This window comes from Vanellus vanellus (assembly GCF_965231255.1).
Source record: "Vanellus vanellus genome assembly, chromosome: 15".
NCBI classification, from domain to species: Eukaryota; Metazoa; Chordata; class Aves; order Charadriiformes; family Charadriidae; genus Vanellus; species Vanellus vanellus.
In genome coordinates this window covers 13,528,483-13,651,647 of record NC_138920.1, presented here as the reverse complement: position 1 = coordinate 13,651,647, position 123,165 = coordinate 13,528,483, and the positions used below count along the sequence as shown (strand labels likewise).

The window sequence follows — 123,165 nt, the reverse complement described above, 5'->3', positions numbered from 1 at the left end:
TGCGCATGCGCGGGGAGGGCGGGGCGGGAGCGTCCGTTAGACGGCGCGGGGAGGGGAGAACGCCTGCGCACTGCCACCAACTGCTCTGCGCAGGCGCGGAGGTGCCGGGTGGAGGGTGGGTTTCTGGCGCCCCCTGTCGGTGCCGCCAGGCCCGTAGGCAGTCCAGGCTGCGGCTGCCCCGGTGCCCTGGCCTCCGCCGCTGGGTATGGAGGCAGACTGCCTGTGCCTGATCGAGGCGGGAAAGAGACGGAGGCCCGCTACATGTTTACTCAAAGCCACAAGCCAGACGCTACAGCGACCACGTGAGGTACAACCGTGGTGCCAGGGCCCGGCTCCGCTGGGCTCCTGCCCGGGCGGCGCGGCGTCCCCTGCTACTACTGCTCTTGGGCCCAGCGGGCTGCGGATACCGGCCCCAAGCTGCCCCGCCCGGTTCTGCCCGAGGGACCCGCCTACCGGCAACTGATAGGCCGCCTCCGACCAACAGTCAAAGCGCCGCCTCATCTGATTGGCCGGGCGTGTGCCGCTCAGTGCCTTGTGGGAGTTGCGGTTTGCGGCTGGTCCCTAGTGGTGGTCTTGCGCTCGTGTGCACTACGCTTCCCAGCAGCCTTTGCGGCACCCAGCATCCGGGTCCCGAGCTATCCTGGGGATCCACCCAATCGGCACGCACCGAGGGCGTGCCCTAGCCGTTGATTGGTTAGTTTGGACGGACGATCTCTATTTGAAATCCGTTAACGGCGGCAGTAGAGGCACCGCGCGGGGCGGCCGCGGCGCCGAGGTGAGTGGAGCGGATTATCGGGCACCGGGTGGTCCCCTCGCCTCAGGGACGTTCTCGGCTTCCCCTCACCTTCCCGGCAGACGCCACCTGGTAACGTTGGCCCGGGCCGCGCCCCTCTCCCGGGATCCGGTCGGGTCTCTCTGGCCGTGGGGGGACTATGGCTGTGCCCCGGGCTGGGCTGCGGGCCTGCTCCGAGCCCAGGTATCGGTAACATGGCCCCGGCCCGTCGCAACACCGCTGGGAAACGGAGGCGCAAAGGCGATCTGGGCGCTTAGCCCATGTCCGGGGACGCTTTTGCCGTGATCGGAGGGCAGGATCGCCCCCGGGGCGTGGGCCTAAATCCTCCGAGTTCTAATTGTAAACCTGGAGCGCCGCGCCGCGCTAATGGCAGCCCAGAGCTGCCCACTGTGCTGCGTCGTTCACTACTCATTCACACCCGCTGCTCAACACCTGAAATGTGCATCTTAATTTTGGAGCTAAGAAAAACTAAGCTACTTTTTCTCAAACCAAATCCTGCTTCCTAGGCATAGGAAGGGATAAGCCCAGGTGAAACCTTGCTTGAGTAACAGAAAAGGTATTAAGTTACCTATTTTTATATAGCACTTTTTTTTAAACTGGAGGAGCTTCAATTTATCTAACAATAAGTTGAGTTTATACTGGCTAAAAATAACTTGCTTTTCCTTGAACAGCTATTCTTAGAATGTCCCATCTTCATGTCTTCTAAAACTTACGGGATATTTACAGAGCATGAGATGTCAGGGCTGTTTATTTTGGGCTGTTGGAAGGGAGGTGGCTCCGGGTCACCATTAGCTGCTTTGGAGAAAAGCTGGTGCTCCAGCACCTCGCTCCTCCTTTTGCTGTAGGCTAATGGCAGCAGGGTGATCTGCAGAGCTCTCTGCATGCTCATCTTTTGCTTGTGTAGAGTTAAAGGCCTTGTCTCCCAGTTTGAGTAACATAAGATGGAACAGCAGCATTGTCTCTGTTCTGTGCCTGAGATAGTGAGTTCTGGAAAAGCACGTCTTTGAGCGAGGAGCACCAGAGAGGAAGGAGAAGCTATAGATTCGGAATTCGTTAAAAGTGTTCACTTAACCCTGCACAGCGAAAAGCAAGGATGACTTCTGTTAGTGGTAGCTGGCATTGCACTGAAGGGGTTCATGTGGTGGGATAGCTTCCTTGAGGCTGTGGTGGCAGGACTGTATCTCTAGAGAAGCAGTTTGCAGCCCCTTGTAATTGTCTGTTTTACATAGCCCGTGAAAAACGTCTGGGAGCTCTGGATTGTTGTTGCTATAAAAGGGATGGAAAGCTTCGGCTTGTAGGAGAATAAAGAAGCTGCCAGGCTGAATTAAGCAAGTTGCATGGTTAGTGCAATGTTCTGTGTTTAAATGGCAGTCGGTGTTGAGTGCCCAGCAGAAGGCACTGGAATTACTGCGGGAAATTGCCGTGAAGCTTCCCTGTCCTTGGGGAAGCTTCTCTTTCTTAATCCATCTTTTGGTTTGAGGCATGTGGATCAACTGGCTTCAGATTTATCTGCTGATGTAACTCGGAATATCCCTTTCATGTATCTGGTGCTGTTTTTTCCCCTTTCTAATCCTGGTAGGGTTTTAGAGTAAGTAACACCTGTAGCTTATGAAGCTCCAGTGGTGCATTGTGATAAGTGTTGTCTCAAGTTGACCAGGGGCTTATCTAATTACATTGCAAGACTGCAAGAAAGAGCACATCTTCTCTGCACCCTCCTTCCGTTTGTCCCTTGCTGCTCCCCCAACCCCAAATTCCCTCATTCTCTCTCCTTCTGACTTCTAATTTCTCATCTTTCAACTCTGGTTCCTCTCTCAAAGGTTTGTACAGCTGGGAGGGTTCTTTGGCCCAGGCAGTGGGCGCTGTTATTGTATTGCCTGATGACCATCAGTCCGTATTGGGCTGCTGCTCTAAAAATAAGAAGCATTTTTGTTTGATCGTAGCTGTGAAGTGCTCCTTTATGATGTGCTTGGTGCTGAGTTTCACACACTGCAGCTAGGCCAGTGCTGCATAGGTCTTGTTGGAGTTACTCCTCTTTGGCCTTGTCTGGCCTAATGTTTTTGGCAAGAAATTAACAACTACATTGAGAAAAAGATGCTGAGTGCATCTGTGATGGAATCATGTCAGCATTTTAAAGCTAATTTGGATTAGAGTGAGGTGTGAAGTTATCCTGAAATACCTATTGCACTTGCTGTTGGGTCAGTCTTATTCTGGGATAGGAATGCTTGTTCCAATTTAGCTTAATCCTTTTTCAAAGCTAACTAATCTAAACCAGGCCAAGGCACTCTTCTGGAACGTGCCAAAGTGTAGTTACTCAAAAGAAACCTGATGTGCAGAGAAACTCGTTGTCTATTCCTCTTTGTGGATACGGCTGTGCTGCTCTGTACAGAAACTGTATGGAGCTGTGGCTGTGTAGCACGTTTAGGTCAGTGAGGGGAACAGACCTAGAAAGAGAATAAAGGTTTTAGCTAGGCAGTCACTTTTATCAAAGGAATTTGGGCTATTTTTGAAAGCAAGAGGACCAGATCCTCCTCCTTTCCTGCACGAGTGGTGGTGTGAGCAGGTCTTTGCAAACCAGGTGAAAGCTGATCCTGCAGAACAGGGGTGAGGGTTCCTTGGCTGGTTCCCTGCGAAGCTCTGAACACTAGTGTTGATACAGAAGGTGATGGATGTGGGGAAGAGCAGGTTTATGCTCTAAATCCATGCTGTAGTTATGTAGGATTACAGCGTGCCTGTAATCACGGTCTGGTAAAGGCATACAGTGCCTGCTAATTAGGTAATGTCCCTATTTATGAGAAGAGATTTCTGCACCTCATTTCTGGTGGAAGAGTGCCACAGTGGAGAGAGAAAGCATTTTGCCTGCTGTTTTTAAAGAAGAGATTGAGATAATGGTGGTTCTGCTGTCAAAATCACGATCAGGTGTTTTAAAATGCCTGAAGGGAATGGGCAGCAGGCTTCAGGCTGTACTTGGCTGAGCCTGTTTCGTTTGCAGAAGCATTGCAGTGGGCATATCGAAGTGATAAATCACCGTAACATTCCTAACTGACTGGAGCTCAGTCGCAAGCTGAGTTGACGCGTGGAGGAGCGAGATGCCTTTCAGCGAACCGCTGCTTCACAGTAAATCCTATTCCGTGCGGGACTCGGAGGATATGTAGGGATCTGAAAAGCAGATGCTGTGAGTTCATCTGACTGAAACGGACCCTCAAGTTCAGTCACGATAACTTTTAACTCCCCACTGGCTCTTTCAAGAAACTTGGGAGTATGAAACTGGCATTGATGCGCTCCCTTTCTTTTCATGACTATTTGCTTCTGTCTGGGATGGAGGAAGGGGGAGAGAGGAGAGGTTGGTGGTGAGGTCGGTGATGAGGGTGCTGACATTATGAAAGAATATGGACTTTACACGGTAAAAAGCTGGAAACCGCAGCAGCATAGCAGTGGGCACAAGCAGATATGAAACATGATGCCCGGAGCTCCGACTCGGGGACTGACTGGGGAGGGTGAGGGGAGAATGCAGATGACGCATTTGATTTTTAAAAAAGTGGATAGTGTTGACAGAAACTCTATCTTGATTAAGGGCAGTAGGAAAGCATTTGATTCCAGCCATGTTTTGAGCTCAGTTACAGTTGGTTTTGGCTCTGATTCTTCTGTTTGCCTTCTTTGGGTCCTACCCTGACATCTTCACAGGCATGTAGCTGACACTTCTGTACTGACGTTCTTCCCCTTAACTATCACAATTCTGTGTGTGGGAACTGAGGACTTCTCAGGGCAGCCATCTTCGGAAGGGAGGGACAATGGTTTACTCTTGAACATTTTCTTATTTATGGAGCATACTGTCTGGGTTGAACTATGTGTGGTCTGCCTAGAAACAGATGGCTTAGGTCTGAGACTTTGTGGATTAAGAATATGCTGTTTTAGAGTTGGTTGGACTCATAAAAGCAAAGTTCAGGTGATTTCCTTAGGGAGTGTTTTATAACACATCCTCACGGGCTTTGCCTTGCAGCTGTGTGAGGCGTCATGAAAGCATGAAAACACCTTTGCAAAAGATTGTGTTATGATTAAAGGGTTTATAACTTTGTCACTGTCTTTATTCCTGTTCTGTTGAGTTTAATATCGCCTGTTGACACAGGGACTCCTCCTGCTGTCAGTGCTCCACTAATTAACTTCAGGGACTGTTCTTGACACAGTCACAGTACTTGGTTTGTTTACAGCCTGGCCAGTGTCGGGGTAGTGCAGTGGAATGCAGTAAGAATCCTACGCTGCCCTTCTTCTAATTTTTGCGCAGTAACAATACTCTACAGAACTCTGTTCCTGTTTTGGAAATCAATTTACTCTATAGAAGAGCATGTTTGTGTCATTAGTTCTTGTTTGCAGCCCTTCAGAGGGAGAAAGGCTGCACTTTGCGGTGCTCTGGGATCAACCTCATCATCAGGCTCTTGCCTCATAAATCTCTGCCTCCTCTTTGTTGTGTGTGGTGAGGGAGGGAAGGGCAAATCAGTCGCTCTCCGGAAAGCTTTGTACTTTACTTCCTGTTAAAAAATACAATTCAAGCACCTACAGGTACAAAGAAAACCTTCAAAACTCGATCTTTTTGGATACTTTTGAACTTGCAAATATAAACAGTGGTAAAATCTCCTTAGCTTTGCCAATCAGTAGTAGAATAAAAAACTGCATTGCTCATGAGGTGTTCCGTCTGAAGGCTGTGAATTACAAGACAGGAAAAGGTACCGAAGGTTGTCCCAGCATCTCTCTAGAAATTGTGCAGAGTAAGAGAGGTGAATGATTTAGCCAACACCTGCGTTGGGGTTTGGTATAACAGGTGACCAATGCTTGTTGTCTAAAGGACTGTAGCAGTGCAAGCAGAGGAATCACGGGGACAGTGAGAAGGTGAAGATGTCTCGCCCAGAATCTCGCTATTCCTTTGATGTCCCAAACCCTTGCATCAACTTTGCGTCTCTAAGTGATGATGATGTACACAATCCAGACTCCTGGTTTGGTAAGTTGCTTTTAACTCCTTGATTTGTTTTCTCTTTGGGTGAGGGCTTGGCGTGATCCTTGTTTTGGGCCTGACTTCGGTGCCAATGGATTAGTCATGTTGTTAAATACATCATTCATTATGCTTAGGGTTTCTTCTTTTGTTGTTGTATTTAAACTTTGATTGTCATCTGTAACTTGACAGATGACTTTAACATCATAATGAGATTCCGAGGTATTGTTAAAAATTCCTAACATAGTATGTTTAGTGAAAGTCTCTTTTTCCTCACAGACCAAAAAGCCAATCTGGAGAATATCCCTCCTGCAGAAAATCTGGCAAAGGTCTCGCAGAACAGCCTTGCTTTCTTAAAGCCTGATATTCTGTCTTCTGTCACATCACAAGGAATAACAATGAGTAAGCTGGCATGGTATGGGGTGGGGAGAGAATAAATTTTACCTGCCTTTCACTGGCTAAATGGAAAGGCCCCAGTCTGGCTTCTGTGGGACTGTCTTCATGTATTGTTTTCTAGCAAGGTCTCGTGTGGTTTCACTTTAGCATTCTTCTGTGTGTGTGTATATATATGAGCTGACATTTGTCACTGTTCTCAGGTGAAAGCCATGATGAAGAGGATGGACAAGCAGAAGGCATGGAGACCAACGTGGTTCCTCAGAATATTGTTGGATCCTTGGAGAGCTGGAGAGCTGCTGCTCCTGCAGAGGCCTCTCAAAGGTGAAATACTTGTATTCTGTTTGCATGAAGATTGATGACGGTGTAACTTGCTCTCAGGATCTAGCTGTTCTTGGGTCATCCTATGGGTCTGAAGTTTTCCAGTGCAGAGATTGTGTATTGGGACAGCTGATCTGCTTCCTAAGCTGGTGGGACAATTTCTAGGGGTGGAAATGTAATGCAGTGTCTCACATACTTCCCAAATGAGACTTGGTAGCACTAGGAGCTTCTGGAATGTGAGGATATCTGAAACTGAAGTGGCTTATAAGGTTTCTTTGTTTATATCTGCCTGAGATGGGCAGACCTCGTTCTAGATATGAATGCAAGAGGCTGTGTATGCTCATGTATACTAAGAAATATTAAGTTTATGGATTGTTAAACTTAAGTAATTCACGCTGCATTTGGATTGTTGTGTTAAACACACAATTTGCCTAAGGGGGTGTGTTGGTATTAGGTGACACACTGACATAAAAAGTGTTATACAGATCGTGTCTTCTCAGACCCATGGGAAAGCTAACCTCCATTTTCTATTCTACTCTAGACCAGGTAGAAGACAGGGTACAAAGCAGAGAAAAACACAGCAACGCAAACAGCCAGCTAGAATCAAAGTGGAGAGAAATGCTAATGCCTTGGTTAATAAGGAAGAGGTTCCACCCCTGAAAAAAATGAGAATGTAAGTCATCAAAGTACTTGTGTTTGGGGCTGGAAAGGGGAATAAAACTGTTTCTTTGGAAAGGATTTCCACTTGTCTGAGAGGGTTCTCAAAGGAAGATTAGGGGGAGGTGTCTGAAACCTGATTCCTGGTACTGGTTTCATAAGCAAGAAGAAACGGCTGTAAGACCTGAAGGAATTGCTCTATTTGGAGGTAGAGATGTGAATGAAATAAGCTTGGGTTTCTTAAGCTTCTTGCTTCATACTTGGCGTCTGTCAGCTAGCTTTAAATTTGGCTTAACTTGTCTATCAGGAAGTCATCAGGCAGTCATAAGCTGTGAAAGAGTTGCAGCTAAAATATTTCTCAAATTAGTTTAACCACTAAGATATCATATGGTGATAAGCTTGAGGTCAGGAAATTGAAGTGCTGTCTTGCAAACACTGCTGTACCTAGACGAACTACAGTACACCTACCTCCTCAAGAAAACCTTAAGTTCCAAAAACTCAGTAATTCATCTTCCCTTCTACAGCCTTAGAGTACCAGGGAAAACTAGACGATCTATACCTGGGCCTGTGGTGAGGTAAGGCCAGTCTGGCATGCATTAGAACTTGCCAGGTGTTGGGATTTTATGCACAGTGGTGAGAACTGCAGGTGATCTTTCATTTAGAGCACAGTTAACTAGAGTGGCTTGTTTAATAACTTGTTACCTTAGTTCTAGCAGCAGAGAGAAGCTGACAGAAGTAACCACGAAGAGAGAGCCTCTGCAGAATCCTGACCTCTCCCCAGGGAGAGGGAAAAGCGAACTGACCGTGCCCTCCAAGCCAACAATGTTAAAGTACGTAGCTTTCTTGTGACTTGTCTTTGCTAATCACAGTTGATTTAGGTGACAGCCCTGGCTAGAGTGTTTTCAGCTTCAACTTAGCATGTGATGGTATCATATTTAGTAAACACCAGATCAAGGCAACAATATTAGGATGAAATGTACTTCACCATCCGATCCTGTGTAAAGGAAAGCTTTTGCTTTTAATTTGAGGAAAGAGTTGGTCTTGCTAATGGATGAAGCATGCATACAGCAAATGTGTGTGCAGGATAGCAGTTAGCTACAAGCTTTCTTGAGGAAACAAAATCCAAACAGATCTCTTCTACAGTGTATACTTTTATAATGAATGATGCGCTTCTACAATGAAGTCAGATATAAGCATATTCCATTGCATAAACATCATGCTGTGAACCATTGAAGCAGGGAGGCATATCTCAGTCTTTAACATGCTTCTGCAGGAAGACCAATGTTTCTGTCAAGCTGAAGAGTACAGAGGAGCAGGAGCTGGAGAAGATGCAGCAGTTGCAGCGGGAGGTTATGGAGCTGCGGAAGAGGAATGAGGAGTCTCTAAAAGCAGCTATTGCTGGAGCAGGTGGGCTCTAGTTGAATTGCAAATTGAAGCTGTACTGGGCTCAGCTGGAGAGCACTGCATAGAGCTGTACGAGTACCTGTAAAAACATTCAGATTTTATAACAAATATTAGGATTAGGAGGCTTTTAATGTAGATCAGCCCCTAAACTGCCTGGAAATAAGTTGGTTTGGTTTTGTCATGTTTTGAAGGGTTATAGATGAGGTGTCTAAAAACTGTTCAACTTACTAGAAAGTAAATGCCTTCCCTGCCCCCCCCGCCACCTCCTCAGTCCCCCACTCCAAAAGGCTTCCCGATCTTACATGCTCTTTTTCTTTAGGACAACCTGTGAAGAGAACTGTTGGTCAAGTAACAAAGCCAATTGACTTCCACTTCTGCACGGAGAGTAGAATTAAACAACATGTGGAAAGCCAGCCTGGGAATGAGTACAAGGAACTGGATTTTGCAGCGGTACTGAGAAAGCATCCTCCTTCTCCGGTGAGAACTAGAATATTGCTGTAGTCAGCTGACTAATTCTTGACATCACCTTCTTTCTGCTTTTGCAACACACGGGCTGCTGGTAACCCGCAAAGAGGGTTACCATAGGAGAGGCGAGCGTTGTGCAAACGTAACTGTTAGCTCATGACGTATCTGCATTGCCACAAGACTCTAAAGGGCCCTTTAATGTCATATCTACTGGTTGTTACACTTCATGCTTTAATCTTCCACTCCATACAGTATCCCAGACTAGCTTGTGCATGTTCAGAAGGTTAAGACTTATGTCTAATGTTAAGTGTTATCCCCTTTTCAATAAGGGGAAGAGACATACTGTGAATCAGTGGGGAAAGGAAATGTCATCAAAGCATCCTGTGTTAAATGGCCATAATGACTGTAGTTTTTTGTCTCCAGGTGCGAATGCCAAAGGGACCCACTATCCCCAAACCTTTCAACCTGTCCCAGGGAAACAAAAGAAAACTTGAAGAAACCGCATCAGAATATGTGTCCCTTGCTGAGCAGGTAGAAGCATTCCAAAAACGCACGCCCTCTCGTTACCATTTGAGGAGCAGGAAATCTGATGAAGGTGAGCCGTCCTGGCTATGTCCAGCCAGGAGGCTGTCCACAGAGATGGTGGTAGAGCAAGAACGATGCTTTGACTGCTCGACTGAGCAAACAATGGGTGTCTGTTGCAGGCCTTGTCATTAACTGCTAGTCTCTGTGACTTGAATTTATAGGCCCAGTTCCAGGAAAGGTGGTGAAGGCTCGGATTACAAACCCTAAAACACCAGTGCTCCTAACAAAGCAGCGCTTCAGACCTGTCACCTGCAAAACTACAGCAGAGTTAGAAGCAGAGGAATTGGAAAAAATTCAACAGTAAGTAAAAGTTTACTTTAATCCTCCAAGAGAGAATTGTACCACACTGGAAACACTTCTCAGGAATACCATTTTTGCATAAAAGAATGAGTAGCATAAAAACATTGAGATTCTTTTAGCTTGTGCATAATCCTATGGCCCTGATCATAGGGATGTGAAAAGTAACCAATTCATTCTGAAGAAAGTGCTCTTAGGAGAGCTGATCTTGGCTTGGGCACAGCTTATGATTAGTAAAGCGAACCAAGTATAGCAGTACAGCCTGCGTACACTTCAAAACTCTCCTCTAGACAAAGTTTTGGATTTCCAAACAAGGTTTTCCTTAGCGTCCTGCTGTTTCAAAAGCAAAGGAGGAGTTGCTAACTAGAGCTGTGCACTATGTAACTTGTGTGTGTGGCACAACTGCTTCTGTACCTGAGTGTATTGCTCTTTTGTGCTGTGAGAGAAGCCATTTACTAGAAGCTGCATCTTGCCATGTACAATATGTGGTGACTCTCTTGTCTTTTCTGTGTAGGTACAAATTCAAAGCACGAGAACTCGATCACAAAATCTTTGAGGGTGGACCACTCCTGCCCAAGAAACCCCCTGTGAAGGAACTCACGCAACCCATTGGCTTTGAGTTGGAAATAGAAAAAAGGATTCAGGAGCGTGAGAGTAAGAAGCAGCAGGAGGAAGAGCACTTTGAATTCCATTCCAGGCCATGTCCAACGAAAATCCTGGAGGACATTGTGGTAAGAAGTTTAGTAATACTTAGACCTGGGAATTAGGACTGAGGTGGAAATTAGCTTCGAAATGTCTGTAGCGATGTTGCACTATGTATTTAATAATCTTCAGTAAACACTATCTGTCATTAGGTAAGGATTGCAATGAGTACACACTGTGCTATGCTACACTGTTTCTCTAGCACTTTTTTTTGGTACTTGAGCTTGGGTAACTCTTTACCGGCTCTTCTGAACAGGGTGTTCCAGAGAAGAAAGCGCTTCCTGTTACAGTCCCCAAGTCTCCAGTCTTCACCTTGAAAAGCAGAACCCGAGTGTCTGGTAAAGATGAAGAAAAGGTAACTATTGTGAATGGGCTGTAGTCAAGCGTTCTGATCCCACCACGGTGACTGCCTTGATCGGCCTGCCATACCTCTGCCAGTTGGGTGTGATGTTCTGGTTCAGTTAGCCCCTTCCCTCCTGTTATGCAGTTCTTCCAGTGGTCATCTTTCTCTGTGCCATTCCTTTCTAACGATGTGGTTGCTGGTACTCATTTTACAGAAACTGAATTCTCATACAAAATGAAATAACTCAATTAAGACACGAGGGCACTGACTTGGGTTTCTGAGGTGTTGCTGCTATGAATGAGGGAAGTGAACTGCTTAAATTTCTAAAGGACACTGCCCTTCCCTATTCTGTTATTGAGAAGGGCAGATATTGCACATGACCTTTCTTTTTCCGGCAGTCACTCTAGATCCCTGGAGGTGGGCAGCAGGATTCAGAATGCCTCCAGTCCTTCCTCCCTGTCCTCTTGTGAAGAGGATGTTAAAAAATTGCAGTCTGATTTGGATGAGTACTAGAACTGATAATGGTTTGGAAAGAGGAAGAACTTGCCTGTGGTTCAGGATGCCTGTAAATTGGTACTCTTCTGAATTACTAATTTCTGCAGTGTCCAGAGTTTTTGCTTGATGCTGTTGTGACCCTTCTTAAAAGAACTCTAGTATTCATGGTATTTTTGGCAGGAGTTACAACCTTCCTACAAAACCAAATAATCTGGTGCTGTGTCAGATCCTAACATTAATATTCCTTTAGGAAAAAGAAGTGGTCCCCGTGATCAAAGCTAACCCTATGCCACACTATGGAGTGCCCTTCAAACCTAAAATGCCAGAGCAGAGGCATGTGGAAGTTTGTCCCTTCTCTTTCGATGCTCGTGACAGAGAGCGGCAAATACAAAAAGAGAAAAAAATAGAAGAATTGCAGAAAGAAGAGGTAAGAACTAAAAGCTACCTTGACTTCCACTCCTTAAGTAAAAAGGGTATGGCAGGACTCAGGACTTGCCTCTTGCTGTTGGCTGTTTAAACTTCCAAAGCTTTCTGCCTTTGAGGAAAGGGCAAGAAATATTTCAAATTGTTTCTTTCAGGTGCCGAAGTTCAAAGCGTTACCTCTACCTTACTTTGACCATGTTAAGCTGCCAGAAAAGAAGGTCAAAAACCCAACTCAACCTGAACCGTTCAATCTGCAGGTTGATGAACGGGGAGCTGCCAAGCTACAGAGCTGGAAACAGCAGGTAGGATGGAAAGGATAACGGGTATGACTAGACTTAAAGCAGCTAGTCGAGTTGTCATTGACTTCAGAAAATGTCCTGCTTGAGTTGAATCAGCATCTGAGTTTGAGCAATGAATTATCTTGTCCTTGGCATGAGACTTGAGGATTGTTTGTTGTTTCTCCCTTTATGGTAAGTAATGGGATTTACCACAACTGCGTGAACAGCTATTGGGGTATTTTCTACACAGCAACTATGTGCAGCTGGATCCCTTTGACCATCTCTGTGCTTGGGGATTTATTGACATAGAAATAATATACTGCTTTTCTCATGTGAAGTCTGCAGTGGACACCTGAAATCTTCTTCAGGCTATTAACTAGCAGGCAACAAGTGACACAACTTCTTGGCTTTAATGTAATTTTCTATGCAAGTGATTTGATCTAAGTCAACCCGACTTTTCCAGTGTTGGGAGTGCTGTGAAGTCTATGTGGGGGGATTGGTCTTTTTCTTATGCCTGGCACTTGATGGGCTCTCTTCTCTTGCAGCTTAAAGAAGACTTGAAAAGGCAGAAAGAGGCGGCATGTTTTAAAGCTCGTCCCAACACAGTGGTGTACCAGGAGCCTTTTGTGCCTAAAAAGGAAAATATGCTTTTATCAGGTGGAGTTACAAGTACTTGCTACACAGGCTTGGCTGATAACTCAGAACTGATGCAACTAAATGATGTTTAGACTGGCTGTTGCCTCTTCTTTATCAGCACAGCCACTAGTGCCCTGCACTTAATCAACTAATTCCCTAACAGCATGTGTCCCCAGGGAGCGGAGGAGTTTCCTCTCTACTGCCACCCTGTCCTGCACTAACATGGCAGCTGTATTTAACAGCTATGCTACAATTGGCAGATGATTGATGTGTGTTAGCTTGGGATAAGGGTAAATAGTATGCAAGGAGCTCCCTGTAGAGACAGCTGGCATTTCTGCAGCAGCTGTCAGTCTTTTCCTCCCATATCTAATGAGATTAAGGCATCTACAGGTTAGGGTAAACTAACCATTGTAGGGTATAGAACCAGCCAAAAATTTGTTTGTACTAACAACTGTGTGCTTGCTCCCTCCTATGAGAACACCCGTGATGGGGTAATGTCTGCGTTAACACTGCTCACATTTGGGCGTAAGGTTTTCTCTTTTCCTGAAGCCTGGAGGTATCTATTAACTCCCCTTGCATGGTGAAGCGCTCCAGAGGGAGGCTTCCACTTGACGCTAGTACTGCTCTGCTTTACCTGACTGTCTGCACCAATGTTATCTCCTCTATTTCTAAACTTAGAGAGCCTTTCTGGTTCCATAGTTCCTGAAAGCTTTGAGCTGGCAACAGAGAAAAGAGCTAAAGAAAGGCAAGAATTTGAAAAACGATTGGCAGATAAAGAAGCCATAAGGGAGAGGCATCAGGAGCAGGTCAGACAGCAACAAGAGGAGCGTGAAAAGGAAGAAGTTGCTAAGCTAAGACAAGAACTGGTAAGTGAGCTATTTCTGAACTGGGGCTGTAAAGTAACCCAAAGGGATGTGTGAATATACTAAATGAGCTAATGTCAATGTTGAGCTGCATTAAGACTGTCTTTTCAAGTTTCCCTCTTGCAAACTGACTCTTCATTAACTTTACAGCTGGTCTTTAAAAAAAAATAAAACCCCCAAAACAAACAAAAAAAGGCAGCCCTGCTGAGATGACTGATTTTTGGAGCTGTGTGCATGTAGTCCTTGGAGCAGAATGAACTTTGTAAATCCACAACCCCAAAGTGTGCCTTGCATGTTCCTGGTGGCTCACTCCAGTGTGGTAGTCGTATAGACAGATGCCTGCCTTCATCCTACCGATGGCTCGCCTACAGGTTTCAGCTTCATCATAACTGCAACCACTTGCTTCATTTTGTCCTTGATTTATTTCATTTATTTCCTTTTTTTTTTTTTTTTTTACAGGTTCACAAGGCAAACCCAATACGCAAATACCGCAGCGTAGAAGTGAAGCCCAGTGATCAGCCACTGACTATGCCGAAGTCTCCCAACTTTTCAGACAGATTCCGGTGCTGATATGCATCAATGTGATAGTAGGAGGGAGATCCCATCCCTCTCCACTCTCTTGATAGGCAGAGAGGGAATAGTTGTTTTTATGTGACTGCTCAGTCTCAATTCCCATACTTTGTTCCATTTATTGTTATATTGGGTAGTTTAACTCCACCTGAGGCAGGTGGCTGAGGCACGGCATTCAGGCAGTGCCATACGGCCTCGCTTCACATCTAGACGTCTTTTTCTCTAAAGACTAAGCCAGGTTTTATATTGTATACAAATATTGTGTACCTAAACTAAATAAAAATTCCCAATCTGATCGCTGTCTCTTAGTAGTGGGCCCAATCCCTTTCCTGCAGAAGAATTTTTGATAAAGAGCACTCTGTGAACATACAAGGATGTGTGCATCTGGAAGAGCTGGCTTGTCTTTGTACATCTAAGTATTTATTGGTTTCAAGTGTCTTTCTCAGACTTTTAGTCTGTATTATGTTTGATTATGTTAAGTAATGTGGCTTCTGCAAGCTGGCATATTGCAGGTCTGATCCTTCTTGTTGATGTTTAGACAAGTGCTAATGTGAATCTTGCCCACACTTTAATGTAGTTTGCTGTGTGTATTATATTAGAGCATTAAACCTTCTGCTGTTTTATAACTGAAGTTGTTCTATTTGGGGAACCACTTAACTGGCAAATGACTTGCTGTAAGCAGCCTCCCTGGCTCCTTCCAGCACAGTTCTCTCAACTAAAGAAACATCATCTCCTAGCCAGTGTAGCATGGTGAGCAGAACTGAATATAGACCAAGTGCTCTAATGTGCTGGAGGACAAAACTTCCAGCATTGTAAAAGAGGTGATCAAATTGAGATTAAAATTTACCTTAGTGTTGTGATGTGATTTCTTACCTTCTAAGACTCTGTTTAGGCCTTTCCTTGGGCTTCTCTTAACAAGAAAGGTAACTCCAAAAGGCTGTGTGAGGGCAAGAAGGGATTGGGGAGGGATGCAACTACTCCAAATGAGGCCACTCGGATACCACTGCTGCCTGCTGAAATGTCCGTGTTGCTGTTACCTGTTCTAACACAGGTGATTGTGTGGTGCTGTTTCCTGAGCTGAAAAGGGACTTGGGGGGGAGGCTGGTATGGCGAATGACTGGAGCTCTGCTTGAAGCTGTTGGCAGAAAGAATGAGAGCAAGCACTCTTAGTTCATGCTTGGGAATTCGTGAAGCTCTTCGGGCTGGCTTGGTTTCTTATGGCTGTAATGACATTGAGAGAGGCTTTGCCTCTCCCATGTTTATGGGTCTCTATTGCTTGCTGGAACCTCTGTGAGCTGCGCTGCTCTCTGTGCTGTTTTGAGCATGGGAAACTTAGAATTAATGTGTCCAGGTAGGACGAACTATTGCTTGTTTGGGAGTTATGGCAAACATTTACTTTCATTTCCTCTGAATTTGGATACCATTGGAGAAGTATTCTTAGAGTCTGTGGCCTTTTATTCAGATTTTCGTTTGGGTGGAGAAGAGAAGGGAGTTCAAACTTATTAGGTGTTGGCTTCCAGCCCAGGAGTATGGTACTGTCTCATTATCCTTGCCAAAATGTATCAAGCAATTGCTAGTTTTACTCCTAATCTGAGAGATGACAGAGGCAGAAAAGCCTCGGAGAGCTAAATTCAAAGACAAACATTCATTGTACCTGAGAACGATGTTTCTGCAGGGATTCTCCAAAAAAGTGCAGCGCTCGAGGGATATCATTGCAGAACAGCAGCTGCAGTCCGCTGCTGGCAGCGAGCAAGCGTTTTGTACGGATGTGCTGAACTTCAGTGCTTCAAAGAGCCCCAGCCTCAAACTCCTACTCCGCTTGGATTAAGAGAGGAAAAGTCGCCCCCACTGAAATGTAAGGATTCTTTAAAAAAATAAAGGTATTGTGCAGTTAATAACTGAGGATCTGGAGAGCAATGTGTTTTGAGGAAATGTGGTACTAAAGGATGTGACACCGTGTGAGAGCGCGGCCTCTTCAAAACGGTGAGCTAAGAGACGGCTCCTTTTTGCCAGTTTCGGCTTTTCTTTCCTTTCTCTTGAGGATCTTTACATGATGATGGCAGAACTGGGCCTGAAAGGTTGACCCAGTCCTGCAAGATGCCATCAGCAGCATTTTGCTGACTTTGCTGGTAGCTCCATGTTGCTGAGCTGAGCGTAATGAGCGACCATCGGCAGCAACAGCCTGGCCAAAAGGCTGTTTGTCACAGGTAACTTCACAGCGCTGCTCGTGTACAATTTACAGGAATGACTGGAGCAAGAGGAACTTGTAAGCATCCTCTTGAAAACTAAGATCTGCGTGGATCCAGCCGAAGGTGTGCAGATTTTCCCTCATCCCGCATTAGCCTTATTCCTGTCACAGTGGAGCTGTTCCGTGTGATCTGCTGGGTGAGGACGTGGCAGGACCTTGAATGGGCAGTCAAGAAAACTTCTGCAGCTTTGAGCGCAGGGTCCTCTGGAGCAGGCAGCGTGAGGGCAGCAGGAGCAGCAAATATTTATGGCGAGTCAGAGGAAAGCCTGAATGATGATGAGCTGGGGAAGAATGTAAAGGCAAGCAAGATAACAAGGCTGCTGAGCTGCAGCAGATATCGATCCCTGAAGGAAGGAGCAACTGGATTTCTGTGACAGCCCTACATGGCCTCTGCTTCAGACCTGAGGAAGGGTTTCTATGCCTGACAGCTTGTCAGTTTTTTCCCCAACGGTATCATTGGGTCTAATAAAAGATATTACCTCTTCCCGCAACCACAGCCTCTTATATTCCTCCCACACTGCAGACTTAGTGAAAGGGAGCCCATGGCTGCCGTGCCCTGCAAGGGTATCGGGCATTTGGCAGAGGTCTTGGAGTCATCCGGGGGATTCTCACAGGCTGGGGGGTGGCGGGTGGTTAGTGTAACCTGCCCTCTTAATTAGGGGGAAGTGTTGGCATGCTGGAAAAACTGCTCTAATGTAGAAAATGGGTAAATGATCGGTGTCCTGGAGGAGCTGAATGTTAATGAGGATGGGGTTCAGCTAAGGCTTCAACAGGGAAATGGTGGCAGGTGATTTTCCCAGTCCCAGTAGAGTAGAAGTGAGAGAATAAAGTTACAGGACTGAAGCAGGAGACCGGGATTTAATCACACGCCTTTAGAGTCAGGGCAGGCTGACAAGCTGATATAAAATCAGTATTCTTGCTGTGTGGATTTTGCAAAAACATTCCTGTATTCAAGAACTCAAAACTCATCACCTCTATGAGTGTGCCTTCAGGGCAAGTGGGGGCTGGAAGGAGAGGTGATCATGGGCACAAAGTCTTTCTCTGATACATTTCTAGTTAAGTTGTTACCAGAGTAATTTGCTGAGAGCTGGAACTTAAAAGGCAGCCAAAGTTTTTCTGGACTCTTATGTTGCAAGATCTTATTAGCTGGTGAATGAGATTCTTATCAAAAGGCCTGATGATGCTCTCAAAACCACAGCTTTGGTTCTCACTGGCCTCTCTGCTGGGATACCTTGTTGGCTGCCAGTGTGGCCTGGCATGAAGCTGGCAAGGGCATCCTCTGCGTGGGCAGGTCCTGGTGATTCGGATCCACGCTTGGTGCTCCCTGGTGTCGCTGCTGGTGGCCACGTTGCTGTCCTTGAGCTGTTACATGGCTCTGGAAGCTCTTTTGATGATGATGAGACTTTTCCCTGTCTCTTCCCATCACCTTGATGGGACTTGTCACGACATAAGCACAGCTCATCTGGGGAAGTCCTGGGTGCTGATGGAAGCAGTTAAGCTGCCGACTGTGTGCCCAGGCTGGTCCCCACTGGGACAGGCAGGCTGGCTGGCTTGTGTTACAGTGGCATGGCCGGGATTCAGGTGGGGATGTTGTTCTCGCCTGCCCTGCTGCTCGATTTAGACTGGGTATAGGGTTTCCTGGAGAACAGGCAGGGCTTGGCTGCGTGGAGAGTCTCCCTTACCCGTGAAAAGCATAAAGGTTAAAGTGTGCTGCCCAAGTTGTGACAACCGTGTAGCTAGGGAACTGGCGTGCTTGGTGCTTTGCCAGATATCCTCAGGACAGGCTGTTTTCCAGCTGCAGCCAACGTAGACTCTGGCTTAACTTCCTGAATGGGGAGGAAAAAAAAAAAAAGAAACCACAACCACCCCAGCCTAAGAAATCTTGGTGGTGGTTGGTTTGGTTCTGTGCTCTGCAGAGAGCTGGAGCGCTGTGCTGGTGATTGGGGTGTGGGGGTTTTGGACTAAGGCATCCGAAATCCTGGTGTACGGCAGCCATTGCCCTACTTGCAGTACTACAAATCTTTCTTGCGAGGGGACTGTCTTTGTGGGCAAAGAGAAATAAACCAAATTTTGTCTTGTAACAGTACCAAACTAGGGAACAGTCATCCTTCACATGCACTGCCTTTGGAGGACAATTTCCATGGCTGTGGCCGCAGTGTCTGCTCTCAACTTTGCTTCCTCACCTTGTCCCAAGTCTTCACGCCTGGACACCAACCCTGATGCCCAGTGAGCGTGTAAGATTGCAAGCGCCCCAGGGAGGCTGGCCGGCTTCCAGGCCGGCGCTCCCGCTCTCCTTGGAGAATTTTATCCCAGCTTCCACTGCACCAACCCCTCCGAGGGGGCTGCGGGGCATGGCTGCGGCACGTGGGCTCCTGCTCCCCTGCCTAGTGAGTGGATGTGGTCCTTCCCCACGAGGCTTGCTGTGAGGGTGCAGAGCCCAGAGGCTGGCGGAGAGGTGGCAGTGTGTGTCCAAAGTGGCATTGGTGGCTTCCAGGTGCCTGGCAGCCCTCGGACAGAGAAAGGGAGAGACAATTCCAAACTGTACGTTGGCGATGACAGTTGGTGGGCAGAGTCCCCACTGCCTGAGGCACGATGTCTCACCAGTTATTCCTGCTGGTGTGTACTGCAGAGGCTGAGTTGGGGGGACTCCTGCTTGCCATGGGAGCAGTGGCTGTGCCAGGAATGGGTGGTGTGGGGGCTGGTGATTCTCCAACCTCTGCATGTACACAACTACATCGGTGCTGCTGGTCAGAGCTGCGTGCCTGCTCCTGCGTGATCTGTTGGTTCTCATCACATTCCAGGTTCTGCCCTTGGTCTTGGGAAGAGGAAGACTCTCCAGCACGGACCCAGGCTCACTGAAGGCACAAATCTGAGCTGTGAGGGCCAGAGTGGGAGAGCCCAGTGCCTGCTCAGGAGCCTCCAGCTGCGTCCAGCCGAGCAAGCATTGCTCTTGCATTGAGGTGGCGGTGGACGCCTGAGGTACTTCTGCCACCGCGCTGTTGCTGAGGGGCTGCTGGGTTTGTTGTCAGGACTAGCTGGGCTCCAGAGGAGGCAGCTGCAGCCATGGGTTTCACTTTCTCCTTAGCTTAAACCTTGCCTGTGGGCTGCCTGAGCAGCAGGGCTTTGAGTCATGGCTGGAGGCTGCAGCAGGGAAGGAGGTGGGAAGGCTCCCTTGGCCAGTGCTGTGATCAGGGTGAACCACAGCAGCACCAGCTCACTCCCCTGCTCTCCAGCTGCCACCCAAGACTGGAGCAGCATCCCTCCCATGGGTGAGGTGTGTACCAGCCTTGGGCTGCTGTCTATGGCAGGAGAAAGGCTCAGGGAGACCTTTTGTTTCTTCTCTTGCACTGCTCGCTGGTGGTCTCTGCAGCAGCAAGGAGGGCTGCAGTCCTGCCCCACTGGCTGCTTACTCCTGCGTGATGCCCCAGATCTTTGTGGTCCCCCCAGCAGGTGCCCAGGGGCAGGCAGGACAGCAGCATCTCCAGGACGGGGGGATGGCTGTGTCCCCATCCTGGCTTGTCTCGCTCTGGTTGCTATGTGTGAACCACAGCTCCTCTGCCAAAGCCAGCCCAGGGCACGCAGAAGCTGGTGGCTCGCTGGGAGCTGGGATTTGGCAATATGGAGCATCACTGTCCCTTCCCCTGCCTGGGCAATGTTGCGTCCTCCTGAGAGGTGCTGCAGGCAAGGCGAGCACTGCTCCTGGGATGCTGCTGCCGCCTGTGTTGGTGGCCTTGGTTCAGCTCAGCCATACGTGAGTCCCACGCGGGAGCAGCCGGGCTCAGTGTCCGGCAGAACTTGAGCTCCACGTGGCTGTGGGATGGAGAGCTTGAGAAGAGAGACCCGGCCATCAGCTGGCAGGGGCTGATGCTGGGGGAACCTGTGGTAATCTCAGCCTCCCTGAGGGCATCCAGCCAGCCCTGCCCGGCCCTGGGTAGAGTCCCACTTCCCAGCAAGAATCCCACTTCCCAGCAAGCTCTAGCACTTGGCCCTTTGCTGTCCAGGCTGCCCATGGAGCCTCGTGGAGGAGCAGGATGCCTCTGCCTGCACCCAGCTGGGGTAGCACGGAGGATACAGCCTCTGCCATCTCTTTTTCTTTTGCTACGAGCTGCTCTTACTGCTTTATCTCCTGTCGCTGAGCTGCAGCCTCCCCTGTTCCCTCCAAAGCAGCACCAGCTGTGGGTGAAGGACCAAGCCCTTCCTCCTCTGCGCTGCGCTGGCATTCCTGCTGCCCTGACATGATAAATGGATGTTCTGCGTTTTTAATAGTTGGTATTATTGGAGTGCTTTTGCCTAGCAGTGCTGGCTGGGGAGGGCTGGGTCCGGTTACCAGGGGTTCCTCCTGCAAATCTCCTCCCCCCTCCTGCCCACCTCCTCCCCCAGCAGCAACGTGAGCATCATGCCCTCGGTAAGCAAGGCTTTCCTCCTCTTAAAGTTCAAAGATTTAAAGTAAAGGGGGCTCTGCTGGGTGTAGGAACCAGGTGGAAACCTGGCATAGCCCTTAGGAATCAATCAGCTTCAGGACCAAGCCGTGCCCTTGCCCAGCTCTGCTCACCATCTCTGCAGCCTCTGGCCCAGTGCAGCCCCTGGTGTCCCCGTCCCCAGAGGATTTCCATGCCTGGGGTCAGCCCTGCACAGTCCCCGATGCTGTGCCCTGGGGTGCAGCACACTGGCAGCACACGTTTTACCTTCGGCGGGGGCTGGTGATGCCCATGCAGCATCCATGCACAGCCTGACCCCTCTAGCAGAAGCCTCCAGGCCCTTTGTTTCTCTCTCTGATTCCTGAAACAGTTCATTTTGCAGGAAATTGAAGTCTTTTAACTGGTTCCCGGGGGAGGCTGCAGCCACTGGACAGGTTCACGGCTGCTGTGGCTTTTCCTTCGGGGACCAGAAGCAGTGCCCAGAGCTGGCAGTGCCCTCGTGTGCCACATCACGCTCGTGGAGTGCAGGGCCCTTTGGAGCTGCTCTCCTCAAGGGCTGGTGCCGGTGGGAAGAACCGGCCACAGCTCAGCGGCACGGGGGGCCAGCACTGTCACCGGCTGCTGTGGGGTGGCCAGTAGCTGCTTTGTGTCACCTGCGGGCACCTAGGAAGTACTTGACCGTTTGGACCACATCCAGCTCAGCCAGGCTACCCCAGTGGGGTGTTTCTGGAGTGCCGCGGTGCCCGGTGCCAGCCCTCCCTGTGGCTCCGTCCCCTGCACCGTGTCTGCGCGTCCCTGGCCTGCGGTGGACAGGGAAGAGTGGCGTGTCCTTTGAACGGGCTCCAGCAGTGACAGGTGCTGGGAAAGGCAAAGCGGGACGGCTCCTGCTGCTGTAAAGGATCCTCCTCTGCCTGCACTAATCCGGCTCCGTTACACCCCAGATAGAAGAGGCTGCTCCCTCCAGGCACTGCCACAGTGCGGATGCTGCCCTCCTGACCGCCCTCTGCACCGGGACCCAGGTAAAGGGGCCGGGGGGGGCCCTGTGGCTGCCCACTCACTCGGGGCATGGTGTGTGGGGGGGTACTGGGGAGAGTGGAGCTCCCAGTCCTGGGAGGAATGCCTCCATCCTCACAGGTTCCCCACGCTGAGCTGTGGGATGGGGGACTGCTCAGCTAGGAACCAACTGCTTATAGTTTCTGTCCCAGTGAGACCAGCGAGTGACTCCCCTGTTACTGGGTTGGTCACTGGTGGGTTTATTCTGGGGTTGGGCTGTCCCAGCCTCTAGACGGTTGTGCAGGAGGGGTGTTTTGGGACAGGATGAGGGTAGGTGGCCGGGCAGGGACAGGCAGCGGAGCCCAGAGCAGAGAAGGGATTTGGGGATCAGGTGCTGGGCTGGAAGTAATGGGGTGATAGCTTGTGCTCGCAGCCCATGCAGGAACACTGGCACCAGCAGGTCCCATTGCTGGGGACCACTTAGGCAGGAGTTGTGGTCACCACTGGGCAGGGGGATGGGTAGCGCTGGTGGCTGCTGGGGCCAGGGGTCCGTGTGACCCCCGAGCAGATGGGGGGGGCTCTGCCTGCATGGCTGGATGTGCCTGCGGTTCGGGGTGGGCAGCGGTGGGGCTGTGCCGGGGATGCTCACCTCGCCTGATCCCCGCCCCACCAGCCTGGGGACAGAGCCGCCATCTCCTGCCCCGCCATGGGGGGACGTGGCCTTGACTTGGCACCCTGGCACGCGCTGGCTGTTTGCACGCCGGAGGCCCCGTGGCAGTGACAGGTGCCGGCGTCAGGCCATCGATCAGTCACCGCCGAGCAGCTACTGGGGCACAATGGGACAGTGCAAGGGACAGGCGGCTGCATGGGGCCCCCGGCTCTGTGCCACCAGGCTGGTGGCGGGGACGTGGCTGCTGGCTGAGTGGCAGCAGCTCACCCCTCTTCTGCAGGAGCAGAGCCGCTGCCCAGTCTCACCGTGCCCCTCTGAGGGGCATCGGGTCTGGGGAGTCCTCAGCTTCTCTCTTCTCCCCTGCAGGAGCCCCGTTGTACCAGGAGCAGCCACCTCCTGCCCAGAGAGTCCCCATGGAGCCGGGCGGTGGGGCAGGCAGCGTGCCTGACACTGGGGGGGCTGATGGCATGGTCCCCCCTAAAGCAGACAGCAGTGCAACCCAGCCAGTCCCAGTGGCTCCAGAGGCTGCCCAGCCCCAAGGGGAAATGGTGCCAGCTGCCACCGAGGCGCAGGATGGAGGGAAGGATGAGCCCAGGCAGGAGAAGGCTCCGGCTGCTGTCGTGGCTCAGGATGGGGAACAGGCAGAACCTGGGAAGGAGAAGGCTGTGGGAGAGGCTGGAGAAGGGAAGGCAGAGCCGGTGGGGGAGATGGCCCTGACCGCTCCAGAGCCCCGGGATGGAGGGAAGGCAGCGCTAGCAGAGGAGGAGGCTTCAGCTGCGCAGCGCGATGGAGGACAGGCAGCATCCACAGAGAAGGTGTCGACTGCTGCTGAGGCCCAGGATGGAGGGAAGGATGAGAAGGATGAGCCTGGGAAGGAGAAGGCTCCAACTGCAGGAGAGCCTGAAGGAGAGAAGGCAACACCCATGGAAGGGAATGCTCCAGCTGCTGCTGAGGGTCAGGATGGAGGGAAGGATGAGACCAGGGAGGAGAAGGTTCCAGCTGCAGGAGAGCCCAAAGGAGGGCAGGCAGTGCCCGTGGAGGAGAAGGGCCCAGCTGCAGCAGAGGCTCAGGACAGAGGGAAGGATAACCCTGGGAATGAGCAAGCCCCTGGTGGGTTAGAAGCTGAGGGTGGTGGGAAAGCAGAGCCCACAGAGAAGGCGGCTCTGGCTACAGCGGAGACTGAAGGAGGGAAAGCAAAGCCCATGGAGGAGATAGCCTTGGATGCAGCACAGGCTCAGGATGGAGGCAAAGAAGAGACTGCAAAGGTGAAAACCACACCTGCTGCAAAGGAGAAGGTTCCACCTGCTGCAAAGGCTCAGGATGGAGGGAAGAAAGCTGCAAAGGCAGAGAAAATGCCAGCTGATAAAAAGCCCACAAAGGAGGCGGCTCCGGCTACTGTAAAGGCTAAGAATGGAGAGGATAAAGTGGCAAAGGCAAAAAAAAACCCAACTGCAAAAAAGGCTCAAGATGGAGGCAAAGAGGAGCCTGTAAAGGAGAAAGCTGCAGCTCCTGCAAAGGAGAAGGGCCCAGATGTTGCCAAGGCTCAGGATGGAGAGAAGACAGCAGCAAAGGCACAGAAAACTCCAGCTGCAAAGAAGCCTCAAGATGGAAGCAAAGAAAAGCCTGCAAAAGAGAAAGCCCTGGCTGCTGCAAAGGTGCAGGATGGAGAGAAGAAAGCTGTAAAGGTGGAAAAAACCACAGTTGCATCAAAGGCTGAGGATGGAGGCAAAGAAGAACCTGCGAAGCAGAAGGCCCCAGCTGCTGTAAAGGCTCAGGATGAAGGGGAGAAAGTTGTAAAGGTGGAAACCCCCCCAGCTGCAGCAGGGGCTGGGGCTGGAGGTGAGGAACCCTCAGAGGCAGCAGCCAAGGCTGCTGTGAAGGCTCAGGGTGAAGGGGAGAAGGCAGCAGAGGAGACGATGGAGCAGCAGCAGCCGAGGGGTCCCGAGCCCTTGCGCCCAGCTCTGCTGCAGAGTCTGAGCTGCCCAGCCACCTGCCAAAGGTACACGCACCCTCCTGGGATGGGGTCCCCTCTCCTCGCTGCTCCCTTGGGAGCCCTGGGTCCCTCTGGGCAGAGGTGGGCACTGGGCTCGGGTGTCTCTGGCTGGGCTCTGCTCACCTGCTCCTGCTTCCAGGGAGGAGCAGCCCTGGGCAGAGGTGGCAGCGATGGAGATGATACCAGAGGAGACCACAACACTGGCGCCGAGAGAGGGTCCAACAGAGCCTGGCCCTGCCCCGCCAGCCCTGGGGGACCTACAGCCCCCGGAGCCACGCATCCCTGCGGGGACCCCTGGCACCCCGCAGGAGAGGACATTGCCCAGTGCTGTGGGGCAGCCCCCTGATCCCGCTGGGGCCGCAGAGCAGTCTGGCCCTGGGGGGCAACCACCCTCGACAGAGGCAGAGCCACCCCCCAGCCCCTACCTCACCTCTGATTTTGGGAAGGAAGACCCTTTCGAGATACTGGGTAAGCCTGTGAGGTGCCTGCCTTGTCCTCGCACCCCCGGGACCTGCTGCGGGGTGGCAGCCTGGGGTCCTCCACAGTCCTGCCTGCTGCCTGCGCTGCCCTCCCGTGCTGCTGGCTCATGCTCTTGGCTGGTTGCCTGCCCGGTGGCCTTCGAGCTCCTGTTTCACTGTAAACAGGGCTAAATGTGTCGCGTCCCCTCCCCGGGCTGCTCCGGCCGCAGCCTGACCGGGGCTGCCCGGGAGGAAGAGGAGCCCGGGGAGTGACAGCCACCGCCTGGCTGGTGGCAAGGGGACAGCGTGTCCCCGTGTCCTGCACCGCTGTCCTTGCAGGGATGGCAGGGCTGGGGGGCTGTACCCAACCCGGGGGCGGCGGGTGCTCGAGGGGCTCCCTGCGAGGCCGCCCCCAGGAAGGGTGGTCCAGGACTGGGTGCGTGGGGTGCGATGTGCTTGGGGTCCGTCCCGGGAGGGCGAGCCAGGACGTGGTGGCATGGAGGGGTGGTGGCCCAGAGAGGGTGACACGCAGCAGCGTGGCCTGGAGAGGGCGAGCGCGACACGCGGGATGGTGGGGAGCGGGCGTGCAGCAGGGTGGGAGCCTGCGGGGTGCCATGCAGGGGGGTGGGTGCCATGCAGCAGGGCGATGCTGCGGGTAGTGGCGAGACACCCGTCGGGGGATGCTGCGTCCCCCGGTGCTGCAGGCAGCCAGGAGATCCTGATTTACAGCCGGGTACTCGGTACCTGGCCGCATCCTGCACCCACAGGCTTGGCTGTGCTGTGCTGTTGGGTGCCTTGCATCAGGGCGTGCTCCCAGCCTGGGGCACCCCGAGGTGCCCAGCGGTGGGGTGCCATGGCCGGGTAGCTCCCCTTCTCACCCCAGCCCTCCTCTCTGTGCAGATGACGTCCCTCCACCACCTGCGCCCTTTGCGCACCGTGTCGTCACTCTGCGGTCTGCCAGCGTCAGCTCCCAGTACAACCTCAGCTCCAAGGAGATCCTGGGAGGGTAAGGAGGGATGCCCAGCTTTCCCCCAGCACTGCCCCGGGCTGTTGTCCAGCCTTGGGCAATGGTCCTGGGTCAATGGGACTTCTCTGGCCATGATGGGTTGGTGCCTCGGGCAGGATGGGTGCAGAGGGGAGCATGGGGCAGCAACCCGGAGCAGTGTGGGGGTCCCCAGCAGCCTGGGTGGCTGATGGCATTGGCATGTCTCTCTCTGTCCCTCTCCAGGGGCAAGTTCGGGGAAGTTCACACATGCACAGAGAAGCAGACGGGGCTCAAGCTGGCGGCAAAAATGATCCGGAAGCAGGGCGCCAAAGACAAGGTCTGACCAATGCTGGGGCAGGGGGGTCCTCCTGGCCATGATGCTACCAGCAAGTGGCATGGCCGAGGTGGTGGGTGGCAGTGTCATGCCCCATGTGTCCCTGGTTCTGTGACACATCCTGTCCCAGTGCCGGTGGCTCAGCCAGGGCTGACACCCTGCACCACCGCGGGGCTCCTTCTGCAGGAGATGGTGCTGTTGGAGATCGATGTGATGAACCAGCTGAACCACCGCAACCTCATCCAGCTCTATGACGCCATTGAGACACCCCGAGAGATCATCCTCTTCATGGAGTTGTGAGTGTTGAGGCAACGCCACATGGGGCCTGATGCCTGGGTGAGGGGCACCATTGTGGGGGATGCTCCAGAGATGGAGCAGATGTGCCGGCCCCTCACCGAGCAGAAGGGGTTGGCCCCAGGGAATGTCCCTCACCTCACCCACTCCCTCTTAGGCACCTCTTCATCTCACGTTGGGCTTGGACGCAGCTACAGGCTCTGCCTGGCCTGGACAGCATCTGCTTCCATCGCAGCTTCGTTGAGGGTGGACATGACCCAAGTCCTTCCCACACAGCTCCTTTTCCCCCTGCCCACTTGCTCTTGGGAGGCTGGGGCTGTGCTGGAGCTCTTCTGCTCTACAGACCCCAGTGGAGCTGGGATGTCCTGGGATAACCCTCCCCCCATGCCTGCCTTGAGGGGGGTGTCTAATCCCAGCACACACGCATCCCACCATGGCTCTACTCAGCCTCTATACCAGCATCTCCATGGTGGGGCTGGGCAGGGGGTTCCCAGGGTAGCCAGAGAGCTCTGCCGGAGGGTGGCATGGGGCAGAGACCCCCAGGTGACCCTGCGGTCTATCCCCACACAGCGTGGAGGGTGGCGAGCTCTTTGAGCGGATCATCGACGATGACTACCACTTGACGGAGGTGGACTGCATGGTGTTTGTCCGGCAGATCTGCGAGGGCATTCGCTTCATGCACCACATGCGTGTCCTCCACCTCGACCTCAAGGTGCAGGGCCAGGGGATGACAGCAGGGGCTGGGGGTGACAGCAGGGGCTGGCTGCTGCTTGCGGGGTGGGGGAGACAGGGGCACAGGGGGGCAATAGGTGTTTGCAGCCAGTGAAGTGAGGAGTGCTGTGTGCTGGCCTGAGACCTGCTGTGCCCTTGAGGGCAGTGTGTCCCCAGCACTGGCCAGCCGTGGGAGGGATGCCTGTACATCAGTATCACTCTGGCGTAGGTCAGCAGCAGGACCCATGGGCTGCCAGACCCACGTACTGGGGACATCCCTTCTCAGTGGTGGGGTAACAGTCTGCTTGTCCCCGCAGCCTGAGAATATCCTCTGTGTTGCTGCCACCGGACACATGGTGAAGATCATTGACTTTGGGCTGGCTCGAAGGTGCTGTCTTCCCCCGTCAGCTCTGTCCCTCCTCCCTGTCCCCCTCCCACCCTTCAGCCCCACATGCCCTCCATGTGCTGGAAGCCCCGGGACCTGCTCTGGGCTGTGGCTTGGGCCATGGCTGCCAGCTCTGCTCTCTCTGGCTGGCATGGGAGAGCAGTGCCCACTGGAAGGGGGACAGCAGTTTTCAGGAGCAGCCTGTCCCCCTCCTGCTGACTCACCCATTCTGTCTGCAGATACAACCCACAGGAGAAGCTGAAGGTGAACTTCGGCACCCCTGAATTCCTCTCTCCTGAGGTGGTCAACTACGAGCAGGTCTCCTACTCCACGGACATGTGGAGCATGGGCGTCATCACCTACATGCTGTACGTCAGGGTTTTGTGGTGGCACTGCCAGTGCTGGGGTGCCAGGGCAGAGCTCCACCAGGCACAGAGCCATCCCCAAGCCGTACACGTGCCCTGGGCACCAGGCTGCTTGGTGGGCTGGTGGAGGGTGCTGGATGTGGAGATGGGCAGATGGGGCTGGGGGACAGCGAGTAGGGCCAGGGAGTGTCTGTTCCCACGTGTGCAGGCAGTGAACAGCTCAGCCCAGCTGCAGGCAGGAGCGCAGCATGGTGCCAGCAGCTGCACACCACCTCTCCCCTTGGGGCCACCCTGTTTTGCTCCCTGAGGCAGCCCCAGCTGGGTTTGCTCCATTCTGGGGGGTTTTGGAGGTGCTGCAGCCTGAGGGCACCCAGCTTCTTACCCCCCTGTGCCCCCAGGCTCAGCGGTCTCTCCCCGTTCTTGGGTGACAACGACACGGAGACGCTCAACAATGTCCTGGCTGCCAATTGGTACTTTGATGAGGAGACCTTCGAGAGTGTTTCCGATGAGGCCAAGGATTTTGTCTCAAACCTCATCATCAAGGAGAAGAGGTGCGAGGACAGCAGCAACCATAAGGGTCCTGGGATGGGCGCCTCCAGAGCTTTGTGTCCAGCTCCTGGGTACCACGGTCTGCCCTCTGCACCAGGACCAGCAGTATCCCCTGATGTTCTGTGCCAAATGAGCCTCATGGGGCCCTGCCCTGGCTGCTGGCTGTCTCCAGCAGAGCCCTGCATCCCTCCAGGGTCACCTGCCCCAAGCAGGACATGCTTGACCACTCGGGGTCCTGCCGAGCCTCACTGGTCCCTGGGCACATCCCTCCAGTTGGTTCCTCCTCTGCAGTTTTCCGGGGTTTTGGGGCTCTTGAGCGGCTGGAGAAGGGGGTGGTTGGGGGAGAAGCACTCAAGCAGGGGTGACCTGAGCTCCTCTCACCCCCAGCGCCCGGATGAGTGCTGGCCAGTGCCTGCAGCATCCCTGGCTCAACAACCTGGCAGAAAAGGCCAAACGCTGCAACCGCCGCCTCAAGTCCCAGGTGCTGCTCAAGAAATACGTCATGCGACGGCGCTGGAAGGTGTGTGGGGTGTGGGGCCGGCTTGGGGTGGAGGGTCAATGCCATCTGGGGAAACTGGTGGGGGGGGCTGCCAGCCTCTGCCCAAGCCAGTGGATGGCATCTGGGATGGCTGTGTCTCACTGTGCTGCTGGCAGCCGGGGCACAAGGGCTGGGGACCACTGAGCCTGGAGGAAGGGCTCCCCAGCACCAGGGTCCTTGTGCAGGTGGCCTCATGGTGGGATCCCCCCTCAAGTATAGGTGCAATTGTGGTGGTCTCCCTTGAGCTGATCCCAAGTGCACCTTCTAGGGGCAGGAGTGGTATGGGGGCAGAGTATAAGGGATGACCCCCACCATCAGCCCTGTGCCTTCCCATGCCCTGCATTCTCCTCCCACGCAACCTGGCCAAATGGGTGCCTGGGCAGCTGCCCATTCCCCAACCTGGCTCCTCACTGGCTCTGGGAGTGAGTTCTGGCCCAGCCTCCAAAGCCACAGCCCTTGTGGTAGGATAAACATCTCTCTTCTTCCCCTTTTACAGAAAAACTTCATTGGGGTGTGTGCTGCCAACCGCTTCAAGAAGATCACCAGCTCGGGGTCGCTAACAGCGCTGGGTGTCTGAGCAGGGGCTCCCAGGGGAGCCTGAGCCACGTGTGAGTTGAGGCCAGAGAGGAACCACTTGAGAGGGGGCTTGGGGGCTGCTGAGTCCCCTCCTGGGGCTGTGCCCAAGTCCCTCATCAATCTTGTTCTGGATGGTAGCAGGACCTCACTGGCATGGGCCCCTGCCCACTTCCCACCACAGGGGTAGGGGATGGAGTTGTGCAGCCCACTCCCTGCCCATGCTGCTGCCAGATGGCTGCTCTGGCCCCTGCAGCATGTGCTGCATCCCTGCTCCACATCACCAGCGCTGCCATGGGTCCTGCTCTGCTGAGTCCCCTGGGGCTGCCACCCTGCCCTGGTACCCAGTGGCTGCGGGACTGCTCGGGGACCAGGATCCCACCGGGCTCCTCGCCCACACCCACCACTGTGCCCAGGAGCTCATCCCGCCCTGTGCAGCATTGCTTGCACCGGGCACCCACTGCTGGGGACATCAGCATCACCCTCCTGGGCACACAGGGCTCCAGCCCTTCCCGTTCCCATCCAGCCAATGCTCCCATATGGATTTCCTTGGACTGCGAGGCTGCTCCTGAGCGGTGGTTTCTGATCTCATCCCTGGCCCAGCTGCGCAGTGCCCGACCCACAGCACCTCTGCTCCGTTCGTGCTTCCTTCCCACGGCCTCGGAGGAGAAAGGCTGGCCCAGCATGAGCCCCGCAGCCTGGGCCACCCTGTGCACTTGCCGCTACTTTGGACCCAAGACTTGCGTGTTCTGCCTGTAAATGCTGCAGCCCTGCCCTGCCTTCGCTGTTGCTGGACTCCCAACTGCCCAACCTCCCTTCCTGGCATGGGGATGTTGGAGGGCAGCCGTGGACCCTCACCCTGGTGCTTATGGCACCGGAGCCAGGGCCAAAGCGCCTCCTCCCTGGCCAGCCGGGTGTGCGGGAGTGGAGCTGGCCCTGAGCTGCTGCTCGCACAGGAAGGGAGGAAGCGGCGAACACGCTTCCAGCAGCATCCCCAGCTGGGAGCCAGCGAGGGAAGAAGGAGTCTTTGTGTTCCTCCTGCCCTCCCTGCCCTTCAGCTCTGCCAGCGGGGGAAAAACACAACCTCTGCTTCACCCGTCCCCGCCAGATCAAGATGAGCGAGGCGTCCTAATGCAGAGCAGCTGGACCGCGCTCCCGCGAGCATCACTCCAGCCCCGACCACCAACACACAGGAACTGCCGGTCAGCGGCTGTGGCTGCCAACTCCCCCCGCCGTGTGCGGGGGCTCCCCGGGACCGGCCAGACTGGGGGAGGTGGGTGCTGCCCCCGCTCCCCCGCCTTGCCCCGTCCCCCTTCCCCTCTGCCTTCGCCCCTCGGGGCTCCCCAGTGCCTCCAGAGGATGGGCATACCCTGGGCTTTGCCGCTTCCAGCCTTGCCCGCTGCAGGAGGGGATGGGGGGCTGGCAGGGGATCCCAGGCTCCCCCTGCCCTCCAGCTTTGGCTTTCACTGTGGCCGAGCCCCCCAAGCCAGGGCTGTGTGTTTGCTCTGGGGCTGCCTGTGCCCTCTGCGCTTGCTGGAAACACCCCGGGGAGAGACAGGGGAAGGCGCCGGCCCCCCCAGTCCCACCGGCTGCAGCAGGTGAAGGGGCTTTGGGCTCATCCCCACCGGGCAGGGGCCACGGCTCGTGGGCCCCTGCCTAATGCCAGAGTCCTGCCTGGCTTTTGCCTTCTTGTAAATAAATGTACAGGTCTGCCCGCAGCCCACGTCTGCCCTGCTTCTCCGGGGGGCCGCTCCAGCCCCCCTCCCTGGGCCACTGCTCCCGCCTGCGTGGGCTGTGCAGCCGCAGTCTGAGGGCTGCAGATAAGCGAGGAGAGGACGGGAAGTGATGTCTCGTCCCCAGGGTAGAGAGTATAGAGAGGGGCCATGGCTGAGCTGGGGATGGTGAGTCCCAGGCAGGGCTGTGCAGCCCACGGTGCGGGGGGGGGGGGTCCAATCTCTGCACCATGTGGCTGTGCAGCAGCAACTGGCTCTGAGCACCCCAGGGTGCTGGGGGAAAGGGAGATAGAGGGAGGGAGGGAGGGATAGATGGTCAGAGGTGTCCTCATGGCTTCAGCATCTGCCCAAGTGGTGTGGGATGCCCAGGCAAGGGCTTGGGGGAGTGGCAGTGCTCCTCTGCCCGGTGGGGCTGCAGCCGGCCCCGAAGCAGTTAAGGCTGCCCAGGCCCGGACGCCGGCTCCCGCCGCGGGTGTCCCTCCCAGCCGCTTCCTGCCGGCAGCCTTTGACCGGTTCCTGTCGGTGACCACCCTGCGGGCCTGGACGCCAGCGCGGCCCCATCTGGTTTGAGTTACGCTCTGCGGTGGTGACGTCTCCTTCCTGCCTGGCCCCGGGAGCCGCATGCCGCCCTGGCCCCGACAGGCCACAGGGGCTGCAGGGCCCTGCCATGGGGTAGCCTATAGGGTTCCCGGCTGGGCTGTTGTCCCCGGACACTCCTGGGGTCCTGAGCCGCTCCAGGGGGTCAGTTCCTGGACACAGCCCTGCGTGTGCACGGTTGTGGCACGGGGATGCACAGGCACTGGCATGTCCTAGTGCCCCAAGCCCAGGGTGGGAGACCCCCACCACACAGCCTGGTTTGTCATCCCCAGCCCTCTCCTTTCCTGTCCCAGGACCCCACAGAGGCACCCACTGGGGATGGAGAAGTAGGGCCATGGGGTTGGCACCTGCGGGAACAGCTGTGGGGCCATCCCATGCTCCTGGCTGAGGGACCGGACAGGGCTTGGGAACCCCCAAAGCCCCAGAGAGGGGACCGGTCCTGCCAGGGCCGATGGGCATGGTGACAGGGCTGGTCCTGCTCCAGCACAGGCCACAGCAGGCAGTGCCATCCCTTGTTTGGGGGGTCCTTGTCACACCCATGGACGCATGGCGCAGTCTGCTGTCCACAGCATCCGTCCCCGGAGCCTTGAGCACTCACACAGAGCAGCACCCTTTCCCCATCCTTGCCTGCACCCTGTCCTTGTGGCACCCACTCTGCCTATGTGAGCAAGGGGTCACGCAGGCAGCGCAGGGAGGGAAGGGGAGCGGGCAGACCTCCTACACCAGTGGCATCTTTGCCCTGTGACCGGGTGCAGCCCGGTCCCTGGCCACGACACAGCCGATGCTGGGAGTGGGCTGGGGGCCAGGCCACCCACCATGAACTGGGAGCAAGCCGGAGCAGAGGCAGGGCAGGGAAAGCAGCGGGCCCGCAGCCGGGAGCTGGAAACTGGGGTGGACATGGAGATGGGGAGCACCAGGAGAGCAGATGCCCAGGATGGTGCAGGGAGCCGGACTCTGCAGGATGGGGGTCCCCATCCCTGGATGCTGCAGCTCGGGGCGAGCAATGGGATGCGCCACGCCATGCCACGTTGCTCCCAGCGCAGGGACCCCACGTGAAGCTGGGGCCGCGCGTTCCCAGGCGGTGGTGGGAGCTGGGGCGGGCGATGGGCCCGGCCGCGCTGCGTGGGAACCAGACGGCCCCTGGGCACGGCTGCGGCGCTCGCTTCCTCCTGCGCCCCCGGGGACCGACGAAGGAGGGGGCTGAGGTCAGCCACGCTCGCCGCCGGCCGCTCCGGAGACGCCAGCATGATGTAGGCGCTCAAATATTGTTTTTCACTCAGGAGGGAAAAAAAAAAAAGGGAGAAAAGAGAGGCCCAGGACTGAGTGGCCGTCCCTGATGACGAAGGGCGGCCCCCCCCTGCCCTGCCCGGGCCTGGGACATGGCCATGGCCCGGCAGCAGCCGTCTGGGGGCTGATAACAGGGCTGATGAGGCTGCGGTGTTCCCGGTCCCCGAGTGACGCCAGCGCCGTCCCTTGGTGCCAGCACAGCCCCCACAGAGACCCCCGTGATGGGCCAATCTGGGGTCCTGCTGGCCTTGGGGTGCTGGGGGGAAGCTCTGCCACACACCCACTGCCCACAGAGAGTGGAGAGCCCCCACTGACCCAGCGTCCTCCCCCCGTGCCTGCCCTGGGGCTGGCTGTGCCGTGGGGTCCAGGCATTGCTGCTCCTGGGGTCCCCCCTCTCCCAGGCTGGTGTGGGCAGGATGGGGACACGGGCACCCGCTTTGCCAGCATTGCTCTGGCCCCACTCCAGTGCTGTGGGGATGCTGACCCAGGTGCCCCAGCAGTGCACAGGAAGGGGTGGTTGGCCACGTCCCAGCCTGGTGCTGTGTGGAGATGCCCACCCACCCTGGTGCCCCCAGCCTGGCTGTTGGGGCAGCCCCCCGTGCCCAGCCCGGTGCCGGCAGCAGTGACTCAGCCGGTGCCTCCTTACCGGCAGCCGCCCAGCGTGATTCAGGTTGGAGGAATCCACTTTCCCCCCGGCTGTTCCCATCGCAGCCGCAGCCCCTGGCACAGCCCGGCTCTGGGGGGTGCCCCGTCCTGGGGGTGTCTGCAGGGACCTAATGGGACCCCACGTGGGCACCAGCATGGCCCCGAGCAGGGACAGAGAGGGGAGGGAGACCTGTCCCCCCCCCAGAGCAGAGCCCCAACACCATGCCACTGCCACCCGTTCCTATCCAGCGTCTCTCCAGGGCCGTGCTGGTGTGTGAGCGGGGCCAGGCACTGAGGCTAGTGCCACTTGTGGCATGTGTGGCACCCGGGGTGAAGCCAAGCACTTTGAGTGGTCCTAGGCATGGGGAGGCAGCAGCAGGGCTCTGTGGGGGCTTGTTCCTGCTGCAGCGCATCCCTCTGACCCTCGTGGATGAGGTTCCCTCCTGCTACCCCAGGACAGGGCTTCAGGGGCTCTTGGCCCCACATTGTAGCAGGACCTTGTCCCCAGCATCTCCCAGGGACGCAGGACCTGGACTCAGGTGCCCTCACTCAGGCCATGCCCCGTCCCCCTGCAGCCTCACTGTCCAGCCGGTGATCGTCCCCCCTCAGTGGGGATGAGGGCTGCACCAGGTGGCCTTGGGGACATATGTCCCCCAGCCAGCGCAAGAGCTGGGGCAAAGGGTCCCCAGCTCGCCCCTGCCCGCTGCCCACCCCAAACGGGGCGCAGAGACCACAGAGGCAGCATTGGGAAACATGCTTTATTTGGTACCAGGGCTGGGGGCATCCCGGGGTGGGTCAGTCCCTCACTCGAAGAAGAACATGCCGGGTGTCCGGTAGAGGCAGGGGGGCAGCCCCAGGGGGTAGCCGTTGCCCCCCTGCAGCGGGATCGTGCCCCCCGGCCCCCATGGCTCCTTCTGCTCACCTGCCCGCAGCCCCGCGGCCCCGAAGGGCGTCTGGCGGGGGGTGGCAGGGGCCGGGGGGGCCGCGGCCAGGAGATGCTCCAGCGCCGCGCCGCACGGCCGCTCCTTCACACAGAAGCTCAGCGCCTGCACCCGGCACTGGTAGCTGCTGCCCAGCGCCTCGGGCCCTGACCGGCCAAAGGAGCCAAAAACGGGCAGGGGGGGCTGTGCGTAGCCCTCCCCCTCCAGGAAGCAGGACCCCCCCGTCCTGCCCGTGCCCAGGAGGGTGCCAGGGAACGCGGGGGGCACCTGCCCAAAGGGCTGACCCGGACCCAGCCCAGAAGCGGCCGTCTCCTCAGCCTCCAGCTGCCCCGGGGGGGTTCCTGGGGGGACTGGGGAGTCCTGCGGGGGGTCCCTGGGCTGTGCGGGCAGCAGGGTGGGCAGCAGGGCAGGGTGCGGTGCCGGGCGCTCACCGGGCAGCGGGTACTGACCTGGCCGGGGCAGCTGCAGCGCCGCCGGGAGCCCCCCGAAGACAGTCTCCTTGGGCGGGCGGCTCTCCGGGGGGGCGAAGAACGGCCCCTTGGGCTGCGGCGCGTCTGGCACGTACAGGCAGGGCTGCCTGGCCTTGGGCAGCGGCCGCTGGGCACAGGGCTCAGTGCACCCTGGCACCCCGGCACCCTCGGGCAGCGCGGCAGGGCTTGGCAGGCGCCCCATGGCTGCTGGTGAGGAGTAGCCCCCTTCTGCCTTCCCCTCCTCAGGCAGTGGAGCAGTGGGCGGCCCCCGTGCCCGGTGCCTGGGGGGCTTCCCGCGCCCCTCATCCCCTTCAGTGCCCGGTGCATCCCGGAGGCCCCTCTTCCTGGTGAAGCGCCGTCGCCGTCGCAAGAAACTGCCATTCTCGAACATGTTGTAGCAGTCGGGGTCAAGCGTCCAGTAGTTGCCCTTGCCCGGCTTCTTGTCGTCGCGGGGTACCTTGACGAAGCACTCGTTAAGGGAGAGGTTGTGGCGGATGCTGTTCTGCCAGCCCTGCTTGTTCTCACGGTAGAAGGTGAAGCGGCCCATGATGTAGCGGTAGATGCCGCTGAGCGTGATGCGCTTCTCGGGCGCGCTCTGGATGGCCATGGTGATGAGGGCGATGTAGCTGTAGGGTGGCTTGGTGGCCTCGGAGTTGGGGAAGGGGCCGCTGGCCGGCTCAGGGGCCAGCGGGCTGCGCAGCGCCACGTCGCTGACGGGGAGGTCCGGCTGCATCCTCCCGGCCGGCCGCAGCCTTCCCGCTCTGCTGCATGGCCCCAGCACGGCCCGTTAAAACCCGCCAGCAGCCCAGCCTCCTGCGGCCGGCCGGCGAGGGGGCGGCGGGCCCCTCCTCTCCGGGGCCGGCCAGGGCGGAGCGGGGCTCCGCTTGTCCAGTGCTGGTCCCTGCGGACGGACGGACAGACGTGCTGCCAAGGCCTGCAGCCAGCAGCCAGCGGCTCCGGGGCTGGCACGGCCACGGTGTCCCCGGGGCAGAGGTGGGCAGCGCTGGCCTCTGCTGAGCCCTGGGCATGGCCCCCGCCTTCTCCGGCTCCTCTTCCCACTGGAGGTTCCCACGACCTGGGTCTCATCCTGCCCTGCCCACGGTGCGCAGCCGGGCTCTGGCCAGGGATGGTGGGGGGCTGAGTGGGGTGCTGCTGGCTGCAGCCAACCCTCAGCTCCCCACCAACCCCCTGCCCACCCCAGTGCCACAGACCCCACCCCCATCTTGGGGTTGTGCTGGATCCCATACACCATGCCGGATCCCCTGCACCATGCCAGATCCCTGCTCTGTGCCAGCTCCCTGCACCACGCCGGGTCCCCACACTGTGCTCACCAGCTGGGGACATGGCCTCCAGGGTGCAGCACAGCCCCTACCTCCCAGGAGCCCCCTCATCCCACTCACTGAGGGAAACTGAGGCACAGGCAGCGAGTGCCTTTGGGACAGGCTCCTGCGCTGCCGGGTTGGCAGAGGAGCTAACAGGCACCTCACCGCTGCCTGCACCCCCTGCCAAGGGGCTGGGGACCGGGGGCAGGATGGGACCTGAGCCAGCGCAGAGACGGGTGAGGTCAGCTCACACTGACCCCACGCCTGGGGCTGAGCTAGCTTTGCTCACAGCATGAGGATCTGTCTGGGCTCAGCTCCCCGCAGTTTCCTGTGCCCCCCTCCCCCTTGGACTGGTGCCAGTCCCCCCCAGTGGAGCCAGTGGTACTGAAACACAACCTTTATTCCTAAGGTTAGCAAACAGTGAGTCCCGGTGGTGCAAGGCACGAGGATGGAACCGGCTCTGCCCCGGCTCACCAAACAAGCACACAGCAAATCCCACCCGGGTGGCTCCCAGGGAATAAATACCATGATCTGCGTGGGGGGTGGCAGCCATCCGCCCACCCTGGCCAGTGCCCACCTGCATCTGGCCCTGCAGTGCTCAGCACCTTGTGCACACCGGTTTGGGGAATGTGGTCAGAGCGGGGCTGTGGGGCGGCAGAGCATCCCGCTCCGAGGCTTTGTTGTAACTGGGCTCTCCTCTCTCACCGGCCCGGGCTCAGGGCTGGCAGAGCTGTTTGAGGACACGGATGATGTGGCTGGAGGCACCGGGGGCACAGGGCTGGGGGGAGTCGCGGAGCAGCGTCGGCCCCATGCGCTGGGCGTGATGGAAGAGCTCCCGCGCGAACACCGGCTCCACCTGCGGAGGCACAGAGCTGATGGAGGACAGGCACAGGTCCATGTACCCCCCGACCATGACAGCCCTAGCACCCGGATCAGTGCCGCCACGAGCACCAGTCCCGGTGTGTACTCACGTGGGCCATGATGAGCTTCTGGAAGTGGTGCCCAGTGCTGGTGGGGTACTCCTCCCCGAAGCACAGGTGGATCTGGTACTGTGGTGTGGGTTGTCCGTGGCTCACATACCCCCGCAGCTCTGCAAGACACCAGCGCTGTCAGGGAACATGGGGTCTCCACAGCCCAGAGCAGTCATGCCAGGGCAGGACCTGGCCCTGTTCCCAAGGGAATCGGGGTCTCCCAGGGCAGGAACAGGCAGAGCCGTATGCCTGGAGCAGCGGGTGGGTACTTACGCTGCAGGAACTGCTGTGTGTCCAGCAGCTTGTAGGTCTTCTCCCTCTCCAGCTTGTTGGGCCAGTCCCTGTGTGGGGCCAGCGGCCCATTCCAGTACACCCTGCCCTGGCACTGGCGCTTCATGAAGACCCCCTCGGGCGCTACCCACAGCAGCACACCACGTTCCAGGTGAGGCAGGAGCCTCTCCAGCACGTCGGTCATGCTGGCCACCCGGCCACTGCTGCCGAGTGCCCGCGGCGGGGGAAACTCAATCTGCTCCATGCAGAAGGGACCGTAGAGGCGCTCGCTCTCAGCCGGCACGGCGCGGGAGGTGATACGGCAGCCCTCGGCTGTGCGGGTGGTGACCTCCTTCACCAGCACATCGCAGTAGTAGAGTCGGACGTGGAGCCAGCAGTCTGGAGCGAGGGGAGGATGAGCTTGTGGGCAGCCTGGTCCGGGAGGGCCACCCAGGGCACTGCCCAGCCAGTGTGGCTCCTACCTGAGTGGTTGACATCCTCCACGGGGAGGTAGGAGGGGGGTCCAGGGAGGAGGTGGCTGTGGGTGGGATTCCAGCCGTAGAAGACTCCTCTCACGTGGTACCCTGGGCCAGGGCAGAGAAGACGTGGCAAAGGGACACGGGCAGCTGCACTGAGGGCCCCTAGGTGCTGTCCTAGCCCCAGCCCCTGGGCCAGGCAGCCAGCAGGGTGCTTCCCACCACTGCTGCTCATTACTGGCCCTCATTAAAGCCTGTAAGCACATGATCAGATGGCTTTGCTCTGGAGCATGGAGGGAGCCCCCAGCTCCAGTCTCCATCCCCGCAGGCGTTGCCCGCACAAGGCGAGGCTGCGCAAGGCAAGGCTGCGCAGAGCGGGGTCGCTCCTGCCAGGCAGTGCGTGATCCCAGCCCCCAGCCCCATCCCGCTGCCAGGGACACTCCTCACCTCGCTCAGCCGGGTGGGCTGAGAGCACGGGCAGTGGAGACACGTGGCATGTCTCCACTGTGCCCTTGTGGCTTTCCTCTTCTGGACTCCCAGTGGTGCTTCCCTGGGGAGGAGAGTGGCCACGGTGAGGGCTGAGCCAATAGCGGGGGGCACTGAACCGGCTCCTGCCTCTGCCAGGGACCCCGTGTGCCAGCAGATCCCCTGCCTGAGTCTGGCAGCTGCGTGGCACAGGGGCCCCTCAGCGATGCTCAGGCAACCCAGCTGCCCAGTGGGACACACGCAGGCAGTATGTAGGCAGGGGAGCAGCCGGCAGACAAGGCAGGATTTGGGGCTCCCACCTTCTCCAGCCCGCAGGCAGCTCCTGCGCGGATGGCACGGTGTGGGGAGCTGGCTCACCTGCTGATCCTCACCGGCTGGGGACCGCGTGTCACTGTCCTTCTCTGCAGAGAGCAAGAAAAAGATGCTGAGCCCCTGGACAACTGCAGGAACCACCCCTGGGAAGGGACCTGGCTGCCCAGGACCCCCAGAGAAGAAGAGGAGCGGGGAGGAAAGGTGTCCTGGTTTCAGGTGGTATAGATTTAATTTTCTTCCTAGTAGCTGCTGTGTTTTGGATTTAGTATGAGAATAATGTTGATAACACATTGTTTTAGTTGTTGCTAAGTAATGCTTATAATAAGTCAAGGACTTTTTCAGCTTCCCATTGAAGCTGAGAGGGAGCACAGACAGGACAGGCTGGCCAGAGGAATATTCCATATGATAGACATCATCCTCAGAATACAAATGGGGGTTGGCCGGGGGGCAGGAATCCACAATTGCTGCTCGGGATGGGCTGGGCAATCGATCACTGGGTGGTGAGACATTGTATTCCATCACTTATTTTTTATATTCTATTTTTTTTTTTTCTTCCATTACTGTTCTATTAAACTGCCTTTATCTCAACCCATGAGGTTTTTTTTCCTTTTTTTTCCCCTCTTCTCCCTTCCCTACCGGGAGGGGCGAATAAGTGAACAGCTGCATAGTCTTAGTTGCCAGCTGGGGTTGAAGCATGACAAAGGGTGATGTCTGTGGGACACGGGGCTCTTACAGGCACGGCGCAGGCATCGGCCCCAAGTCTGGTGCAGGAGGAGGGATGGCAGGGACGTACCTGCGTCCCGGGTGCCATCAGACACAATCTGGTACACCTTGTAGGGCTCTGAGATGTCCAGCTGGCTCCGCTCAGGCACCTCCTGGAAGTCGGTGCTCTTGTTGAGGGCACAGCGGAGACGCGTCTTCCAGGTGGAGGGATCAGCCTTGTCCGTCCCTTCGTGGTACTTCCCCTTGTAGATGGCCCAAGCCTGCCGGGCAGAGGGTGCCCTTGTGCTGCAAGGGCTGCTTGCCCCCCAGAACCCCACTCCGCTGTCCGAAGGGGCCCGCTGGGCTACAAGTCCACCGGGGCTGGGGTGGGGGGCATTGGGAGCCGGGGCTGTGTGCCCTGCGGGGTTGAGGGGAACTGGGTGGTGGTGTGGGGTCCAAGGGGAGTGCATGGAGCTGGGCAATAGGGAGCACCGAGGGTGTGCGTGGAGCTGGGAGGGGGGGTGTCCCCCGAGGGTGCCCATGGAGCTGGGCAGGGTGTCCCAGGGGTGTGCATGGAGCTGAGTGGGGGGTCCCGGGGGTGCACATGGAGCCAAGCAGGGGGTCCTAGGGGTGCACACGGAGCTGGGCAGCCCCGGGGGTGTGCACGGAGCCGGGCAGGGGGTCGCGGGGGCGTGCACAGGGCTGGGCAATGGTGAACCCCGGGGGTGCGCACGGAGCTGGGTGGGGGGTCCCCGGGATGCTCCCGGAGCTGGGTGAGGGGTCCCGGTGAGCCCGGGGTACCTTGAAGAGCGCGGCGTCCTGCTGCTGCCGGTAGTCCTGCTTGGCCGCGTGCTTCCAGGGGATGCGGAAGAGCGTCCGGTGCCGGTTCTCCCAGCGCAGCCCCGGGTACCGGCCGCTGTCGATCTGCGCGATCAGCCATTCCTTCAGCCGCATGGGCCCCCCCGGCTCCGCCATCGCGGCCCCGTGCCCGGCCCAGCCCGGCCCGACCCGTCCAGGCTCGGCCCCGCCGCCCCGAGGGAACGTGCTGGGGCGGCGAAAGCGAAAGCGCGGCTCAGGCTTTCACTTTCCCTTTCCCGCCCGACGCCGCTGGCTCTGGCAGCGTCGACAGCCCGGCGAGGGGGGGCGGACAAGGGGCAGCCCGAGGCAGAGGGGACAGGCACCTTGCACCCACGGGAGAAGGGACAGGGCTACCCACGGCAGTGGGGACAGGGCAACCCACGGGAGAGGGGACACCCACTTCGCACCCACAGAAGAGGGAAGAGGGCAGCCTATGGGAGAGGGGACAGGGCCACCCATGGGAGAGGGGACAGAGCAGCCTGCGGGAGAGGGGACAGGCACCTCGCACCCACAGGAGAGGGGACAGGGCACCAGAAAGCACAGCAGACTCCCCTGCACCCCTCCCAGGTTCCTTCCTTCAGACTTTCAGGACTACCATATGCTCCCCGCAGGGGACAAGGGACGCTGCTCCCCCATCCTCCTGCTTTGGGGACCAGAGCACCTCCCTGCACCGGAGGCCATGTCCTTCAGTGGAATCAGCATTTCAGCCCACGGGTGTGGGGAGCTGCAGGAATGGGCACAGGGTTTCCAGGCTGGCGTGAGCAGTGACGTTGCCCCATCTCTCAAATCTCTCCTCAACTCACATCTGCCTCGCAGGGCTCTGGGTGCTGAGTCGAACGGGAACTGGGTGGGAAGGGCTGAGATGAGCTGTGCCAAGGGCTGCTGGGGGCCAGTGAGGGAGCCTGACTCATCCCACACCCATGCTGGCTCCCTGCTGGCCTCGGGGTTCCTGGCAGAAGCTGCCCCTGCAGAGGAGACACGGCGACTGTGGTCATGGCACTTCTGGGCACCGGCCTTCCCACGCGTTGGGAAAGGGTTTCCTGTACCTGTAGTGCTCTGCAGGGAGGTGGGTGCATGTGTGGGTGAGATGAGCATCAGTTCTGGGAGAGGGCTGGGCCCAGCTCAGGGCCAGGATGCTCCTGAGCATCCTTTCTCAGTGCTGTGGCTACCAGGAGGGTTTGACCCTCTCTCCTTCCAGTGAGGAGCCCAGCTCGGCTGTCCTTTCAGGAGGAAGAGGGATTTCACCCCACAGAGGGCAGGGATGGAACTGGCTGGTACCAAGCACTGCCTGACTGCCCTTGCAAAGGGCTGCGCTGGAGCAGGGGTGGTGGTGTGACCCCCACCCACCCCAGCAGCAGGGCATGAGCCGGGTGGGCTTTGCCCTCTGGGCTCACTGGGCCACCCTAAGGTGACATTGGTGTCAGCTCCTCCGTCACTGCTGCAGAGCCACATGTTGCTGTGTGGGGAAACCCAGCTCCTCGACCTGGCCTGTGGCTCGCCGGGTCTCCTTTCGCAGCCCGCTGGATTTCCTTTCCAGCTCTGAGTCAGAGAAAGTCACCTCTCACGGGGAGGAGAGACGAGACTCCCGAGAGCTGGCGGGCTGCTAGGGGCTGCAAAACCTCAAAATGAATAAGCAGAGGCACAGTGCCTGGTCCCGGGCTTTCCCGCAGGGCATGGAGACAGGGGCATGGCCACGTGGCACAGAGGGCACACAGGACAACACAGGGGTATATGAGCCAGCCACTCTGGCAGGGGTTTGCCCTCCTCACTGAGCCTGTCTGTTGTCCCTTTGCCACAGAGCAAAGCCTGCCCGCACTGCCTGCGCCTGCTCAGGGTGCGGGGCCACAGCGAACCCAGGGTCTGCCTGCAGCACAGCTCTCCCTGCCTGGGAGGAGGAGGAGGTGGTGATGCCAGTGCTGCATATCTGAGTGCCAGGAGCTTGGGGAGTCCCGGTTTAGGGACGGAGACAGGGGCGGCAGGTAGAACCCCCCAGCCCAGCTAGTGTTGGGCCATGCTCGCCGGTGCTGCCGTGGCTGGGCTGGCACCCCGCTGCACTTGAGGTAGTGCAGGAAGCCATGCTGCTTGCTGCACCACGCCAGCGAGGAGGGGATTTCCAGTTGGCTGTACCTCTGCTGGGGCAGTGCCCTGGCTGCCCCTGTGCCCCTTGTCCGGGCAAGCTGGGGGCCATGTTCCAGGAAAAGGGCCTGGGACTGACCGATGGAAGATCTGCATCTCCCCTTTCTGCCTTGGGAAGCGGGGCGATGGCAAGAGGCAATTGCTTCGCCTCTCTCAATGGTTCGCACAGATTACATCCAAGGCTGGGAGATAATCGTAGCTGCTGGCTTGTTAGCCAGCCCCAGCCCTACAGGATAAGCCTTTATCAGCTGGGGATTTCAACTTGTGTGACAGCCGCGTGGTGACGCACAGGACCCATGGGATCTAATTACCCCGGCATCAGTGAAGATGCTCAGGAGCTGGTTTCCCTGCCGTGCTGCTCCCTTCACACAAACGGTGAAGCTGCTTAACCCTTAAACTTTTCACGCTGAAATGAGCTTCAAAAGGAGTCAAACATTAACTCACAGCTAACCTTGCCCTCTCCTGGGTTTTTCCAGTTGTGCAAACCAGATCTGCCAAAATAAATAAATTTTGTGGTGCGACAGACCTGGGCTGGAGGTGCCATTGCTCAGTGTTCATCCTCACCATGGGTTTACAGTGTGAAGAGGGAAACCCCGGGTGCAAACACCTCAGCACTGTGTGTCCTGGCGTAGGGCTGACAGGAGGGTACAGCCATGCACAAGGCGCATGTCCATCTCGGGTGTGTGGTCCTGGGGCACAGGGCCACCACCCTATCGGGTTCTGGAGCAACAAAGGGCGGCAGAGAGCCCTGGCCTGGGGGAGAGGGAGCGGGGGGAGCAGCCTGATGGGAGCTGGGAGGAGAGGGGGACCCCATAGCAGAGGGTGCAGGAGCAGCAGAGGATGATGCACCCCCGGTTACTCTGTAGGCTCAGCAAGGTGGGAGTCGGGCCCCTAGCCTGCCTGGGTCACCCCGAGGCATCTCCTAGCCCTGCAGGCAGGTGCTGGCAGCGGGGAGGAACCACGGCCCCGAAGCTCTGCGGAGGTGAAACAGGAGTGGCTGTGCAGGTCCTGCCAAGGGGCTGTTTACACAGGAACTTCCAGGCTCCAGCAGGAGCCGCTGCTCCAGCACCCTCCTAAATTACCCTAATGTAAATAAAAGCATAGGTTTAGGGTGCGAAAAGGTGGAGTATGGCCTGGCACACCAGCACAGGGCAGCGGGAATCACGCCGTCTCAGCCACCAGCCCCTCCTGCCCCTGCCGCTCTGTGCACCCCGTGGAACACCCTTGGTGCAGGGGGCTCCGCACTGCCTGAGCACTGGCACAGTGGGTGCCAAGGGCCCCTCAAAACGCCCAGCCAGCTGCTTTCCTTCAGCCACAGCCATCATGCAGGGGTAATCGAGCGATTATTAATAACTGATGGGCATGGCCCATCCCATGCTGATGTCTCCTCAAAGCAGCCAGGGCAGAGGCAGTCCCCACTTCCCAGGAAGCTCCTTCACTTTGGGACCCCGTGCCTGGCACCCTGTCCAACGCAGAGCTGGAAACCTCCCTGCAGACACCTGTCCCTGTCCTTGTCCCTGTATGGCTCCTGGGGGACGCTGTCCCCTGTGGGAGAGGGGTGGCAGGGATAGGGGGGGAGCCCAGAAACATGCTCTGGCTCCCAGCATGGGGGACGCAGATTACCCAGCTGGGTGTCCACAGCGTCTTCCCCACCCAGGACTCTGTCCCAGGGAAAGGTGTAAATAGGACAGGTCTGGGGAGGATTTGGGATTTGTGACACTCAGCTGGTGGCAGGCTCTCAGTACTCCTAGCAGTTGGAGCCAGTAGGCTTTTGGACCCGGTGCTCCTGGCAGGCTCCAGCTCAGGTGAGTGCAGAGGTTGCAGTGAAACAGGCTCCATGGGAGTGCCTGAACTCTCCTGGAGGAGACTCTGTCCCCACAGAGAGCCCTGCTGTGGCACCTGGGTTTCTGACCTCTCTTGTAACCTTCCCGTAAGGCAGCAGGGTGGTGCCCTGTCCAGGCATGCTGGTGTCCCCAGCCCACTGCGCTCATTCCCCACTCCTTCCTGGGCTGTAGAGAGCCACCAGAAGCAGCCTCCAGACCTGCCCCACACCAGGACCTTCCTCCTCAGTGTTCCCCTTTCTGATCCAGCAATCGCAGGGGAGTCAGGCTGTGCCCCAGGCACACTGTGGAGAATAGGTGTTTATTACTGGGGTGACATAGAAAGTCTTTAAGCAAAATGGCTTAAGGCTCTGCTTTAGTGAGGTCTGGCCAGGTTAAATGCTTAGTTCCCACCTTTTAAAGATTGTGCCCTGGGATAGGTGGGAATGGGGTGCAATGGACTCCTAAAGCTACAGTGCTCGCTCAGGGCTTGTGCTTGGCCGGGCTGGAGCTGGACCCCCGCCTGGGAGCCAGTGCAGCGGCGTTACCTGCTGCTGCACCCGCCTGCCCCTGCTCTGCAGCTGCCTCGGCTCTGGGAACTTGTGCTGCTGGTGGGAAAACCGCTCCAAGGGGAGCAGTGGCTCTCCTGCACCCTGTGCACCCCGAGGCCCATGCAGTGGGTACTCAAGTGCTAAAGCTGCTGCTGGCATCACCTGGGTGCTGGCCCTGTGGCAGGAGAGACCCCCTCTGTCACTCTACCCCAAGCAAGAGCCCATGGTGACTTAGGGGCTGTCAGCTGCCCTTTCACTGGGCATCCCCAATACGCTGGACATGAAGAGGCTGAGCCCACGGAGTGCTGCAGAGCCTGGCAGTGCTCAAAAATCCCTCCCTGACAGCTGAGCGCCAGGACAGAGGATGGCACGCTCGCACCCCAGAAGAGAAGAAGAAGCTGGGCTTGGAGCAGCTCCCCTGCACAGCGCTCCCCCGGCCCACTGCACTGTGGCTCCTTCGTCTCTCCCAGGCTGTTGGGTGATTCTCGCTGCTCTCCCTTGGCTGGGGTCACTTCAGACAAGCTGGGATGCAGGAGAATGTCCTCTTCACCCGCAGCAGGAAAGGAGTCGTGCTCCTGATGTCTCTAGCTCTTGGGACCAGTCCTTGCACAGCTCCCTCAGTCCTGGATGGTCCTCCTCTCCCTGCTGGCAGCAGGGCCTTTATTTCTTCCTCGTCGTTGAAAGGGGATGTCCCATATCTCTGCTTCAGGTACCTGCGGACCTAGGGAAGGAGGGAGAAGCAAACTAAGGCACCTGCTTCCAAGGGCAGGTCTGAGCCTGCCAGCAAAGGGAGCAGGGAAGCAACCTGGTCCCCTGGGGACTCGTCCTTGCTCTGAGAGCCGTGGGCAGGCTCAGCTGCAGAGCAGAGCACGGGTGGCAGAGGCTGGTCCCACCTTGCGGGCTGCACTGCCGCCAAACTCAGCCAGCTGCTGTCTGAAGCCGGGGTTGGGGTTGGCAACGGGCCGGATGGTTCGGATGGCATCCAGCACCTCCTGGCAGCTCAGTTCTGTGACGACCATGACGTAGGCGACGACCACAGTGGTACTGCGGGAGATGCCGGCGAGGCTGGCAAGGGAAAGGGCAGAAGAATTGCTGTTGGCAGCACACCCTGACCCCACGTTTGCCCCTTCCTCCACCCTTGTGCTTCAGCTATTTCAGTTCCTCTTCTCTGAAAAATTGCTCTCCGGGAGGCCTGATCCCTTCCAAGGTCCTCTCCATCATTGCCTATAAATACCCTCTCCTCCCTGGGGAAGCAAGAGCAGTGGCCGCTGCCTGGCTGCCTGCCCCAAACCCCTCTCTTCCCGCTTGCTCAGCTGCAGCGAAAAGCTGCCCTGTCTCCAGGGCTGCTTGGATCTCACTCAGTTTCAGGGACAAGCCACAGCCGTGGGTGGATCCTGGGTGGATCCGTGGGTATGGAGCCTCTGGCACAGGCTGGCTTTGGTTAGGGGTCTGCAGCCAAAGCGGGTGTCTGGGTCTTTTCTTCTCTTGCTGTGCTGGGGAGGGACATGGCATTGAGCACGGGGAAAGAAGTGTTACCAGTGGACGAGACAGTTCCCTCCATGCAGGCGACACTGGTGGATAAAACTGATGCATTCCTTGAAGTGCCTCTTGCTAGAAGAAAAAATAAACCAGACAGAATAAGGACTTCAGGGGTGGAACAGGGCTTTTAGGCTGCAGGCAGAGCAGCCCTGAGGGTTTGAGGATGAAGCACTAACATAAACTGCCTGTTGATTTACAGGCACCATGAGCAGCTGCTGAGACCTGAGCAGCTCAGTGCTGTTGTTTCCCAAGGGAAGGTGCATGGGCCAGCTCATGCCATGCTGGTGACGAGAGCGGGTGCTGCTGTGCAGCTGTGCTGGGGATGTGCCTGAGCGGTGGGAGCTTGGCTGGTCATGCCTCCAGCCGTGCCAGCATCCTTGGCTGGCTCCACACCCTTTACCCATCCTCTGCCCTCCAGGCACCTCCTGGGGGAGTGCTCACTGCTCCTCTCCATCAGTGCTGCAGAGGGGCTGCCCCTTGCCTCACCCCAGGGATGGGACCCGCTCCCCAGTGTTTACTGAGCTGGGGTGCTGTCAGGGTCCAAAGGCGGAACACAGTACCGGGGCATCATGCCTCCAGCCTGCGGGTTGTTGCACTTGAGGAGCTGGAGGTGGCACCTCAAGGACTCGGGGTGCCATGAGCCCTCACCCCTGATCGCCTTGCAGATCCCAGATCCCCCGTGTGCCCCGAGCTGGCCCCGGTCTCCCTGGGGTACTCACATATTGGCCTCGGGGGTGTCAGGCAGGGGGATGCGGAGGTAGGTAATGTCCTGGAAGACACAAAAGGAAGAGGGAAAACCTGGGTGCTGTGATCGGGATGTCGCAGGTGCTCACAGCTGGTCTGGCAGTGCCTGTGCTCCTCACCCCAGTGCTGCCTGCAGGGCTTCGCTCCCCCAACACAGCATCCCCCTGCGCTGGGATAAGGCTGCTTTCTCCCTTGGCAGGAGCGTGGGGAGGGCAGTGGGGGACAGGCAGCTGGTGGGAGGGGGTGGGAAACAAGATGATGCTGGAGAGCTGGAAATAGTTTCCTGTTCAAGGCCAGGTTATAGTCACAAGACAGCCAGTTTCCCAGAGCGGGGGTGGCTGCCCAGCTCCTCTGGGACTGCTGGCAGAGAGAGGGGAGAGGTGTACGTGCCGTGGAGTGCTCAGACGGGGAAGGAAGATGATGCAGCACGGAAGGAGCTGCAGAAATCTGTACAGTGGTGTTGAGCACAGGACCCTACCTGCAGCAAGGGCTGGGGAGATTCATGGATCGAAACAATGTGGGTGATCTTGTTCCGGCTTAGCTGCTCTAGGTCTTTGGCATCTAAAGAATAAAACTAGATATTAACACGTATTCATTTCTTATTCTTCTCTTCCCACAAGTACATCCACCATGCTCCTGCAGACAGACAGCATGCAAAGCCTTTCTCCAGAGGATTGGCTGCATCACACCCCCCACATGGCAGCAGCGCAGACAAGGGCAAATATGCAAACGCACCCTGGAAATCTGGAATGTGAACCCCATGATACCAAACCAGAGACCTCCTCCCTCCGAAGGTACTTGACTTCACTGCTTGTGCTGGCGTGAGAATTCACAACTGCATGGAAAAGCTCCCTCCTTTGCAAGCAGGCAGCTTCCCATCTGCCTGTACTTGTCCCCAGCTTGGAGAGGAGATGCGCTCTCTGCCTGCACCTCCCCTGTGCAAGCACGCATGTATCCATGGGACTTGCTGCAGCCTGAGAGATCTGCTTTATCTTGCGAGCAACACTTTGCATGTATCCTCTCTGCAGTTGCATACACATAAATTGAGTGTCCTCAGCTTTCTGGGGCAATGACCTGCTCTCACTAATGCTTCAGCATCCCTGGTTGTGATCCTGGTCACTGGTCCAGCACAGCGGTTGTTACGCTGGGAGGGGAGCGTGCTCCTCTTGCTGGCCAAACAGCTTCGTAGCCATCTCCCTTTCATGCCATGACCAGTGGATGGTGCGCAAGCTGCCAAAGAGGAGGAGTAACATTTTTCCCATCTCGTCGCTTTGGGTTTCTAAACTTTCACGTGGTGTAAAACCTTGGCTCAGGAATCCAGACCGCAATGTGCTAACAGCATGATGTGAATTTTAATAGGAGTGAGTCTCGAGAGAGAGGCTCTGCGGGCGAGCTGTGCTGTGTGCCTGTGGGGAGGGAGGTGGGGACCCTCGTGGGGACCTGCCACCTTCCCACCTGCCTTGGGCAGGCAGAGTGACAGCAATTAGTGACACCGGTGTCAAGGCTTACAGAGGCTGGAAAAGCCTTCAGTTGGAGAAAATGTCTCTGTGAGCAGTCAGAGCTTAATGTAGTGGACCTGAAATTGCTGTCACCTTGGATTGCTTGGTAAAAGCAACGCTCAGGTGGCATCAGGCCAAGACCCCACGTCAGTGGTTACTCACAGGAACCCCCGTGATGAACCTGGGAGCAGGGTGCCCCTGTCCCTCTGCTCCCAGCAAGCCACAGCCCCCCCAGCCCACCCCAAGGTGCTACGTGGGGTTCAGGGAGCACAGGGCTGCCCCGGCCAGGGCTGCTGCTCAGGGTCCAATGACATTTTCTTAGAAATTCACACCAGTGGTTTTAAACCTTCTCAGCACTTACAGCAGGAATCAAGCTGCCGAAAGAGCCATTAGGGAGGCAGGAGCACTAATGAATGCTGGTTTGTCATGGCAGATGCCAGACTTGGTCATGAATTGTCCCCTGACAATGAAAACCCCTTAAAATAGTGAACTGGCTTGAAAAGAGGTGACTGCCTCTGGGAGAAACTCCCTCCTAAGGGTGGGCAGCCCCATCCTGCATCTCCTACAGCTGCGAAACTGGGGTGCATCATCATGAGACGCTCCAGTCCTGCTCCTTCATGCTGGTGTGGCATCACCAGCTCCTCTGCTCTTGGCACGGGATCCACGCCAGCTCAAGCACATGGCACAGCCCACTGCAGTGGGTGAACTCCCACAGAACTCAGGGGGGTTTGAAAGCAAAGCCCGGCTTTCCCTCTAGTGCCCTGCATGCTCCCATCCCCTCCCAGCCTGCCAAGCTTGCTGCCTTTCACCAGGGAAGTGGGATGGCTGTGAGGGCTTCCCAGTCCCAGCCAGTGGTGTCATGTCATGTCCACTGCTTGGACCCTTCCTGGTGAGGCCACAGCCCCCCTCACCCTCTTCCACCCATGTATCCCAAGAGCTCAGGGCAGCCGTTAAATAAGGAAACCAAAGCGAAGGCAGAGGGTTTCTGCCTTGCATTTCCCCTGGTGCTTCCACTCTTGCTGCTGCCAACACAAACTGAGTGGCAGTGCAGAGCATGTGGTGGGCACCGGCAGGGCATTGGGCAGCGTTTGCAGGCAGGGAGGCACAAACTCAAGCAAGCCCAGCTCCCCAGCTGGAGAATGTCTCTGTGGTGGTGGGGCTCTGCTTACCGATGAAGTTCCCAAGGTAGAGGCCGGGGAGGATCTGCGGGACACAAGAGAAGTGGCAGTGTGAGCAGTGACCTTATGCCGTGATACCTACCACACCAGGACCCCTTGCGGGTAGCAGTGACCTCGGCTGGAAAGGCCAAAGTTCTGCCGTTAACATGACCATCACCAGCCCCAGGGAAGGAGCGGTGCCGGTGCAGCTGACTGTGGGTGCTCGTGGGGCTGCTGCTGCTCTGGCATCCAGCACATGGGGCTGGATGCAGCCCTGGCACCCCAACCTGTGCAACTGCCTGGCACTGCACCCTCACGGGCACTGGAAGTCGGCCGCAACTTTTTTATCGCTCCTCTTGCTTATTATCAATAAGTTCTTTGTTGGGGCTTTTTATCTGAGCTCAGCAAGCTGCATACGCCCCCATACAGCCTTAGACTATACCCATGGCCTGCAGAAGTCCTGCAGCCCGAGGGACGGGGAAGCAACAGGCACAGAGAAGCCTGGGGGGGGATGCAGTGGTCTCCCGCTCAGCCCCAAGCTCTGCTCCCCTCACTCTATGCCTTAGGGAGCCCTTTTCTAATGATGACTCTGGACACCATGTCTTATTTTCCTTGTGAAATTCTACTTTTCATGATGAAAAGATAATTACTTGACACTGCCTCTGTTAATTGCACTGTGGATGCAGAAGCAGGATACCTTGCATCCCTCTTACCCAGGGCTATTTTATATTTTCTCTGTCTCCCAGCCTGGCCAGCGAGGCTCCCCGGGCTGTTCACCCCCATGTCCAGCCAGTTTCCCCTCCAGCTTCTCTATGCTGCGATGTTTGGTGCTGGGGACCTGGGCAGGAAGAGGTGATATTTAAAGCACAGCTGGGCTTGTACTTATCTCACTGCCCACGTTATGAAACATTTCTCTTGGTCAAACAGTTAAAAGGGGGATTTTTTTTATGATTCCTAAGATTTTAGATCAATTTTCTACTGATAGGGTGCCTTTAACTTGCAGCTGCGGCACCAAAAGGAGCTGGTAGAAGAGCACCAGTTAGCAAGGGCATCTCCCAAGGGCAGAGTGCTGAGCCACTAATAGCAGCACATTCTGTCCCCAGCACCCTTCTGACCCACTCCACGCTGGAGAAAATGGGGCAGTACAGCCCTGTCTGCAGTGCTGGGCACTTCCCTAGATAATGAGCAATTATGGGGCTGGGGAGGGGTGTTTAAAGCTTAGGAGCTGGAGATTCCTGCAGGAAGAAGGTATCTCTGTTCACCTGTGACGGGGAGAAGCTCAAATGACCACAAAATAGCACGCATCCCCTCCACCCCGTGATGCTGAGCACAGCCCAGCCCCGCTGAGCAGGGGGTGCAGGACCACCGGGCTCAGGGTCGCAGAGGGCTCCCGGTGTGTGCTTGGGAGCAGGTGCCTTGGTTTTAAAGGCATTGGGAAAGGTTTCCCCCTCCCTCGGAGGGGCTCGCTGTCACCCCTGCCCTCCACACCCCCTGCCACGGCTGTGGGCTGGCGCAGCATCCCTGCCTGTTTCTCCTCCAATTTCGCTCCGCCGGCAGGTAAACAAGCTGCCTGACCTCCGAGCCCTGTGCTGGATCCGGTGCCAACGGGTCAAACACCGCTTGGCACGGCAGAGCAAGCCAGGCAAGCGTCTCCCACGTCTCCCACCTCCAGCACCGGGACAAGCTGCCCCAGCATGGCCAGCCCCACTGAACAGACACCCCAGTGATCCCCGTTACCTGGCTCATGCCGTTTCCCATGGCTGGCAGCGGGCGAGGCAGGGGACACAGGGCACGGGTGTCCTTGTCCCTAATCCTGCCGTCCTCCCCGTCTCCGGGCGCAGCCGCCGTTCCCACTCCGGACGCTCCCCGGTCGGGTTTCCGTCATGAAGAGCTTGGCTCCCCTGGGATCGCTGCCCGTGGCGGGCGGGATCGTTCCCAGCGCGGCTGTATCGGGGCAGAGGGGACCACGGCCACCGATCTCTGCGGCTCCTGCCGAGGCCCTTCCCCGGCTGCTGCTCTCACCGGGAGCAGACAAAGGAGGAGAAACTCCCCCTCTGCGCCGCGGCGAGGGAGCGCGGGGGCCGCGCTGGCTGCTGCCTGTCGCCGCTGCCGCACAAGGCTGCAGTGTTGGGAGAAGAACAAAACCTTTGTCCTGCTCCATCAAGGAAGGTTTGTGCGGCCGCGCCCGGCGCCATGCCCACCCCTGCCTATGCCATGCCCAGCCCTGCCTGCGCCATACCTGCCCCTGCCTGCGCCATGACCTCCCCTGCCTGCACCCACCACAGGGTGTGCAAGACCCCAGCCCTGCACACCTTGGGGCTGCCCGCGGGCGAGCAGCGGATTTTAGAAAGTTCTAGACCTGTTCGCTGTCCCCCTCTGCCACCAACCCCAGCAGCCCTGCGCACTGTACTGGGCTGACTGGGGAAGTGCTGGTCCCCATCCCTGCCTGGCAGCAGGAGGGTGGCAGAGACAGAGCCAGGGGTCTGGGGACCCCCCCGAGCCGCCGACCTTGCTCCCAGGCTGCCTGCAGAGTCCCTGCAGCCCTCATCCTTGCTCCCCCCTCCCGCCACTGCATGGCCTCCACCTGCCCGGAGTGGGAGTGGGTGGCTCCTCAGTGTCACAGGGGTAGGGGACAGCCCTAAAACGCTCCTGCCCGGGCCAGGGAAGGAGCCAGCCCTACCGCTGTGCCCTGCAGGGTGCTGTGCTGCGGCCCCACGTGGATTGGGGGACCTGGGGGTGGAGGGTGGGCAAAGATGGAGTGGGGGACTTGGGGAAACGGGGGGGGGGGGGGGGGGGGGGGGCGGGCACGGGGCAGGGGACCTAGGGTTGCTGGGCGGGGTGAGAGGGGATGAAGGGGATTTGGGGTACGCGGGAGGGGGGGAGCCCACAGGGTGGGACTGGGGGAGCAGAGGGGACCGGGACAGAAGGAGGACACAGGCCCGGGGGGGGGGGTGCAGTGAGGTGACCAGTTAGAGGCCCGGGGGAACAGGTCCGAGCGGGGGGCAGACCGAGGGGGCCAGGCCCCGGGGGGATAGCAGGCCGAGGGGACACACCTGGGGGGTCAGGGGCACACCGGGGGTGGGACCAGCTCGGGGGGGTGGCAGTGTCGGGGTTCCGGTCCCGCGGGCGCCCCCTGCTGCGCAGTGGCGCGGTTGCCATGGGGACGGGCTCGGCCTGGCGGGCGCAGGCGCAGGCCCAGGCTCAGGCCCAGGCCCCGGTGGCGGGTGGGGGGTAACGGCCTTAAAACCGCCTGAGGATGGTGTGTTGCGATAGGGTCTTTGAATCTCGTTTGTATCCGTGGACAGGTTTAGTTGCGACAGGTAAAACTCGCTGCCCTGTCCTCTCTGGGGCATTGTTTCTACCACAGCGTGGCTGGCTGAGCAGGAGGTGTCCCTGCTCTGGGCCTTCACATGCACCAGCTATGGTGTGAACGGAGGCTGAGGGTGGTTTGTGACACTGGGTCGTAACCTATGTCAGTTCAGGAGTGGTGGGGCTGGGCTGCTGCAGCCCTGGGGCATAAAAGTCAGATTAATGTTGCCTTGCCTGGAGGGGAGCGTGCTGACTGCATGGGAAGGCTACAGTAGAAATGGTAGAACAGGGTTTGTAAGACCTGCTCTGTTCTAGCTCCCCACGTTCATGCAGAGATAGAGAAAATTGAAATTGAGCCTTCTCCTCTACAAAGAAAAACTAGTTCTCAATGGTATCCACATTTATTTTTTTTTTCCTCCTCAGAGTATGTGGTGCAGTTGATCCCCAGAAGCTTCTCAAGGGTGATTAAAGTGAGTCAGATGATGGGAGAATTTGTTGTGCTGAACCTTAATTTCTCTTTCTACCCAGCTGAGTCAGAAGAACTACTTAGTGAAGAATCTGAAAAGGTTTTGGAAGCAGTTAGAAAGAGAAGCAGGAAAGCTTGAGGCAACAAAATGTGTCTTTATTCTGAAGACCTTCAAAATGCCTTCAGAGTACCATTTGTTTGTGGAAGAATTTCGCAAGAATCCTGGCATCACTTGGATTCTGCAACCAGTAAGTATGTGCTCTCCCAAGGAAAGTGAGACAGAGATGAATGGGTGCCTTCGTTCTGCAGAGGAAGAGGAAAATATGCAGGAAATCCACAGGAAGAACTGGGCAGAGCAAGGTGGCTAGGAGCAGTAGTGCTTCTGACCAGCGTCCTGGTCAACACGTACTACCAAAACACTTCTTGTAACAATTTATTTGAGCAGTGGAAAGACAGGTCAGTTTATTTGTAGAGCCAAAGTTAACTCCGTGGTGAAGGTATAAAGTGCAGAGTTCTTGTGTGGAGGAACAGATTGTGCTCCCAGGGGTTCTCGCTGTGGGCTTATGACCAAGTTCATGCTCTGAAGTCTTTCAGTTCAGCTGCAGGTGTGCAAGAAGGTGTCTGTATGCAGGGCAGTTGTCTAATTGGGCTTCTCGTTAATCAGCATTCTAGGGCAGCCCCTAAAGATGGAGCTATGAAAACATTTCTTTGGTTTTAGGGAAATCCCACTCTGTTAAATGTCAGCCCATGTAAATTCAGCCAACTTACTGAGCAGAATTCCATCCTGAGAATGTGAAGAGATTATGGGAAACTTCATGAGCAGCCTGGAACGCACGTTGGGGTGGATTTGGTTGGCATTAGCTTCTCTCTGCTCTGCAGGTAGAGACATGAAGGGTAGCCTCAGGCTTTAAATCACATTTCTCCCCCCAAACCTATGGCTGTCTGGAGCTGTGCTGAATGCAGCAATCTCTATTTCAGCCAGTGTCCTGGGGACCAAGGAAAGATTGTGTTTCCTTTAGATGTTATGACAATACATGAGGCTGAGAAACGCCTTGCTCCTGCCAGATGATTCAAGCCATTTAACATCATGAGTATCGTGCTGTGGTACATAATTAAAAATACACCCATCTGTGAGACCTGCAAGCGAGCAGTTGCTTTGCTTTGCACAGTAGGTCTGCCGAGGAGGCTGGGACAGGAGGATTCTCCTTACCCTGCGAGTCAGGCCCATCGGTAAGGGCATGCTTGTGAGAAGTGAATGGGAGGTAATTATGCAAACTAACATGTGAATTACAGCCAGGAGGATAGCAGCTAGTGATTATCTAACTCTACAAATGGAAAAGTGTTAATTGGCAATGAAAAACCTTATATTAAGCTGATTTTATGCCCACAACCTCAATTAACATGGTAAATAACAAACACACACTAAACAAGGATGTATGAAAAGCCTGTGATTACTGAGATTATACCAACAACTTAAATGAAATAGTTTGTGGCTGACCTCAAAACTCACAGACAAGTAAAAATAAACTCCATGCTACTCCTTCTGTCAGTCTGTGCTCTTGAGCAGCCCCACGTTGTGAACTCTCAGGTCGCTTACTCCCACACTCAGATGCAGTAGTAGGTTAGGATGTGCCCAGTGCCACATCCTGGGCCTGCAGGAGTCTGGATCTCCTTGGGAAGGTGCCCTGGGGAGCATTCCTTCTTGGGTGGCTTATCTGGGCCACTCGTCACCCACTTTTGATACATCATGCAGCCTAGGCGGTCTTCAGCATTGTTCTGCTTTTGCTTGCCATAGTTCTCTGACAGCTTTCATGACTTTCCTGTTTAATTAAGTTCTTTTATAACGTACACAAATTTAAAATGTGACTTAACAGAATTCCCGACAACATATGTTGTGTTACTTATATTTCTGCAAGCATGTGACAGAGTTTGTTTATTCAGTACTGTGGAAGTTCCCCATAGGCTGGCTGCCTGCTCTGCCCTTTCCTCCAGGAATCCTCCTAACACTTACATCTCTCTAGTGCAAAAAGCTCATATTTGTTGTTGGATCCCCCTGCCTCCGTAAATAAATATGCTTGCATACAAACAGATGATGAGTCGGGTTATGCAGGGCTTCTACACTGAAATTCTGGGATAGAGCAGGAAATGCTAACGTTAAAGCCAGTAACCCTGTCCTTCCATCTGTGTGTTGGTAGGTCACAAGGTGAAGGAATTTTCCTGTTCTGAAAATTGAAGGATGTTACTGATTGAAGAAGGTGAGAATGACTCTCTGTCTTCTCCTTGGGGAATATCCAACAGATATCTGTGTTTTGGGTTTTGTTTTTTTGTTTTTTTTTTTTTCCCTCTTATTTCATTCTTTCCTTCTGCTGGTGACTTGTTCTTCTATTCTCCTGTGCCTGTCTTGTGTAATACTCCCTCACCATTCCCCAGGGCAACAACAAAGTATTTTACTGTGGCTTTTCCCAAATAGTCAAATACTTCATCTGGGATCTGACTTCTTACACTTTGTGTGCATGATTCTGTATAAACTTCTGATCTTAGGTATGTCTAGCACTAGGCAGCAAATATCAGCAACTGGATTATATTGTACATTTCTCTGCACTTCCTATGTTGAAACTTTGACTTGAGAGTTTATGTTCTAGTGACATCTGTAAGTGTTAACCACCATTATTATACCAGAAATGGATTTCCTTGCCTTAATGCCCAGTTGTTCCTTTTGTCTTCTCCCAGTACATCCCACTGGAGATCCGGTTATCTAGAGGTGGATTTGCTCGCTTTTCTAATACATGCTTTACTCTGAATAGCAGAGATGATCACTGTGTGCTGCCTGTCTGCGTGTGCCGTAAAGAAGGGTAAAAAAAGGAATGTACAATTCTACTGCTTAGTCTTGGGTGCATCAGATGAACCTTGTCGCTTTGGACCCCTGCAAACACCTACAGGGTTCAGCTGTCCTGTTGCTGCTGCTGTCACCCTGTCTCTCTCCTGTCTTTTTTCATTGGAAAACTGGTGTCACCAGATCACTGGAAATGTCAGTTTGACAAATCAGGTAGGACCAAAGCTGAAATGTCAGTCCTGGTTTTATTGTTAGTGGTTGAATGTTGGCAGCCTTTCTTCTTCCTTAGCTTCACAGAATGTGAGGACAGGGTGATTCATGGGAGAGAACTATTTGATTTCCTATGTGTCACACTTGCTACTGTATTGAGTTTGATAGCTTTCATTTGATTAACACATCTTCCTAAAAGGTATCCCACCTCAATTTGATGGCTTAGGAGACAGGAAAATCCATCACTTCTCTCCGTGAAAGTTCAGCAGAGTTCATGCTTGCTCTAAATGATCAAAAGCCTTTCCAGACTGGGGATACAAGGTGCCTTGGGTGAAGGTGTGCTGAGGTTTGGAGATATGCTGACATGAAAAGCTTCATGCCAGCCATGAGGTACAGTACTAGCTCAGGCCAGTCACTCTTTCATTTTCCAGATACCACTCTTGATTACTTCTGATTTTTATTTTTTTCCTGCATTTTTTAGTAAGGTATCATCATGCAGTATTGGATTCAAGCTCAGATAGCTGAAGTCTGTGATTACAGACAGGGAAGGTAATTAATTGACACTGGGGCAGAAGAGGACTGTTTAGAGTGAGAAATCCGTATTTGCTTGTTCAGTTTCTGTTTGTCTTTGATCCTTATCTCTACTTCATTCTAGATATTCATCTCACAAATGTGGCAGTGCAAAAGACTGTATGTGATTATGATCCCAGGAAGGTGAGAGATACGCACTGTCTGCAGACTATTCCCCTGCTGCCTGCCGTTGGGGCTCTTCTGGCAGATGCAAGCGTGCTGACCTCATCCTGCCAGCTGCCATGCTGTGGACGTGTGCTGCAGCCACTTAACTGTGCTGCCTTGTCTCCTGATACCCATAAATGTGATTTCGTTGATAGCAGCTTCAGGAGAGAGGCTGGGTGAGCGTTCTGCTTTAACTGTTGCTTTGTGGCTGTCTGTGCATCTATAAGGCTGATCTTTTTGACTTTAAACGTAATATCTTTCTGGTTAGCACTCTTCTGAGATGTAGATCTCTCACAGCTTAGCCCTTTGCTTCTAAGGCCTCAGCAGTACAACAAGGTTGACATTGCTGCACACAACTGTCACTGTTAAGCTTTCCCTCTCAAGAGGTAGCAGCTGAGAGAAAGACGGAGAGGGAGGAAAAAAAAATTAAATGGGATGTCAGATTCCTCATGAATGTGAGATGAGGGTCAATGCTTAAGAGTGATGGAGGATGGTGTTGAACTTCCCATTTTATGGGCTGCTCCCTTCTATAAATCTCTCTTGTCTGTATGGAAAGGAGAGTCTTTGCAATACCCTGATAGAAAATAAGATGTTGATTGCTGTTAGGGAAATTCTGATGGAGACCTAGGGATCTTTTTTCCCCGTAGCTGTACCACTGTCATGCTTGAAGAGTTTAACTGTATTGTGGGGCTGGTGCCCCCTACCTTCTGGTCTCTGGGTTTTTAGTAATACTTCTTGCTGGGCCATAGAGACTACAGGGTGAGGATTGAAAAAAAAAAAAAAAAAAAAAAATGTGTAGACTAAATGTGTGGTCAGCTGTTGGGAACAGCTTCATATAATTGTGTTTGGATGTCTCAGGGCTGCATGTAGGTGATTCAGCAGCTCAGACAGTGCTTGACCACCAGGCATGGGGCAGGGTCTGTGGAAGTTCTCTTTGTGGATATGGACAACACTTTCATCCACAGCCTCCAGAGCATTGGTGATTAGCAGTGACAAACACTGCTTTGAGCTCTACAGCTATGACATCATGATCCATCATCATGATCTGAAACAGTAAGGGTGTTAATAAACATGCAACGGGTTATAGTATCAGGCCAGCTACTTTCCCTGGGACAGTGGTGTCTTGTGACACTTCTGCGTCTTGTATGTAGGTGCTTGCAAGCTGGCTCCGAGTGAGCCAGTCTGGAACTGCAAGTGTAGAGAGGTTTGAATTGTTTTACATGAAGGGAGCTGGTGTCCAGAAGAAATACAGCTGGTTTTGCTTGGAGTATCAGAGTTTATTAGCTGGGTGCAGCACCCTGTAACTTTGTCTGTAGGATCTCTAGCACTGTGTTGTGAAACCCTGACGATTTGGCTATTTCTGTAATATGTTCCCCTCCAAGTATCAGCATATCACAAGTACCACAGCACTTGCCAGAGATGGAGGGTTACCATCATCTCTTCTCCTGCTTATGTATCTTACAGCATTGCCCCATCAGCATTGATAAACCTCCAGCTGGTGGCATTTGGCTGCTGGCCCTAAACATGACCTGTGTCTGTGATACACTGGCTAAAAGGCAGACCCCAACTGAAAGACGTCCCTCCTGCCAATTGTGGAGAAAAGGACTCCACAGGAGTTGAGAGTATTTAAAAAAACAAACAAACAGTAAAAACCCCCTTAAAACATAATTTGACTCTACTTTTTTTTTTTTTTTTTTAAATACGAGTTTTCTCACTGGCTAAGTGAAAAACATGTATCGTTAAAGTTCAGCTGAAATTCTCAGAATTTTATCTGCTACATACGCAACCCAAGTATTGCAACAGCAGGAACCCGAGAGTGCAACTGACTTGTAATTACAGGAGTTGAGAAAAACAGAAACAGCAAATAGTACTTCAGAAATTACAAGGAAATAGGACTATTTTTCTTTCAGCCTTAATTGTGTAAAATGCAAGCAGTATCATAGGTAAGGAAATTTTCCTTAGATATGATTTATGTTGATGGTGCTTTCCTACCAAATGTCTTTTCTAATTTATTCTTTAACTCTTCCATCTAACAAGACATTGTAGCTGGTATACCTGTTACAGCCCTGTGTCCTGTCAGCATCAGTCCAGTATTTCATGTGGTGCCACTGGGGACGGCTTTATTTCAAATGAGCACATAAATGCAGCTCAGCTGTGGTCCTGGATAACTGTAATTTGCACAATGTACTCAGTTCATAGCCTCAAACCAAATGACTCCTTAGGCAGCCTGCACATAAAGAGCTGGAGTAACTTCAGTTGGTCAGGAAACAAATGAATCGGAATGAAAGTCCTCGATGTCATCACATGGCTCAGATAGTGCTGCCGGGCTCTCGTAGGAGAGCTATTTGAAAGCTGTGTTGTGCTAGGAAACTGTTCCCAGGAGACATCCACATTCTGCCACTAAGAAAGGGTTAATGCTTATTCTGTGAATTCTCCTCAGCATTTATGGCTTTGGCTAGACTTTGGTTTTCACTTGTGTGCCTTTCTGGAAGCTAGACGGTTTTTTTCTTTAGTACCATCGAGAACAGGAATAGAAACTTTGCAATAAGCTCAGAATGTTCTTTGGCTCAGCGTATGGGAAAGAGATTTGGGGTTGGATTTCCTATTGCTTCACACTTACTCCTGCCTGCTAGCGGGGTAATGATTTTGTAGACAGGCGTTTCTCTTAGATGAACCACTGGCAAAACTGCCTGTTTCTCCCTCATTTGTATCCCCTCAGCTGACTTCTGGAGGTGAATGCTTTACCCTCCCTTACTGCTAGTAGCCAGGAAGACTCTGAACTCCGGTGTCATCTTCTCAAAGACACACTTCATATTGTGGACAGGGAGAGCAGGAGGGCAGAGATGTTTATTGCCTTCTAAGGGGTTTTATTAAAATGTTAGGAATGGATAGTCTGGTTCCATGTCTGTCTTGGCAACTGTTCAGAATGCTCTAACCTTTAGAGCAATTAAACGATGAGTTTCCAGAAACAAAGCAAAGTAAGCAAGCATGCTGCCACTTCAGAGTGGGAAAACAAAGCAGCACGGGGCTGCAAAGGGAATGGAGTGTGTGTCAGAGCTGGGACTTGCACAAGAACTCTCTTTCAGAGGCCCTTCTGCATTGTGCCTCCCACACTTAACCACTTCTGGAGTGCTCTGTTCCAAGCAGCTTGTCTTGCAGTGTTTTGTGATTGACTTTACAACTGTGCTAACCTCAGATATTAATAGTAGAAAGATGTCCACTGCTTTCAGCTGTCCACCTTTGTCTCTTATTGTCTGGGAGTTTATTCCTGTGTGCAGACAGATAATGTCATTGCTCAGGTACTTTAGTATGTGTATTTGATGTTGTAGCCTCATGGGGAAGAAGTGTGTTGGAGGCCGTGACCTCCCCCTGGCCGTGACCAGGGGAAGACTGGGTACTCCAGTGAATGAGAACATCGCGACAAACACACATTTAGGTAAAACACACATATAGGTGCATACTTATCTACTGCTGGCATGGTGCCCTGCTGAGTCCCTAAGCTATCTGCACATCAGCAAAAGGAGAGCACACACTTTTCACTTGGGAACAAAAGAACGAGAAGGGGTGTGTGAACTCTTATGGGATTAAGAGACCAAAAGGAGCAAATAATGCTTTCCAAAAGTGGATGTAAATAGTGATCAGGCTGCAGAAGCAGGGTTGAAAACAAGCATGTAAATATAGTGGGAACAGTTTGGTTCATAGTCCTGCTTTTTGCGTTAAGTCAAGGCAGACTTTTTCATATGCCAGCTTTGCTGGAAAAACCGCTCTACAGTCACCGTGGTGACCGGTTACTGTGCACTTTCCTGAACCTAGTTGTGTATCTTACTGTTGGGAAGTAGTACTCAGATTCTGAAGTCATGCTTCCGAGAGGCTGATGTGTTGTAACTTTATTCTGCAGTATGCAGCTGAGTGTGCCTACAGTCATCTCTGGCTGTAGTTTCTAACTAACAAAACACAAGTACAGCCTCACCTGAAAGTGAAGTATTACCCACCTCTACGGGAAGGGAGAGTAAGGTGATGTGTAACTCCCCTGTTAACATTTTCATTGCAGGGTGCTATGATGACAGGAAGAAACAACTGAAGCAGCTTTTCAGGAATCTTCCTGCACAGCAGAAAGTGTAATGCTGATCCTGAGCTTGGGATGGGAGAGATCACCATGGATGAAGTTCACTCTCGCTTTCTTGTATCAGGCAGCAGCAATTCCCACTTCTCGTGGGACACTACTGGCTCAGCACAAGGTGCTGGCCTTCTGCTTCTGAAGGTTCCCCAGCTTGGAAGCTTGAATGAAATACTTCGTAGTGGCTGACACAAGACACAAGGGATGTTGGCTTCTCAGCTGTTCATCTGCACTTGCAGAGCTTACTTCTGTACAGTGTAAGGAAATAAAGGGGCTAAACACATTCTGTACAGCAAAACAAAGCTCTTGGGGAAGGCAGGCACCTGGTCCTCCTACTGCTACTACTATGGAAACATGTCAGAGCAGAAAACCTGTTGCCATGATACTGTAAAAATAACCTCACCATCACATGTTGGGGAGATGCTGGCTGGCTGTACTACATAGGTTATGTAAGAGTGCGGCTCTGACACCGGGACTTGGCACTGTGCACTGCCACTCGCTTCCAGAAGAGATGCAATTTTCTGAAAAAGCTACAGGCAAGATAGTTCAGCTAATGAGTCGATGTTATTTTTAATCTGTGTATCTGAAACTTAAGCCTGAAGTGGACAGCCTCGCTTCTTGCAGTTGTACATTTAGGGTATGTGGCGTTGGCTAGAGAATTTTAAAACAGATCAAGCCATGGTAGTTGACTTTTTAGATTTAAAGAAATCACACCTCAGTTTTAGGGAGTCTGAAACAGTATTTTTGGAACTCTACTTTGAAGAATGTGTGGAACTGCACAAGACAGTGCCAGGCTGTCTGGAGGAGGCACCTCTGACCCATTAGGCTGGAAGGTGGTCAGGGAGCCAGGAGAACGGTGGTGCCCTGTTTGAAGTTCTGCATGGCTGCGCAGAAGGGACGAGAGCAAGGGATCAGGCCCCTGTGTTACGCATGTGAGGTTTGACAGAACAGGTGAGCTACCTCGAGGGCTGGAGAAAGAAGGACAACTACCATGTTTAAAGTTTTTAAATTCTATCCAGAAATATCTTTATGGAAGTTCAAAAAAGAAAGGGCTTGGCAGGACCCAGACACTTTCCTGTATGCAGAAAAAAAATCAAACTCACTGTAATCCATTAGTAATTATGCTTAATTTAAAAAAAAAAAAATAAAAAATTCTTATGGTCTTAAACAAGTTGTGCTGGGGTAGCAAGTTCAAACTAAGGAGGGTAGTGTAGAAGACAATAAATGTTAAAACCTTTGAAGAAACCAATCAATTGTTCTTTTACTACAAGACGTGCTCAGTGACTATTGCTGCTCAGCCCTCTTTGGGCTGCTTTTTTTAAATATACATACATTTTCTCCTTTTATCTAGTTTTGAAAGCCTCTTGTCGTCTCTTGCCTTCCGACTTAACAGTGGAACATGTTTTCCCAGTGAGATGGAAAGGATGCTGCCTCCCCCTATCCCTCCCTACAAATCTTAAAGAGATTCCTGACGTGTTTCAGATGTATAGTTTGGCTTTGTTTTAATACCACAGGCACACACAACTCCTCTTCTGTGCTTTGGGCATGCTGCAGATTCCCAATTCCTCCTACTCCTGTTCCCAGCATGACAGCAAACCAACTCTGAAGCCAAACTCCAGAAGCGTTTGCATAAAAACTCAACAAGAAACACACACACAGAGTTAGGAAAGCCTCACTACTCTGATTTTAATAATCCCATTTCCACCCTGGCCACAGGTGTCTGCTCATCACTGTGTCCCAGCCTGTGCCTCTGCACGGCTCTGCCACCCAGGCTGCAGCAAGGAGCAGGAAAAGGTTCATGATTCAAGGAAACTGCAGTGTCATAGCTGAGGAGCCAAACGCTTTCCAGCGCCCACCAGAGATCTCACCCGAGGCGGGCTCCAGGAACGCTGATGTCCTCCTGCAAACTCCAAAGGCTGTGGCTATTGCAGTGTGAGCTCTACTGGTGACAGCCTGAATATGCACTGTGAGGATGGCACGGCCACCTCAGCCCTCCAGGATGCGATTGATTAGCTTCATTTCCTCAGCGGTCATGGGGTTCAGGTTAAATCCCTTCAGCTCAGCTTTACCTGAGAGAACATGCAGAAAAATCAGGATTGTACTACAAAATAAACAAAGCAGTCCAAGTGAAACTCTAGAGGGGGTGTGGGGAGAGCAGGGACAGCCCTGGAAGCTGATATGGGGTCACCCCAGCGTGATGTGGGAGCCCCGTTTAGCATGCTGGTGGGTGACGGCTCCACACCAGGAGCAGTACAATACTGCTGGAGCAGGGCAGGAATTGCAAAGCCAGTGGGAAAGCGGCTGCAGGAACACACAGAGCTCAGGAGTTTCTGGACTCTCCTCCTGACACGTGATGTCTGCTCCCAGATACTTGAGAAGGTTCCAGAACAGGAGCATTTTACCTTGAGCTTCGAAGAGGCGGTTGACCTTCACACGTAGCTCTTTCCGGAGGTTGTTTATCTCCTCATCCAGATGTTCCTGGTCTGAGACAAGCAGGACAGAAGTGAGGACTGCGGGCTCTGGGGTGAAGGCTGAACCTCCCGCAGGATGCTCGGGGTGGAAGCCCAGGCCCCAGGGGACAGGAGAGGGCTCTTCCCCAGCTGCTGTGGGGTACCACCCTGCCCTCTGCTACCCGCAGGGATGACCCCCAGCTTGCTTCATGCCCAAACGTGCTTCTCAGGACACTTCCCGGGACAGCCGAGCAGGACCTGTGACCACCAGTGGGAGGTTTTGGGCCCTTCGAAGCCCAGTGCTGGACAGAACCCTGTTTATTTTTCTAAAATATTATTAAGGTTACGACTATATGTACAGAAAGCCGTTGAGGCTGCCTGCCTTACCCTTCTGCAGCATCTCCTTGGTCTGAGCTTTTGGGAGCTCGATGAACATGTTCCCGAAGCAGACCATGGCCTTGCCTGACGGGGGAGAAGAGGAAAAGGAAAAGGAAAAAAGGAAAAGGCTTTGTCAGAGAAGCTTTTCTGCCCCGTCCTGCAGCCGTTCCTCGGGCTGCGGGCCTCACGGTGGGCACAGCTGGCCGGGCCCGGGCCTCACCGTCGGGCTCCGGGTCCTTCCGCAGCGCCCGCAGGGCCTCGCGGTTCCGGTTCCGCTTCACGTCCAGATCCACGATCTGCAGCGGGAGAGAGGCAGACGGGGCACACGGGGCTCGGGGCTACCGGCGGGGGGGGGCGGGGGGGGGGGGAGCCACACCGGGGCTACCGGAAGGGGGGTAGGGGTGGCCGGTGGCGGGACCGGGCCGTACCGTACCTGTTGCCGCGCCGCCAGCACGTCCTCGGCCAGCTCCTCCACCTCGGCCAGGTAGCGCAGCACAAAGGCCGGGTCCCGCGCCATGGCGCTGCCGGCTCCGGTGCGGGTCCGCCGCCGCTCCCCGCCGGTCGGCAGCCGCAGCCGCGCGGGCGCGTTCCGCGGCTGGAGGGGCCCGGTGGGAGCGCGCGCCCCCTCGCGGCCGCCGCGGGCTCTGCCCCGCGGACCCCCCCCCCCGTCTGGTTCCGTCCCCCCGGGATGGGGACGGTCCCCGTCCCCACGGGACTCGCCGCCCGGCAGAAGGACGGGGGGGCCGAGCGGCGCTGAGCCCCGGCGGCGGCGGGGGGGTCCCGACCCCCAGCCCCGCTCCCCGCAGCCCGGAGGGGCTCTGGGCTGAGAGCCCCCCGCCTCGCCGCGGGTCCCCACGCACGTGAATTATTTATGCCTTGTCACAACCCGTCCCCTCTCCCCCCTCCCCTGCCAGCACCGCGCTTCTGTCTGCTCTCCCTCGCTGCTTCCTAGCGCGGTGTCAGGCAGCTGGGCTCTTTAGGGCATCAGGTTGCCTTTCTGTCCCCTTTTTTTCTCCCCAGAACGCACTAAAGAGCACTAAACGCATGGGGCGATGAGCTCAGATTTCATTTCGTGCAGCTGGGTGGCTCATCCAGAGCTCAGGGGGTGAGGGCCTGCTGTCCCCGGGGAGGGGAGCCGGCTGCGGTCCTGGTGGCTCGGCTCACCCTCGGCCAGTCCTGGTGCCCCCGGTCTGCATCAGGCAGCAACCAGCCCTGGGGGAGCTCAGGGCAGCCACAAGGCTCTGCCAGGGCACCGCCATCGGTCTTCTGCCCGGAATGACCCTGCCTATGGGAAGGGGGAAGTATCGCCCCTCAAAATGGCTTTTACCCCCTTCTTTCCAGCCCACCCAGCCTGTGAGCAAGAGGAGACAGAGAAATGGGGTGTCGGAGATGCTGGGACATCCAGTCATTGATGGCAAGGACTGGCAGACTCTCGCCGTGTGAGCTCTGTGGTGGGAGAGGGACCCTGGCAGCCCACCCAGGGCTGACAGATAACAAGGGACATGGGTTTTCATGTCCTGTGTCCCTGCTTTGGACAGAGCCCCAAAGCAGCGTTGCTCCTCCCTAGTGAAACTTCTCAGTTCCCAGCTCAGAGCATGCGTGGGTGCTGGTCCCGCTCCTGTTGCTTACTGGTAATGATGTGCTACACGCTTGCTTGGAGTTCTGCACTCCCAAATTGCCCAGAAAGCACTGACTGACCTTCAGCATGGCAGTACCCAGCTGGGGCTGCTCCCTGGATGTAACATCTGGCTGGTGCTGCTGGGCCCCTGCCTCCAGCAGAGCTGGCTGCACCGTTACTGCCCCCCCGGCAATGCTGCTCAATGTCACATGGCAACAGTGACACCATTGCTTCCCCGCTGATGGTGGAGGGACCTCCAGTCTGTCTTGGATTGGTGCTTTTATGGAAGGGGGTCCCAGTGACGTCCCCGAGGCACTGAGCATGGGGTGGGGGAGAGGAGAAGAACCAGCGGCGGGGGGCACCTGACCTGTTGGCTCATGCTCTTCATGGGACTCATCTTGTCGAGAAGTTCCTCAAAGGGTGTGCGGTGACCTCGGGCACTGCAGCACCTCTGGGCTGCTGGAGATAGGGATGGCCACACGGGAACCGCAGGGGACAGGGATGGAGGGAGCCAGGCAGCAGCTAGCCAGTGGTCACCACACTTCCATGGGCAAATAATCCCTTAAAGGAGATTACCCAGATTGGAAGATTACTGGCCCTAATCCCATAAGGTCATTTGTTACAGTTAACTAGGGAGAGCTCCTCCGTCTGCGGCAGCGTGTGCTAAAATAAGGTGGCTTCCAGGCGAGTGGTGGAAACGAGCAGTTATGCACAGCATCCTGGCCAGGCTGGGAGTGATTCAGACTCAGGTTGGATTTTTTCCTGACATCAACCAAAAGAGGCAGCGGGATTGGGGCTGGATGCCAATGCTGGAAAATGCTCCTTTTTTTGGTGGGGGTGGCTGTCTGGAGAGCTACAGACTGGATCGGGGGCCAGCTGCTTCCCATCCCCCGTCTCAGCATTGGCTCCTGTGGACCCCCAGTGGGACAGGGACACTGGGGTTGGCTGCAGAATGAGAAGCAGGACATGGGATGGGATGCAGGATGCAGGATGTGGGTGTGCTTTTTTCCTGCAACCTTAAACAACAGCATCCACCATGGAGTGATTGACTTCTGCTTTCTGCCGGGCATGACAGCAGCATTTGATCCTTGTTGCTTTGATGGGATCAGAAGAGAAGAGCATCTGATTCTCATGATGTGTGCTGGGACCCTAACTAGAGCTGGAGCTACACTTACCTCCTGGGGGGACACATTTTTCAGACCAGTGACAAAAAGCTCTGTGGACAGTGAGAGCCCTGGCCATCTGTCCTGCCGCACACACACGGACACAGCCTCTTGAGACTGGGGTTTGGCTGCAGAGCTTGGAGCTGGAGGTGGTGCTTGGGAAGCATGGCCTGACCATCCCCTTCAGCAGGCTGGAAACCTTCTCCCACCACTTCCACCAGCAGCCCTTGCACTGCCCAGCAAGGCGAGGAGGAGGGAATGCTTTTAAAGTCTGTGTGAGAGGGTTGGGGATGGAGATAGAGATGGGGATGAGGATGGGGACTGGGATGGGGAGAGGATGGGGATGGGGATGGGATGGGGATGGGGACAGGGTGGACATGGGGGCAGGGATGGGGATGGGGACGGACTGTCTGTGTCCTGGCAGAAGCAGAGGGAAGCACAATGGCAGTCTGGGGTTGCCAATGACAGCGCAAGGAAGGCAGACTTTTGCCAGAGATGTTGGGCTGCATGGAGAGACAGGGGCCACTCTCCTCAGGAATGGGGAACCCAGCTCAGCACAGGCATGGGGGAAGCTGTAGCTGAGTCTGCTGTGGCAGGAGGGATCACAAACCCATGGGCACCAGGAAAACCTTCGCAGGGCAGTGAGTCGTGGCTGGTGCTGTGCTCTGTGGGCCTCTCCCCAACCAAGCTCTGAGCCAGCCACAAATCATCATGGATTTCTCCTCCTGGAGCTGGCACTGGGGTCAGGCATTTTTCTTGGAAGCTGAACTCAGCCCAGGGACCAGAGGTCCATTTGGACCAGTTACATGTTTATGTGTCCCCCTGGGAACCAGGCAGTCAGAGGGACCGGTTGCCTGCCCACTGCCAAGGGCTGCTTTGCTTTGCTGTGTATTTTGTTGTGGAAAGAACAGGGTTTGGTTTCAGCGTGTTCCTTTTTCTTCCTTGCAGCACTTTTATGTATGCAGCTAGAAACCCTCCTTGCCTGCCTGCTGACAGCTGCACGGGAAGACTTCAGGGATGTTTATAGTTTTTTTTTTTCTCTCTCATTTTTTCCTGTGGCTGCTGGGGCCTGTTGTTAAGATAAATCAGACTTCAGACTACAGTCCCCGTGTTCTCAGGCTGTGGATGTTTAACTCTGCTTTCAGAGGGGGTGTTTCAGGGTCTGTGAAGGAAGATAGGTCCGTCGCTCCCTGGTCTCCAGGTCCCCCTCCCCGGTGCTGTGCCCGCCATCAAGGCGGCACTGGCTTTGCTCCATTGCCCATCCAGGACAGAGACTCCTTGGGGACTGAGCCCAAACAGGGCTGTGGCTGGCCAGGTGTTGGCAGAGGCTCTGGCCAGCAGAGCCTTTCCTCCGGAGGGACGCTGGCCCTGACCGGCAGCAGATGAAAGGCTTCTTTCTTTGGGATCTGGGATGCTGGGAGTGTCCCCTCCCCCAGGCAGGCATTTGTCAAGGGGATCTGTCAGGAGCATCTCAAGGTTAGTATTTAAGTTGTATTACCCATGGTAATACATGCAGCACTGTGAGAGGCTTGCCAAGGGGCTGACTCTGCTCCCTTGTGCTGACTAACGCCTTCCCCCTCCCCAGTTGTTCCCTCAGTTTTGTACACCAGGAACCCAGACTCACCCCGGGTCTGGGCTGATCGTCTTTGCTGCTTTACAAGGCAGGGTTTGGAAGTTGGACATGTTTCCTGGGATAAAACACACTGCTCTTCACTGTGTGCTGTGGCGTGCTTACTGTGGGCCAGGCTCCAGTCACGTGCGTGGCTCCTACGCAGGCAGACACATGGGGCTCAGCCTTGGGGGCTGAAATGCAGCGAGCAAGCAAGAGTCTGTCCCCCTGGTCTGGAGGCTGAAGCTGCCTTCGTGAGGCAGCTGCCTGTATGCGATCACCCTCCCTGGAGAAACCCTGCAAAGGAGTAAAAAGCCCTTTGCCTCTCAGCGCTGCCAGGGATGCCAGCGCAGTGCTGCTCCTCGTGCAAGTGTGTGTCCCATGGCAGTACCAGCCCCTCGCACTGCCAGCCAGCCCAGGGCAGCCTGACTCTGCCAGACATGCTGCATCTGAACTCTGATGGGCAACAAACAGCAGAGAGATGGTGGGGTAGAGCCGAGGAGCAGGGCAGCATCTGGGCATACATGCACCCAAACCCCCGTGCCTCCAGTCCACCCGAAGACCTTGGCACTTCACCTGGTTGTGCGGCTCCTCAGGGACTTCTCCAAGGCTGGGACTCTCCCTGCAAAGCAGGGCTCATGTCCAGCCCAGCAGGTCCCTGCTAGGACTCCCTCAGGCTGCCTCAGGCAGGAGCCTGGTGGCCTGTGTCCCTGCCCCATCGGAGCAGCATCTCCATCCACCCAGGCCCGTGGGGGATTCAGACCGCCCTGGCCTGCTCCAGGGCCAGACCCATGAGCAGGGTCTTGCATGGGCTGAGACTCGGGGCCGGGGGAGCCCAAGGCTGCCCAGCAGCTGTCCAGGGAGCTCTGGTCCTTGACGACCTGGGTGGGGAGTGTCGGACAGCATTGCCGCTGCCTCGGGGGACTCCGCCGGGACCGAGGCGGGATGCGGGAAGGCGCCCACCGGTACCGTGCACTCCCCCGGGACCCCGAGGCGGCGCCAGGGAGGCGACCGCCCTTTTCGGAGGGGGAGCGGCAGGGGCGGGGCGGGGGCTCCCGGGGCCGGCCGGGGGGGGGTCTCGGCGGGGCCGGGCCGGGCCGGGCGGCGGGTGTCGGCCGGCGGGCGCGGGGCGAGGCCGGCGGGGGCGGGCGCTGCCGGGGCGGGCTCGGCGGCGCCGTCCTCCCTCCGGAAGTCTCTCCCGCTCCCTCCTTTCTCCTCCTCTCCCCCGACAACATGGCCGCGAAGTCGGACGGCGGTGGCGGCGGCCCGGCCGTGCTGCTGGAGAGCCCGGAGAGCGGCGGCGGGAGGCGGGCAGGAGGTGCGGTCCCTCCGACGCGGCGGTACCGGCTGCGGGACGGCTGTTGGGTGCTCTGCGCCCTTCTGGTCTGCTTCGCGGACGGCGCCTCGGACCTGTGGCTGGCGGCCCACTACTACGTGCGGGGGCAGCGGTGGTGGTTCGGGCTGACGCTGCTCTTCGTGCTGCTGCCCTCGCTGGTGGTGCAGCTGCTCAGCTTCAGGTGGTTCGTCTACGACTTCGCCGCCAGCACCAAGGACAGCGCCGGCAGCACCAAGGACAGCGCCCGCGGCCCCCGCGGCTGCTGCCGCCTCTGCGTCTGGCTGCTGCAGGGCCTCATCCACCTGCTGCAGCTGGGGCAGGTCTGGAGGTATGGGGGGACTGCGGGAATGGGTGTACAGGGGGGTCAGGATGGGGCTGCTGCAGGGCCTCATCCACCTGCTGCGGCTGGGGCAGGTCTGGAGGTACAGGGGTACGTGGGGTATGGGCGGGTCATGATGGGGCTGCCTGCAAGGCTTCATCCACCTGCTGTAGCTGGGGCAGGTCTGGAGATACAGGGCACTGGGGGTACAGTGGGGTCGGGATGCGGCTGCTGTAGGGCTTTGTCCAGCTGCTGCAGCTGGGGCAGGTCTGAAGGCATGAGGGTATGGGGGTACAGTGTGTCCAGGGGACCAGGATGGGGATGTTGTGGGGCCTCATCCCCCTGCTTCAGCTGGGGTAGGTCTGGAGGCATGAGGGTCATGGAGCCAGGCTGGAGCTGGAGGGAGTGGCAGGGTGCAGCAGGGACATGGATGGAGATAACAGGGTGCAGCACAGAGGACACAGATGGGGACAGCAGGGCATGGGGGAGAACTGGGTGGGTATGGTGAGGTACAGCAGGGGCCCAGGCAGCTGGGGGAGCATGGGGATCACTCCCACTGCAGCCACAGCAGGATGGGTGCCAGGGGAGAGCCTAGCTGTGAGTGTGGGTGGGTGTGGGCAGGAGCTGTGGGTGCGGGCAGGAGCCGGCGTGAAGAGCTCACAGCCCAGCTGGGTGGCACAGGCTTGATGTCCCTGCAGCCGGCCGGTACTGGGCCTGCTGGGGGCCTGCCTGGCCATGGCAGCTGGGTGCCAGGGGCTGTGGAGTGTTTCTGCTGGGCACTGAACACAGGCTCAGGTCCTCCTCCCAGGTGCCTCCCCTTGCTTCTGCTCAGAGCTGACCGTAGTCTGCGGGGTTGAGGGTGAAGAGGTGCCATTTGTCCCCTAGCCCAGCCAGGCTTCCCCACCAGGGCTGTGTTTCTGCTGCCTGACCCTTCCTGGGCCTGGGGGAAGGCACACTGTGCAAGCAGGGTGAGTGGCAGCTTGGCAGACTCAGGTAGGCTCGAGGCCCTTTGCCTGCATCTCCACAGACCTTCCAAAGCCCGAACTGATGATTTATTGGCACCTTCTTCCCCTGTGCCGTGGAGCCGGCACAGCTCCCTCCCAGCTTCGCCGAGCTTCATCCTCAGGGCGCCAGGGAAGAGCTGTGACTCTGGCACAGAGCTTCTTCCCAGGGAGGGTGGTGCTGGGAGGGGAGTGGAGACAATGGCAAGTTCCCGGAACAATGCTCTGAGCAGGCAGCGCTCCCGGCTCAGGTTTCGGTGCTGTTTCCCCTCCTGAGCTACTGTAATACAGAGGGTCCTCCATTCCCTGTTGTTGCCTGCATGCATTTGTTCGTTCATGTGCTGCCCTTCCTGGGATGCTCCTGGGATGTCTAACTTTGTTTCACATTGCAGCATGCACCGTGCTAGGAGTTTCTACACCTTCCCTCCCCAACACAGCCACTGCCTGACCCTCCCCAGTCCCACTCCATCCCCGTGGCAGCTCTTGGGGTATGTTTGCTGCAGGATGGCTGCAGTCCTCGCCTTAATGTGCCAGAGGAGCTGGTGAGGGAGAGGACTGGAGTTCTCCGGCCCACCAGCCACTGAGCCTGTAGCCGGTCTTGGCCATAGCGCTCTGCAGGCAGTTGCCTGGTCCTGGCCTGAGCTGAGGTCGGGCTGAGGTTGGGGGGTTGGCTCCCAGTGGTGTCAGCCATACTCTCCTGATCTGCTGCACCACAGAGTCTCTTAAGCCAATTAAAGCAGTAACTATCAGCTCTGACCCTCCAGGACATGTTGGTCTCAAGCTGCAGCTGAGGCTCCTTCTAATCTCAGGATTTGGGATTAGCTCGGGTGACCAGTTAAATGCAGTTTGCTAAACCCATTAGTGAGGTTGGATCTGGTGCAGGTGGATGTGGCAGTTAAAGAAGTGTTGAATAAATGCTGCATGTGAAGGCAAGGCTTTTCCCTGGCCAGGGCACCATGCCCCTTGCCAAACATCCCCCCCTTCCCTGATTTACCTGCCTCCTCCCTGCCTTGCAATCACCTCATCAGATCTCACCCCTGCCAAATCCATCGCTGCGCAGCCCCGAGCCCAGCTGTGACAAAGACCCCCAAATCACAAAATACAGCTGCTTCCCAGCTGCAAAGGCAGCTCCGAGCACTAAGTGAGATTGTCTCAAATTAAAGCTGCTGCAAGAAGCTGCTGAAGTTAGTTGTCATCAGTGTGTTCATGATGCACATGCAAATACTCTGCCACAGATGCTCTCTGGTGACAGTGACGGTTGCATGACCATGTGCTTGTGTATGCAGCTTCTTGGATGGTTTTGTCGCTCAGGAATTGTTATCCACTCTGCTTGCAAAAAGTCACCAGCTTTTTCACCCAAGAAACACTGAAGGGAAGGGATGCTGTGCATGCCATGCATGCCTCCCACCCGGCAGCATGCCCAGGGTCCCCTACCACCTCCATGGGCGGACAGCTGGCTGGTGTGTCTCTGCAGGACCCAATGCACTGGGGACAGCCCTGTCCATGCCCGGTGTGCCCTCGTGTCTGCTTTAGCCCAGGGTCACACCTGGTTTAGCTGCCTGGGGGTCACTGGGACCAGGGCCAGTGTGTTCTGTCCACCCACAGGTCCTCCCTGAAAGCCCCCCATCAGCCTGTGTCCCCCCATCCTGTGCTGTCTTGGGGACCTGGTGCCACCCCTCAGTTCTGATGCCAGTCTAGTGGCAGTCCTATGGGGTTTGTACACCCTTGGTAGCTCCCTGGGTAGGCTCATGAGACGTGGCAGAGCTGGGACCTGCATGTTTCCCCCCCATGGCCCCTCTGCTCCCTGGGGCTTTGCTCCACCTGCTCAGGAGCCCTTGTCAGCCCTGGGAGCACTCGGCTTCGGGGTGTCAGCTTGTCCTGCTGCAGGACCCAGCACTGGGGTTGGTCACTTGTTAGGGGTCCCCGCCCGGCCCCAGTGCACAGGACAAGGGGCTTTTTAGGGCCAGACCAAGCCTCTCCCTTAGAATTAATGGCCTTGGCTGCTCCTGTCTGCCCAGGGGACCCAGGGCATGCAGGGGTGTGGGGACAGTGGGACATGGGAGCCTTCATCAGCGCCATGATGTGCCAGCTGGGCACACGTGCAGCTCTCCCCGATGACCTGACTTGGAGGGATGTGTAAGGGATTAAAATAGCTGCAACAGGGAAGCAATTTTCTCTCCTTTAAATAAAGGATTAAGGGATGATATCCCAAATTACCTTCTAGGAAAATCACACTCCATATTACTCACTCTTAGACTGGGGGGTGTCCCTTGTCCTTTTCCACCTGAGGATGACAATTAGTGGATTTGGTTATAACCAGGGCCAGGCTTTTCTCCTCACACTTTTTGTCCAACACTTGGAAATTGGGGTCAGTAACTGGGAGTTGGGGGCAAACGGTGACACTGATGGCAAACCCGGCTGTGGTGGGGCTCTGGAAACCTGGCCAAGGCAGGGCTCTGGCAAACCCAGTACCCTCCTGAGCCCACCACCTTCACGCTGCAGGGGCTTCGTTGGATTACTCTTTGTGATACAAAGGAGGGAGCAATTAGCCCTGAGAGCTCTCGCGGTTGGTTTCTGCCTCATCATCAGTTTTTTGAAAATTAAATGATTTTTTTTTCAAGTGATTGATTCTGTATTTCCCATGCAGCTGCCGCGGCGCTGGGTTGGTAAGCGCTTGCCGTGCGCTGTCAGCATGGGGATGTTTCTCTGGGCTGAAACACCACGGGATGATCAAATGCATAACAAATAAGAATCAACATTTCATTCTGGCAAGTTGATGGGAGATGAAATCTCGTTTTAATGAGATCTATGGAGTTGACAGGAAGACAGGAGGATAATTGTGCCCCTGCTCAAAGCTGGGGGAGGCTGCAGGTCACTTGTTGAGCGGCTCAGGAGCCGGGCACGGCGCGGCTCTGGGGTCTGTGCACAGGCGGCCGCTGTGTGCTGCAGATGGCAGGATCCTGGTGCTGACGGGCCCAATTAGCAAGGCTGATTACAGGGAAAGGATGAGGTCGCCGGTGTTCGGGTCTCACCTGCGCGTGGATGCCCTGGGACCAACAGCTATGCCCTGCAGCATCCCTGGCTCTGCATTGCTTCTTCCATTGTCTTCCCTCCACATTGTGCCCTCTGTCCCCAGGGGGTTCCCCCAGTTCATACCCTGCCAGCAAGGGGGGGTCCTTCCCTGGGTCCTTCTGTGGGCCCAGGAGCAGCGTCTGGCAGGGAGAGGGGCTGGGGAGCAGCGGCCGCAGTGGTGACACCATGGCAGCACTGGCCTGGCTGGCCGCAAGCAGGTGACACCAGGGCGCAGATCTGTGCTGGGAGCCCTGTTGCAGGGCTGGGAGCACCGGTGTCATTGTGCCCTGTGTTTTGCTGCGGGTAAGCCCCAGACATGTTGCCTGCCCTGTGCTCACAGGTCCACTCCATGCTGCTCTGTGCAGGGGCCATTAAGCAGAGGGAGGCAGGAGTGAGGGGTGGGACGTGGCAAAGGCTAAAATTAGCTAATCCCCCTGAGGTAGGGGGTTAAAGCGTCATTTTGACACTGGCGCAAAGAAGCCAGCAGGGGTTGGGAGCTGGGCTGGCCGCAGGATGGCCCCTGCAGCCATCGGCACCCGCTGAAACTGGGGTGGAACTACTAAAATCACGTTATTTGCGTTATTTGCTGACAGCAACTTTTTGCCTGGCAGCCAGCTCTCAGGTGGGCATTTTGGGGCTTCCAGCAGGGCAGGTGGGAGGGGATGGGCAGGCAGGAGGGGATGGGCAGGCGGTGATGGGGCGGGCGCAGCATCAGTGGTCTCGCTGGGGAGAACCACGGGAGCCCCGTGGGACCAGCACGCACACCCTCCCCTCCTGCACGCTGAGCGAGCCTGTGGGGTTGGCCGGGGTGGGAGCAGATGGCAGCGGGGTGGCATGGAGGCCCTGGTGGCCCCAGCTGATGGCCCCCACTGTGGTCTCGGGGCTGTGCAGCCTAGGGCTGGGAGCACCTGGCCATCCCTGCAGCGGGAGCAGGGCCATCTCCTGCCTCCTCCCACTGACGTATGAGCTGCAAGTGCTGGGATCAGGGTTTCTCCCGCACTCCAGGCTAATGGAGTCGGCTGGCAGCACTTTCTGGAGCTGATGGAAAGGCCATCGCTCTACGTGATGGTTGACTCGGCTGGGGGGAAGCCTTATGGCCCGACATCCTCCAGCTTCATCTTTCTGTTTGCCTCCTTGGTCCAGCTCCCTCTTTCCCCATGAAGCAGCGGAGCCACTGGCCGGTGATGCAGTCAGGGCTACCCAGGGATGCCCTGCCCATCTGGCCCCGTGTCCCCTCCTGTGATGCCCGGATCTGGCCCTGTGCCGTGGGGAGGGGTCCCTGGTGGTGGTGACTCAGCCAGTGCGTGCGTCGGTGCCACGCACACCTCCACTGACCCCCAGCCGACAACCAGATGGCCGGGGCCAGCGTGTGCCCGCACCCGCAGCCCTGCCAAGAGCCCAGGAGCTTCCCGCGGGCACCGCAGCACGACCAGCTGGTGCCTCCATCCTGGATGGGGCAGGGGGAGGCAGGGTGGGCTCCATGCCAGCTGGGACAAAGATATCCCCTTCGAGAAGCACCAGGGGCACTGTGATGGCCGGGTGGGCAGTGGGGTGACGGCCAGGTGAGCCCCAGGGCAGGAGAGTGCTGAGCTGGCTTTGCATAAACTGCCCCTTCCCGGCATCTCGGGGCCCCAGGGTGGGACAGGGATGTGCTCAGCATTGCCACTGCCCTGTAGCCCGCTGCACCCCGGGCATGGGGGGCTTTCCATGGCCCCAGATAAGGGGGGAATTGCTTGCTGGAGTGGCTTGGCAGTGGTTACGGGGCATGCCTAGAATGGGCAGGGGTAGGTGAGCTCGGCTACCTGGGCAGCGGGGATTCATCTCACCCTCCCACCCACCCTTGCGCAGATACCTCCGCACACTGTACCTGGGGCTGCAGAGCCGGTGGCAGGCCGAGCACCGCCGCCGCCACTTCTACTGGCGGATGATGTTCGAGAGCGCGGACATCAGCATGCTGCGGCTGCTGGAGACCTTCCTGAAGAGCGCGCCCCAGCTCGTGCTGCAGCTCAGCATCATGGTGCAGCAGAACAGCATCGAGCCGCTGCAGGGTAAGGGACATGCCCCCTGCAGCAGGGGACAGGGGCAGTTGGAGGGGGGACCCCAGACCGCCACAGGCTCTCACTGCCCCGCTTTGCGCCCCCAGGGCTCTCAGCCTCAGCCTCACTGGTCTCCCTGGCGTGGATGATCGCCTCCTACCAGAAGGTGCTGCGGGACTCGCGGGAGGACAAGAATCCCATGTCCTACAAGGGGGCAGTAGTGCAAATCCTGTGGCACCTCTTCACCATCGCTGCCCGCGCCATCGCCTTCGCCCTCTTCGCCTCCGTGTTCCAGCTCTACTTCGGCATCTTCATTGTCACCCACTGGTGTATTATGACCTTCTGGATCATCCAGGGCGAGACGGACTTCTGCATGTCCAAGTGGGAGGAAATCATCTACAACATGGTGGTAGGCATCATCTACATCTTCTGCTGGTTCAATGTCAAGGAGGGAAGGAGCCGCTACCGCATGTGCATCTACTACGTCATCACGCTGTCGGAGAACGCCGCCCTCACCGTCCTCTGGTTCCTCTACTATGACCGCAAGACCACCTCTGACTTTGACGCCTTAATCCTTGTCTGCGTGGTCAGCTCCAGCTTTGCCCTTGGCATCTTCTTCATGTTCATCTACTACTGCCTCTTGCACCCCAACGGCCCCATGTTCGGCCCCCACACCGGGGGCTGCATTTTCCGGCAGCGGCCAGCCCCAGCGCCGGGGTCCCCCACAGACGCCGTCACCAGCCCTCCCCGCTCACTGCCGCGGACTACAGGGGGGGAACGGGACGGGGCACCGGGGGAGCGGGACAGCTGCGTGCCCGTCTTCCAGGTGAGACCCTGCCCCCCACCGGCGCCGGCTGCCCGCGCCCCGCGGACAGAGGGGCCCGTCATCCGCATTGACCTGCCCAGGAAGAAGTACCCGGCCTGGGATGCCCATTTCATCGACCGGCGCCTGCGGAAGACCATCCTGGCGCTGGAGTACGCATCACCCACCACTCCGCGCCTGCAGTACCGCACCCCCGGTGCTCCCCAGGAGGTGCTGGAGTATGAGACCACCGTGTAAGGTGTGGGGCCATGGCAGGGCCCTCCCGGTGCCACCCCGGCCGCCTCACGTCTTTGCAGCCGTTTGCCTTTCTGTTGGGTTCGCCGGTGCTGCTGTGCCGCCATGCTGAGCGCCCCACGGGTGGGGGCTGGGGAGGTCTCTTGGTGCTATCCCCCCCCCGTGCCACCCTCCCGCAGCCGAGACCCCCATTCCACCCTGCAGCAGCCACCCCAGTTCCCCTCGGGGCTCGTCCTTGCCAAAATACCTCACCGGTGCCTAAGGCCAAGGCGGTGGGTGCTATGGCCCCGCAGTGCTTGACCAGGTCGGTGGTGCAGGATGGGGACCAGGGGCACCCCCAGGCTGGGGGCTGACGGCTGCGAGGGGCTTGGGGCATGGTGGGGCACGGCACAGCCCAGGTGGGCAGCACATGGGGTCAAGGGTGCAGGACTGCCCCATGCCTGTGCCATGGCAGGGCTGTGGGGCTGGAGCACAGCTGCACTGGGGTGTGCGTGGGGCTCCTGTCACCCCCAGGGAGCTGGGGCAGGGGATAGCCAGGGTCTGACCATCTCACCCATGTCTCCTGCCTCCCCCCTGCCCTGCAATGCCAGCCATGGGGGAGCCTCCTCATCTCCATCCTTGGTCCCCCCCAGCTTGGGGGTGAGCCGTGCCCCCACCCCACAGGGTCCCTGCTGACCTGTGGGGTACAGACCCTGGCCGGGGGAGACCTTCACAGGTGGGCACCAACCTTGCTCCCCCCGGCACTGAGCTGGGACCCCGGCTCCAGCTGGGGTGGCAGGGGGTGGCCGCACCCCATTGTCCCCCCCCATCCCCATGGGAACTGCTTCATCTCATTGGGTTTGTTTTCACCTGAATAGTGACATTTTGTGTGACATTTTCTACCTCCGCTGAGGCCGGGGGAGGCAGGGCCTGGATGGCACTGCTGGAGGGGGGGGGTGCTGGGCTGCTGGCATTCCCGGAGCTCCCCAAAGCGGGATTCACCCCACAGCCATTCTCCCCTCCTGGGTTTGGCATCGCTTCCCACCCGGGAGCGTTTCCATCCATCCCCCCATCAGCATCAGTCCCTTCCTGCTCCCCAGTACAAATGTGAGCTGGGATCCTGCCTTCCCCTGCCTCCCCCCCTGCCTGCCCCTGCCTGCCTAGAGGAGTGGGGCTGCCACGGGCTCCGGGTTTGAATGTGTCCCCTGGTCCTGGCCGGATCCGTCATTGTGCCCCAACCCGAAAGGGCTGTGCTGAATGTACCCTGTTCCCCCCGGGGCAGGGCTTTCCACGCGCGTGTGTGTGTGTGTGTGTGTGTGTGTGCATGTGCGTGTGTGTGCGCGCGCATGTGTGCAGGGGGCTGGCAGGGCTTAGCAGGGCAGGGAGCTGCCGGACCCTGCAGCTCTGCACCACCTCATCCCCTTGTCCCCCGCAACCATGGTCCCTGTGCCTTCCCCACATCCCCCCTGTGCCCCCTGTACCAGCTCTGCAGGGTTGCAGCCGCCCCATGCCGTGGTGCCAAGCCCTGGGCAGGGGAGCATGGGCAACCCCGCACCGGTCCCACCGTGGAACCCCACGAGGAACCGCGCCGGCCGCGGGGAGGGCTGGTGGGGGGGAGCTGCCTGGGAATGGTTCTGGCTGCCGCCCGCCAGGCCGGGACACGGGGTCCCCGAGGGGCGGTGTGGGTGCCCGTCCCCATGGCATGAGGTGCGTGGTGTTGGTGGCATCATGTTGCTTTTGTTTCTCATTTCTCTGTAGCTGGAAGGCCGGGGTGACAGCAGGATGGGGCTGGACGTCACTGGGGTCACTGGTGCTAACTGGTGCTAACTGGAAGCCTCGGAAAAACTTTTGGAGGAGGGCGCAGAGGATGGCTGGGGGTGGGCAGCAGGCCAGGCCCACCGCAACCCGCACCCCTCCTTCACCGCCAGTAAAGGGCAGACCCCAGCAGTGGGTGCTGACCGCGCCAGGGGCAGGACAGGCGCGGGGTGGCTCTGGGGGGAGGGTCTCTTTTCCTCAGGGAAGGTCGGGGGCAGCAGCCGGGGGAGCCAGGCTGGGGCTGGGGCTCACCGTGCAGCCCTCTTGTGGGTGCCCAGGCAGCAGCGGCTCCTTGCCAGGTCCCACTCACGAAGCTGGGAGCCATCAAGGATGGGCCACTTGGGGGACCCGGGAGAGGTGTGGGGTGGCTCCCCTGGCTCCCCCCATCCCCATCCCCTCTCCCTGTCCCCCCAAGGCCAGAGAGGAGCCACTGGCTGGGGCTACCTGCACCCCCCTTCTCCATGCCCTTCACCCTCAGGGTTTGCATGGGGGACCTTGGGGCCACGCTGGCAGGACAGAGGGACACTTTTCTATGCACTCAAGCCACGGTACCCTCAGTCCTGGGCTGCTCCAGGCAGGGGTCTCAGCAGCAGGCAGCACTGAGCTGTGTGGGGGGCACGGGGCAGCCATGGGACCCCATCCTGGTCCCAGAGCTTGGCCACCCTCTTGCCACCCAGTAGGCTGCAGGGGAAGCCAAACCCAGTGTCCCTGTGCTGGTGGCAGCACTGAGACCGCGGCGAGGGGACATGACCTGGGGCCAAGCCAGGTGCTGTGGGATGGGGGAGCTGCAGGGGTGCTCAAGCTCCCACTAGGGATGGGGGTCCTGGGGGGTGGCAGTGGGGCCATCCTGGCTTCAGGGAGCAGGGAGAGGTTTGGGCCAGGGCCATTTGTTCCCAGCGGGGGCTGCTGGGGGGTCTTGGCCACGTCTCCACCCCCCTGGCGCCAGGACCTGGCGGCCGCTGTCACGTACTGTAAATACTCTGTGTGCCACCTTCTTCTCTGGGACCCTCGGCGCGGGCAGGGGGCGAGCGGTAGGCCGTGGTCCGTACCAAGACTTTTTTGTATACCACAAACTTTTTGTATATTTTTAATTTTGCTGCAACATGAGATATTAAATTCATTTCAATAAGCCCTGCCTGCGGGAACCTGTCCTTGCCAGCACCTCCAGCTCGTGCCCTGGGCTCTGCACCAGGGCACAGTGTTGTCCCTCCATCCCGGAGTGCTCGGGGACACTGGGGGATGGAGCAGGGGGACTGCAGCAGTGCTGCCCGTCTGGCGTAGGTGGCCCTGGCTGGTGTTGGTGGCCGGCAGGGAAGGGGTGCACGGGCAGGATGCAGTGTGCCGGGGAGGAAGCCGCTGGACACAGCCCTGTCCCTGTCGCCAGCGCTGCGGGGACAACCTCCTCCCTGCCAGAGGCCCTGATCCCCGGCAGACCCCCAGACCCATGGGGGGGCTCAGGCCCCATGGGCGGCTGTGGGGATGGGCTGTTTGGTGCAGCTGCACAGGCTCCAGCCTGTGCCGTTCCCTGTGCCAGGGTCCCGCGTGGGCTGGGCAGGACAGGGCAGTGAGGGCCGGGACCCCCCCAGCGCTGCCCCACGAGGATGGGGCTGATGTGGGGCTGTGGGGCAGCGGGAAGAGGGGGAGTCCTGTGGCGGCGAGGGGCAGGGGCTGCTCTGCAGCCAGGTTCTGCAGGCGCCCCCAGTCCCAGCCCCAGCCCCTGCTCTGTTCCCACCCCAGCCTACTTCAGCCCCTGCCTCTGCCCAAATCCCAGTACAGTCCCAGCACTAGTTCCAGCCCGGCCCCAGCACCAGTCCCAGTCCGAGCCCCCACTCCAGGCCCATCCCAGCCTACTTCAGCCCAGCCCCAAGTGCCAGCCCAGCCCCACTCATAGTGCCAGCCCCAACCCCAATCACACTCCCAGCCCAGTCCCAATCACACTCCCAGTCCCAGTCCAAGTCCCAGTCCCAGTCTCAATCCAGTCCCAGTCCCAGTCTCAATCCAGTCCCAGTCTCAGTCCTGTCCCAGTCCCAGTCCCAGCCCAGGACAGCCCAGTCCCCGCACCCCCCAGGAGGGGCAGGAACTCACATCCCAGCCGTCCTGGTGGAGTTTCCGACACAGGAAAAGGCAGCGGCGCCGAGCGGGGCGGTGAGGGCGGCCGTGCCTGGAGGCAGCGCCGCAGTCCCACCATGGACTGCGAGGCCAAGAAGGGCAAGAAGGTGTGTGGGCCTGGGGCTGGTGTCCCGGGGGGGCTGGTGGGAGGGTGGGAGCGGGTGAGACACACGGGGATACTGGGACGAGGGGCCCTGCACCCACTCCTGTGGCGCAGCAGGGAGAGGTGGGATCCCCACCCGCTGCACCCCCCTGAACTGCCCAAATGGTGCAAATTTGGGGTCAGCGAGGAGAGGTGACCAGCCCCTCCTCGGGCACTGGGTGCCTGTGGACCCCCTGCATGGGTGACGGGGTTGGGTGCCCGGTGCTGAGGTGTCCCTATGCCCACTCTCCCTCCCAGGGCTTCGTGTCACCCATCAAGCGGCTGGTTTTCCCCAAAGCAGCTCGGAGGCCAGCACTCCGCAGCAGCGTCTACCGGCGGCCACTACACTCCGTGCCCCTCTATCCCCCCGATTACCTGATTGACCCCCAGATCTTACTGCATGACTATGTGGAGAAGGAGGTGAAGGTAAGGGGGTGGGGAGTCCCCAAGGATGCTCAGGGTCACTGTCTGTGCATGACGGGGGTGATGAAGCCACCACACCACACAGAGGGCCACCATCCACGGTGGCCAGGAGGGTCCTGGTCCCCTCCTCCCTGCCTGGGGAGTGGGAAGGTGGGCTGTGGGTGCATGGAGGACCCCCCCATTTGCAGGGTCTCCCTGCACCCCAGGGAAATGCATTCTGCCCATGTGGACATGGGTGCTCTGGAGGAGGCTCTGGGCCATGGGGTGGGGAGGATGCATAGCCCCAGACCCCTGGCCTCAGCCCCCCCAATCTGCCCTGGGTTTTGCCCCCCTTTCCCCAGTTTTTAGGCCACCTGACATGGGTGACAGCCTCCCTGAACCCCTCCAGCCGGGATGAGGTGCTGCAGCTGCTGGACACGGCCAGGGTAAGAGGGGTCCTGGCACCCCTGGTGCACCCCCCCCTACACTGCTGGGTGCCCTCATGTCCCTGGCACTTATTCTGCCCCCACAGCAGCTGAAGGAGCTGCCGCTGCAGACAACGCCAGAGCAGGACAGCATCCTCAGCCTCTCGGCACGCTGCCTCCTGCTCACCTGGCGCGACAACGAGGAGTTGATCCTGCGCATCCCCACCCACGAGATCGCTGCGGCGTCCTACCTGCGCGATGATGCCCTTCACCTCCTCATCCTCAAAACCGGTGCGGGTGTCCGGCTGGGGCCACTGGCTGTGGCACAGCCAACCCCAAGTGCCCAGTGTCACCAGGGCACAGGGGGGCAGAGCCCAGAGGGTTCTGGGGAACGTGCTGGGTCCAGCAGAGGCAGCAGCATGGGCTGAGGTCAAAAGCCCGCACTGGCTCGGCAAAGGGCTCGGCGGAGGTTTGCTTCCCCGGGGCTGCAGGGGGTCACTGCCTCAGGGTCCCCACCATCCCCGCTGTGTAGGGCTCCCCATCCTCTGGGTCCCCACTGTCCCGGCAGGCAGGTCCCAGCTGCAGTCCCAGCCCCGGTTGCTGTTAATGGCAGGAGGAGAGGAGGCTGGAGACAGCAACCCCTGTCCCCCCAGCACATGGAGCCCTGGGGGGGGTGCAAGGGTTCTGGCACTTTAATCAGCAAAGCCGGGCTCAGCTGCCAGCCACAGGCAGGGTCCCCAGAGAAGGGGCTGCACCAGGCTGAGCTCCAGCCTGCACAGGGAGCAGTCCCCTAATCCCCTGCCCTGCTCTCCCCAATCTCCCTGCCTCTCTGCCCCTAATCCCCCTGCCCTAGCCCCACTGTCCCCAACCCGCTGGTACTCCCCATCACGTCCTCCCCCCATCCCTCTGCATCCCACCCAGCCAGTGGGCTGGGGCAGCCAGGGCCTGGGGACCAGGCAGGGTGGGCAGCGCAGCCCCCCTCCCTGATACCCAGTCTCTCCTCGCTGCCGCAGGCCTGGGAGTGGACCCAGTCCCTGCCGGAGCGCACCCCGAGGTGGCCCTGGCCAGTATGCCGGAGGCGTTCCCCGCTGAGAAGCGGCCGGGGGGCTCCTGGCCGGAGAGCGGGCGGCTGGGGGGCCCGATGGAGCGGCGGCACACCATCTGCAGCCTGGACTGGCGGGCGGCACGGGGCGGGCAGGAGGGCCGGCAGGGCGGCAGCCTGGAGCGGCGGCGGGGCGGCAGCTGGGAGCGGCGGCAGCGCGGGCGGCCCTCGGGCAGCTGGGAGCGGCGGCAGCCCTGCGGTGGCAGCTGGGAGCGGCGGCGTACTGGTACCAGTGGTGGCAGCTGGGAGCGTGGTGCCGGTTTTGGCAGCTGGGAGCGGCGGCACGCTGGCAGCAACCCCCTGGACCCCCAGGAACCATGCCCCGATGCCTACTCCAACCTCATCATCCTTGCTGTGCCCAACAGGGTGAGTGGCCTCAGTACACGGCCACTTGCTGGCACATGGTCACCTGCCCACCCATGGTCCCTCCCTTCCTCCCTCCCACCACAGGATGCCGCCGAGGAGTCCTGCGCGCTCATCTGCCAGGTCTTCCAGATCATCTATGGGGACCAGAGCATCGAGTGTGTGGACCGCGCCGGGTTCCACTACACCTCCACACCCACGCGGCCCTGGCTCTCCAGCAGGAGTGAGTGGCTGGGGACAGGCACAGGGACACCGAGCCAAGTGGCACGGGGCTGACGGACAGGGTTGTGGGGGCTAGGAGCCATGGCAGAGTCTTGGTCCCACTCTCAGACCTCAGTTTTCCCTCCCCAGGTGAGAGCTGCCGCACAGACGGGACGTATGGCTACGACGCCGACTTCAGCTGCTGCAGCTCCTTGTGAGTCTGGCTCCCCCCAAGGTGCCCCCGCACGGGGGTGGGTGCCCCAGCCCCAGGGTGGGTGCCTGTTCTGGCTGCAGAGATGCCCCAGCCCTGCTGGACGGTGGGTGCTGTGCAGCACAGGGGGGTAGGTGGGCACACGAGGGGTGCCGGCACCCACTGACCCCCGTCCTCTTGCAGCAACGGCTCCCACGAGACCTTCGAAGCATATTACAGTGGCGCCTCCTCGCCCTCCTTCCACCGGTCCCACCACAGCCTGGCCACCGCCTGCAGCGGCAGCGACCAGAGCGGCGCGGGGCTGGAGCAGCTGCAGGACTACATGGTCACGGTGCGGGGATGGGGACAGGCGAGGGACCCTGCGAGGAGCCCTGGGCAGCTCTGAGCCCTCCGCACCAGGGAGCAGCCAGCAGGGTGCAGAGTGGGGGGCCAGACCTGTGCACAGCTGGTGTCCCCAGTCCTGACCTGTCCCTGTGTCCCCGCAGCTGCGCAACAAGCTGTCACCGCAGGAGATCCAGCAGTTTGCCGTCCTGCTCCGCGAGTACCGCCTGGGCACACCGGTGCAGGAGTACTGCGGGGAGCTCCTGCGCCTCTACGGGGACCGCAGGAAATTCCTTCTCCTGGGTGAGTGTCTGGGCTCCCACTGCAGCCACCCTGTGTCACTGGGTCACCCTAGTGATATCCGTGCATCTCTTGGGGACAGGGTGCTGGACGTGCTCTGGGGGGTGTTGGGACCTCGCTGCTTGCTGGGAATGGGATGGGATGAGTCCCCCCCAAGCAGCCGGTGGGGCTGGCTGGCATCATGCCCCAGCACTGCCCACCCGGGTAGGGGGACCCTGAGATTCACAGTGCTGGCTCATGGTGCCCATGGCAGGAATGAGGCCCTTCATCCCCGACCAAGACATAGGGTACTTTGAGACCTTCCTGGAGAGCATTGGCATCCGGGAGGGTGGGATCCTCACCGACAGTTTCGGCCGCATCAAGCGCAGCATGAGCAACACATCAGCCTCGGCTGTGCGCAGCTACGACAGCTGGTCCCTGCGCTCTGAGTCCGAGTCCTTCAACCGCATGATCACGGACATCACCCACGACATTGAGGCACTGGCACGGGATGAGGAAGAGGAGGAGGAGGAGGAAGAGGACAACTACCTGTGAGAAAGTGCCGAACCCTGGTGGTCCCCATCCAGCGCACTGATGCGGTGCTGCACCTCCAAGACCAGACTTGCCAAGTGCCCGGCTCTGCCCCAGTCCCTGGGACAGGGGATGCTGTCCCCCTGTTTGTCACCATGGGATGGGACAGGGGCTCTGCACTGCCCTGGCAGCTCTCGACAGGGCTGACAGCACCACAGGGCAGCCATGGCAGAGGGGGAGCTCCTGGCTGGCAACACCATGTGCTGTAATTTCTGCAGATTGCAATTATACACTGGCGCTGGGAGTGGAGCAGGTCCTTCCTTGGGGAAAGGCCATGCCAGGGTGTGGGGGCGGCTGTGGTGGGGGGCAAGCTGGGGGGGGGAGGGGGCAGGGGAGCTGCTTGCAGCCATCCCAGGCACTGGGTACCCTGTCCACTGTGGTACCACATGCAGGTCACTCCCAGTCAGGGAGCTCCCAGCTGTGCCAGGCTGGCCCAGAGTGACAATCCTGGCAGTGTGGGACCCCAGAGAACTCACAGCAACGTGGGAAGCCAGCGAGGGTGCGCTGGGATGGAGGGGCTGGTGGCCAGAGCTGACCTGGGGGCTGGGGGACGCTGAAATGCAGGCCATGCCATGGGCAGCCATCCCCCGTTCCTGTGAGTGGTGTCCCCGCGACACCCGGCCAGCTGCGGGGCCTCCTGTGTTTCACAAAAGGAAGTTCCTGTCCCGGGACTGGGTTCCTGCAGCCCTCCTGCTGCCGAGGGACGGGGCCGCAGTCCCCACTGGCCAGCTGGCCCCTGGCCACTGTCCTATGGCCAATGGCCCATGGCCCATGGGCCCCAGCTGATGGCCCCCAGCCACTGTCCCATAGCCAATGTACCCTGACCAATGTCCCCCGGCCACCATCCCTTAGCGGGGGCTGTGGGACAGCACTTACACCCCAAGGCCCATGCATGGGCAGGCAGATGTTTGGGTTAACAATGGCAACTTATTTTTCCTCTTAAAAAATTTACATATGCAAATCCTCATGCAGTCAAGGCTCTCGCCGCCCTGGCTATTTCCTCTGCTGCTCCTGAGGCAGAGCAGGGGCTGGGCCCGGCCGTGGCTCCCCACGGTGGTCAGTGTCAAAGCAGAGCTGCAGGTCCCCATCCCAAATCTTTGCTGCTGCTGTCCCCATCCCAAATCCAGGGATGCTCTGGGTGAGCCAGAGCAAAGGCTGGAGCACCAGGGGACTGGAGAGGGGACCTGGGAGGAACTTTGGCACGGGAACACCAGGGCCAAAAGAGACACAGCAAAGCCCATGGCCCCCCCAGCTTCTCCAAGCTGGACTGCGTGGCGCAGGTGCCATGCCCTGCACTCCCTCATGCCCTGCACCCTGTCACAAGCAGTGCTGAGCACTGGGGTTTCCTCTTTTCTTCTCCCTGGAGATGGAGAACCAGGCTCACACTGTGGCCACTGCTGCTCTCACCCTGAGCCCCCCCACTGCCACCCGCGGCGCTGTGCAGGCAAGAAAACAACCCTGGGGACCACGGGTGGAGAGGAGGGCTCTGGCACCCATCGGGAGGATGTAAAGACGACCCCGACGGCAGACGGGCCTGGATGTCCCTTCAGGCAGCATGGGTGCCCTGGAAAACTGATTCTGCTGCCTTCGAACCATGGGGGTCCCGCTGGGACAGGGAGGTCCTGTTCGGTGTGTAATGGGGGTCCCTGCTCCCATCCCGGTTTGGGCAGCCTGGGGCCCGTACAGGGAGGTATTGGCCATGCCCGCCCCGTCGGGGGGTCCCGCGGCACCGGGACGGCACTGAGGGGGCGGGGCCTTACGGGGAGGGGGCGTGGTCTTACCGGGAGGGGCGGCGGGGGCGCAGCCGGGCAGCGCACAGCGGCAGCAGCAGCCGCGGCTCCGGAATCGGGATCGGGACCGGGACGTGTCCTGGGACGGCGGGGAAGGTGAGAGTGGAGCGGAGCCGTGCGCGGAGCGCCGAGGGCGGCGGGGCCGGACGGGGGAGTGCCGGTGCTGGTCCCGGGCAGAGCAGTCAGTCAGTCGGTCGGTCGGTCGGTCGGTCGGTCCTTGCCCCGGGCCAGCCGCCGCTGCCTCGGTCCCGCTCCGTGCCGGCCGCGTCCCGGCCCCGCTCGGTGCAGCAGCTCCTGGGTGCCCCGGGGGGAGGTGATGCCGGGGTGTCCCGGGGGGGCACGGTGCACTCCCGGGGAGGTGATCCCTGCCAGTGGCCTTGCAGGGGCTGTCAGGGACCTGCCACCGCCTGCCCTGCCAGTGAGGGCACGGGGCAGCGAGGGCACGGGGCCATAGGCAGCCGTGCTCTCGCAGTGATGGGCTCACCCCATCCCGCCTGGTCCACACGGCTGGTGACAGCCACACGGGCTATGGGACATAGGTCTCTGGGCTGGGACACAGCAGGAACGGCTGCTCCCACCAGCATTCCCTGTGCTGGCAGGTCTCAGTGCTGTATCACAGGAGCTGTGGGAAAGCCATGGCCACCTGGTCACTGTGTGTGGTGGTGCGCTGGGATGCCATGGGGCTGGGTGGCTGTGGGATGCTTGGACCCCCTGGAGGTGTTTGAGATTTGTAGGGCCGAATGCTGCAATCCGGTGTGGGACAGGCAGAGCAAATACCTGCTGTGGTGCCAGCATGGACCGTGGCTGGGTTTCAGCCAGGGGCTCCATGGCTTTGCCAGTGGCCGGTCCCAAGCCTGAGCCTGGGGCACTCCTGGTGAGGAGGACATACTGTTTGGGGCTGCTGCTGCTGCTCCTGCTCTGCCCTGGGCAACAGGGCCAGCTGAGGCTTTGGCATTCTTGGAAGGATAAGGAGTGACCATGAGGTGGCTGGGAGGTGAACAGCGATGTCCCTCGAGGGTCATGGGAGCGAGGCAGTGCTGCTGGTGCCTGGCTGCTCCCTGACCAAGGCCAGTGGTGCCATGCATATCATGGGGCCCCGCTGAGCCCTGAGCTTCCTCCTTTGCTGTCACCGCCGACACCTTCTCCTTTCTCTGTGCCGAGGTCTCCCCCGGACAAGGGAAGTGCCTTTGCGGGGGGTTTCCCCTACACTTGCTGCTTCTTGCAGCACATTTTCCTGCTGATGTTTCTTGGGAAGCTGGAGAAAGTTGAGCGTCTGCATTAGCCCTGGGCTGGTGCCTGTTTGAGGCAGTTCCGCCCTGGGAAAGAGCAGCCAGGGAGTGCAGTGGAGAGCAGTGACCCACAGCAACACGGGGGCCACAACCACACTGAGGGACAAGGGGACCACGAGCACCAGTGGTGCTGGGCAGGGGGCCCCGAGCCGTGGGGAAACCCCTCCATGACAGGGGTCCTGCACTGCAAAGACGCTCTTCCCCACCACAATGCTGAGTGCCTGTACCCCCAGCTGGGAAAAGCCTTTTGGGGAAGGGCTGTGAAGCTGCTCCAATGGCAGCTGCCATCACCTGCCCAAAATTTGCCTCCTGTGACTTCACCTTTCTCTGCACCAGGAGATCCCTTTTCCTTTACACCTTGCTGGGTGCCCCGGTGCCCCATGGCTGCCACCCACCTCAACTCTGACATGGGAGTGGAGCCCTCTCTGCCCATGGCAGTGCAGCTGGGTGGGCATCGCAGCACCGTGTCATGTGCCGGCGCCATGCTGTGCCCGGCAGGAGCTGCTGGGAGCGGGGCTGGAGTGGGGCTTTTGCCTCTGTCGCAATGGCTTCACTTCCCCTCCTTTGGCTGCAGGATGGGTTGCGTGAAGTCGAAGGAAGCTGCCGTCCAAGAGAAGATGATAAAAACCGACCCCGACCCTGGCCCCAGCTTCCAGCAGGGCCACTATGTGAAGGACCCCACTGCCACCAACAGGAGGGTGAGTGGCACCTGCCGGGCAAGTCAGGAGGCACAGGACTGAGCCAGCCGCTCTCCTCGCTGGAGCTGCCTGCACCCGAAAGCGGGGCCAGCTGTGGGTGCTGGCAGCGCCCATGACCTGGGGCAGAGGGCTTGGCCATGGGATGGGAGCCCAGCCCATGCTGGAGCAAATCACAGAGGGAACCTGATGGGTGGGAATCAAGGAACTGCAGAAAAAAGGAGAGAAAAATGAAGGTGTTGGGAGGGGACAGAGATGCTGGTGCTGGGCAGGTTGTGTTGGGCAGTGCCAGCACTGCTCCTCGGGTGCCCTCCTGTCCCTGCTACTGGGGACTGGCACAACGGTGGGGCCGAGACCCCCATGGGGTACAAGTCTCTGCCACCCGCAACATCACTCTCTGGTTCTGTCCCACTTTCCAGAACAATAATGTCCCCAGCGTGGCCGTGTCCCCACCTGAAGATGGTAGGTACAGGGGGGGCTGCAAGTGGGTGCACAAGGTGGGAGCATGTGGGGGAGCATGGCCGGGTTCTATCCAGCCTGGATTAAACGCTGCTGGCCCTGGCAGGACAGGAGCTCTGGGCCATGGCATGATGAAGATGGAGGTGCTGGGTGCTACAGGGGTCCTGGCCGGAGTCCTGGCTGCATATGGCAGGGTGGGTAGGCGCCCCATCCCAGCACGGGGAGGGGTGACCAGGAAGCTCCCTTGCCGCAGGCTCAGGGGACAACGTGGTGCTGGCGCTCTATGACTACGAGGCGATGCACACTGGGGACCTGAGCTTCCAGAAAGGGGAACGGCTCAAGGTGCTGGAGGAGTAAGTGCTGCTGGTGTCCCCCTTCGACAGGGTCTCCTGAAGGCTTGCCTGGCCCTGCTGTTTGGTTTTTTTTTTTTCTGGAATTTGCCCCTGGAGGAGCCAGAGGTGCCTGGTGTTGGGTGCCGTGGCCTGACCCGATGCCATCTCTGTCACAGGTCGGGGGAGTGGTGGCAGGCACGGTCATTGGCGACGGGGTGTGAAGGCTTCATCCCCAGCAACTACGTTGCCCGAGCTGACTCACTGGAGACAGAGGAGTGAGTCCATCCCTCAAGGGCACATCCAGGCTATGTGGTCCCATGCTCCCCCACCGCGGCTGTCCCCACTCCTGCCGCATGTCCTGCCCCCAACCCTGACCCACACCAGCCTTAGCTCCCTCAGCTCCAGCAGCATTCGTTGGTTCCTTTATTTCTGCTGCAGGTGGTTTTTCAAGGGCATCAGCCGTAAGGACGCAGAGCGGCAGCTCCTTGGCCCCGGGAACCTGATCGGGTCCTTCATGATACGGGACAGCGAGACCACGAAAGGTCTGGAGGGGTTCCCGCTGTGGGAGATGCCTGCCCAGCCTGGGGGCTCTGCTTTGCTGCGGGGCAGGGACACTTGCATGCTCCTGCAAGTGTCCCCAAAAGAGCCCACGGTGCTACCACATGTCTGAGCCTGGTGGTGGGGACAGGGGGGACATGCCCCTTTGCGGCTGCTTTCGCTGTTTGGGGTGCAGGCGTAGCTGGTCTCGTGCCTGGGGCCGAGGGTGCGGTGGCAGCACGGTGAGGATGGGGGCTGCAGTGGTGGCTTTGCCGGGCAATGGCACCACACATGCCATGAGCATGGGATGGCCAGTCGCAGCAGGGATGTGCCCTGTGCACGGGCGCTGGCAGCTCACCCAGCTCACCCCTCCCCGAACAGGCTGCTACTCGCTGTCGGTGCGGGACGGGGACGACCTGCAGGGCGGCACGGTGAAGCATTACAAGATCCGGATGCTGGATAACGGCGGCTTCTACATCTCCCCACGCAGCAGCTTCGATACACTGCAGGAGCTGGTCCAGTACTACAAGGGTGAGCCCCGGGGTGTCTGGCTCCCCCGCCCTGCACAGGGTTTTGGCCCCAAGCTGAGCAGCCACCGGGCAGCCAGGGCTGTGCATTGGCCGAGGGGCTCCTGCCCCCACTGCGGCTCTGGCTGTGACATGCAGTAACTCCCAGACCTTCCCCTGGCGCAGTGCACAGCTTGCTGGCCATCACAGCTGTGGGTGTTGGTATCCCCAAATGCCCACAGTGCCCAGGACTCCCCCTGGTGCAGTAATGCCTGGCGGGACAGACAGATGCCAGCAGGGCTGGGCTGTGATGGCCAGTGTCTGACATGTCCCCAGTGTTTGCAATGGGATGCGTGGTGCCAGGACGTGCCCCGCAGCCACAGAGGCTGTCATGGGCTCCGCTTCAAAGCACAAATCGGCCAGTGAGACAGGCCGGCTGACGGCTCTCGGCTCTCCCCGGCAGGGCAGAGCGACGGGCTGTGCCAGAAGCTCACCTACCCCTGCTGCGTGCCCAAACCGCAGAAGCCCTGGGAGAAAGATGCCTGGGAGATCCCTCGGGAGTCACTGAGGCTGGAGAAGAAGCTGGGAGCTGGGCAGTTTGGAGAAGTGTGGATGGGTGAGAGTGAGGGGGAGGCAGCTGGGAGGAAGATGAAGGTGATGGTGGAGGAGGAAGGGTGAGGGATGGGAGAGGAGGTGGAGGGACGGTAGACTGAAAGAGACAAGGAGGGAGCAATCTGGAGGAGGAGAATGGGGAAATGGAGGTAGCCCTGACCTTAATGTAGGGACTGCTCGGGGCTGGGTGCATGGTGACAGCCCTGGGCTGCACATGGTCTCCAACCCTCATGCAGCAGCTCAGTCTGCAGGAGTGGGTGCTTTGGCTCCAAAATCCAGCGCTCCCAGTGCCTGGGCACTGGGCAGGCTGGGAATGGTCTGTTGTGCCTCCCCGCAGCTACCTATAACAAGCACACCAAGGTGGCGGTGAAGACGATGAAGCCAGGCAGCATGTCCGTGGACGCCTTCCTGGAGGAGGCGAACCTGATGAAGACACTGCAGCACGACAAGCTGGTGAAGCTGCACGCGGTTGTCACCAAGGAGGAGCCCATCTACATCATCACTGAGTTCATGGAGAAAGGTGCTGCCCGTGCCCCTGTGTGGTCACCACAGGCCAGGCCAGGCAGCGGTACCCGGGTGCCCCGGGGATGGTGCAGGATCAGCCCTCCTGCATCCCTGGGGTTGGTCGTGGGCTCTGCACCGGCTGCCGGGGCACTGGGAGCAGAGCTGGCTCCTGACACTGTGTGTCCGAGCATTCTGGGGCAGGATGCTGGACAGCAGGATGCAGGTGGCAGCCCTGGGAGATGGAGGGATGGGGGGCAGATGAGGAAAAGTGCTCCACAAGGCAGGAGGGAGCCTGCAGTGAGGCTTGCTCCTCCGCGCAATCCATGGGAGTGGGGTGGGGGGGTCAGGCATGTTTCCTGAGTCCCCGCATCATGCTCGGCTCCCTGGGACCCTGTGCTGCCCACAGGACCCGTACCACCCCAAGGGTGGGTGCAGGCTGTCAGCCCCGGCACCCTTCCCTGTCCACAGGGAGCTTGCTGGATTTCCTGAAGAGTGATGAGGGGAAAATGCAGCCGCTCCCGAAGCTGATCGACTTCTCTGCCCAGGTGAGGAGGGTGCAGACCTTCCCCAGCTCCCCTCTCCCGCTCCCCCTTGCCCCTGAGAAGGATGAGCGGGGCGATGAAGGAGCCCAAGACCTTACCTGGGACTTGGGCAGTGCCTTGTTTGAACAGGCAAAAACAGGGGGTGGAGGGGATGCAGGAAAGGACCTGGTGAGGTTTCCCTGCGGTGCTGCCCTCGCACCCAGTGGGCAGCCTGCTGCCTGCTCGCCCCGCGGGTCAAGCTGCCTGAAACATAGCAGGTGTGTGTGAAAGGAGAAGTGGTGGCTTCCTCCCTGCGAGCCTGTTAACTGCAGCACGGAGTCCCTTGCCGGAGCCGCACAGAGCCCGGGGTTTTTTTGGCCAGGCTGCTCGTACGGAGGATCCAGGAAATCCATGTCTTCTAAGGCTGCTGTGGTTTCTGCAGCCCTCACAGCCCGCAGTGCCGTTGTGTTTTGTGGAAGTCGTGGAGGGTGAGGGTTGGAGCTTGTTTTCACTGCTCACGTTCACACAGTCCTTTCTCCGGGACGTGCCCATGGTGGTCGGCGTGGCCTGTCTGAGCCCACAGCTCCCCGGGGAGCAGCCATGGCAAAGCTATCGATTTCTATCCATCGCTTCTGATGTGATAGTTACCTGCAAACAACACGCTCTGTGCGATAGAGCCTCATCTGCAAATTTGGCAAAAGCCCCACAAAGCCACGCATGGCCGCACGCCCACCCTGTGCCACCCTGGCACCAGCTGCGGTGCTCCAGGGCAGCGTCTTACACCCGCTCGAGCCGTGCCCCTGGGCAAGGACCCACTTAGAGCTGTGTCAGCGTTCAGCTCCGTGGGCTTAATAGGAAATCCACAGCAGGACTGTTTTGCTTTATTCACAGTGCCTGGGAGGTTGAGATGGGCACAGTTTCTAGGAGGGAGCGTAGCGTGTTATGTTACCCCACAGGAATGCCTACGGGAGGTTTGTGGTTCATTAGAATCATCTACCTGCCAAGGGGCTGTCATGGGTTGTGGGAAGGCAGCTGGAGAGGCGGGAGTACTCAGTGAAAATAATTTTGGGGATATTTTCAGGAGCGGATTTTGAGTACAGCTGAACGTGCTGTTATACGTCTAGCTTCATGTGTGCAATCATTTGTGCAACCACTGTCTTGTCCCTGCTGCTTCTGCGGTGTCCCCAGATGCTGGCCAAATCCAGGGACCCTTTGAGCCAAGCTTGGTACCACTAAGAAATAATTTGTAGAGGTACCTGTGCAACAGGAACGCCAGGACAGGAGCCCAGAGCCCAGGAGCTTAGACCAGGTCACTGGCTACTCCAGCCGGCTGCGCCAGGGTCTGCTGATCAGCTGTGCGCTCGTGCACGCCATCTGTTCCCAGCAAGCTGGCTCTTACAAACCGCCCGGCTTGGCTCCGTGGCTCGGAGTGGCTGCTTTCGGCAGCACCGAGAAGCAAAGGCTGAAGTGCTTTCATGTGCAGGCAGCAGGCGTGCAGGCAGGCAGGCAGCTCACAAGCCTGGCGCCCAGGTTTGTGCTGGGGCTGAGTCACTGTGAGCAAAACTGCGCGTGTGGTCACGGAAATAATCCTTCCGCTCTTGCAGTGCTTGTTTACTTCTGTATTTTGCGTGAAGCACCGTGAGCTACTGTCCTTTACCCTGGCCCACCTTGTGCGGGTGTGACAGGGATGGGGGAGAGTGTCCCCTCTGGCTGCTCTGGCCCCTTCCCTTCTCAGATGCTGGTAGCATCCAGGCATGGGATAATTTGGCACAAATCTAGGGTTTGGTCATGCTCACACCAGGTCATCGCTGCGTTGATTGGGACTAATAGCTGCACACACAGCCACAGCTGCTGAGCGCAGAGAGTTCAGAAGACGGAGTCGGGGGGGGGGATCTTCAAGGGTTGTCACAGCCCCCGGACAGGGAGCAGGACGGACTCTTCATAAACTAGTCTTGAAGACTGCAGGCATCTCCCCACCCTCCTTAGGGAGACCCACCACAGTGCTTCTTTGTCCTCACCGAGGAAGCTCCGCAATGCTGCCTGACCCTCTGCAGCAATTAAAGTCCATTTGTTGTTGCCTTAGTAGAGAGAGAGGATAGTTTATTCCCTGCTTCCCCCGAGCAGTTGTTGAGGTATTTGGAGACTGGTCTCACATCTTCTCTGAACAGAGAATGATTTACTCCACATCTGCATGGTTAGAGATGAAGCAGTTGTACCTTGGCCTATGGGCATCAACTGACACTTGCTCGTGAGCATGCCAGCTCCTCAGATGTTCTCGCTGTTTTTCTCATGCGTGGGCTTAAATGGGTCATATTGGGCTGGTCACGCAAACCCCGACTTCTTCTGCAAGGGATTCCCTGCACGGAGAGTGGTTCCCACGCAGGAGAGTCAGTCACATCTCCTCCTGTGACTCAGCCTCCTTTCACCCCCTTTCCAAGCAATGGCCAGAAGCAGTTAACCTCTTTCCATTCCTGGTAACAGTCACGCTGGGGCGGTTGTGTTATTTCAAACAGCCTCTTTGCATTTTTCTCTTTCCTCTTTTTTACAGATTGCAGAAGGGATGGCTTTTATTGAGAAGAGGAACTACATCCACAGAGACCTGAGAGCTGCCAATATTCTGGTGTCGGCAATACTAGTGTGCAAGATTGCAGACTTTGGACTGGCCAGAGTCATTGAAGACGATGAGTACACGGCCCGGGAAGGTGTGGGAGCTGCTGGGGGGTGTACGGTCACTTTCTGAGGTCGTGAAGGGTTGTGGGATTCCCTTAGAGCCACTTATCAATGTGTCATCTTGGTGGCAAGGACCCTGGGAGAGACGTGCTTTGTAAACGGGCAGAGGAGGGAAGCTCCTCTCATTTGCATCGCTTCACATCTTCCTCTTCTGTTTGTTTGTTTCTCGTTTCCCATATTTCACCACCACATACTCAGCATTTGAGTTAGAGCCCATGTTTCCCATTGGATCTCTTTGTCCAGGTGCCAAGTTTCCCATTAAATGGACTGCACCAGAAGCTATCAACTACGGATCTTTCACTATAAAATCAGACATCTGGTCCTTCGGGATCCTCCTGACTGAGATCATTACCTACGGGCGCATCCCATACCCAGGTAAGGATACGCCTCCTCTGATCCAGCTCCAAAAGACATGCTTCACCTTCTGGGTCCCATCCATGGCATCTGTTTCTCCATGAAGTTAGATTGCTGAAAACAAAGGCAATGGTGAGAAATCTGAATCTCACACTGGGAGCAGAGCTCAAAGATGGTAGCACAAGGTCTCAAGATGGCAATTCTGTCTGTGAGCCATGGAAAGGAGCCCAGAGCACAAGACAGTCTCTGAGCAGTCTGCACCACTCATTTAGCTACATCTGTTTGGACAAGAGCTCACCTGGGATGGACAATTATGAAGGTTTTCTCCCTGGGAGTCCACAGTGGACATCAGCTGCTTTTACTGACCTGAAATCCATGCTGATGTGACATGAGCCCCCTCTTCTCTCTTTCCACAAAGCAGAGCTGGGACATCTCCTCTGGGGAGCCCATGAAATCAGTCCAGGCAGTGATGACTTTGGAGTCCCCATTGCTTTGGGGAGAAGGGCAGCTACTCTATATACTGCCTTGGGGCTGATCCTGCAAGGAGGTCCAGAGCTCCTCCAACTGTATGGGAAACCAAAAGCAGTCTGGACCTCTAAAAGATCTCGTCTCTCTGTTTCTAAAATAGAAGATCATGTTTTTAATGGGAGAGGATAATTGACTTGCCCCAGGCCGTACTGCATGTCCCTGGGAAAGCAGGTATCACATACCACAGATTCCTGGCTCACGGGTTTGTGTCACAGCACTACCCTGTGGTTTTCTGCCTCCTGCAGATTAAGCATGTTTGGAAGCAGCACATCAGTTCAGGGCTGACAGCTGGGCCAGGTGTTTTAGGGAAGGCTCAAACAATCTGTGAATTGTCATCGTTAGGAACCATTCTGTATTTTATACTAATTGTTTCTTTGGTACCTTTTTTCCATGGGAAATTATTCTGTACAAGAAGACTAAATGTTGCCGCAAACTGACCATGAAGGATGTGGACTGGCATAAAGGGTGGTTGGGGAAGGAACAATTCTGCCATCACATTTATTTTTAGCAGTGACACTAGAAAGAATGGCTCATTAAAGACTCAGCAGATGTAGAAGTGTAGCCTTTATTTTGCGGAAATTTATACAAAACAATTACAATTCCCATCTGATCTGCTCAACTGGGTTACAAAACTGCATGCGACAACTAACTCAGCATCTCAGTTGTTCACGTGTTTCCCTGACTGGGAGTAGGATCTCCCCCTTCCCAGCCCCTCTAACTTGTCTTAAAAGGTAAACCTTGCTAGTGCCATTGCCTACAGGGTGAGTAGTTTGGGGTTTGAGTGTTTTTTGCCTTTTAAAGAAATCAGTGATAAACTATGAAACGTTCACCTGCCCTGTTTCTCCAGGGATGTCAAGCGTGGAGGTGATCAGGGCCCTGGAGCATGGGTACCGAATGCCCCGCACAGAGAACTGCCCCGAGGAGCTGTATGACATCATGATGAGATGCTGGAAGATCAAACCAGAGGATCGTCCCACCTTCGAGTACACGCAGAGTGTTTTGGAGGATTTCTTTACCGCAACAGAGAGCCAGTATCAGCAGCAGCCATAATGCAGGACGCTTGGTGAAGACAGCAAATACCTCACACTATGCCCGCCGTGTTAGCACATGCACCCTGCTCTCCCCTGTCCCACTCGTGATCTGCCTGCGCACGCCTTCCTCTGCTAGCCTGGCCCAGGACCCAGAGCCTTCTGGTGTAGCTGGGCTGGAAGCAGGGGCAGGAGGAAGCCACGCTCAGGCCAGCCCTCCCGGGCTGCCGGACGGAGGGAGAAATGATGCAGGGCTGTGCCTTTTACACGTGCCTGAGTGCCTGCGAGGCAGCTGCTCCAAGCGGCACTGGCCGGATAGTGGTTGTCTGCACCGGCAGCACGGTGCAAGGAGGGCTGGGGCTGGGCCTGTTTCAACTACAAACTTATTATTATTTTTTTTACTCCTTCTGAGATCTTATCATGCTGTTTTGCAAAAGTAGGTGCTTTAGCTGCAACGGCCTCAGCGAAATGCTGTTACACTCCGGCTGTGCTGTGCAGTGCCCACACCTCCCGCTCCCTGCGTGTTGGGGAAATCCCAGTGGATTCCAATATGGGCATGCTGCCATGCAGCACATCAGGTTGTCCTCGATGCAGGATCCTGGGTTTTAAATGTCAAGTGTCACAGAAACATGTTTCTCTCCTCACCCACCTTCTGAATATTTTTCGTGCTACCTTGCTCTGCAGAGTGCAAGTTTTGGCGAGGCTGTGCCTGCGAGTTGGGCAGCGTGTGCCACAGGGTACAGACAGGCACAGATGGTGCTCTATAAGGCAGTCCCCGGATGGATCTTCCCCCAGCTTGCCCGAGGAGGAACTTCTCCAGCCACGGGCAGCCCTAAGGTGGCCCCGGCCCGAGGAGCCCCCTCCCTCCGTGGCAAAGCCCAGCTGCTCCGCTCGTGGGTCAGAGTTAACATCTACTGGGGCACGTGCAGCATCATCAACAAGCCTCATTCCTTGCACACTCATTTCACATTGTTATTTTTAGTATTTAATGATGGGTTATTTGGGGAAAAGGAGGAAGCAGTATTTTTTTTAAGACTGCCCTGTACCTCTTACAGCAGGGAGCTTCTAGGCCTGTGGTTATATTTTCCTCATAAAAAGAGGCAAACTCCGTTGCTTCTGTGCTATTATATCGGGTTTGGAAGCTTCTTTTTGTAATCGATAAAGTATTTATAAACCTCTCGTCTTTCGGCTCTCCTCACGTTCCCCAGCCCGGGCGGGGGGGGACGTGGATGGGGCGAGGCCGGGGGCTCGGAGCAGGCCCGCAGGCCCGGGCGGCCCGTGCACCAGGGAGGGTCGCACCGGACGGACCGAGCCAGGCCGTTCCGGTCCTCCCTGCCCCTCCGCCGCAGCGCCCGCACCGAGCGTGGCGCCCGCGGCGTCGCGCCCGCCCTCAACGCAAAAGGCCGCTGCCCTCAGCAAAGATGGCGGCGCGGACTGCCCCTTCCCCAGCCGGCAGCGCGGAGCCCCGTCGCCCGGCCCAGCCCCGGCCGGCCGAGGCCGCTGTCGCCATGGCGATAAGCCCCGCAGCCAACCGCGCGCGGCTTCCGCTGACGTCCGCCCCGACACGTGGATCCAAGATGGCGGCGTCGGCGGCGATGGTGAGTGCGGTGGCCCCGAGAGGCCGGTGGGGCCCGGCCCGGCCCTGGTGCGGCCCCGCGTCCCGCCCGCCTCCTCCGCGGTCCTCGGCTGGGCCGGGCCGGCGGCGCGGTCCGGGGGCGACCCCGGCGCGGGGCGCTGCGAGGGGGCTCCGGCTCGGGCCTGCACCGCTCTGGGAGGGACGCGCCGCTCGGCCCGCAGCCCCGCCGGCCCCCGCGCCTCCCCTCGCCCCCCCTCGCCCCGTCCCCGCGGGCTGCGCCGGCCCCTGGCCGGGGAGGGCTCCCCAGTTCCGCTTAGGGCCTATGGCCGTCCCGCGTCTCCCCCCAGGGATGTCCCCGCGGCCCGGGCGGCGGCTGGCGGTGTCACCGGAGGAGGGCAGGGGTGAGCGGGGCGCGGCAGAGCTGGTGTTCGGTGTCCGCCGGGCCCCGCGCTCCCTCGACGGCAAAACTGGCTCCGTTTCCACGATTCACAGCGTTGTCTGGGCAGGAGGGACACGGGGCCGGGGGGCTCGTCCGCGGCGTCAGCGGAGACTGCGGGTGTGCTCAGTTGTAGGGAGCACCGGCTGTCCTCTTTGTCCCGGTGGAGTTCTGTCGAAGGGAAACGTTGGCCCGAACCAGGTGCTTACGCCAAGTCAAGAGGTTTTTGCGTTGTGTGGGATTTTCACAAGTGTTTGGCAGCGATTATCAACTCCGGGTGCAAGGATCTGCTTTACCTCCCCGGCGTCTCTGTTGTTATTATGGAGTTATTCCCTGAATCCTGGGAGAGCTCAAGATGTTTCTGGTGGGAATTTGCTAAGGTAGGTGAGCATCGGTGCCACCTCACAGAGGAGAAAATGAGCTGTTGAGACCTTAATTATCTGCCTGAAGTCTTGTAGTAGAAAAATGGATTTTCCTCCATGCTTTCATAGAAGGATATTTCCTTGATAATGTGTTGTAAGAATAGCTGTATGAATAAATGATGTGTGCCGATACAAAGGTTGTTGTTGGCCAGGGTGTGGGATGGGAGGTGACTCATGTAGCATAAAGATTGGCAGAAACTGGAAGGGAGATTGGAAGAGTGGAGGTTTTAATTTATTTTGCTTTAAGCATCTTCATACTCTGCTGGCTTTCTCCCAGGCAGGGAGGAGGGAGTGTCTGAGCTGGCTTTGAGAGCTGAAGATGGTCCTACTGGGAATTTCCTTGTAGCCTTCTCTTTTATGAAAGGCAGAGGAGACTGCTAACAGCTCTCCTGGTGTCAAAGGAGCTCTCTGAAATCAATGTGAATGCAGCGCTTGTCTCCTTTCGAAAGGCTTTCAGTGACTCCTCCAAGTGCAAGGGTGAGCTGGGCAGAGATGCAATAAAGATGAGCTTGTCCAAACAATTGTCAAGAACATCTAACGAGGCAGCCCTCGAAAAAGGGGAGCGAGTGTCAGGCTGGCACCTCAGAGGGAGTGAAGAGCAGGTGCCGTTAGTACTGTGCACGTCCTGTTAATGTGCCTGAGGGTAGAAAAAATATTACATGTGGGAGACAGCTTCAGCTTGCTCTGTTACATGTGGGTTTTTTTCCTCCCACAAAGTAGTGGATTATGTCTTTCCTCCCTTTCTGTCATCATATTAAAAAATTTTGGTAAGTTGAACAGCATATCAGAGTTTTGTGAATCCGGCTGGACAAACGCCTCTGCATAGGTTGCGTTTTCCCTGCTTTTCTTCGAAACGATCTTTGAAAGTGAAAAGCTCTTTATTATGGCTGTTTGATGTCCCTCTGTGGAAAAGAAACGGGATGATGTCCATCGTCTCATTCATATGATAGCCATCGTTGTCCCTTCTTACTTCCTTTTCCTCCCTTTGACCAAATACAATGTTGTGCTCTTAAGTTTCATATGTAGCCTATAGAGCTGTAAGACCTAAACCAGCACTGATGCACTACCAGCCCTATTAAAACGCTTGTGGAATGCTTGAAATTGCTACTACTCGAAGGTTTCAAGTTGTCAGTCTACAGAAAACGCTTGCTGATAACCTGGGCAGGGATGTCCTGGACGTGACTGGCCCGGCTGTGGGCCAGCTGGGTTACATTAGAGTGTGTTGGCAGAGTGCCACAGGAAAAAGCTTCTTGTCAGCTTCTGTTTCCCCCTTCCCTTAAATAAATGTTGGAGTTCAGGCTCTGGTGGTGCTAGCTGCGGGGACCACCAGCCATAGAGGAGCACACACATGTGCATGGTAATGGCATAAATGCACGTTGTAGGTTCTCTTCGTGCTTGGGCAGGCTGGAATTTAGCTAAGCAGTTCTTTTTGGCAGTGTGTTTTGTAAACCTTTTGTGAATTCACAGAAAATGGCAATATATTTGAAGTCTTTCTAAATGAGATAAATTGGAGAAACCGTGTCCTGGAATTGTTTGTAAATAACAAGTCCTGTGATAATTATCCAGAAGTACCTTCTTGGAGAGGGTTTGTGTGCGAATCTCTGTTCTTGCTGCATGTAGGACAAGAAATACTGTGTTAGAATGGCTGCAAGTCAGGTTTGAGTTAATTTATCCTTACAGCTAAGTGCTTAATTCTAAAGTTAATTACAGGAATAGATTTTCAAAATCTTTCAAGCGAGATCCCACAGACTTCAGGATAGTTGCTGTTGCCTTTAGAGGGTGGGTGTGCCAAGTTATGTGGCAACGGGGAGAGCGGCTGCTCTGGGGGGGTGGTTAGTGTAGCTGTGGTTGCAGCAGTGCTAGCAGTATCCTGCCTGAACCATGCCAGGTGTTCCCGGGGTGATGCTCTCTGCCTGCTCTTGTGCTGTGATTTCCCCGGGCTGCTTTATGCCAGTGCAAGAGAGAAATCAGTGTGACATCTGTTGGGGTCCCGTGTGCAGATGGAATATAGTGAGATTTCATTTTTTTTTTTCTTTTAGGGAAAGCGAGAGAAAGAGATTACTTCTGTCATTTATGTCATATCCTCTTAAGAAAGAGTCTTTTGCAAATATGTGTCTGCATGTATGTCTATAGTAAAATAATAAGACTTGGTCAATGCAAGTTATTTTTGTCTACGTGCAGCTGGGTTTTTCTTGATCTGGAGTTGTGCATATTTGTTGTGCTTCTTGTTGCTTTGTTGTACAATTTCCTGGCACCTCAGATGCAAGACTGTCATTGGAGAGACTTTTTCGTGCATGTGTTTTGAAGTGTAAATAGTTGGTAAAGGCCACGAAGGCAGTGTCTCCTGTCTGCTGGAAATCTGTGCCTTGCCAGGGCTCTGTGACTGAACTAAAGCAGAGTTCAGTCCTGCAAGTTTTGACCTTGCATAGGAGATAACTTAGCTTGCAGGCATCTCCCAAATGAGATGATTGCCTGGCCAGGCCCATGAGTTATGCAGATGTTTTGGCATGTGCCCGTGTTGTCATTGCTAAGCTGCTGCCTTCATTTGGAGAAGATGAAACACATCTGTCAATACGAAAGCAAAGATCCTGGTAAGAAAGATCCCTGGCTTCAGCCTGCACGTGCTCTGCCAGGTGTGAGCTGACAGGTTAGGAACTCGCACTGGATATTTCCTTCAGATTTCACTTCCAAAGATCCCCCCACCTGTTGCATTGCAGTGTTCCTGTTTCTTGCTACCAAATATTTTTTCCTGGCAAGGCTTTCCATAGTCCCCCTCTTGTATTTCTGTTGCCTGGTGCTGCCTGAGTCATCATCATCTGTATGCAAAGAGGTTTCTTTCTTTCTGCCAAAGGTGTTATCAAAAATTTCATCTTCTACGTGCTTGCATGTCTCCTGAGCTCCTTCCAAAGTTCTGTCCTTATCTTTTCATCTTGCAAGCTCTTCAGGGCAAGGGTGGCACCAGTGTGTTTTTGGTTTTTATTAAGTAATAGTGTGCTGCGTATGTCTGGCGCTTAGTGACAAATGAAACAAGATAATTGCTATAGGTCACTGGCTGCTGTAGAGCGTGATGTAGGACAAGAGTGCTCTTTCCTTCCAGTGCTTCACCTGCCCAGGAGACCTTTTCCTACTTGGTCAGAGAGTCACAGAGCACTCTCTTACAAGATCGGAGAAGGCAAAATTTAGTGAAGCACAGAAAACAAGCCCCATATTGTTTCAAGGTAGATCAGTATTGAAGTCCAAGCAATTTTAAAAAGAGTGCTTCCCAGCTGCTTTCCAAATGGGGCTTTTTGCATTAAGCTGTGCTTAGAATAGATCTGAAAATCTCCCTTGTAAGCAAAAAAGATACATCTAATAATTTAGTATTAACACAATTTATGTAGGTGGCTAGCATTTGCATCTTAAATACATTTCAGGTGTAAAAAAAACCCAATATTTATGACTTTTTTTCTCATCCTGCTCAGTGGCAGTAATTCTGGATACTCTATTGACCTCCGCTGGTGTCTGGGCCAAATGTACCTTACTAGCCTCCAAATAAGGCAAAAGGAAGGTGATGAAGAGGAAGGGGGTGTGGGGGCAATAAACACAGATTATTCCCCCCCCCACCCCGCAAATGCAGGATCCCTATGACGGAGCTGCTTTTTGTCCACACCTGGCTTGTGAACGTTGAATGTTTCCTCTGGTGTTGTGGGCATGCTGACTGTGCTCTAGCGCCGCGCTGAGAAAGACGCTGTGGCTGTAGCGGTGCAGCAGTCTGCCCCGTCCAGCCAGGAGGAGTGGTGCTGGTGGTGGTGTCAGCGCCCCGGGGTCTGTGTCAGCACCCAGAGCTCCTGCCAGCTACTCTTTGCGTCCCAGATCCCAGTTCCCCTCTGCCTTCCCTGTGGATCACTGCTGACAGGGAGCAGCCGTGCCGGGACTGGCTGTTTGGGACAGGCTCTGCGGGTGGCTGCTGGGAGCCTGAAGCTCAATGTGCTTTATTCTCTGCTGCCCATGGCATCTGTCTTGTATATGCAAGCCAGCATTGCTTTTAATTCCCTCACGGCCTGCCCAGACGGTGTTAATTGGTGGCAGGGTAGTGCTGAACACTGGGCTGTGCTGAGCCAGAGCAGGCACCAGGCTGGTGATGGCTCATTTCAGTCCAAGCCCATCTCGCTTGGTCAGAATGCTTCCTCTGCCTTTCCCTTCTATATTTGTCTCCGCACCCCTGATTGCAGAGCTACTGCATGTAGGTGGATGGACAGCAGGTCACAGAGACCGATTATGCCTTCCCTGCCAAGGATGTGCAGGAAGGCAGCAACTGGGTTTATTATTGTTGCTTCATTAGCTTGAGAGGCTCTGGGGTTTGTGTGGTTTTCCAACGGTGCCATACACACGGGGAGTTTAGGAGAATTAGCTGAAGCTAGTAATACAATGAGATTATACCAGAGTTGATATTCTAATCCAGCCAAGCTGCTGCTGTCTAATACTCTTTAAAGCTCAATTTTCATTTCACAGCCTTCCTGCTCATACTCGAGCTGGGCTGGGTTACCTGAGGTAATGGTAGGGACCGAGGAAGCAGCAAAGTCCGTTAAAGGGTTTGCTGCCACTGCTGGTGTACAGGGTCTGGTTTGTGTTGGAGCCCCTGTGGAACTGCTTGAAGTTTCCAGCCTGACCCATCTCCTCGCTCCCTGAAAAGGGGGTGAAAACCTTTTTGCTGTGTTACTGAGCTGTGTTGTGGCACGGAGGGGTGTGGAAAGAAGAATGGAATAGGAGGGAGTGGTGATGCAACCATTCCTTTGGATGCAGTGAGCGGTTAGTTTGGTGTCAGACCTCACCCTTCACTAACTACTCCACTGCAGGTAGTGGCATGTGAGCATCAATCCGTCAGCAGCTACAGGGCAACTCCTGGTGTGCAGAGTTAACAGAAATCCAATGCCAGGGCTGTGGCCCTCTTCTCTAGTAATCCATGGGGTTTTCTACCACACAGGTGTTAGATGGGTGGGAGTAGAAAAGTCAGATGACAGCCTGCTAGATGAAGCGTGTTACAGACAAGAAGTGCATTTTTCTTGTGTTTGAGCAAAGCCGGTGTTTTCTTAATTGCAGATGAGGAGACAGAGACACAAAGAGTGGAAAGTGACTTGATGAGAGTCACAAAACAAGAATAGCTTTTCTGAATTTAATTTTTGTTTAATCACCTGACTGTACAGTCTTTCTAATGTCTGGGATGAACACTTACAGTCTTGTTGTCCGTCTCTAGTGTTGTTCCCATGTTTCAGTTGTATTAATGTTTCTTCTCCCTTTTGCAGGGAAGGCTAAGATATATGCTGGTCTTGCTGCTGTTGTTGCTGCATGGTACAGACTCTTTCTATGTACCCGGTGTGGCTCCTATCAACTTCCACCGCAATGATCCTGTAGAAATAAAGGTAGGATGAACTTAGATGGAGCTGTTAGTCTGTTTGGTTTGGGTTTTCTTGTGGTTTGAATTTTTCCTTCTTTAAATCATAGCAGCTAATTAGGGCTAGAAAGTCAAATTTGGAGATCCTGTTGCTAAAATTCTGGGGGCAGGTATTTTCTCTTTTTCACAATGTTTGTGTAGGGTGTTGGGGATGAGCAGCCTTCAAGCAGTCACTGTTGTCATCCTACCTTGCAGTTCCCAACATGATTCTTTTTTGCTTCTGGTATCTTCTACCAAATTCCTTCTTCAGGTGCACCAAAGTCCCCAAGATGTTGCTGTATTTGGGAAAAGATCCCTCTTTCTCACTGTAGCTTTGAAGTTAATTTAATCAGAGACTTTTTTCCAGCATTATACTGACTCCAAAGTGCTTTTAGAGGGTGAGCCTTTAGGTAGTACGTGACTGGTAGAATAAAGAAATGGTTTGAATCGGACCTTTTTCAATTTTCTTTTCTACCCCTTTGCTCGTGTTGTGTCTTCAAGTCAAGTGAAATCCATGATAAGCCCTTTCCAAGTGCAGACATTTGTCCTTGGGTGTTGCAGATCTTACAGCCCAGGCTTGCTGAAAAGCTGTTCCTGTGCAGTGTAGCTGGTAGTGAATGATGGACCTGCTTCACCCATACGGGAGAAAGCCAGGCTTTGTTTCCAGACATCAGCAATTTATAGCCCATTTCATTTATTTTTCTAAAGCTGTGGCCTCTGTCTCAGCAAAACCCAGCACCCTTGGGGATGCTGAGGTTGGCTGCTCCCATGTGAAGCACAACACAACTTGCTCTCTGGCCACAGGCTGCCAGACATAGGCTATTTTTAAGCAAATCAGACTTGCCTGTGGCTACAGTAAGCTTCCCAGAAGAAGGAGGTATTGGAATGGCTGTTCTCAAAGGGATTTCATGAGCCAAATGCTTCCTCAAGTGATAAGGCAAGTCAGCAGTTTGCCAGTGCTCTTCCAATAAATGAGCTTGGCTGCATTACAAAACACTTCTGTTTTTCAGAGCAGCTCTGGCCTTGGCTATCATGGTATGTCTCTCTACTTCCCTTGTGCCGTTGGTTTGTGGGAACTCTTCTGAAATCTTGGGGTTTTGTCACCATCTGTTGTCTTCCCAATCTGATGGCTCTCTGACTTTCCTTACAGAGATAAAAAATGTTGAACTATTCATATCACTAGAGGCCAGACCTCTAGGTCCAGTGTGTCATGATTTTTTTCTTTTGGAGGAGGAAATAACTGCAGTCTTGTATGAGATGTGACTCTTGAATTTCTTTTGAGCTCTTTTTTGATTCTTAGGACTCCACTGAGTCATAAGTTTGTGAAACCAATCCATCATGCTTCTTTCTTCAAGTGTTTCTCTGTGAATGAATTGCTAGTAAATCGTAGAGAATGTAAAGCTAGGAATTGTGCAAAAGGAAGGGAAGCTGGAGCTCTCCCAGGAACATTAGTCTCTCTTTTTTTTTTTTTTTCATTTTATTTATTTAACAGCTTCCAAAAGTGAGCTTTATGGGAGGTGTCTTGAAGTTTTCTGGCTGATGTTGAGATGACAGGAAACTGTCTGAGTTCTTTCATGGAGATAATCCTTCTGTTCTTCCTCCAGGCTGTGAAGCTCACCAGCTCGCGAACCCAGCTACCATATGAGTACTACTCGTTGCCCTTCTGCCAGCCCACCAAGATAACATACAAGGCTGAGAATCTCGGTATGTATCTGTTGAACAGCATGTTCCTCAGCAGTAAGTGGGCTGCCATTTATGAGCTGCGTGAGGGTATGTTTACAGGAGTAAAAGCAATTGCAAATGTCATTTCTAATAAACTTTGTGGAGAGCCTGCTTTCTCTAATTTGTTATACGCTGGCTGTTTGCAAACTAGGATGTCCGTATATTGGAAAGAGGAAATGCTTTTCCTGAAGGAGGTCATGTAACCTGCTTCATAAGTAGTGCTTGATACTTCCAACATAATAAACTGTCCTTCAATCTTATCCTTGCATCTGTGTAACAAAGGAGACTTGCTGTTGTCATTCCAGCTGTACGGTACGCTGCCAACCCAGTGGCAGGATCAGTGGCGAGAAGCCTGGCAGTCTTCAACCCTGCCCTTATTTTCCTGTTTTCCAGGTGAGGTTCTTCGAGGGGACCGAATTGTAAATACACCTTTCCAGGTTTCCATGAACGTGGAGAAGAAATGTGAAGTTCTGTGCAACTTTCCCAATAAGCCAGTCACTCTGACAGTGGAGCAGAGCAAGCTGATTGCCGAGCGCATCAGGGAAGATTACTATGTCCATCTGTGAGTCATCTTGAGCATGGGTTTTTGTCAGTGGGGATTCCGTGTTGTGGACCAATTTGATCTGAAATCTGTGTTTTCAGCATTGCTGATAACCTCCCTGTGGCAACACGGCTGGAGTTTTATTCCAATCGTGAGGAAGAAGAGAAGAAGAAGGAGAAGGATGTGCAGTTCGAGCATGGATACAGGCTTGGGTTTATGGATGGTAACAAGGTAGAGAATTCAGATGCTGTTTGAGGGGTGCCTGGAGGAGATCTGGGTGTCTGTCAGAGGGTGTTAGAAGTCCACCGGAGAGTATCAGAATTGGGAATGCAACCAAAAGGTTTTATGAAGACTGGAAATATGAGAGAGAGGTCTCTTATTGGAAGAAGGGGGTGGCTGCTGGACTACTGGTGTGATAGCCAGGAGTCCTAGCTTTGCCTCCATACTCATGCAGTGGTTTCTCCTCAGCTGATCAATGTACCCCAAAGGCTAGCTAATCTTTGACGGTCTTGAAGTATCGTGTATTTAAAAAAAAATATTCAAGTGTTTATTGGAGGAAAAGCTGCTTAAGTTTGCAAATGGAAACTTAACACGTGTATTCCTGCAGATATTTTCCATGATTGTGTGCCCTTAGATTAGCTGTTTAACAGGTGCATCTGTTTATCATACTCAAGCGTTTGGTTGCACATGCAGCTCTGATCGCTTGAGCCTAAGTTCTTGTGGGTGAATGAACCTGCTGTGCCAGCTTGGGGTTGCTGCACTTTGTTCATGTAGTAGGTGATGTAAGAGCCTTTTGAAAGCACAAGCTTAGAGCAGCTGTGGTCCCCCACAGAGTCTGGGTAATGTATGTCTGCCTGGTGGAAAAAGCAGACAGGAACCTCGGGGTTGTAGCTACTGAGATCTTTCCAACTTAAATTTGGTGATTCTGCTGCCACTGAATGCATGGTTGAGATGTGAGATACAATGATATTTTCCAGGCCAGAAGTAGACCAAAGCATTGTCCCTGATGCCTGGAGCAGTTGAGGTGTTATCTTTCCAACACCTCTGTTCTCTCCTCTTGTTCTTTTAGCCTTGGAAAGAGCCTGATTTTGCTCTGTAGTGCAATGCATCTGGGAACAGTTGGAGTCTTTAGTTTTCTGCACTGAAGCTGCTTTCTGCAGTTGTTGCTTCTAAACTTTGCCTGTTCCTTCCTTTGGATACTAACATTTTCATTAATGTCAATCTGTTGTAGTTCTACCTGCACAACCACCTCTCCTTCATCCTTTACTACCACAGAGAGGATGTGGAAGAGAACCAGGAGCCCACCTACAGGGTTGTGCGCTTTGAAGTGATTCCCCAAAGTATTAAACTAGAAGGTGAGAGATTCTTAGGGAGGGGAGCAAAGGAGAAGAATCTCTGTAGGTCCAAGGAGTTGAATGCTACTGATGTATCAGGGTGCTAGTTGTTGCTTCCATTATGGTCTCTGGGCACAGAAATGAGGGAGTCTGAATTATAAGAAGAATAAACCCCTTTGTTATTAAGGAAGTACCAAAACCAGAGACATACCGTTGAAATGCAATCCATGGAAAAATTAATTAATATAAAAAGGTTGGAGTTTGGGGTTTAGGGGTTGGGTTATTTTGCACTGTGTTATCTAGCATGAAGTGTGCATGGTGTCTGGCTCTTATTGTGGCCCAGCTCTCCCCTATGGGGACACTACGTGCTAGTTCAGAGACCCACAGGATGTTTGGAACTGTTCTAGGTGGATTAAATGTTAAAAATAATGGTTAAGGGGAAAACACTCCTACCTCAGTGAGCCCAACATGAAACAGGTGTCTTGAAGGGAAGTTGCTCATTGTCTGTATCATCCCGTGCCACTCTCTTCTGGCAGCAGCAGGCTCTGTTGGAGAGGTCTTGTTTCTCAATGTATCATGTGGAATAGAGGATTTGTTCATGATCTAGATCCTTGGCTTTAGAGCCTCTGGCTTTTATCGTTCCAGCCTTATGCATAGCTTTCCTTAAAATTTGTTAATTTTAACTTCTGATCCTAGTTTTGCAAACTGCAAAGCAGGTGAGAAAGGAATGAACGCTTCCCCTGCAGTCATTGCAGCCCAGTGCCTTAAGGGTACTTGGGGCCAGGATGATTGGTGGGAGAGGTGGTGCCTCAAGGGAAGGGCTGACCTAGTGTGTCCCATGTTTTCCCCTACAGATTTGAAGGCTGATGAGAAGAGTATGTGCACTCTGCCTGAAGCTACAGGATCTGCCCCTCAGGAAATAGATCCTTCTAAAGAGAACCAGTTGCTTTTCACCTATTCTGTTCACTGGGAGGTGAGGAGTTAATGGGAAGCTGGCTGGCAGCTCACTACCCCTGCCTGGCTGGCAGTTGGTGCTCCAAGTGTCTGTCACAGAGGTGTTGTGGAAGACACTGGGAATGTGCTGGTATGAGAACTCTACTGTTCTTTCAGGAAAGTGACATTAAGTGGGCTTCCCGCTGGGACACCTACCTGACCATGAGTGATGTGCAGATTCATTGGTTTTCTATCATCAACTCGGTTGTGGTCGTCTTTTTCCTTTCAGGTGAGTGAGATGTGTGGGGTGAAGAAGGCTTTACCATTAATCTGCAGGGAACTTTAAGCCTCAGCTGTAGGTGGCTCGATGAGAATATGGCCATGTCTGAATCTGATCAGGAGGGGTGGGAAACAAACATTAGCACATAAAATCTCCTGGTTCGGGCAGTGCCCCATGGGGACAGACAGTTACTCACTTTTGCTCTCTGACTGGGGTAGCTGAGGGAATAGAATGTGGTTAATGCATGTTTTGCATGTCCATATTTAAGGAAAAAAAAAATGGGAAAGCCACGGTGCCCTGTTCCTGCTGGAATGCTGCCTTCCCTGCTCCCTGGGTTTTTGTTTCTGTCTTTGCTGAAGGCTCAGGGGAATGGCTAATGATTCGAGACCTCCTCTCCCAGTCGGAACTGTATGTTGTTGGGAGCCATGTAGTTGCACATGTGAGAGCAGCACAGCCATGGAGGAGCCTCCGAGCTAAACTTAGTTTGTGCTTGTTTTCAGGTATTCTCAGCATGATCATCATCCGGACTCTCCGGAAGGACATTGCCAACTACAACAAGGAAGATGACATTGTATGTGTTTGTTCTTGGGGCTGGGATCAGAGAGGGAGGGAAGCACAGATGAGGAAGGATCTAGTCTGAAGACTTGGATGTACTGTCTTTTTCCTTGCTCCTGTTTTGCTTTGACCTCTGGAGATGGGAGGGGCAGTTCTGTCATGTGCTGTCACAACACCTTTGGCTCTCGATGTACAATGGCAGATTACCAGTTCAGATGTCTTCAGACCTAAGTAGTGACTGCAGATAGTTCCATAAATGTGTGCCCTGATACTGGCAGATTGGGTCTGAACTGTTTTAAGCCCAACAGGAAAGAAGTTTAACTAGAGTGATAAAGTTCTCTGTATCCAGTTCTCCTACAGAAATTAACCTTTTAAGGTGGCTGTGATAGGACATTAATTTCCATCGTTAGACTGTATCTAAATACCTTCTTTTCCTGCTGTTGCTACAGGAAGATACTATGGAGGAATCTGGTTGGAAACTTGTACATGGAGATGTCTTCAGGCCTCCGCAGTATCCTATGATCCTCAGCTCTCTCCTGGGTTCTGGAATTCAGCTCTTCTGTATGATCCTGATTGTCATCTGTAAGTGGCGCATGTTTGATGGGGTGGCCATAACGAGAAGCGGAACAATGCTCAAGGGCATTTTGTAGCTCCCATTGACTTCAACCTGTGCTCACCTTAGCTTGGGTGCAGTCACATAAGGATGCTTCCTGTTGTGGGACTAATCAAGGCAATAGAACTGTGCTCAGCATTTGAGTTTCTAGATAGCATTTCCCAGCTGAAGACATCTCTTTGTGTTTATATTGCCTGTTATCAAGATAGGAGCCCTGGGTGACAGTGGGCTGGGAGACTTTTGCACATGTGTGCCTTGCCTTCTGAGCTGCACCTGGTGAAATCTCTGGGGAAATTGAGGCTAAAGCATGGTCTATAGCTTGAGATCAAAGCTGTGGCTTCCTCTCTCTGGCCAGTGCTGGAGGCTGTGGATGCGTTTTGCTTTGAGGGAAATGAGATCTGTGCAGAAGGCAGAGATTCCAGGCAGCTGTGGTTGGCACATGGGACGGGCCCCTGTTCTCCAGATGCTGGCTAGCACACGTACATCAGAGCTGCTGTTCTTTGTCCTTTTTTCTCAGTTGTTGCTATGCTGGGGATGCTGTCGCCTTCTAGCCGGGGTGCGTTGATGACTACCGCCTGCTTTCTCTTCATGTTCATGGGGTAGGTGTCTCCACTGCTTCCCACAGCGGTGCTGTCCTGCCCACCCTTCCTCTCTCTGACAATGAAAGCTAATTTTATTTGTCCTGGCTTGTTTCTGTCCAGGGTTTTTGGTGGATTCTTTGCTGGCCGCTTATACCGGACTCTGAAAGGACATCGGTGGAAGAAGGGAGCCTTTTGTGTGAGTCTTGGTGGTGTTCTGTGCTGTTTATCCAGGTTTGCTGATGGCAAGATGTGTGGATAAAGCTCCATGCCTGTTTGTGGATAGCTGGACGAAGCCTGGCTGTACTGCAGAGATTTGGTGTGGATTGAGTCCTCGTAGCTTTACATAAAAGGGCGAACACCAGAGCACGTACTATAGTAAAGCAAGAGGATTTTCTGAGATCCTCCCCACAGCCCATCCCCGATGTGCTGCAGCAAACGAGATGCTTCCTCCAGATGTGCTTTGCCCCAGCAATGAATTCATTAAAGAGAAACATCTGGTTGATTAGTCACTTGTTTTCTCTTAACCTATGTTTGCTCTTGCAGACAGCTACCCTGTATCCGGGTGTCGTCTTTGGTATCTGCTTTGTCCTGAACTGTTTCATCTGGGGGAAACACTCCTCTGGAGCGGTAGGTACCACCTTCATCCTGGAGCTTGCTGGATGGGAGGAGGGTGACTGGGCTGTCAGGGACTTGCTTAGTTTCACAGTACACACCACAGTAAATGTGGGTGTCAGTGCAGTGGTTAACTGGAGAGTTGGTCTGACAGGTGACTCCAGTCTCCCAGGGTGGGGGAACTTGCTGTCAGCCTCACTTTTGTGACTCTTGGTGTGATTCCAGGTGCCTTTCCCTACCATGGTGGCCTTGCTCTGCATGTGGTTTGGGATCTCCTTGCCCTTAGTCTACCTGGGTTACTACTTTGGATTTCGCAAACAGCCGTATGACAATCCTGTACGGACAAATCAGATTCCCAGGCAGATCCCGGAGCAGAGGTGGTATATGAATAAGTTTGTTGGGTGAGTGATGAGTGTGTAGGTGAGTTAAGCCCCCTCCCCTCAGTCTCCTTGGGTTGCTGGTCATCAGCTTCTGCTGGTCTCTGGACGCAGACAGGTGGCAGATGTGTTTCCTTGAGTAATGCAGTATCAGAGATAACCTCAACAATTTTGATGTGGTATGACTGGTGCTTATAAAAGTGGTACATGCTCAACAGTGGGAGCAGCTGTGCCATTTACTGTGTGAAATTTATTCTAGTAATCTGGAGCTGTAGAGCTTTTTCTAGGAGCGCTCTGTGTGCTGACAGGGGACTTTTAATGGCCAGACAGTTGTATTATGCTGCTTACGATTTTTCTTTCTCACTCTATAGGATTCTCATGGCTGGTATTCTGCCTTTTGGAGCTATGTTCATTGAATTGTTCTTCATTTTCAGTGTAAGCATTTAACCTACTTTGCTCCTGAATAGGATTCCTTTTGTGCCAAAGCTTTTGAAAGGGAGAGGGCTTCCACTGGAGTAGTCTCCTGTTCCTGTACTTACTGGAAGGGCTATCAGGTTCCCTCCAGGCCATTAGTTGTTGTTTCCAGAGAGAGCTGGGCTGTGGGTCTCTACAGACTGTCCTTTTGCTGAAGACACCTGGAGATGTCTATGGACACTCCTTGGTGATTTGAAGGATGGCAGTAAAGATGAAAGCTTACCATAACTTTATGTCAAGGAGGGGTCCTCTCTTAAGGCATTCACTGAGCCATTCCAGCTGCTGCCTGTTTTTCACCTTCTATGGATGGGGAGGAATTTGCTGTTCCATTGCTAGGGAGATGGAGGGGAATGAACAAGATACCTCAGAGCTGTCTTTGGGCACCTTTGCAACCTGAATGCTCTGAAGCAATGTTGTGAAATGCATTAGAAATGCAGTTTCATCTGTACGAGGCTGAGGGGTTCCTTATTTTTTGGGGTTAGTGGCTAGAATTAGTCTCATGTTCACTAATTGATCACAGTAGCATGCAAAAAAATTTCTGCTGTGTCTTTGTTTCAGGCAATCTGGGAGAACCAGTTCTATTACCTTTTTGGCTTTCTCTTCCTGGTGTTTATAATCCTGGTGGTATCATGCTCCCAAATCAGCATTGTCATGGTGTACTTCCAGCTTTGTGCCGAGGTGAGATTTCCACATTTGTAGTTTCAGTAGCTCAGGGTACTTGCTCCTGGAAAAGCAGAGGTCACGTTATTGTTGCTGGTCAGCAGAAATCTAGTGTGCTCCAGCTTCACAAGTGTGATTGCTCTTAACACCTCTTGACTTCAAGGAGAATTGAAGCTACTTGATTATCTGCTGGGCTGGGAACTGTGATTTCATACCAGAAATTATGCTGGGAGCAGGGTATTTTGAGCTGACATCTCTTTCCAAAGAAACTATTTCATTCCATCCACATACAAAATGAAATGCAGGGCCAGAGGCCGAGCTGCCTCCTTCAGTAGCAGGTGCTGTGATACTGACCTGGCTTTGCTTCACTGTCAGCTTTTCATCCTCTTTGTTTGGAGATGTTTCTGTGACGAAATAGTTCCCCAGGCCCAAACTGTGGTTTTCCTTTGAAGGAAAATGGGTTGTGTTCTCCCTGTCCCAGACAGTTCACAGATCCCCTGAGAAAGTGACACAGGAAAAGGAAGCCTGTGGGATAATGTTGAGGCTTTTTACCCTGTCAGGATTACCGCTGGTGGTGGAGGACCTTCTTGGTGTCTGGAGGATCTGCCTTCTATGTGCTGATCTATGCCATCTTCTACTTTGTGAACAAGGTATTGTTATTCTTCTCGTATGAAAGTACCACCTTTCTAGAGGGGATTGTTGGATTTGGGAAGGGAAATGGTGGGACTGCCTAGTCCTAGTCTGTCCCCATGCCAGCCCAAGGCAGCTCACCAGCCAACGGTGCTAACAGTCTTTCCAGAGGGAAGAGAAGGTTGTAAGTGCCAGACGCCCCTGCCTGCATTACCTGTGCGGAGCAGTGTTCCCTAACCCCACCTTGAAGGGGATCTCTTTTCAGCTGGACAAAAATTAATCAAGCGGAGGGTTTCCTCCCTTTGTCAAATGCCGCCTTAGAAGGCACTGGTTGGTTTGGGGAGCTAACTCTTGTTACCTCTGTACTTGATTTTGCTTGTTTTTTCCTCTTCTTCTATTTTAGCTGGATATTGTTGAGTTCATTCCCTCCTTACTATACTTTGGCTACACCGCCCTTATGGTCTTGTCCTTCTGGCTCCTCACTGGCACCATTGGCTTCTATGCAGCCTACATGTTTGTCCGGAAGATCTATGCTGCAGTGAAAATAGACTGAAGATGCACAGACCCAGCAGAAAGTAGACACCTCTGAATGCGTGTCCTCCTGGGAGTGAAGGGGACATCTTCTCCCAACTCTTTTAAGGAAACAAAATCCAGTGGGAGAGTGACAAGCGAAATAAATAACTCCTCGTTTTGGAATGTAACTTTGGCACAGTGTACATGGATTCTGGGCTACTTCTGGGGGGAAAAGGGGTCTGTAGATACCTTATATTTTAACTTGATTATCCTGTTCCATATTTGAGGGAGTTTTTTAGCAGAGAGATGTCCCTCTGTATAAGTAAACCCCCTTTTTGCTAATTCATCCTTCTTTTTTATGTTGATGACGAATGGATTTGAGACAGCAGTGGAAACACTTGTGAAAATGTTTTCTTCCAGCCCCTAGGGTGCTCTAGGATTCAGGGAGACTCTTCAGACAAATATCAGACTGGTTTTCTTTCCTGCCTTCATGTCTACACAGAAGAGGGAGCTTGACTGTGGCAAAATAAAGGGAGCCTAAAGGTTTGCCCAGCATGAGCCTGGTGTGCTCTGACCGTGGAAGTCCTGGCTTCGGCTTGTTTACAATTTGATGGAGGTGCCATTCAGAGCCTGGGAAGTGCAATTTCACCCTGAGAGAGCTTGAGAACTGCAACCCTGAGCATCGCTTCTCCCTCCCTCCCTCCGGCCTTGGACAGCACGGGCCGCTTCAGATGCCTCCACTGGAAGGGCTGAGGGAGGGTGGGATTTCCTCTCTTTTGGAAGGTGCAGCCAGCTGCAGCAGGACGTAACGTTCTGGTGGAAGTGGCGATTGTGCTGGTGCTAGAATATATGACTGGAAAGATGCACGAGGTAACAAGAGTTTGTTCTGTCGATAGCTCTGCTCCAGCTGCGTGAGGAAATGAGGCAGGCTTCCTTCCCGGGAACCCCACCGGGATTGCGCAGAGCCCTGCAGAGAGAAGGCTGCGACGCTGCTGCTTTAGTGCCAAGAAATCTGATGCAGTATTGGGCCTCAGCTGCCGCAAGGCATGTGCAGGTCATGCAGAAGGGGCTGGGAACAGAGGGAATGGCCCCGAGGAGTTCTCCCATTGCCAGGAGTGAGCTGTCTCACTACCTGCCTTGTGCTCCAGCTGCTCTTGCTACTCTCTTCTCCTTCTCTTAGATTCTCTACCTCCAGGGAACAGGAAAAGTGTATACCCCATAGCTGTATTTTGTTCTTCTCCACAGAACGGTCCAAGCCCTCTGGGATAGCCAGTGTGGGCTCTTCTGCAGCGGGCTCTTCTTTTTCCGTGGTTTGATTCCTGAATCAGCCCATGGGAAACTCTTTTTAAAAGAGGTTAATTTTTTTTATGTTGGTCACTTCAATTATGTTTACCAGTAAAAAGGTTCCACGTTACAGTGAAGGCTCCCTCCATCCCCAGACTAGCTGGATTCAGTCAGGGCTGCAGGGGAGAGGTTTTTTTTTTTTAGTGAGATCTATGAAAATTTTGCTTTTGCTTCTTGCTGTAGTAAGCAGTAAGGTCTCCAAATGACCAGCTGACACAGGTGACACCATTCCAACCCAGAACTGTCCAAAGCCCTCCCTGTCACCAGCACTGATGTGCACCCTTGAGGGGTTTGGGGCTTTTTTTAACCCCAGGAGCCATAAGAGTTTCCACCAGGTCCACAGAAGGACCTGTGTCTCTTACTGACAGCCTTGTCCCCTGCGGGGATCTGGCTTCCCAGGTGGCTTGACTCCTTGGCACTGAGTCTTTCCAGCCTCACCTAATAGCTCCTTCAGCCGCCCATCATGCCAAAGTCTAATCGGCCAGGAATCAAGGATGGAAAAAGGGAGCAGGGGGTGTGCAAGCCAACTGTGCTGTGGAGTCCTGCATCAGTTCTGATTTGAGATCCCTCTGTGAGATTTTGGTTGATTTTTTTTTTTTGTTTGGTTTTTTTTCTCCTGCCCCTGCCCCAGTGGAGAGGCTCAGCCAGCATTGATTTCTCTCCCTTCCCCAAAGTGTTTTCTCTGTATTCTTTGTAATTTTTAATTAATGTATGTATTCTTTGTGTCCTATTGTAAATAAATTGCCATTGTCCCATTGTCCTGCTCTCCTGGGTTCTCCTAAGCCATCTCTTGGGATTTTCTTTTCATAACACTTAGCCTGTTTGACACCTGTCTGGTCTTTGATATGTGACTTCAGTGAGAAGCACAGCTTGGAATACACTGTGGTTTTCTTTGTAGTATTTTCCTCCTGGTAAGCTTGACTGAGCAGTAAGTTTTTCTCAGTGTGGCATGTCCTGTATACTGCCATATATTGTAATTTAAAATGCCACCGGTCAAGGCATTTGGATCTGTTTCTCACTGTACAGCTCTTGTGTGCTGCATGGTAAGACCAATTAAGCAATTTGTGTTGCTTAGGACTTGTGTAGCGCTAATGGATAGAGCAGCAGGACTGTGGGATGGCTGACAGGCTGGGAATGATGGGCAAATACACAGTGCTTTAGAGCAACAGAGGTGAGAATACAATTAAGAAAGGAGCTGTCATTTCTTTAATCTGAGTAGTATTTTGGAGGTTTGTTGGTGCTGCAGAAGCTGGACCTTCATCATTAGCTCCCAGCTTGATGTCCTTCCCAGTGCCTCTGGGGGGTGTATGTGGTGGGAGAGCAGCAAGCCTCCCTTAAAGATGCTGACTGAGGGAGGGATTGTGAATTCGATTTTGTGATGTTTTGCCCAGCAGAGCAATGGATGTGCACAGCCGTGGCTGGTAACGGATTGCAGTGATGCCAGTGTTTGGGGTTGCTGAAGGTCTGTGACCTTATCAGCTGCTGAGACCAGAGCAGGCAAATACTTTAATCAAAACTCGGAAATCATCGGAATAGTCCCTTCTCCCCTTAAAAAAGGCAAAGGAAGGCTTCAGCTCCACCAGCAGGACAATCTGTGCTGAACTTGTTTTTCATTTTTAGGCAGACTGGAGAAGCAGTGCTGCCACAGCCGTCTGTGTCCTGTCATAACCCTCTGGGGAAAGTGCTACTGAGGCACGGCATGTTTTACCAGTGACTGCATTAAGAATGAGAACTAGATCATGCTTAGAAAAGTATCTGAACACTGAAAATGGTTGTCAGCTTTTAAACCGTTTCTGAAGAGAGATTCCCGAGAGGGCAGGATGCTCTTTGCCCTTACTCGTCTCTGTCAAAATGTTTCTGCAGCTGGTGTCAGCAGACGGTCGGTCGTAGCTTAAGCTTTGAAGTTTAGTTCTGGTTCTGCTGCCTCTGTGCAAGGCACAGTCCCAGGGAGCTGAATTCGTCAGTGTTATTTGGAAGGGGGGAGTGGGCTGTACTCACCTGAAATGCATCCGTGCAGGCTGGTAATTTTAGTGGAACCAAGTGACCAGAACTTTCTGTCGAACAAACGTTATTTTCCTTGACAGGAGATAATGGTATTGGCTGTTGCTACATCCCCAGCAGGGTGCCGTGACCTTTTTTTTAGGGGGTAGTCTAATTCTTTGCTTGAAAGAAACTTAAAAAGTCTGTGTGGGTTCATGTAGGGAACTGGATCTTTGACTTGCCCCAGGTGTCTTCTTGTCTTTACTAAAAAAAACAAACAAACCCAAACCCCCATTCCCCTCCAAGACGACACCTGGGGCAGATAATTCAAATGCTTTTAATAAACAACTTCATTATAAAAAATGCTTTCAATTTGAACTTCATTTTGCAAGACAATAAAAGAGCTAATTTTAGTGATGAACTGTACATTTCCTAATGGCACTTATTATTTTTACAGTTTTAAAACCTTGTTTACAGCCCCCAAAATACTCCATTAAAAGAGGTTATTCACTGTGTGTAAAAGTGCTAGAAAGATTGTTTTTAGAAAAACAGTCGAGCTTTAACAATGGGAAGCTTCTGGCTTCGGCAGCTGTAGCTGCAGGCAGGGAAGTCAGGCACTGAGCCTGTCGAAATCCAGCACAAGAAGAGCCAGCGTGAATTGCAGCCCCAGTGAGAGATGCCAAATCTCTCCCATCGGCTCCCAGGGCTGAGAAATCCCAAACCCTTTCCCTTACAACAGGATGTTTGCCGACTCTGGATCAAATACTACCCTGCAGTCAGCACACCCGAGCCTGCGATGGACAGCAGAGCTCGTGCTGGGGCAGCCCTGCCCGGGAGAGGCGTCTAAGCGTGTCTCTTGGCTGCACAGGCCACTCAATAGCTTTTCCTCCAGCAGCAGTTTCAGAGCTCGACTGCTCCCAGGGGTGAGTCTTCATGGCTTCTACAGGTTCCCTCTGCCGTCCCTCTTGCAACCACCCAGTTGTCAGACCACCGCGAAAGCAGACATCTCTAGTTTTTCATTTGATATCCTCATTTAAGGAAAATACTGGTACAAATGTTAAGAAACAACCTTTCTAAAAAATAGTTTCTAGATATTAGGAATCACTAGAGGCAGGGAAAACCCACAAAGCAGTCAAGGCTGAGGCACTCAGTAGGGCGAGGAGAAGTCATAAATTCAAGAGAGGCTTCTAGCAGAAGTTACAGCACCTGTCCACTCCCAATGTCAGCTCTCCGCCTGAATATGCGGGCTCAGGCACTGTTTTCAGTTGCATCTTGAAGCAGGGTGTGCTGGTGAGTTCTGTAAGCAAAAACTTATGTGTCACCTTCAAGTGCAAGACACTGAGCTGCAGAGAATGGGCTGTTGGGGCAGATGCCGGTACGTGATCTGTTCACCTGGATGCTAAACCAGCCAGGACCCATGTGCTGAGCAACAGATGCTGGAGCTGTTCCTGTCCTGCAGGCTTCACACAGAGCTGTGCTTTATCGTCTTGGTATGTTCTGCGTTAGAGCTGGTTATCCGCTTGCATAGTAGTTTCAAAGAAAGACACAGTGTGTAAAATAGATGGTGAGAATGAAGGTGAAGATAGCTGTTAAAATGAGGGACGGTTGTTTTTTAACAAGACACTTGAACGTTGAGGATTGTTTCCCCTAACTGAAAATGAAGAGTTGACCTATTTAATAGTAATTAAAAAAAAAAAAAAAAGGATTCCAAATTCCCTATTCTTCATCTTCCGTGCTGCTTTAACTTTCCTTGTCACTGTGATCTCCCAATAGAGAAGCTAGCTCCATGTGATGTACATTCTTTGTGCGTGCTAGTATTTAGGCGCTGGTGGAAAGGACTGCTGCAGACCTTGCTTCAACTATGAGCACACAGGGAGGAAGATGCTTCAGCCTCTTCCTGCAAGCCTACCTGTGCACATAAGAAATAAAATGTACTTTTGATAGGAAAGCTAAGCTAATATCATCGTTTAGATTTCTGAGAAGAACACGATCCGTTTTCTGGGTATCATTTTGTGATCACCAGTTCAATTTTTGCTTGCCCTGTTTCTGCGGCAGTCTAAACCACTTACTGGTGAGTGGGCTGTGAAACTCTGGAGATGGCTCTGGGTGCAGATGCAGATCGCACAGGAGCCTGCAGAGGAAGTGCTCTGGGACAAAACTCCTTACCTGGAGCTACAGAATGGCTAAAACACGCGGAAGGATTCCTAAAGGATCTTGGTTACTCACCAGAATGAATTGAGTACATCACGGAGTAGGGGAATAGTACAGAGGTGAGCCTGAGGCGAGTGTGCATTGATTGTGGTGCGAGGACAGTAGAACCTGAGAGGAGTCCACTGACACCAGAGACATGGTGGAGGTTGTGGGGGGAATGGGTGAGGAACAGGAAATAACAGCCCTGTGTCAGTGGTAATGGCGTGTTTCCCTGGGCAGCTTTCAGCTGCTTTACAAGGGAGGCTCAGTATTGCTGTGGCCCATTAGAGGGAAACGAGCACAGAAGGGGTGAGAGGTGCCAGCGCTGGTGATACCAGTAAAAAGAGAGTCGGGGTTTCCTGAGTCCTGGTCTAGCAGACCAGGCTAAACCAAACTGCCTTCTCCTACCAGGTGGCTGTCGGGCAGGATTGTATTCAGACCTTCAGATGGCGATTCCCATCTCTGAGAATTGGGAAAACTACAAGAAATAAGTTATGAAAAAGAAGCAATTTTTTGGATAAAGATGGAAACCTGTAAAGTTTAAATGAAGTGGTTCTGTTTGAGCCATTCATCCACTTCACTCTTCGGTGGCAGAATATCGGCTTGGGCAGGCAATTAACTAAAAATAGGCACCTGAGGGAGAACTCAGTGAGCCTGAGTAACCAGGATTAGAGAGGATAAGCAAGAAGGTAGGGTGATGGGGAGAGCATCTTTGAAGATTTCTTTGTAAAAAAATTTAATTCCAGGCAGTAGAAAATGCCTCTGTGGGGTTATTCTTTCCAGATAGCAAAGGTGATGCAACAGTGGAGAAAGGAAATAGGGATTTTTCAGTGAACTGCAGGAAATCTTCCAAGCAGCTGCTATTCACCTGTCAGCAAGGAAGGAATTAAAGAACAAAGAGCTGAGCTCCCAACAAAAGTATTGAAATCATCAATCTACTGGAGGGAAAAAAAGTGACAACATTCCTCAACACTAAGGCTAAAGAGCAGGCACTATTGTGAGACAGCTGAACAGGGTCTGTCAAAACGCTGTACGTGGATATTCTGTAAAGTGAAATTCAGTGGAAGCAAATGCAAGTTAACATGTTGTGCCTTCATACAAATGGATTTTGAGCGAGCTGTGATCCCATGGGGAAAAAGATCTTCAGACTTTCACACAGCTCTAGAAATCTGAGCCTGGGAAGGACTGGCTAGGTGAGTTAACCCTCTGCTGCCACAGAAATAGCTTGTCTTGTGTATTTTCTAACAAGTGAGCTAGAATCATACTTGTTTCTAGTGGCCTGTTATGTCCTTGCCTTTTGGAGAAGCTATGGTCTGATTTATAATGGCTGGCATGTTCATGTCCTGTCCTTTCACTAACTTGAGCTCTGTGATTTTATATCTTAGTTGTCTGCACTGTTCCTATTGGTCTTGAACCACCCCCAAGTCAGCCACACCTCAAAATATTTCTTTACTTAACTAAACCCTCCTGACCGATTATTTACTGTAGGTGCTCCTCTTGGGCTGAACCTGATGCCACCTTTTTGACACAGATGTGCCTGGAATAAAAATACCATAACAGGGTGGTTCACAGGGCTCTGCCACTGAAGTTCGCACTTAAAATGCTCTACATCTTTAGTGGCTGCCTTGTACATCGTTCGTGGGGTAAGAGTCTGAGACTTCTACAGGATAATGTTTATTACAGGTGAGTTTCATCAGTTCCAACACGTTCATCCTCTGAGTTGTCTTGCCTTTGTACAGCTGGCGCTTAATGTCTCAAATCTCAGCACTTCTCTGCTGCCCTATCTTGGTGTAAAGTCCAGCCTAGCTTGCTGTCTCCTGTACTCATTGAGCCCCTTTGAAAATACTCCTTTAAAAACTCCTCTCTTCCATCAGAAGTATTTTGTGCCTCCCAAGATGGGTTAATTTGTATTTGTCCTGTCTGGCTCACAGCAGTATCCTGCACGTGGAGCCCCTCACTCATGGACCTTGGTGATCAGCCAAAGAATGGCTGTATGTAACTGTAACGCTTGGTCCTGTATTCAGGGACACTGATGGGTCTGTTTCATATTCACCATCCTTCCCTGCAGTCTCCTATTACCTACGTTAATAATGATCTTAGGAGAGAAAGTAGCACATTGACTTAAACATCCCTAAACCTTGATTAAAAAAAAAAAAAAAAACCAACAAAACAAAACCAAACCCATTCTGGGATGATTTTTTTTTTTTTTATA

At 55.4% G+C, this 123,165-nt stretch overlaps 11 protein-coding genes across 15 annotated transcripts; 7 read left to right on the top strand and 4 right to left on the bottom strand.

Annotated features, from left to right (window-relative positions):
- Positions 1–5,680: 5,680 nt before the first annotated feature.
- TPX2 (TPX2 microtubule nucleation factor) lies at positions 5,681–14,825 on the top strand (the record flags this gene model as incomplete). The annotated part of the gene is made up of 16 exons (XM_082490993.1): positions 5,681–5,783; positions 6,054–6,176; positions 6,371–6,491; positions 7,030–7,161; positions 7,853–7,975; positions 8,419–8,552; positions 8,869–9,026; positions 9,438–9,609; positions 9,761–9,899; positions 10,411–10,627; positions 10,855–10,953; positions 11,687–11,863; positions 12,015–12,161; positions 12,683–12,794; positions 13,452–13,639; positions 14,096–14,825. The coding sequence occupies 16 exons, from the start codon at positions 5,681–5,683 to the stop codon at positions 14,204–14,206; spliced, it is 2,256 nt and encodes a 751-aa protein (XP_082347119.1). The 3' UTR covers positions 14,207–14,825.
- A 6,947-nt stretch (positions 14,826–21,772) lies between these two features.
- On the top strand, positions 21,773–31,438 carry MYLK2 (myosin light chain kinase 2). Of its 4 annotated transcripts, none has more exons than XM_082490956.1 (13): positions 21,773–21,891; positions 22,902–24,534; positions 24,668–24,996; positions 25,887–25,992; positions 26,215–26,308; positions 26,492–26,601; positions 27,170–27,311; positions 27,628–27,698; positions 27,935–28,063; positions 28,459–28,611; positions 28,997–29,129; positions 29,644–29,755; positions 30,324–31,438. In XM_082490956.1, exons 2-12 carry the CDS (start codon positions 22,949–22,951, stop codon positions 29,722–29,724), a joined length of 2,934 nt encoding a protein of 977 aa, XP_082347082.1. In that variant the 5' UTR covers positions 21,773–21,891; positions 22,902–22,948; the 3' UTR covers positions 29,725–29,755; positions 30,324–31,438. The 4 variants fall into 4 exon arrangements, with proteins under 4 accessions (XP_082347082.1, XP_082347081.1, XP_082347080.1 ...); XM_082490955.1 differs by having other exon boundaries at positions 30,247–31,438; XM_082490954.1 differs by having other exon boundaries at positions 29,644–31,438.
- Positions 31,439–34,743: 3,305 nt separating this feature from the next.
- On the bottom strand, positions 34,744–36,284 carry FOXS1 (forkhead box S1). Its single transcript, XM_082490963.1, has one exon. It carries the CDS (start codon positions 36,124–36,126, stop codon positions 34,786–34,788), a length of 1,341 nt encoding a protein of 446 aa, XP_082347089.1. The 5' UTR covers positions 36,127–36,284; the 3' UTR covers positions 34,744–34,785.
- Positions 36,285–37,097: 813 nt separating this feature from the next.
- On the bottom strand, positions 37,098–40,922 carry LOC309678047 (interferon regulatory factor 4-like). Of its 2 annotated transcripts, XM_082490973.1 has the most exons (8): positions 40,734–40,922; positions 40,024–40,213; positions 39,276–39,319; positions 38,880–38,982; positions 38,439–38,540; positions 37,960–38,355; positions 37,687–37,805; positions 37,098–37,571 (listed from the first exon to the last, which is right to left on the bottom strand). In XM_082490973.1, the coding sequence occupies exons 1-8, from the start codon at positions 40,905–40,907 to the stop codon at positions 37,431–37,433; spliced, it is 1,269 nt and encodes a 422-aa protein (XP_082347099.1). In that variant the 5' UTR covers positions 40,908–40,922; the 3' UTR covers positions 37,098–37,430. The 2 variants fall into 2 exon arrangements, with proteins under 2 accessions (XP_082347099.1, XP_082347098.1); XM_082490972.1 differs by lacking the exon at positions 40,024–40,213 and having other exon boundaries at positions 40,734–40,911.
- Positions 40,923–45,075: 4,153 nt separating this feature from the next.
- Positions 45,076–52,191, bottom strand: DUSP15 (dual specificity phosphatase 15). Its single transcript, XM_082490985.1, has 7 exons — positions 51,974–52,191; positions 50,249–50,282; positions 48,059–48,141; positions 47,556–47,605; positions 46,834–46,908; positions 46,191–46,362; positions 45,076–46,018 (listed from the first exon to the last, which is right to left on the bottom strand). Exons 1-7 carry the CDS (start codon positions 51,992–51,994, stop codon positions 45,806–45,808), a joined length of 648 nt encoding a protein of 215 aa, XP_082347111.1. The 5' UTR covers positions 51,995–52,191; the 3' UTR covers positions 45,076–45,805.
- TTLL9 (tubulin tyrosine ligase like 9) lies at positions 52,120–60,650 on the top strand (the record flags this gene model as incomplete). The annotated part of the gene is given in 13 exon segments (XM_082490891.1): positions 52,120–52,182; positions 52,268–52,405; positions 54,074–54,267; positions 56,207–56,234; positions 56,238–56,256; positions 56,259–56,266; positions 56,626–56,661; positions 56,742–56,829; positions 57,710–57,768; positions 58,660–58,766; positions 58,768–58,842; position 60,509; positions 60,513–60,650. Coding segments are annotated over 13 exon segments (954 nt in total).
- Positions 60,651–63,567: 2,917 nt separating this feature from the next.
- Positions 63,568–65,313, bottom strand: PDRG1 (p53 and DNA damage regulated 1). Its single transcript, XM_082490988.1, has 5 exons — positions 65,168–65,313; positions 64,955–65,030; positions 64,744–64,818; positions 64,309–64,389; positions 63,568–63,975 (listed from the first exon to the last, which is right to left on the bottom strand). Exons 1-5 carry the CDS (start codon positions 65,249–65,251, stop codon positions 63,893–63,895), a joined length of 399 nt encoding a protein of 132 aa, XP_082347114.1. The 5' UTR covers positions 65,252–65,313; the 3' UTR covers positions 63,568–63,892.
- Positions 65,314–70,357: 5,044 nt separating this feature from the next.
- XKR7 (XK related 7) lies at positions 70,358–77,948 on the top strand (the record flags this gene model as incomplete). Its single annotated transcript, XM_082490958.1, has 3 exons — positions 70,358–70,788; positions 76,701–76,900; positions 76,996–77,948. 3 exons carry the CDS (start codon positions 70,358–70,360, stop codon positions 77,946–77,948), a joined length of 1,584 nt encoding a protein of 527 aa, XP_082347084.1.
- Positions 77,949–81,862: 3,914 nt separating this feature from the next.
- On the top strand, positions 81,863–86,111 carry CCM2L (CCM2 like scaffold protein). The gene is made up of 10 exons (XM_082491224.1): positions 81,863–81,955; positions 82,249–82,416; positions 82,755–82,838; positions 82,925–83,108; positions 83,831–84,285; positions 84,370–84,505; positions 84,634–84,697; positions 84,878–85,025; positions 85,180–85,318; positions 85,569–86,111. Exons 1-10 carry the CDS (start codon positions 81,926–81,928, stop codon positions 85,847–85,849), a joined length of 1,689 nt encoding a protein of 562 aa, XP_082347350.1. The 5' UTR covers positions 81,863–81,925; the 3' UTR covers positions 85,850–86,111.
- A 2,357-nt stretch (positions 86,112–88,468) lies between these two features.
- HCK (HCK proto-oncogene, Src family tyrosine kinase) lies at positions 88,469–98,949 on the top strand (the record flags this gene model as incomplete). Its single annotated transcript, XM_082490890.1, has 14 exons — positions 88,469–88,549; positions 88,985–89,115; positions 89,539–89,662; positions 90,079–90,121; positions 90,372–90,471; positions 90,627–90,725; positions 90,889–90,992; positions 91,369–91,518; positions 91,957–92,109; positions 92,443–92,625; positions 93,078–93,154; positions 95,679–95,832; positions 96,104–96,235; positions 97,590–98,949. The coding sequence occupies 14 exons, from the start codon at positions 88,469–88,471 to the stop codon at positions 97,790–97,792; spliced, it is 1,734 nt and encodes a 577-aa protein (XP_082347016.1). The 3' UTR covers positions 97,793–98,949.
- Positions 98,950–99,278: 329 nt separating this feature from the next.
- Positions 99,279–117,540, top strand: TM9SF4 (transmembrane 9 superfamily member 4; the record flags this gene model as incomplete). The annotated part of the gene is made up of 18 exons (XM_082491133.1): positions 99,279–99,368; positions 105,487–105,603; positions 107,219–107,318; positions 107,730–107,898; positions 107,979–108,108; positions 109,109–109,232; positions 110,066–110,184; positions 110,322–110,433; positions 110,925–110,995; positions 111,429–111,561; positions 112,110–112,191; positions 112,294–112,369; positions 112,717–112,800; positions 113,011–113,186; positions 113,534–113,597; positions 114,195–114,314; positions 114,857–114,946; positions 115,330–117,540. The coding sequence occupies 18 exons, from the start codon at positions 99,279–99,281 to the stop codon at positions 115,477–115,479; spliced, it is 2,007 nt and encodes a 668-aa protein (XP_082347259.1). The 3' UTR covers positions 115,480–117,540.
- Between the last annotated feature and the right edge of the window lie 5,625 nt (positions 117,541–123,165).

Excerpts from the sequence above, each read along its gene's own strand:
- MYLK2 (XM_082490956.1), top strand. The coding sequence starts at position 22,949 with ATGGAGCCGGGCGGTGGGGCAGGCAGCGTGCCTGACACTGGGGGGGCT. Across the intron at positions 25,993-26,214 it reads TCCAAGGAGATCCTGGGAGG|GGGCAAGTTCGGGGAAGTTC; the intron begins GTAAGGAGGGAT and ends GTCCCTCTCCAG. Across the intron at positions 29,130-29,643 it reads TCATGCGACGGCGCTGGAAG|AAAAACTTCATTGGGGTGTG; the intron begins GTGTGTGGGGTG and ends CCCCTTTTACAG.
- FOXS1 (XM_082490963.1), bottom strand. The coding sequence starts at position 36,126 with ATGCAGCCGGACCTCCCCGTCAGCGACGTGGCGCTGCGCAGCCCGCTG.
- LOC309678047 (XM_082490973.1), bottom strand. The coding sequence starts at position 40,907 with ATGGCGGAGCCGGGGGGGCCCATGCGGCTGAAGGAATGGCTGATCGCG. Across the intron at positions 38,541-38,879 it reads AGCCCACCCGGCTGAGCGAG|GGTACCACGTGAGAGGAGTC; the intron begins GTGAGGAGTGTC and ends GCCCTGGCCCAG. Across the intron at positions 37,806-37,959 it reads CACACAGCAGTTCCTGCAGC|AGCTGCGGGGGTATGTGAGC; the intron begins GTAAGTACCCAC and ends GGTGTCTTGCAG.
- DUSP15 (XM_082490985.1), bottom strand. The coding sequence starts at position 51,994 with ATGGGAAACGGCATGAGCCAG. Across the intron at positions 50,283-51,973 it reads TGGGAAACGGCATGAGCCAG|ATCCTCCCCGGCCTCTACCT; the intron begins GTAACGGGGATC and ends TGTGTCCCGCAG. Across the intron at positions 48,142-50,248 it reads CTACCTTGGGAACTTCATCG|ATGCCAAAGACCTAGAGCAG; the intron begins GTAAGCAGAGCC and ends TTTATTCTTTAG.
- PDRG1 (XM_082490988.1), bottom strand. The coding sequence starts at position 65,251 with ATGGCGCGGGACCCGGCCTTTGTGCTGCGCTACCTGGCCGAGGTGGAG. Across the intron at positions 64,390-64,743 it reads CAAGGAGATGCTGCAGAAGG|ACCAGGAACATCTGGATGAG; the intron begins GTAAGGCAGGCA and ends TGCTTGTCTCAG. Across the intron at positions 63,976-64,308 it reads CCGCCTCTTCGAAGCTCAAG|GTAAAGCTGAGCTGAAGGGA; the intron begins GTAAAATGCTCC and ends ATGTTCTCTCAG.
- CCM2L (XM_082491224.1), top strand. The coding sequence starts at position 81,926 with ATGGACTGCGAGGCCAAGAAGGGCAAGAAG. Across the intron at positions 82,417-82,754 it reads ATGTGGAGAAGGAGGTGAAG|TTTTTAGGCCACCTGACATG; the intron begins GTAAGGGGGTGG and ends CCCTTTCCCCAG. Across the intron at positions 83,109-83,830 it reads CCTCCTCATCCTCAAAACCG|GCCTGGGAGTGGACCCAGTC; the intron begins GTGCGGGTGTCC and ends TCGCTGCCGCAG.